The following is a 139666-nucleotide window of genomic DNA, read 5'->3' as shown; positions in this document are numbered from 1 at the left end:
AACAGTTTTGTGAAGCGAATATATGATGGTTTTAATGTCATTCACCAGCATCTGGATATCGGTTTTCTCTGTACCTCTGTTAATGGCACTTACAAAAACCATCTCATGAAAAACAGGCACGGAGCAAGGAGGGATAAAACACTTCCCGAAAACCAGTCCAGAAATAACATAAAGTGTCTCTGGGAGAAAAGCTTCTCTTTGTATTATTGCCTGAGCATAAGGTAGAATGGAAGGTCTAAGATAATACTGCTTTGAAACGTGCCATCCCTCTTGCACACCCACCCAGCCATTCTTATCCTTGCAAAAATCAACACGGTGAAACGAAACTGCATGTGCCAGCCCATCAGACATTTCTTCAGTGCTTGGAGTCTCCTCTGGGTTCAGAATGAGCCAAAAGATATTCGAGTGACAGACACCATTGAGTTGACCTTGGTGGAGCAGAGGAAGGCAGGAGTCAAGGTTTTGTAACAGAAAGGCCTGGCGAAGCTCTGCAGCCAGCTTCTCCTTTAGTGTCCCTACTGGATAATTTGAATTTGGTTCTAGGAAACCCCTGTGAAAAATAAAAGCGGTGGCCATGAACACAAGGTGGTTTCCCAAGCCCAAACTCAAACAAGAGCTGCGGCTGAACTCGTGCACAAGTACATCTGCAGCCTTAGAACCAACCTCCCTGTCCTTTCTGTGCTGCAGCCCTGGAACACAAGGCCATGGCTCGGGGCAGCTGCAAGACCTCCTGCACTCAGGTGCTCGGAAGCTGCAGAATGGGGTCGGGGGAAAGGAGCAGGGTCCCAACATTCTACTTCCAGAAACACTCCCAGCTTCTCACTGCATTGCTCCAGTGCTTGTGTGTGCAAGAGGAGCAGGAGGATAGCTCTCTCTCAGACCTTATCTCTGGCCTTAGCAACTCCAAGCCTTTCTCCTTATTCCTCCCGTCCGTTCTACAACTCTCTCATTCCCGTTAGGGGGCTGGAACACACACTTGGCTTCAAAAGCCAGCTGACGTGTGAGCCATCGCACCACACAGTGCTTCGTGCCATCGGGATGCGCTTTTCCTGCATGGGCAGCACGTGCTGCCAAGAGCCAGCAGGTCTGCAAGCCCGCCAGCTGGGAAGTGCCTCAAGGAAAGAGGTCGCTCCGCAGGCTTCTACTCTACTGACACGAGGGAAAAGCAGGAGCAGGCAGAGGCGAGCAGTGGGGGGAAAGAGATGTGGTTTATTGTCCCGACAAGGTGTCCACAGCCAGCTCAGGCTGCAGCACCATGTCCTGAGCGCAGCTCTCTCAGGCCTGGCGCCGGCAGTGGGGCACTACTCCTCCTCTTTTGGGTGTATGCAGGAGAAGCTGAAAGCCTTGCGCAGAGGCTTCAGTGCCCTCCTGAGGCTGGAAGATCGCCGCTTTTGGAGCACTTCTGCATCCGGGCAGGTGGCAGTGCCTGCGGGGGAAGGAGAGCTGTAGGCACGGTGCTGGGTGGGCACTGGGCAAGCTCCTGCTGCCACCCAGCACCAAGGGCTTTCCCCAGGGGCTTTCCAGTGAAGGCTTTTGGCCCTTGCCCATGGGGAGGAGGCCGGGGCACGACTGAACTCATGCACACCCTGCTGCCGCCCTGGCCTGGCCTGGCCTGGCTGCCACTCGACGCAGGGACATACCTGGCTCGTCCTCCGCGTCCTGAACTGCTGCAGGTGACACTGCCGGTTCATCCTCTTGTGCTGCCCGTGAGGCAGCGGCTCTGCTGGCCTCTTCTTGATGTTTTTCAGATGCTCTCCTCAGTACTTTGTGCATGAATGAGGCCTGCAGAGCTCTGTCTAGAAGTGAGCGCCGCCTTGGGGCACGTGCCTGTGATGCTGACTGCTCTTCCACATAGGATGCAGAGCCAGGGGAAGCTGGTGCCTCTGCCTCATCCTCTTGTGTCACGGCAGCGAGGGGTGTGCGGTGCTGCGCTTGCTCAGGAGTTCCAGGCAGGGTGGGAACTGCTGGCTCGGTGTCTGCAGGTCCGGTCAGGGCAGGATCCACATCGGGATCCTGGCAGTGCTCCATGACCAAGGCTTTGACCCAGATGTTGCAGTTGGTGACATCCTGCAGCTGGGACAGCTCTCTGTCCCCTTCCCTTCCTTGGTCCTCCTCTTCCTGGACCTTCCCAGTCCTCGTTTCCTCCTGTAATCGCACAACCGGGATGAGGGGATAAGTGTGCTGCAGTTCAGCAGCAGAGCAGCTGGCCCCAGGCAGGGGCAGGCTCATCCCCCTCTGCTGTCCCAACCTCTCCTCGGCGCTCACCTGTCTGTGTTGGAGCTCCCGCTCCTCAGGGCCATCCAGCTGCCCGTGCAGGCTGGCTCTCGTCTCCTCTGTCTCGGGGAGAACCAGGAATCTCTCTCCCACACGCAGCCCCGGGGAGGCACCTGCTTCCTGCACCTCGGTGTCTGTGGTGCTCGGCACATGCGCCTCCGTCACCGGGGGCTGAGAGTCCTGGTCTGAGGGAGAAGCAGCTGTATGTCCTTGTGTGTCTTCTTCTGGAGCAAAGGGGGGTGTCACAGCCTCTGCTCCCAGGACCTCTGTCAACAAAAGTGTCGCTTTGTCCTTGTCTGCTGCTGGGGAGACGACAGCACTGGTGGCCTCTTCTTGCTGTTCTCCCAACACGGGTGACACCATGTCTTGTACACCCTCTCCTGCTGCTGCAACCAGAGGGGCTGTGCTGGGCTGTCCTCCAGGCTCTGCGGCCACACGAGCCCCAGAGTGCTCAGGTGCTGTGGGACTGATTCTTGCCCCCACCACATGCAAGTACTGGATCGTGTCCCGGTGTTGCAAATGCTGCTGGTCACTTCCCTGGTCTGCAAGCACAAGTTGGAACATAGTGTCCCACTCTGCTGTTTTGAGTGTCACCTGCATATTGCTGTAATGTACTGCAATGGTCTGTGAGACCCGTTGCTGTCTCGGTGCCTGTGCTGCTGCCTGCAGCTCGTCAAAGCCAGGGGAAGCTGGTGCCACTGCCTCCTCGTCCTCTTGTGTCACGGCAGCGAGGGGTGTGCGGTGCTGCTCTTGCTCAGGAGGTCCAGGCAGGGTGGGAGCTGCTGGCTCAGTGTCTGCAGGTCCGGTCAGGGCAGGACACAGGCTCTGCAGGTCTCCAGCTGCCTCTTCTGCTGCTTCTCCTGCTGCAGCTGTGCCCACGCTGCTGGGAACGCTGGATCCCTCCTGGGGACACACGCGTGGGGCCTGGGAGAGCTCTGGTGCAGAGGTGTCGACATAGGTGTCCCGTATGGTGACGGCTTCTCCTTGGGACAGCTCTTTGTCCATGTCGCTTCCAGACTGGGGTTTCACCTCCTCCACGTGTTCCTTGGCCAGGGTTGCTGGCTCGTCCTGTACACACAGGAGAACGTCAGAGCTAACAGCTCTCCCCAGCTGTGTCTCTCTTGGGGCTGCAGGTGGTTGTGTGGGTGCTGTGCTGTGGGGCTGCCTTCTCCCCCGTGGCCCCCTGGCTAGTGCCAAGGCTGGTGGTGCATTAGCCCAGTGCTTGGGCTCCAAGGCTGTGCTGGTGGCTGCTCCCTGGGAGGGAGGTCCCTCACGGGATGCTCTCCTTCAGTGCCTTTGCTCGAGAGGACTGTGTGGGACAGGGAAGCAAGAGCACAGGCAGGGGAAGGAGGGAATGACAGCGGGACGGCAGAGGGGGCCCCAGCAATGTCCCTGCCAAACATCCCCGGGGATCTGGGCCTGCCTCCAGCACCTCGGGATCCGCGGTGCCAGCCTCACGCGTGTCACTTACCTGGCACTCAGAGTCATGAGTCAAGGGAGAGCCTGCTGCTTCTCCTTCATTGTCGTTCCCCTTCAGGGCATCCACATCGGGGACCTGGAAGTGCTCCATGACCAAAGCTTTGACCCAGATGTTGCAGTTGGTGACATCCTGCAGCTGGGACAGCTCTCTGTCCCCTTCCCTTCCTTGGTCCTCCTCTTCCTGGACCTTCCCAGTCCTCATTTCCTCCTGTAATCGCACAACCGGGATGAGGGGATGAGTGTGCTGCAGTTCAGCAGCAGAGCAGCTGGCCCCAGGCAGGGGCAGGCTCATCCCCCTCTGCTGTCCCAACCTCTCCTCGGCGCTCACCTGTCTGTGTTGGAGCTCCCGCTCCTCAGGGCCATCCAGCTGCCCGTGCAGGCTGGCTCTCGTCTCCTCTGTCTCGGGGAGAACCAGGAATCTCTCTCCCACACGCAGCCCCGGGGAGGCACCTGCTTCCTGCACCTCGGTGTCTGTGGTGCTCGGCACATGCGCCTCCGTCACCGGGGGCTGAGAGTCCTGGTCTGAGGGAGAAGCAGCTGTATGTCCTTGTGTGTCTGCTTCTGGAGCAAAGGGGGGTGTCACAGCCTCTGCTCCCAGGACCTCTGTCAACAAAAGTGTCGCTTTGTCCTTGTCTGCTGCTGGGGAGACGACAGCACTGGTGGCCTCTTCTTGCTGTTCTCCCAACACGGGTGACACCATGTCTTGTACACCCTCTCCTGCTGCTGCAACCAGAGGGGCTGTGCTGGGCTGTCCTCCAGGCTCTGCGGCCACACGAGCCCCAGAGTGCTCAGGTGCTGTGGGACTGATTCTTGCCCCCACCACATGCAAGTACTGGATCGTGTCCCGGTGTTGCAAATGCTGCTGGTCACTTCCCTGGACTGCAAGCACAAGTTGGAACATAGTGTCCCACTCTGCTGATTTGACTGTCACCTGCATATTGCTGTCATGTACTGCAATGGGCTGTGAGACCCGTTGCTGTCTCGTTGCCTGTGCTGCTGCCTGCACCTCGGTGTCTGTGGTGCCGCCTGCCTGCGCCTCAGTCACTGGATGCTGAGCATCCTGGAGCAAGGGAGAAGTGACGGCATCTCCTTTGTGTGCTGCTGGGTCAGGCTGGGGTGTCACAGTCTCTGCCGCAGGGATCTCTGGCAGGGCAGCTGCAACTTTCCCCTTGTCTGCTGCCGGGGAGGCAAGGGTTCTGCTGCGCTGCCCCTGAGGCTTTGCTGCCACCGGCGCCTCAAGTGTTGCAGGTGGCATTGCCACCTTGGCCCCAGGCAGCCTTTTGGTTATGGTCTTCAGTTCCAGCTGGCTCTTCTTGGTTTTCTGGGCCACGGCCACAGGTGGGAGCAGAGGCTTCCTCTCTATGCGTGTGGCTGTGACCTGCAGAGCTGCCTTGGATCCTCTGCCACTGTGCGGGGCAGGTGCCTTTCTCTGCCCTTGTGTCGTGGCCTCCCGCTTGCTGAAGCCACGGGAAGCTCGTGCTGGTGCCACTGGAGGGAGAGGTGCCAGTTTCTCCTTAATAGCTGCAGGCAGGCTGCTTCCCTTTGGCTGCTGCCTAGGGTCGGTCTTGCTGGCCAGTGGGGGCAGGTGCTGTGGCAACACCTTGTGGTGTAGCCCTGGCGACCTGGTGTTGAGGCTGCCCTTGCTGCCCATTGTCGGTATCGCCGGCAGGTGCTCGGCCACTCTCCCAGCAGTCCTCATTGTAGTCTGAGTGGCTCGGTCCTTGCTGCTTGGGGCTGCTTGGACAGTGGCTGTTCTTGTGCTTGTCCCTGCAGCCCTGCTGCGTGGTGGCTCCTGCCGTGCCTCTGGCTGCTGTTGGGGTTCCTGCCTCCCTGACACAGTTGGCCGCCTGATGAACCTTGTTATGGGTTTTTCTGAAGGAGGTGGTGGCCGGGGTGTCATTGCCACCACTGGTGGCAGACGAAGCGTCTGCTCCTGCATTGCGCCGCTGGTGCGGGGCAGCACCACTCGGTGCCCCGGGCTGCCCATCTGCAAGAGAAGCCGAGGAGAGGCTGTGTGATGGTGTCCCCTGCGCCCGCATCCCAGCTCATGCAGTTGGGCTCCCCTGGCAGCCCCAGGGCAGGGCTCAGCCCCGCAGGCTGCTGCCGCCTGCTCCCCGCTCCGGCAGGGGAGAGGGCTGGCCAGCCGCAGCCCACGGCCACTGCCCAGAGCACCCCCGGCGTGCCCGGGCAGCCTGACGGGCACGGCACGGGGGCACTCGGCTTGCTCCCTCCTGCTCCTCCCGCACACCCGTCTGCAGCTCCCACGGTCGGGAGGACATTGGGCCCCATCTCCCTCGCTCTGCCCACCTGTGCCTGCGGGTTGATGACAGGCTGAAAGCCCTGAGGGTAGGGCACCTGTGGCACGGTGATCCCATGGCGGGATGAGGCGAGGCTCGGTCTGCCCTGCTGCTCTTCCTCGGGCTGCCTGCGGGCCCCCTGCGGACGGGAGGAGGAGCAAGAGATGCGTCATGAATGCGGCTGCATTTGCACACCTGCCCCCTCAGGGCCGGCAAGCCCGGCCCCGGCACCCGGCGGCTCTGTACGGCCCTGCCCCACCACCGCCTGTCCCTCCTGCCCCGGCCCTCACCTGCCGCATCCTCTGTGCGCTCGGCCTGCCCTCAGCGGGCCGGGAACGGGCGTTCGCCTCTTTACCTACGGGCATCTCTCACGTCCTGGGACGCTGACCTGCCCTAGGCTTCCAGGGAAGTTGCTGCCTCCTGAGGGAGGCTGCTCCTCTGGCCTGGGCTACTGCAGGGCTCTCGCTCCTTATATACCCCACGGTCAGCGCGGGGTTACCCGCGTCACAATGGTCTCTGGGCACAAGGAGTCCCCCTGCATTGGAATGTCTCCAAGGTAACAGTGGAGATGCCCACACCCATGAGTGGTTCCAGTCAGTTCCACAGCATCTCCACAGCCACCACCGAGGCTTTGTGATGGCGGCGGCATTGTCCCCATGGCAACTGGGCACAACAGGGCGGCTGCGGGCACTCATAGAGTCAACCGGGTTGGAAAAGACCTTTAAGGTCATCAAGTCCAACCATTCCCCAGCACAGCCAAGGCCACCACTAACCCATGGCGCTGGGGGCCTTGTCTACACAGTGTTTGTCTATGTGCTTTCCCCCATTTCATAGATGGAGATTTTCTAGGGGAAGTACCTACTGCAGACTTGTTTGCAAGGAGCCCACAGTCCTCCTGGTGCACACAGCAGGGATGAAAGTTTGAAGCAGCCAGTGCAGTGGTTAGCGGCATTGTTGGCCATTCCCAGGACTGATGCTCTACAAATAGCTTACATTGCCAGCCTGTGTTGAGACGAGAATGAGGTTTGGTTCTTGAAGAAATGGAGAAATGGGATTTGACAGAGATGCTCCGAGGTGTTTCTTTTTGCTGTTCCATTCAGCTGATGCGTTTCTGATAAAGAAATCACAGGGAACAGCTGGGCATGAGAGTGTCCGATACCATTCTTCTGCACAGCATGCCCCAGCTTTCCTGTCACTCCATTTTCCAGTTACGTTTACGGTGTCAGTGGCAAGCCATGAGGAGCCCACAGGGACAGGACACAGCATTACTTCACTGTGGGGCTCATAGGGGGTTTCTTGCCCATTTTTAATTTAATATTCTATTAATAAAGTAGTTTATTAAATTAATATTCACTCTCAAGTCCCGAATAAATCATTTTCTGAGGTTTTCACCTCTTCTCTGGTTTGTATCAGTGACTCTGTGTTTTCCCTGGCTCACATCCTAGTGCTTCTCCTCCTTAATTGGGTGACTGAAATATTTCTAGCAGGAGAACAATGTGTGTGTCTATTTGTAGCATGAATTTTTTAGGCAGTTAATCAATTCTGGCTGAAATTCTTTAGGGATCTGCAGACATTTTCACAAATTCCTGGCAGATGTTGCCATCAGAAGGGATGATGGACAGTGTGACCCCAGGTCTCTTTACCAACTGGTGTCAGGTTTTGTATGCTGGAATCCATGGCTCCTGTTTGCTCTTCATCTGCCTGACTTTGGGATCAAACCCTGTTGCTTCTATAGTGTGTTCTTTTCATTGAATGTCAGTTTTCAAGCATGTGGGATGCTGTATAAATACATACCAAGAGGCAGTCCCTAACTCAAGGCAGCAGAGCAAATGGGGAAGACGGGTGTGGAGCGGGATGTGACTTGCTCCAGGTGAAGCTTGGTGGCACATGGTCAAAAAGGCAGTGTTGTCAGCCAAGAGGATGAAGGTGGAGCCCAGAACCAGCGGGGTCACCAGAGGAAAGGGTGCTGCAGAGGGCAAGGGCTTGGATGCATCCCTTTTCCCTGGCTGAAATTTGGACCACTTCCTGATATCAAATGTGGCGTGAAGGCCAAGGTGCCCAGGCTCATGATTCCATTTGGCTCTGATGCAGCAGAGCAGCTCCCCCACGCATGGCCTCAAGTGCAGGCTGGCAGCCCTGCCTGCCTGTCTGCCTGCTTTCCTGCCTGCTTGCTTGCCTGCTTTCCTGCTTGCTTTCCTGCCTGCTTGCCACCATGGGCATGAACTGCCTGGATGGGGCTCAGATGCAGACTGTGGGACACTGCCACCAGCTCATCTGTCCTGTCCCAGGGAAAAGTAGATTGTAGTGCTTTAAGCAAAGTCTCCAGGACCTGCAGAGCCAGAATTAAAAACTGTCCTTAGGAACTATTGTATTTAAATTAAAGATAATCTTGGGTACTATGTGCAGAAAGGACACTGGGTGGAACTGGGGAGAAAGCTGCAATTTCCCTGCCATTGTCACTATCCCTGATCTATCCTGGCTATCCCTGATTGACAGGAACTGCTGCAAATCCCAGTCCTTTACTGAGCTAGACTCTAATTTGCACCACGTGCAAGGAGCAGAGTGTCACCAGGCTCCCTGTCACCAGCCCCATCAGGGCTGTGATGGGCTGTCAGCTGGGCAAGCTGCTGTCTGCTTAGTGCGGGGAGTGGGGACCGCTCCTGCCGCATCCTGCCCTGGTCCAGAGCATCACAGGGGCGGTGCCAGGGTGCAGCCAGGGAGATCTGGGGCCTCTGATGCATGGCTTGGTTTAGGATGTAATGTGTGTGTCCTCCTGGCTTCCCTAGGACTGAGTCGGTAGCTGAGAAGATGCTGACTAACTGGTTTGCCTTCCTCCTCCGCAGGTTTCTCGAGGTTGATATGGACTTGGGTAAGAGCTTCCTTGCCTCATAGAAGGGGAAGATCAGAGAGGTTGATCAATGATTCTGGGTGGGTTTTGCAGGGCTTGAAAACCAGAGCTCAGACTGCACAACACCATCTATGTTTCAGCCCACTGAAAGCATGGGCTGTACTCCTGCCAGATAGGTTTTGAACTCTGGGGGAGCTCCATTGACCACAGAATTTGGTCATTGGAATGGAAGGATACAGGCTTTTTAGGAAAGACAGGCCTGGTAGGAGGGGAGGGGGAGTTGCTCTTTATGTTAGGGACAGGCTGGAGAGTGGAACTCTGTCTGGGGACAGCTGAGCAGTCAACAGAGAGTTTGTGGGTCAGGGTTAAAGGGAGAACAGCTGCATGGAGACCTCAGAGCAGCCTTCCAGTATCTGAAGGGGGCCTACAGGGATGCTGGGGAGGGACTCTTCATTAGGGACTGTAGTGACAGGACAAGGGTAATGGGTTAAAACTTAAACAGGAGAGGTTTAGACTGGTTATAAGGAAGGAATTCTTTACTGTGAGGGTGGTGAGGCACTGGAATGGGTTGCCCAGGGAGGTTGTGAATGCTCCATCCCTGGCAGTGTTCAAGGCCAGGTTGGATGAAGCCTTGGGTGCCATGGTTTAGTGTGAGGTGTCCCTGCCCATGGCAGGGGGGTTGGAACTGGATGATCTTAAGGTCCTTTCCAACCCTAACTATTCTATGATTCTAATCCCAAAGCATCTCTCCTGCCCAGAGCAGATATTGGGATGCTGAGGCAGCTGTGTTTTAAATGACAGAAAATCCCATTCAAAATTAATAGCTTCTACAATAAATTACAAAGAAAAATTAATATGAAATAAAAGTACTTCACGGAATTCCAGACCCTTCCCCACCAAGGCAGCGGCACCGATTCCCTCCCATCCCCCGGCGGGTCCCGCTCCCGTCTGCCTCAGGCGCCCCCCTCACACTCCTGAGGTAACCCCTCACGCGCCCCCTCTTCCCGCCCACCCGCCCCTGAGGTGGGGGCACGAGCCCGGCGCGTGCAGCGCCCCCCCCCCCCCCCCCGCGGGGTCCTTGGAACCCCCTGAAGCCCCTCAAGCGGCTGTGAGCGATGGGCGCTGCAGAGCAGCGGAGAGCACAGGCACGGGAGAGCAGCGGAGAGCACAGGCACTGCTCGGGCACCCGCAGGCAGCACGCACCGCTCCGGCCAGCGGCAACACGCGAGGGCTGCTTGATCTCTGCGTCTCTGCCACCCCCGGGCTGAGGGCTCAGCCCCTGGCACAGCACTGAAAGGTCAGCCTGGAGCAGCAGCTCCTCCGGCCTGGCTCTGACTGCTGGCACTGGCCATTAACTGCATGGATGGGACCGGTTCACACCGCACCTGCCTGGCAGTGCTGTGAAAAGCAACTGCATCCAACTGTTCCCCATCAGGAACCCAAAAGCTGACATCATGAACATAGGAAGGTGGATGGAGAGAAAAACTCTGGAAGAGCCTTAATTCTCCCCTAGGAAACTGATGGTGGAAGAACCGATTGTTCGATGTCCAGAGCATTCGCCAATCACTTCTTCCACAGATCAGCGTGGCCAGGAGGTCAAGATTCAATGAAGCAAAGACAGCAACCAGTTCACTGCTTCCTAGCTCATCATGAGCTGTGCTTGTAACTCCTACACAGGAGCCCTTGTCATGGGAGGCTGAAGTATCTGTCTCTACACAGATTAAGTACTGAATTCTACTAAGCTGAGATTCCAAAGCGGCAAACTCATTTAGCTCAGTTGTTTCAAAGCTCATTGCTTCCTGCAGGTTTAGGAACTCAGTTTAATGCTGGAAACAGTTTTGTGAAGCGAATATATGATGGTTTTAATGTCATTCACCAGCATCTGGATATCGGTTTTCTCTGTACCTCTGTTAATGGCACTTACAAAAACCATCTCATGAAAAACAGGCACGGAGCAAGGAGGGATAAAACACTTCCCGAAAACCAGTCCAGAAATAACATAAAGTGTCTCTGGGAGAAAAGCTTCTCTTTGTATTATTGCCTGAGCATAAGGTAGAATGGAAGGTCTAAGATAATACTGCTTTGAAACGTGCCATCCCTCTTGCACACCCACCCAGCCATTCTTATCCTTGCAAAAATCAACACGGTGAAACGAAACTGCATGTGCCAGCCCATCAGACATTTCTTCAGTGCTTGGAGTCTCCTCTGGGTTCAGAATGAGCCAAAAGATATTCGAGTGACAGACACCATTGAGTTGACCTTGGTGGAGCAGAGGAAGGCAGGAGTCAAGGTTTTGTAACAGAAAGGCCTGGCGAAGCTCTGCAGCCAGCTTCTCCTTTAGTGTCCCTACTGGATAATTTGAATTTGGTTCTAGGAAACCCCTGTGAAAAATAAAAGCGGTGGCCATGAACACAAGGTGGTTTCCCAAGCCCAAACTCAAACAAGAGCTGCGGCTGAACTCGTGCACAAGTACATCTGCAGCCTTAGAACCAACCTCCCTGTCCTTTCTGTGCTGCAGCCCTGGAACACAAGGCCATGGATCGGGGCAGCTGCAAGACCTCCTGCACTCAGGTGCTCGGAAGCTGCAGAATGGGGTCGGGGGAAAGGAGCAGGGTCCCAACATTCTACTTCCAGAAACACTCCCAGCTTCTCACTGCATTGCTCCAGTGCTTGTGTGTGCAAGAGGAGCAGGAGGATAGCTCTCTCTCGGACCTTATCTCTGGCCTTAGCAACTCCAAGCCTTTCTCCTTATTCCTCCCGTCCGTTCTACAACTCTCTCATTCCCGTTAGGGGGCTGGAACACACACTTGGCTTCAAAAGCCAGCTGACGTGTGAGCCATCGCACCACACAGTGCTTCGTGCCGTCGGGATGCGCTTTTCCTGCATGGGCAGCACGTGCTGCCAAGAGCCAGCAGGTCTGCAAGCCCGCCAGCTGGGAAGTGCCTCAAGGAAAGAGGTCGCTCCGCAGGCTTCTACTCTACTGACACGAGGGAAAAGCAGGAGCAGGCAGAGGCGAGCAGTGGGGGGAAAGAGATGTGGTTTATTGTCCCGACAAGGTGTCCACAGCCAGCTCAGGCTGCAGCACCATGTCCTGAGCGCAGCTCTCTCAGGCCTGGCGCCGGCAGTGGGGCACTACTCCTCCTCTTTTGGGTGTATGCAGGAGAAGCTGAAAGCCTTGCGCAGAGGCTTCAGTGCCTTCCTGAGGCTGGAAGATCGCCGCTTTTGGAGCACTTCTGCATCCGGGCAGGTGGCAGTGCCTGCGGGGGAAGGAGAGCTGTAGGCACGGTGCTGGGTGGGCACTGGGCAAGCTCCTGCTGCCACCCAGCACCAAGGGCTTTCCCCAGGGGCTTTCCAGTGAAGGCTTTTGGCCCTTGCCCATGGGGAGGAGGCCGGGGCACGACTGAACTCATGCACACCCTGCTGCCGCCCTGGCCTGGCCTGGCCTGGCTGCCACTCGACGCAGGGACATACCTGGCTCGTCCTCCGCGTCCTGAACTGCTGCAGGTGACACTGCCGGTTCATCCTCTTGTGCTGCCCGTGAGGCAGCGGCTCTGCTGGCCTCTTCTTGATGTTTTTCAGATGCTCTCCTCAGTACTTTGTGCATGAATGAGGCCTGCAGAGCTCTGTCTAGAAGTGAGCGCCGCCTTGGGGCACGTGCCTGTGATGCTGACTGCTCTTCCACATAGGATGCAGAGCCAGGGGAAGCTGGTGCCTCTGCCTCATCCTCTTGTGTCACGGCAGCGAGGGGTGTGCGGTGCTGCGCTTGCTCAGGAGTTCCAGGCAGGGTGGGAACTGCTGGCTCGGTGTCTGCAGGTCCGGTCAGGGCAGGATCCACATCGGGATCCTGGCAGTGCTCCATGACCAAGGCTTTGACCCAGATGTTGCAGTTGGTGACATCCTGCAGCTGGGACAGCTCTCTGTCCCCTTCCCTTCCTTGGTCCTCCTCTTCCTGGACCTTCCCAGTCCTCGTTTCCTCCTGTAATCGCACAACCGGGATGAGGGGATAAGTGTGCTGCAGTTCAGCAGCAGAGCAGCTGGCCCCAGGCAGGGGCAGGCTCATCCCCCTCTGCTGTCCCAACCTCTCCTCGGCGCTCACCTGTCTGTGTTGGAGCTCCCGCTCCTCAGGGCCATCCAGCTGCCCGTGCAGGCTGGCTCTCGTCTCCTCTGTCTCGGGGAGAACCAGGAATCTCTCTCCCACACGCAGCCCCGGGGAGGCACCTGCTTCCTGCACCTCGGTGTCTGTGGTGCTCGGCACATGCGCCTCCGTCACCGGGGGCTGAGAGTCCTGGTCTGAGGGAGAAGCAGCTGTATGTCCTTGTGTGTCTTCTTCTGGAGCAAAGGGGGGTGTCACAGCCTCTGCTCCCAGGACCTCTGTCAACAAAAGTGTCGCTTTGTCCTTGTCTGCTGCTGGGGAGACGACAGCACTGGTGGCCTCTTCTTGCTGTTCTCCCAACACGGGTGACACCATGTCTTGTACACCCTCTCCTGCTGCTGCAACCAGAGGGGCTGTGCTGGGCTGTCCTCCAGGCTCTGCGGCCACACGAGCCCCAGAGTGCTCAGGTGCTGTGGGACTGATTCTTGCCCCCACCACATGCAAGTACTGGATCGTGTCCCGGTGTTGCAAATGCTGCTGGTCACTTCCCTGGTCTGCAAGCACAAGTTGGAACATAGTGTCCCACTCTGCTGTTTTGAGTGTCACCTGCATATTGCTGTAATGTACTGCAATGGTCTGTGAGACCCGTTGCTGTCTCGGTGCCTGTGCTGCTGCCTGCAGCTCGTCAAAGCCAGGGGAAGCTGGTGCCACTGCCTCCTCGTCCTCTTGTGTCACGGCAGCGAGGGGTGTGCGGTGCTGCTCTTGCTCAGGAGGTCCAGGCAGGGTGGGAGCTGCTGGCTCAGTGTCTGCAGGTCCGGTCAGGGCAGGACACAGGCTCTGCAGGTCTCCAGCTGCCTCTTCTGCTGCTTCTCCTGCTGCAGCTGTGCCCACGCTGCTGGGAACACTGGATCCCTCCTGGGGACACACGCGTGGGGCCTGGGAGAGCTCTGGTGCAGAGGTGTCGACATAGGTGTCCCGTATGGTGACGGCTTCTCCTTGGGACAGCTCTTTGTCCATGTCGCTTCCGGACTGGGGTTTCACCTCCTCCACGTGTTCCTTGGCCAGGGTTGCTGGCTCGTCCTGTACACACAGGAGAACGTCAGAGCTAACAGCTCTCCCCAGCTGTGTCTCTCTTGGGGCTGCAGGTGGTTGTGTGGGTGCTGTGCTGTGGGGCTGCCTTCTCCCCCGTGGCCCCCTGGCTAGTGCCAAGGCTGGTGGTGCATTAGCCCAGTGCTTGGGCTCCAAGGCTGCTGCTGGTGGCTGCTCCCTGGGAGGGAGGTCCCTCACGGGATGCTCTCCTTCAGTGCCTTTGCTCGAGAGGACTGTGCGGGACAGGGAAGCAAGAGCACAGGCAGGGGAAGGAGGGAATGACAGCGGGACGGCAGAGGGGGCCCCAGCAATGTCCCTGCCAAACATCCCTGGGGATCTGGGCCTGCCTCCAGCACCTCGGGATCCGCGGTGCCAGCCTCACGCGTGTCACTTACCTGGCACTCAGAGTCATGAGTCAAGGGAGAGCCTGCTGCTTCTCCTTCATTGTCGTTCCCCTTCAGGGCATCCACATCGGGGACCTGGAAGTGCTCCATGACCAAAGCTTTGACCCAGATGTTGCAGTTGGTGACATCCTGCAGCTGGGACAGCTCTCTGTCCCCTTCCCTTCCTTGGTCCTCCTCTTCCTGGACCTTCCCAGTCCTCGTTTCCTCCTGTAATCGCACAACCGGGATGAGGAGATGAGTGTGCTGCAGTTCAGCAGCAGAGCAGCTGGCCCCAGGCAGGGGCAGGCCCATCCCCCTCTGCTGTCCCAACCTCTCCTCGGCGCTCACCTGTCTGTGTTGGAGCTCCCGCTCCTCAGGGCCATCCAGCTGCCCGTGCAGGCTGGCTCTCGTCTCCTCTGTCTCGGGGAGAACCAGGAATCTCTCTCCCACACGCAGCCCCGGGGAGGCACCTGCTTCCTGCACCTCGGTGTCTGTGGTGCTCGGCACATGCGCCTCCGTCACCGGGGGCTGAGAGTCCTGGTCTGAGGGAGAAGCAGCTGTATGTCCTTGTGTGTCTTCTTCTGGAGCAAAGGGGGGTGTCACAGCCTCTGCTCCCAGGACCTCTGTCAACAAAAGTGTCGCTTTGTCCTTGTCTGCTGCTGGGGAGACGACAGCACTGGTGGCCTCTTCTTGCTGTTCTCCCAACACGGGTGACACCATGTCTTGTACACCCTCTCCTGCTGCTGCAACCAGAGGGGCTGTGCTGGGCTGTCCTCCAGGCTCTGCGGCCACACGAGCCCCAGAGTGCTCAGGTGCTGTGGGACTGATTCTTGCCCCCACCACATGCAAGTACTGGATCGTGTCCCGGTGTTGCAAATGCTGCTGGTCACTTCCCTGGACTGCAAGCACAAGTTGGAACATAGTGTCCCACTCTGCTGATGTGACTGTCACCTGCATATTGCTGTCATGTACTGCAATGGGCTGTGAGACCCGTTGCTGTCTCATTGCCTGTGCTGCTGCCTGCACCTCGGTGTCTGTGGTGCCGCCTGCCTGCGCCTCAGTCACTGGATGCTGAGCATCCTGGAGCAAGGGAGAAGTGACGGCATCTCCTTTGTGTGCTGCTGGGTCAGGCTGGGGTGTCACAGTCTCTGCCGCAGGGATCTCTGGCAGGGCAGCTGCAACTTTCCCCTTGTCTGCTGCCGGGGAGGCAAGGGTTCTGCTGCGCTGCCCCTGAGGCTTTGCTGCCACCGGCGCCTCAAGTGTTGCAGGTGGCATTGCCACCTTGGCCCCAGGCAGCCTTTTGGTTATGGTCTTCAGTTCCAGCTGGCTCTTCTTGGTTTTCTGGGCCACGGCCACAGGTGGGAGCAGAGGCTTCCTCTCTATGCGTGTGGCTGTGACCTGCAGAGCTGCCTTGGATCCTCTGCCACTGTGCGGGGCAGGTGCCTTTCTCTGCCCTTGTGTCGTGGCCTCCTGTTTGCTGAAGCCACGGGAAGCTCGTGCTGGTGCCACTGGAGGGAGAGGTGCCAGTTTCTCCTTAATAGCTGCAGGCAGGCTGCTTCCCTTTGGCTGCTGCCTAGGGTCGGTCTTGCTGGCCAGTGGGGGCAGGTGCTGTGGCAACACCTTGTGGTGTAGCCCTGGCGACCTGGTGTTGAGGCTGCCCTTGCTGCCCATTGTCGGTATCGCCGGCAGGTGCTCGGCCACTCTCCCAGCAGTCCTCATTGTAGTCTGAGTGGCTCGGTCCTTGCTGGTTGGGGCTGCTTGGACAGTGGCTGTTCTTGTGCTTGTCCCTGCAGCCCTGCTGCGTGGTGGCTCCTGCCGTGCCTCTGGCTGCTGGTGGGGTTCCTGCCTCCCTGACACAGTTGGCCGCCTGATGAACCTTGTTATGGGTTTTTCTGAAGGAGGTGGTGGCCGGGGTGTCATTGCCACCACTGGTGGCAGACGAAGCCTCTGCTCCTGCGTTGCGCCGCTGGTGCGGGGCAGCACCACTCGGTGCCCCGGGCTGCCCGTCTGCAAGAGAAGCCGAGGAGAGACTGTGTGATGCTGTCCCCTGCGCCCGCATCCCAGCTCATGCAGTTGGGCTCCCCTGGCAGCCCCAGGGCAGGGCTCAGCCCCGCAGGCTGCTGCCGCCTGCTCCCCGCTCCGGCAGGGGAGAGGGCTGGCCAGCCGCAGCCCACGGCCACTGCCCAGAGCACCCCCGGCGTGCCCGGGCAGCCTGACGGGCACGGCACGGGGGCACTCGGCTTGCTCCCTCCTGCTCCTCCCGCACACCCGTCTGCAGCTCCCACGGTCGGGAGGACATTGGGCCCCATCTCCCTCGCTCTGCCCACCTGTGCCTGCGGGTTGATGACAGGCCGAAAGCCCTGAGGGTAGGGCACCTGTGGCACGGTGATCCCATGGCGGGATGAGGCGAGGCTCGGTCTGCCCTGCTGCTCTTCCTCGGGCTGCCTGCGGGCCCCCTGCGGACGGGAGGAGGAGCAAGAGATGCGTCATGAATGCGGCTGCATTTGCACACCTGCCCCCTCAGTGCCGGCAAGCCCGGCCCCGGCACCCGGCGGCTCTGTACGGCCCTGCCCCACCACCGCCTGTCCCTCCTGCCCCGGCCCTCACCTGCCGCATCCTCTGTGCGCTCGGCCTGCCCTCAGCGGGCCGGGAACGGGCGTTCGCCTCTTTACCTACGGGCATCTCTCACGTCCTGGGACGCTGACCTGCCCTAGGCTTCCAGGGAAGTTGCTGCCTCCTGAGGGAGGCTGCTCCTCTGGCCTGGGCTACTGCAGGGCTCTCGCTCCTTATATACCCCACGGTCAGCGCGGGGTTACCCGCGTCACAATGGTCTCTGGGCACAAGGAGTCCCCCTGCATTGGAATGTCTCCAAGGTAACAGTGGAGATGCCCACACCCATGAGTGGTTCCAGTCAGTTCCACAGCATCTCCACAGCCACCACCGAGGCTTTGTGATGGCGGCGGCATTGTCCCCATGGCAACTGGGCACAACAGGGCGGCTGCGGGCACTCATAGAGTCAACCGGGTTGGAAAAGACCTTTAAGGTCATCAAGTCCAACCATTCCCCAGCACAGCCAAGGCCACCACTAACCCATGGCGCTGGGGGCCTTGTCTACACAGTGTTTGTCTATGTGCTTTCCCCCATTTCATAGGTGGAGATTTTCTAGGGGAAGTACCTACTGCAGACTTGTTTGCAAGGAGCCCACAGCCCTCCTGGTGCACACAGCAGGGATGAAAGTTTGAAGCAGCCAGTGCAGTGGTTAGCGGCATTGTTGGCCATTCCCAGGACTGATGCTCTACAAATAGCTTACATTGCCAGCCTATGTTGAGACGAGAATGAGGTTTGGTTCTTGAAGAAATGGAGAAATGGGATTTGACAGAGATGCTCCGAGGTGTTTCTTTTTGCTGTTCCATTCAGCTGATGCGTTTCTGATAAAGAAATCACAGAGAACAGCTGGGCATGAGAGTGTCCGATACCATTCTTCTGCACAGCATGCCCCAGCTTTCCTGTCACTCCATTTTCCAGTTACGTTTACGGTGTCAGTGGCAAGCCATGAGGAGCCCACAGGGACAGGACACAGCATTACTTCACTGTGGGGCTCATAGGGGGGATTCTTGCCCATTTTTAATTTAATATTCTATTAATAAAGTAGTTTATTAAATTAATATTCACTCTCAAGTCCCGAATAAATCATTTTCTGAGGTTTTCACCTCTTCTCTGGTTTGTATCAGTGACTCTGTGTTTTCCCTGGCTCACATCCTAGTGCTTCTCCTCCTTAATTGGGTGACTGAAATATTTCTAGCAGGAGAACAATGTGTGTGTCTATTTGTAGCATGAATTTTTTAGGCAGTTAATCAATTCTGGCTGAAATTCTTTAGGGATCTGCAGACATTTTCACAAATTCCTGGCAGATGTTGCCATCAGAAGGGATGATGGACAGTGTGACCCCAGGTCTCTTTACCAACTGGTGTCAGGTTTTGTATGCTGGAATCCATGGCTCCTGTTTGCTCTTCATCTGCCTGACTTTGGGATCAAACCCTGTTGCTTCTATAGTGTGTTCTTTTCATTGAATGTCAGTTTTCAAGCATGTGGGATGCTGTATAAATACATACCAAGAGGCAGTCCCTAACTCAAGGCAGCAGAGCAAATGGGGAAGACGGGTGTGGAGCGGGATGTGACTTGCTCCAGGTGAAGCTTGGTGGCACATGGTCAAAAAGGCAGTGTTGTCAGCCAAGAGGATGAAGGTGGAGCCCAGAACCAGTGGGGTCACCAGAGGAAAGGGTGCTGCAGAGGGCAAGGGCTTGGATGCATCCCTTTTCCCTGGCTGAAATTTGGACCACTTCCTGATATCAAATGTGGCGTGAAGGCCAAGGTGCCCAGGCTCATGATTCCATTTGGCTCTGATGCAGCAGAGCAGCTCCCCCACGCATGGCCTCAAGTGCAGGCTGGCAGCCCTGCCTGCCTGTCTGCCTGCTTTCCTGCCTGCTTGCTTGCCTGCTTTCCTGCTTGCTTTCCTGCCTGCTTGCCACCATGGGCATGAGCTGCCTGGATGGGGCTCAGATGCAGACTGTGGGACACTGCCACCAGCTCATCTGTCCTGTCCCAGGGAAAAGTAGATTGTAGTGCTTGAAGCAAAGTCTCCAGGACCTGCAGAGCCAGAATTAAAAACTGTCCTTAGGAACTATTGTATTTAAATTAAAGATAATCTTGGGTACTATGTGCGGAAAGGACACTGGGTGGAACTGGGGAGAAAGCTGCAATTTCCCTGCCATTGTCACTATCCCTGATCTATCCTGGCTATCCCTGATTGACAGGAACTGCTGCAAATCCCAGTCATTTACTGAGCTAGACTCTAATTTGCACCACGTGCAAGGAGCAGAGTGTCACCAGGCTCCCTGTCACCAGCCCCATCAGGGCTGTGATGGGCTGTCAGCTGGGCAAGCTGCTGTCTGCTTAGTGCGGGGAGTGGGGACCGCTCCTGCCGCATCCTGCCCTGGTCCAGAGCATCACAGGGGCGGTGCCAGGGTGCAGCCAGGGAGATCTGGGGCCTCTGATGCATGGCTTGGTTTAGGATGTAATGTGTGTGTCCTCCTGGCTTCCCTAGGACTGAGTCGGTAGCTGAGAAGATGCTGACTAACTGGTTTGCCTTCCTCCTCCGCAGGTTTCTCGAGGTTGATATGGACTTGGGTAAGAGCTTCCTTGCCTCATAGAAGGGGAAGATCAGAGAGGTTGATCAATGATTCTGGGTGGGTTTTGCAGGGCTTGAAAACCAGAGCTCAGACTGCACAACACCATCTATGTTTCAGCCCAATGAAAGCATGGGCTGTACTCCTGCCAGATAGGTTTTGAACTCTGGGGGAGCTCCATTGACCACAGAATTTGGTCATTGGAATGGAAGGATACAGGCTTTTTAGGAAAGACAGGCCTGGTAGGAGGGGAGGGGGAGTTGCTCTTTATGTTAGGGACAGGCTGGAGAGTGGAACTCTGTCTGGGGACAGCTGAGCAGTCAACAGAGAGTTTGTGGGTCAGGGTTAAAGGGAGAACAGCTGCATGGAGACCTCAGAGCAGCCTTCCAGTATCTGAAGGGGGCCTACAGGGATGCTGGGGAGGGACTCTTCATTAGGGACTGTAGTGACAGGACAAGGGTAATGGGTTAAAACTTAAACAGGAGAGGTTTAGACTGGTTATAAGGAAGGAATTCTTTACTGTGAGGGTGGTGAGGCACTGGAATGGGTTGCCCAGGGAGGTTGTGAATGCTCCATCCCTGGCAGTGTTCAAGGCCAGGTTGGATGAAGCCTTGGGTGCCATGGTTTAGTGTGAGGTGTCCCTGCCCATGGCAGGGGGGTTGGAACTGGATGATCTTAAGGTCCTTTCCAACCCTAACTATTCTATGATTCTAACTTCGGGGTAGCCATCAAACACTCCCTTGCCGCCTTCCAGGTTTCCTGCTCTTGCAGGGCCTTCTGCAGAGCCTGGACGACTCTCCCCCATGACTTAAGATGTTTCCCACTACCTGAGGACATCGTCTCCTCAGCTAATGCATGAGTACATTTGTCCCATGATCCTGGGTGGAGAATATCCACCGGTTGGGCAATAGCCCCAATTTTCACAAGTCTCGCAACAACGAGAGTAAAATCTTTAGGTTTACAATCAATATCCCACTGCTTATGTAATTCTGATATGACCTTCACAAGAGCTTCCATGCTCCTTGCAGGTCTGGGAGCGTCCTCCCTCTGCCGGGCTAACAGAGTTAAGGGGTAAGGCAGCATCACAAGGGGAAGAGTAAGCCCAGATCAGGCATATGGTGTTTGAATCCAAGGTCTATCCATAAGGTAAGGGGTTTGGAAAAGGACAGCTTCTGTATTTGTACGGTATGATTTGGCTAAGTAATATAGAATGGACATTATGTCCATTCTATATATATAGGGGTGGTAGCATAAAGTAGGAGTCAACTCGTGCAATCTTAGAGGTGTAAATAAAAGCTTGTCACTCCGGGCTTCGTGTTTGCACTGCCAGCGCGTCTTGTTTGCACAAAGAGGAGGAAAGCTGCAAGGAAAGCCAAAGGCTGTGGAGGGAAATGGAACAGCGATTCCAAGGAAAGGGAACAGAGGCTTGGTGCGTCTCCCCGTGTGCCTGGGACACGAGGCGACGTTCTGGAACTGCAGCACGGGAACAGTTGCCTGGCAACGGGGCGTGGCCTGGCAAGAGCCTCTCTGAGCATGGACAATGGGCTCAGCCAATGGGCATCGAGGAGCGGCGGGCTGTGGCCAATAAAGGGCAGGCAGGGGGCACGGGGTGACTCAGTGGCTGCCGCAGGTGTGGTGCGGCAGGAGGGGTGCTGGGGCAGGAGGAAGGCCGCCGGCTGCCCGCTGTCTCTGCTGCCCACAGGGCAGACTCCCGTTGGCAAACGCCGCAGCAGCCATGGCACCGCTCAACCTATTTCAGCTGCTGGACGCTGCTGTCAGCCCATCCGATGGAGGACGTGTGAATATCAGAGAGCTGCACAGCCTGCTGCGGGCTGTGCTGGGGCTCTTGGGCCTTGGGGACCTGCCTGTCCCAGACTGGGGGCAGACTGGCCAGGGGCTCAGGGCCTGGGCCCAGCATGTGGGGCAGCAGCCCCCGGAGCCAGGCGAGCGGCAGCCCAGGATAGCCCCGCTGCAAGGCACCGCCAGCAGCTCCCAAATTGACGCCGAGGCTGCCGGTGTGGGGCAGCTTGAGGATCTGGAAGCCATGGAGAGCAGCAGCTCTGAGGTAGGGGCTCTCCCGAGTCCCCGGGGCTCCACAGGAGCCCTGGAGCTCTGGCCGCAGCATCCTCTCCATCCCTCCCTTCCTCACTCCTGCCCGCGGCTGGGAACCCTGTCCACACCTCAGGCACCAGAGAGGCACCATAAGGACGTCAGGGGCTTCATCTCCTCTTCCAGTCTCCTTGGCTCGGCCAAGGGCTAAACCCAGACCTGGGGGGGACTGGAGAGGAGCCTCACCCTGCACGGCACTGACCTGCTCAGGCGCAGGCTTTTCCCGGGTGTCCCAAGGGGCAGGGCTGGGGACCCAGGACCTGGTGTGCAGGGACCATCCCCTGGGGCTCAACCCCCACCGCCCTCCTCTCCTAGGATGTGGCTGTGTCCCAGGCTCTCCCGGAGGGGATCGGCAGCATGAGCGAGGCAGTCGGGAAGGGGCTTGACTTGCTGAGCTGCTGCTGGGGTCCCTGCTGCCCTCGCCCCCTCCCTGCGTAACCCTGCGTCCATCACCCTGCGGCCCTGGGTGCCGCCCAGCGAGGGAGGAGTGGGAAGGGGGTCCCAAGCGGGAAGTGTGAGAGCTCAGCTCGGGGCGGCTGAGGACAGAGCTGGGGACCGTGCGGGATCCCTGGCTCTGCCCTTGCTGCTGCACCTCTGTCCACAAACCTGCTCCCCTTTGTTGCCTCTTCCCAGGAGGACACCAGAGCCCACTCTGCCTCCACCGAGCTCTCCACTTCAGACACGGACACCCTGCACGGGGCAAGCTCAGCGCTGAGTCTCAAGGAACCAGGGACACAACGTGCAGCCCCTACCACTCAGTGCTCCAGCTCCACAAGGAGGTCTGCAAGGCACAATGTTCAAGCCAACATCTCTCAGAGAAGGGCTGGAGGTGCTCACCGTGAGGACAGGGCTGTACAGAGAATGTCTTGTCCCGCTGCCATCCAGGCCGGCAGCACAGAGGAATGGCCTGGAGCTGCTGTTGCCAAGGCCGAGACTCCACGGAGAAAGTCTTGGCCTGTTCCCAGCCAGACCAGGAGCCCATGGATGCGTCCCAAAAGAAGGGCTTCCTGGGCAGACCCCCAGGGAGCAGGGACGCAGCCAATAGCCCCGGGCTCCAGTGTGAATCCTGGCGCCGTGGGGGTGTCCTGGTGGGGGGAATCCTCAGTCTCCAGTAGTTCCTCTACTTCGTCCGTGGATACCGAGGAGGCTGAGTTCGAGGCTCTTCACACCGCCTATGATCACCTAAGGCAGCGGGCGGATCAGCTGGAAGCCATCAAGTCGGACCGCGCTGAGCTGGAGAAGCTGCGGTCTGAGCTGCTGCAGCAGCAGGAGGAAGGTGGGAGCTCTGGGTTCTGGTGGGATGTTGCAGAGCCTGGGTCGGGGGCACGTTGTCCTCAGAGCCTGGTCCTGAGGGTGATACCCCCCCACTGACAGTGTGTCCCCTTGGCACATGTTCTTGTAGGCCAGGAGAACATGGTCACCATGCTTGAGGACCTCCGTGGCCAGGTGTCCTCCCTGCAGGGCCTGGCAAGTGACTTAGAGCAGGAGCAGGGGAAGGTGAGCCGGTGGCAGTCCCTGGAAGACACGTGGGGATGCTTGGGGCTTTGGGCAGGGAGGGGAGAGATGAAGAGCCCCTGGTCTGGGAAGACACTGGCGCCATGCCCTGACTCTGCCCCACTACCGTTCCTAGCTCAAGTCCATGCTTCAGAAGCTGAAGCAGGAGCTGAAGGAGCAGGCAGAGCAGCGGGAGGTGGCCAGGGCCACACTGGAGCAGTTGGTCACCACATCCCAGCAGCTGCAGGAGCAGGTGAGGTGCAGGGGGAGCTCCCAGCACCCAGAGGCTCAGGGGGGTGCGTGGTCCTGGCGGGGTTCACGGCCACATCCCCTGGCTGGCTGTGGCCACGCGGCCCCCACGGCACCCAGGGCCGTTGGCTGCATCCATCCCACCTCAGAGGTGCTTCCTCCTCCCCTTCGTGCAGGTGGAAGAGCTAAGGGCAGTGATGAGCAGCGCAGGGCAGGATCAGGCAGAGAGGCAGGCAGAGTGCCCCACGTGCAGGGCCACCAGCGCGCAGCAGGGGAATCTCCTGCAGCGCTTTGAGAAGCTGCAGGAGCAGGTGGACTCTCTGCTGTCGAGGCAGGAAGAGGGCAAGGAGGAGAGGCAGAGGAGCCAGGTATGGAGAGGGTGGCGTGGGGGGCTTGGCAGGAGCCTGCTCGTTGGTATGAGTCAGCAGCATGGAGGGAAATGGAAGCCGTGCTGCAGGTGTCCTGCTGGCACTGAGAGCCCGTGGCCACTTGCCCATGAAGCTGGATCTGTCCCCAGGGGACAAGCCACCCCCCATTGCATGGCACTACCATGTCCTCTTCCTCCCTGCAGCAGGACCAGGAGGTGCTGAGCCGCTTGACGGTCCAGGAGCAGCAGCTGCAGCAAGCCCGGCAGCAGGTGCGGGAAGAGATGGCCTCCAAGGTGAGGGGTGGCCCAAGCCCACTGTGCCAAACCGGCACCTCTGGGGCTTGGTGGCCCAAGGCTGTATCTCTCTGAGGATCCCTGCCCCTGGCCGTTCTCTGGGGACCGCAGTGCCCCAAGCTGGGTCAGCTGGCTGAGGCAGTGTGTCTGCCTGCAGCTGGACCGCAAGGAGCTGAGGCCTTCCCGGCAGCAGCTGGAGGAGCAGCGGAAGAGAAGCCTGAAGCAGCGCCAGGAGAAGGCTCCGCCGAGAGAGGCTGACAGTGCGGCTGGCATTGAGACGTGAGCGTCATGGGGACAGTGATGGCTTCAGAGTCATCACTTGCCCCTTGCCACTTTATCCTTGCCAGCACCCCTGGTTCCTATGGTGCTCTGGGTGCCCAAGGCAGTAGTTCCCACTGGCAGTAGATCCCACGGCGGTTTCCCAGCTCACCCAGCCCTTTTCTCCCCTGCCCAGGCAGCTTTCCAGTGCGCAATTCCGGTGCCTGTCCTATGCCCGGCAGCTCAGCCAGAACACTGTGCTCCAGCTTGCCCCACCCAGCACCCTACGCCCGCGCAAGCTGTCCCCCATCATCCGTAGCAAGGTAGGGATGAAGAGGGAAGGGATCCGGAGGGGCAACTGTGGCTGGGAGTGTGATGCTGAGTGCTTGGGTGATTCGTGCCTCAGTTTCCCCAGGAGGGCTGGGTGTGGAGGGCTGCTTGGGGATGCTGAATACGGCCCCGTGCTTTAGCCAGCCCCCTCTCTCCTTCCCAGCAGGATGGTGACAATGCAACGGAGCTGCTGGGTGACACCAGCCACCGGCAGCACAGACGGCAGCCTGTGCTCAAGGACAAGGAGGGTACAGGCAGGAGGGCCCCGACCAAGGGCAGCCCTCCCCAGGCACCGCGGTTCTTCCCGCCTCTCCTGATCCATTCCACGGGACTCAGACCCTACTACAAACCCCGGCCACCACCCAAGACTCGGGGTCCCCAGCTGAACTCCCGGCGCCCTGGCGGCCCAGCAGCCAATCAATAAATCCTCGTGTTCATCCAAGCGCCTGTGTGGGCTGAGGGGGGGACCCTGGCTCGGGATCTGCCCATCACGCAGAAGGAGGGCTCGGCCGCATCCCTGGCCTGTGGCCACGTGTCACTGGAGGAGCAGCCACTGGCTGCCCCACATCCCCAGCGCCTGTGTCCGCCGAGCAGCCGCACTCCCCTGGCACTCTCCGGCCTGCACAAGCCCTGTTTGGGAGCCTGTGTCCCCAAAGTGTCCTGTGTCCTGCATGACCCAGGGAACTACAGAGCACTCAGTCTCACCTCCATGCCTGGCAAAATCTCGGAGCAGCTTCTCCTGGAGGGCACACTAAGGCCCATGAAAAACAACCAGGTGCTTGCTGACAGCCAGCAGGGCTTCACCAGGGGGAAATCCTGCCTGACCTATCTGGTGGCCTTCTATGATGGGCTATTGAACTGACGGACAGGGGTGGAGCAGTTGATGTCCTCTCCCTGGGCTTGTGCAAAGCGTTCGACACTGTCCCACACGACATCCTTGTCTCTTGATTCAGAGAAAACTGCAGGAACAAACTCACTAACAAGGTTTTCAAGCTGACAAGCAGGTATTCTTTATTGCAGCGCCAGGAGACACGGGGGATAGCTCCTCCTAACGTGTGTCTCCCTATTGCTACACAAGCCATCGTTGTATAGTCCCTGGGCACACATACATATTCATGAGGCTACGTATGGATTACATCATTTTTCAGAAAGCTCCCTGCATGCGTACACAAACGTGGTGGTCTCTGAGGGGCGTTTACTTCTTCCAATGATCTTCATCACTTCTGGCAGCCTTTGAAGCACGTGCACTAGGTGCTTATACCAGTTTAACTGGTTCATTAGCACCAGAGACATCATAATCCTCCTGTCCTCCTACTTCTCAGTTAGTTTAACTGTAGCCCATCCTGGACACCTACCATCCCCAGATACTCCTTATCCCTGCGTCCTCTTCTTCTAGACTGGTTTTCTTAAAACTATGTCACCTCTACTGATGTCTCTTGTACAAGAATCCTCAGGATGTTCTCCAGCTGTACTCTGTTGGTTTTTTCTATGTACCACGCACCTCAGTAATTTTCCATTGCTACTGTTACAAAGCAATCAGATTTAACATTACTTAAAACTGATTCTAAAGGTTTATATATTCCATCTTGTAATTTTGTGCCCCCCCTTGTCTCATTATCTACTGCATGCTGGAGGTGAGAAACAAACTGCATTTATGGCTCATCCCTGCCTTGCCGGATACTTGTAAACACTTTTGACATCTTTCCCGTATCCGGGACCTTCAGCATAGCTTGGAGAGCGAAGTGGGCAGATGCCGTAGAATTTCCAGAGCCAAACAGGCTTGCAGTTGTGGGGTTGTTATGGGTGCTTCCCCCATAAGCTCTGGAAGGCCTGTTCCTGCCAAATGTTCAAGGGCAGAGGCATCGCAAGCCTCTCGCCAATGCACCTTGAAGTGCATTGCACTTTGTATGAGTGTAAACATTAAATCAGCCAGAGCCAATGTATCAAAAGGAGTCATGAGTTTGCCTTTCGTGGCTGTTTATAATCAGCTTCTTGTAAAAGATGAGGCTATGCCATATAGCATTGTGGTTTTTCTAAGCTCCTTTAGCAGTTCCCAGCACATTGACTCCCATGTGTTAGGTGCCTGACTGCAAACAACTACAGGGAACGTTAAATTCAACAGCTCCCCTTCAGCTGTGACTGGCATTGAAGAGGCCCCCAGCGAGCAGCAGGATCATAGTCCCCTGTCTCTGTCAAGAACTTTTGCCATGCGGGAAGGACAGAGGCAGTGCTGGCGGTCGGTGCAGACTCTACAGGCTCCATGGGAGGGTCAGGCCTAGAGGCTTTAGTGGAAGCCAGCGCACCCGCAGTGGCTGGAGCTGCTGTCGCTCCATTAGGGTCATCGGTATGACAATGCACCTGCTTCAACGCCTCATATATTAAACGCCAAGCTGTCATTAACGGCACCGCTCTGCTATCCCCTCGAGAAGCAGCATCCCATAGTTTTTCCTTTGCTTGTTCCCAAATGCGTAATTGGAAGTACATAGCAGAATGTGCAGTCAGCCCTTGTCCCTTTAACCAGGATAGAAGGGATTGAACCGGCTTTTCATCCTATTGCTGAGGTGAGCAGCTCGAGAGAGGCCTTCAGCACCGGAGCTCAGCGCCCAGGAGCCTCAGCTCAGAGCGGCAGCACCCACCCGGGGAGCCTCAAGTCCTCCCCGGGCCACGCCCAGGAGGCGGCAGCTCCGCTGAGGGGAGCAGGGACCCACGGGGGCGGAGCCAGGAGGGGCGGCACCAGCCCTGACGGTTGAAAACCGGCGCAGGGAGAGCGAGAGACTGGGGGGGGGGCAAACGGGGCGGGCTGAGGCAGTTTGTAGGCGGGATGGGCAGCACTCGCCTCATGGCCACAGCCGCTCTGGGAGCTCTCCCCTTATGGCCACAGCCGCTCTGGGAGCTCTGCCCTCATGGCCGCAGCCGCTCTGGGAGCTCTCCCCTCATGGCCGCAGCCGCTCTGGGAGCTCTCCCCTCATGGCCGCAGCCGCTCTGGGAGCTCTCCCCTCATGGCCACAACCGCTCTGGGAGCTCTCCCCTCATGGCCACAGCCGCTCTGGGAGCTCTCCCCTCATGGCCGCAGCCGCTCTGGGAGCTCTCCCCTCATGGCCGCAGCCGCTCTGGGAGCTCTCCCCTCATGGCCGAAGCCGCTCTGGGAGCTCTCCCCTCATGGCCGCAGCCAATCTGGGAGCTCTCCCCTCATGGCCGCAGCCGCTCTGGGAGCTCTCCCCTCATGGCCACAGCCTGCTCTGGGAGCTCTCCCCTCACGGCCGCAGCCGCTCTGGGAGCTCTCCCCTCACGGCCACAGCCGCTCTGGGAGCTCTCCCCTCACGGCCACAGCCAATCTGGGAGCTCTCCCCTCACGGCCGCAGCCGCTCTGGGAGCTCTCCCCTCATGGCCGCAGCCAATCTGGGAGCTCTCCCCTCATGGCCGAAGCCGCTCTGGGAGCTCTCCCCTCATGGCCGCAGCCAATCTGGGAGCTCTCCCCTCATGGCCGCAGCCGCTCTGGGAGCTCTGCCCTCATGGCCACAGCCTGCTCTGGGAGCTCTCCCCTCATGGCCGCAGCCAATCTGGGAGCTCTCCCCTCATGGCCACAGCCTGCTCTGGGAGCTCTCCCCTCATGGCCGCAGCCGCTCTGGGAGCTCTCCCCTCATGGCCGCAGCCGCTCTGGGAGCTCTGCCCTCATGGCCGCAGCCGCTCTGGGAGCTCTGCCCTCATGGCCGCAGCCGCTCTGGGAGCTCTCCCCTCATGGCCGCAGCCGCTCTGGGAGCTCTCCCCTCATGGCCGCAGCCGCTCGGGGAACTCTCCCCTCATGGCCACAACCGCTCTGGGAGCTCTCCCCTCATGGCCACAGACCCGCTCTGGGAGCTCTCCCCTCATGGCCACAGCCTGCTCTGGGAGCTCTCCCCTCATGGCCACAGCCGCTCTGGGAGCTCTCCCCTCATGGCCACAGACCCGCTCTGGGAGCTCTCCCCTCATGGCCGCAGCCGCTCTGGGAGCTCTCCCCTCATGGCCGCAGCCGCTCTGGGAGCTCTCCCCTCATGGCCCCGGCGGTGCCCAGCGCAGGCACCCGGACAGAGCCGAGGAGAGGGGAGGCTGCAGGGCAGAGCTCGGGGTGTAGAGAGCGCCTGCGCTGGGCTGGGCAGGGAACGGGGACCGATGGGCAGGGCTGCACTCGGTGCTCCCTGGTGCAGGTCCTGCTGCTGCAGGGCTGAGCTGCGGACGCCATTAACGGACTGCAGGGTGTCAGGGGAGCTGAGAGGGAGCAGGACTGCTTGCTGCAGGCCCAGGCTGTGCAGGGGCTTCAAGCATCCCCTGAAGCTCATGGAGGAAAGAAGGAGGCCGTTAACGAGGGAAGCTGGGAACTAGTAACAACAAAACCAACACAAACAGGAGGAAGAGGGCAGTTAAAAGCAAGGGGCTTCCTCCTGAGTGTGCTGTACCCACCCAGAGCCGCTTTGCTGTCCTGCAGGGGGCTGATGAGGAAACGCACTCACACCAGAACACCCGGCTGGGGCACTGGTACAGAAGATCTCTACTGGTGCCGCCAGGAAAAAGCGGCAGGTTGTAGTAGTAGGGGACTCTGCCTTGAAAGGGACAGAAGCGCTCATGTGTCGGCCTGACCCGGTCGCAAGGGAGGTGTGTTGCCTACCTGGGGCAGGGATCAGGGGTGTTGTGGAGAGGCTGCCTGCTCTAGTAAGCCCCACGGACTATTACCCGCTTCTAGTGATACATGTGGGTGCTAGGGATATAGATAGTAGTGGCCTAGAGAACATAAAGGACTACAGAGCTCTGGCAGAGGTGGTCAGGGGTTGTGGAGCTCAGGCTGTCCCTGACACAGGGGAGGACCTTCCAAAGGCAAGGAGGATTGGACAGGTCAATAAATGGTTAAAGTGGTGTCATAGTCAAGGGTTTGGGTGTCTTGGACATGGGGCCCACATTTGTAGGCCAGGCCTACTGGGGTCTGGTGGAACTGCTCTGATAAAGAAAGGGAAGAGTGGTTTTGCTGGGAGGCTTGCCAGGCTGGTCAAGAATGCTTTAAACTAGATGTGTTGGGGGAGGGGAGCATCATTCCATCCCAACACACCCAGGCACTTGCCAGCACCTGTAATAAGTACGCTGAGCAATGTAGTGATATTCCAGCCGCTCCAGCCACTGAGCCGGCTTCATTTGGAGCTCGGCTCAGACGCCTCTGTACAAACGCCCATAGCATGGGGAATAAACAAGAGGAATTGGAGATGGGGGCACATCTACGGGGCTATGATATAATGGGCATCACAGAAACATGGTGGGATGGCTCCTGTGACTGGAGTGTTGGAATGGAAGGATGCAGGCTTTTTAGGAAAGACAGGCCTGGTAGGAGGGGAGGGGGAGTTGCTCTTTATGTTAGGGACAGGCTGGAGAGTGGAACTCTGTCTGGGGACAGCTGAGCAGTCAACAGAGAGTTTGTGGGTCAGGGTTAAAGGGAGAACAGCTGCATGGAGACCTCAGAGCAGCCTTCCAGTATCTGAAGGGGGCCTACAGGGATACTGGGGAGGGACTATGTAGTGATAGGACAAGGGGTAACACGTTAAAACTCAAACAGTGGAAGTTTGGATATAAGGAAGGAATTCTTTAATGTGAGGGTGGTGAGGCACTGGAATGGGTTGCCCAGGGAGGTTGTGAATGCTCCATCCCTGGCAGTGTTCAAGGCCAGGTTGGATGAAGCCTTGGGTGCCATGGTTTAGTGTGAGGTGTCCCTGCCCATGGCAGGGGGTTGGAACTGGATGATCTTAAGGTCCTTTCCAACCCTAACTATTCTATGATTCTAATCCCAAAGCATCTCTCCTGCCCGGAACATATACTGGGATGCTGAGGCAGCTGTGTTATAAATGACAGAAAATCCCATTCAAAATGAATAGCTTCTAGAATAAATTACAAAGAAAAATTAATATGAAATAAAAGTACTTCACGGAATTACAGACCCTTCCCCACCAAAACGATGGCACCGACCCCCCCCCCCGGGCTTGAGGCAATTACAGACCTTTCCCCACCAAGATAACGGCATCGACTCGCATGCGTCCTGAGGCAATTCCAGACCCTTCCCCACCAAGGCAGCGGCACCGATTCCCTCCCATCCCCCGGCGGGTCCCGCTCCCGTCTGCCTCAGGCGCCCCCCTCACACTCCTGAGGTAACCCCTCACGCGCCCCCTCTTCCCGCCCACCCGCCCCTGAGGTGGCGGCACGAGCCCGGCGCGTGCAGCGCCCCCCCTCCCGCGGGGTCCTTGGAACCCCCTGAAGCCCCTCAAGCGGCTGTGAGCGATGGGCGCTGCAGAGCAGCGGAGAGCACAGGCACGGGAGAGCAGCGGAGAGCACAGGCACTGCTCGGGCACCCGCAGGCAGCACGCACCGCTCCGGCCAGCGGCAACAGGCGAGGGCTGCTTGATCTCTGCGTCTCTGCCACCCCCGGGCTGAGGGCTCAGCCCCTGGCACAGCACTGAAAGGTCAGCCTGGAGCAGCAGCTCCTCCGGCCTGGCTCTGACTGCTGGCACTGGCCATTAACTGCATGGATGGGACCGGTTCACACCGCACCTGCCTGGCAGTGCTGTGAAAAGCAACTGCATCCAACTGTTCCCCATCAGGAACCCAAAAGCTGACATCAGTGGCTGCCGCAGGTGTGGTGCGGCAGGAGGGGTGCTGGGGCAGGAGGAAGGCCGCCGGCTGCCCGCTGTCTCTGCTGCCCACAGGGCAGACTCCCGTTGGCAAACGCCGCAGCAGCCATGGCACCGCTCAGCCTATTTCAGCTGCTGGACGCTGCCGTCAGCCCATCCGATGGAGGACATGTAAATATCAGCTGCACAGCCTGCTGCGGGCTGTGCTGGGGCTCTTGGGCCTTGGGGACCTGCCTGTCCCAGACTGGGGGCAGACTGGCCAGGGGCTCAGGGCCTGGGCCCAGCATGTGGGGCAGCAGCCCCCGGATCCAGGCGAGCGGCAGCCCAGGACAGCCCCGCTGCAAGGCACCGCCAGCAGCTCCCAAATTGACGCCGAGGCTGCCGGTGTGGGGCAGCTTGAGGATCTGGAAGCCATGGAGAGCAGCAGCTCTGAGGTAGGGGCTCTCCCGAGTCCCCGGGGCTCCACAGGAGCCCTGGAGCTCTGGCCGCAGCATCCTCTCCATCCCTCCCTTCCTCACTCCTGCCCGCGGCTGGGAACCCTGTCCACACCTCAGGAACCAGAGAGGCACCATAAGGACGTCAGGGGCTTCATCTCCTCTTCCAGTCTCCTTGGCTCGGCCAAGGGCTAAACCCAGACCTGGGGGGGACTGGAGAGGAGCCTCACCCTGCACGGCACTGACCTGCTCAGGCGCAGGCTTTTCCCGGGTGTCCCAAGGGGCAGGGCTGGGGACCCAGGACCTGGTGTGCAGGGACCATCCCCTGGGGCTCAACCCCCACCGCCCTCCTCTCCTAGGATGTGGCTGTGTCCCAGGCTCTCCCGGAGGGGATCGGCAGCATGAGCGAGGCAGTCGGGAAGGGGCTTGACTTGCTGAGCTGCTGCTGGGGTCCCTGCTGCCCTCGCCCCCTCCCTGCGTAACCCTGCGTCCATCACCCTGCGGCCCTGGGTGCCGCCCAGCGAGGGAGGAGTGGGAAGGGGGTCCCAAGCGGGAAGTGTGAGAGCTCAGCTCGGGGCGGCTGAGGACAGAGCTGGGGACAGTGCGGGATCCCTGGCTCTGCCCTTGCTGCTGCACCTCTGTCCACAAACCTGCTCCCCTTTGCTGCCTCTTCCCAGGAGGACACCAGAGCCCACTCTGCCTCCACCGAGCTCTCCACTTCAGACACGGACACCCTGCACGGGGCAAGCTCAGCGCTGAGTCTCAAGGAACCAGGGACACAACGTGCAGCCCCTACCACTCAGTGCTCCAGCTCCACAAGGAGGTCTGCAAGGCACAATGTTCAAGCCAACATCTCTCAGAGAAGGGCTGGAGCTGCTCACCGTGAGGACAGGGCTGTACAGAGAATGTCTTGTCCCGCTGCCATCCAGGCTGGCAGCACAGAGGAATGGCCTGGAGCTGCTGTTGCCAAGGCCGAGACTCCACGGAGAAAGTCTTGGCCTGTTCCCAGCCAGACCAGGAGCCCATGGATGCGTCCCAAAAGAAAGGTTTCCTGGGCAGACCCCCAGGGAGCAGGGACACAGCCGATAGCCCCGGGCTCCAGTGTGAATCCCGGTGCCGTGGGGGTGTCCTGGTGGGGGGAATCCTCAGTCTCCAGCAGTTCCTCTACCTCGTCCATGGATACCGAGGAGGCTGAGTTCGAGGCTCTTCACACCGCCTGTGATCACCTCAGGCAGCGGGCGGATCAGCTGGAAGCCATCAAGTCGGACCGCGCTGAGCTGGAGAAGCTGTGGTCTGAGCTGCTGCAGCAGCAGGAGGAAGGTGGGAGCTCTGGGTTCTGGTGGGATGTTGCAGAGCCTGGGTCGGGGGCACGTTGTCCTCAGAGCCTGACCCTGAGGGTGAGACCCCCCCACTGACAGTGTGTCCCCTTGGCACATGTTCTTGTAGGCCAGGAGAACATGGTCACCATGCTTGAGGACCTCCGTGGCCAGGTGTCCTCCCTGCAGGGCCTGGCAAGTGACTTAGAGCAGGAGCAGGGGAAGGTGAGCCGGTGGCAGTCCCTGGAAGACACGTGGGGATGCTTGGGGCTTTGGGCAGGGAGGGGAGAGATGAAGAGCCCCTGGTCTGGGAAGACACTGGCGCCATGCCCTGACTCTGCCCCACTACCGTTCCTAGCTCAAGTCCATGCTCCAGAAGCTGAAGCAGGAGCTGAAGGAGCAGGCAGAGCAGCAGGAGGTGACCAGGGCCACAATGGAGTGAGCAGTTGGTCACCACATCCCAGCAGCTGCAGGAGCAGGTGAGGTGCAGGGGGAGCTCCCAGCACCCAGAGGCTCAGGGGGGTGCGTGGTCCTGGCGGGGTTCACGGCCACATCCCCTGGCTGGCTGTGGCCACGCAGCCCCCACGGCACCCAGGGCCGTTGGCTGCATCCATCCCATCTCAGAGGTGCTTCCTCCTCCCCTTCGTGCAGGTGGAAGAGCTGAGGGCAGTGATGAGCAGCGCAGGGCAGGGTCAGGCAGAGAGGCAGGCAGAGTGCCCCACGTGCAGGGCCACCAGTGCGCAGCAGGGGAATCTCCTGCAGCGCTTTGAGAAGCTGCAGGAGCAGGTGGACTCTCTGCTGTCGAGGCAGGAAGAGGGCAAGGAGGAGAGGCAGAGGAGCCAGGTATGGAGAGGGTGGCGTGGGGGGCTTGGCAGGAGCCTGCTCGTTGGTATGAGTCAGCAGCATGGAAGGGAATGGAAGCCGTGCTGCAGGTGTCCTGCTGGCACTGAGAGCCCGTGGCCACTTGCCCATGAAGCTGGATCTGTCCCCAGGGGACAAGCCACCCCCCATTGCATGGCACTACCATGTCCTCTTCCTCCCTGCAGCAGGACCAGGAGGTCCTGAGCTGCTTGATGGTCCAGAAGCAGCAGCTGCAGCAAGCCCGGCAGCAGCTGCTGGAAGAGATGGCCTCTAAGGTGAGGGGTGGCCCAAGCCCACTGTGCCAAACCGGCACCTCTGGGGCTTGGTGGCCCAAGGCTGTATCTCTCTGAGGATCCCTGCCCCTGGCCGTTCTCTGGGGACCGCAGTGCCCCAAGCTGGGTCAGCTGGCTGAGGCAGTGTGTCTGCCTGCAGCTGGACCGCAAGGAGCTGAGGCCTTCCCGGCAGCAGCTGGAGGAGCAGCGGAAGAGAAGCCTGAAGCAGCTCCAGGAGAAGGCTCCGCCGAGAGAGGCTGACAGTGCGGCTGGCATTGAGACGTGAGCGTCATGGGGACAGTGATGGCTTCAGAGTCATCACTTGCCCCTTGCCACTTTATCCTTGCCAGCACCCCTGGTTCCTATGGTGCTCTGGGTGCCCAAGGCAGTAGTTCCCACTGGCAGTAGATCCCACGGCGGTTTCCCAGCTCACCCAGCCCTTTTCTCCCCTGCCCAGGCAGCTTTCCAGTGCGCAATTCCGGTGCCTGTCCTATGCCCGGCAGCTCAGCCAGAACACTGTGCTCCAGCCTGCCCCACCCAGCACCCTACGCCCGCGCAAGCTGTCCCCCATCATCCGTAGCAAGGTAGGGATGAAGAGGGAAGGGATCCAGAGGGGCAACTGTGGCTGGGAGTGTGATGCTGAGTGCTTGGGATGGGGTGATTCGTGCCTCAGTTTCCCCAGGAGGGCTGGGTGTGGAGGGCTGCTTGGGGATGCTGAATACGGCCCCGTGCTTTAGCCAGCCCCCTCTCTCCTTCCCAGCAGGATGGTGACAATGCAACGGAGCTGCTGGGTGACACCAGCCACCGGCAGCACAGACGGCAGCCTGTGCTCAAGGACAAGGAGGGTACAGGCAGGAGGGCCCCGACCAAGGGCAGCCTTCCCCAGGCACCGCGGTTCTTCCCGCCTCTCCTGATCCATACCACAGGACTCAGACCCCGCTTCAAACCCCGGCCACCACCCAAGACTCAGGGTCCCCAGCTGAACTCCCGGCGCCCTGGCGGCCCAGCAGCCAATCAATAAATCCTTGTGTTCATCCAAGCGCCTGTGTGGGCTGAGGGGGGGACCCTGGCTCGGGATCTGCCCATCACGCAGAAGGAGGGCTCGGCCGCATCCCTGGCCTGTGGCCACGTGTCACTGGAGGAGCAGCCACTGGCTGCCCCACATCCCCAGCGCCTGTGTCCGCCGAGCAGCCGCACTCCCCTGGCACTCTCCGGCCTGCACAAGCCCTGTTTGGGAGCCTGTGTCCCCAAAGTGTCCTGTGTCCTGCATGACCCAGGGAACTACAGAGCACTCAGTCTCACCTCCATGCCTGGCAAAATCTCGGAGCAGCTTCTCCTGGAGGGCACACTAAGGCCCATGAAAAACAACCAGGTGCTTGCTGACAGCCAGCAGGGCTTCACCAGGGGGAAATCCTGCCTGACCTATCTGGTGGCCTTCTATGATGGGCTATTGAACTGACGGACAGGGGTGGAGCAGTTGATGTCCTCTCCCTGGGCTTGTGCAAAGCGTTCGACACTGTCCCACACGACATCCTTGTCTCTTGATTCAGAGAAAACTGCAGGAACAAACTCACTAACAAGGTTTTCAAGCTGACAAGCAGGTATTCTTTATTGCAGCGCCAGGAGACACGGGGGATAGCTCCTCCTAACGTGTGTCTCCCTATTGCTACACAAGCCATCGTTGTATAGTCCCTGGGCACACATACATATTCATGAGGCTACGTATGGATTACATCATTTTTCAGAAAGCTCCCTGCATGCGTACACAAATGTGGTGGTGGTCTCTGAGGGGCGTTTACTTCTTCCAATGATCTTCATCACTTCTGGCAGCCTTTGAAGCACGTGCACTAGGTGCTTATACCAGTTTAACTGGTTCATTAGCACCAGAGACATCATAATCCTCCTGTCCTCCTACTTCTCAGTTAGTTTAACTGTAGCCCATCCTGGACACCTACCATCCCCAGATACTCCTTATCCCTGCGTCCTCTTCTTCTAGACTGGTTTTCTTAAAACTATGTCACCTCTACTGATGTCTCTTGTACAAGAATCCTCAGGATGTTCTCCAGCTGTACTCTGTTGGTTTTTTCTATGTACCACGCACCTCAGTAATTTTCCATTGCTACTGTTACAAAGCAATCAGATTTAACATTACTTAAAACTGATTCTAAAGGTTTATATATTCCATCTTGTAATTTTGTGCCCCCCCCTTGTCTCATTATCTACTGCATGCTGGAGGTGAGAAACAAACTGCATTTATGGCTCATCCCTGCCTTGCCGGATACAGAGCTCTGGGAGAGGTGGTCAGGGGTTGTGGAGCTCAGGCTGTCCCTGACACAGGGGAGGACCTTCCAAAGGCAAGGAGGATTGGACAGGTCAATAAATGGTTAAAGTGGTGTCATAGTCAAGGGTTTGGGTGTCTTGGACATGGGGCCCACATTTGTAGGCCAGGCCTACTGGGGTCTGGTGGAACTGCTCTGATAAAGAAAGGGAAGAGTGGTTTTGCTGGGAGGCTTGCCAGGCTGGTCAAGAATGCTTTAAACTAGATGTGTTGGGGGAGGGGAGCATCATTCCATCCCAACACACCCAGGCACTTGCCAGCACCTGTAATAAATACTCTGAGCAATGTAGTGATATTCCAGCCGCTCCAGCCACTGAGCCGGCTTCATTTGGAGCTCGGCTCAGACGCCTCTGTACAAACACCCGTAGCATGGGGAATAAACAAGAGGAATTGGAGATGGGGGCACATCTCCGGGGCTATGATATAATGGGCATCACAGAAACATGGTGGGATGGCTCCTGTGACTGGAGTGTTGGAATGGAAGGATGCAGGCTTTTTAGGAAAGACAGGCCTGGTAGGAGGGGAGGGGGAGTTGCTCTTTATGTTAGGGACAGGCTGGAGAGTGGAACTCTGTCTGGGGACAGCTGAGCAGTCAACAGAGAGTTTGTGGGTCAGGGTTAAAGGGAGAACAGCTGCATGGAGACCTCAGAGCAGCCTTCCAGTATCTGAAGGGGGCCTACAGGGATGCTGGGGAGGGACTCTTCATTAGGGACTGTAGTGACAGGACAAGGGTAATGGGTTAAAACTTAAACAGGAGAGGTTTAGACTGGTTATAAGGAAGGAATTCTTTACTGTGAGGGTGGTGAGGCACTGGAATGGGTTGCCCAGGGAGGTTGTGAATGCTCCATCCCTGGCAGTGTTCAAGGCCAGGTTGGATGAAGCCTTGGGTGCCGTGGTTTAGTGTGAGGTGTCCCTGCCCATGGCAGGGGGGTTGGAACTGGATGATCTTAAGGTCCTTTCCAACCCTAACTATTCTATGATTCTAATCCCAAAGCATCTCTCCTGCCCAGAGCAGATATTGGGATGCTGAGGCAGCTGTGTTATAAATGACAGAAAATCCCATTCAAAATTAATAGCTTCTAGAATAAATTACAAAGAAAAATTAATATGAAATAAAAGTACTTCACGGAATTACAGACCCTTCCCCACCAAAACGATGGCACCGTCCCCCCCCCGTCCCCCCCCCCCCGGGCTTGAGGCAATTACAGACCTTTCCCACCAAGATAACGGCATCGACTCGCATTCGTCCTGAGGCAATTCCAGACCCTTCACCACCAAAACGACGGCACCGACCCCCCCCCCCCCCCTCCCCCGGGCTTGAGGCAATTCCAGACCCTTCCCCACCTGGCTCGTCCTCCGCGTCCTGAACTGCTGCAGGTGACACTGCCGGTTCATCCTCTTGTGCTGCCCGTGAGGCAGCGGCTCTGCTGGCCTCTTCTTGATGTTTTTCAGATGCTCTCCTCAGTACTTTGTGCATGAATGAGGCCTGCAGAGCTCTGTCTAGAAGTGAGCGCCGCCTTGGGGCACGTGCCTGTGATGCTGACTGCTCTTCCACATAGGATGCAGAGCCAGGGGAAGCTGGTGCCTCTGCCTCATCCTCTTGTGTCACGGCAGCGAGGGGTGTGCGGTGCTGCTCTTGCTCAGGAGTTCCAGGCAGGGTGGGAACTGCTGGCTGGGTGTCTGCAGGTCCGGTCAGGGCAGGATCCACATCGGGATCCTGGAAGTGCTCCATGACCAAGGCTTTGACCCAGATGTTGCAGTTGGTGACATCCTGCAGCTGGGACAGCTCTCTGTCCCGTTCCCTTCCTTGGTCCTCCTCTTCCTGGACTTTCCCAGTCCTCGTTTCCTCCTGTAATCGCACAACCGGGATGAGGGGATGAGTGTGCTGCAGTTCAGCAGCAGAGCAGCTGGCCCCAGGCAGGGGCAGGCTCATCCCCCTGTGCTGTCCCAACCTCTCCTCGGCGCTCACCTGTCTGTGTTGGAGCTCCCGCTCCTCAGGGCCATCCAGCTGCCCGTGCAGGCTGGCTCTCGTCTCCTCTGTCTCGGGGAGAACCAGGAATCTCTCTCCCACACGCAGCCCCGGGGAGGCACCTGCTTCCTGCACCTCGGTGTCTGTGGTGCTCGGCACATGCGCCTCCGTCACCGGGGGCTGAGAGTCCTGGTCTGAGGGAGAAGCAGCTGTATGTCCTTGTGTGTCTTCTTCTGGAGCAAAGGGGGGTGTCACAGCCTCTGCTCCCAGGACCTCTGTCAACAAAAGTGTCGCTTTGTCGTTGTCTGCTGCTGGGGAGATGACAGCACTGGTGGCCTCTTCTTGCTGTTCTCCCAACACGGGTGACACCATGTCTTGTACACCCTCTCCTGCGGCTGCAACGAGAGGGGCTGTGCTGGGCTGTCCTCCAGGCTCTGCAGCCACACGAGCCCCAGAGTGCTCAGGTGCTGTGGGACTGATTCTTGTCCCCACCACATGCAAGTACTGGATCGTGTCCCAGTGTTGCAAATGCTACTGGTCAGTTCCCTGGACTGCAACCACAAGTTGGACCATAGTGTCCCACTCTGCTGATGTGAGTGTCACCTGCAGATTTCTGGCATGTACTGCAATGGTCTGTGAGACCCGTTCCTGTCTCGGTGCCTGTGCTGCTGCCTGCACCTCGGTGTCTGTGGTGCCGCCTGCCTGCGCCTCAGTCACTGGATGCTGAGCATCCTGGAGCAAGGAAGACGTGACGGCATCTCCTTTGTGTGCTGCTGGGTCAGGCTGGGGTGTCACAGCCTCTGCCGCAGGGATCTCTGGCAGGGCAGCTGCAACTTTCCCCTTGTCTGCTGCCACCGGCGCCTCCAGTGTTGCAGGTGGCATTGCCACCTTGGCCCCAGGCAGCCTTTTGGTTATGTCCTTCCGTTCCAGCTGGCTCTTCTTGGTTTTCTGGGCCACGGCCACAGGTGGGAGCAGAGGATTCATCTCTATGCGTGTGCCTGTGACCTGCAGAGCTGCCTTGGATCCTCTGCCACTGTGCGGGGCAGGTGCCTTTCTCTGTCCTTGTGTCATGGCCTCCTGTTTGCTGAAGCCACGGGAAGCTCGTGCTGGTGCCACTGGAGGGAGAGGTGCCAGTTTCTCCTTAATAGCTGCAGGCAGGCTGCTTCCCTTTGGCTGCTCCCTAGGGTCGGTCTTGCTGGCCAGTGGGGGCAGGTGCTGTGGCAACACCTTGTGGTGTAGCCCTGGCGACCTGGTGTTCAGGCTGCCCTTGGCTGCCAATTGTCGGTATCACCGGCAGGTGCTCGGCCACTCTCCCAGCAGTTCTCATTGTAGTCTGAGTGGCTCGGTCCTTGCTGCTTGGGGCTGCCTGGACAGTGCCTGTTCGTGTGCTTGTCCCTGCAGCCCTGCTGCGTGGTGGCTCCTGCCGTGCCTCTGGCTGCTGGTGGGGTTCCTGCCTCCCTGACACAGTTGGCCGCCTGATGAACCTTGTTATGGGTTTTTCTGAAGGAGGTGGTGGCCGTGGTGTCATTGCCACCACTGGTGGCAAACGAAGCCTCTGCTCCTGCGTTGCGCCGCTGGTGCGGGGCAGCACCACTCGGTGCCCCGGGCTGCCCATCTGCAAGAGAAGCCGAGGAGAGGCTGTGTGATGGTGTCCCCTGCGCCCGCATCCCAGCTCATGCAGTTGGGCTCCCCTGGCAGCCCCAGGGCAGGGCTCAGCCCCGCAGGCTGCTGCCGCCTGCTCCCCGCTCCGGCAGGGGAGAGGGCTGGCCAGCCGCAGCCCACGGCCACTGCCCAGAGCAGCCCCGGCGTGGCCGGGCAGCCTGACGGGCACGGCACGGGGGCACTCGGCTTGCTCCCTCCTGCTCCTCCCACACACCCGTCTGCAGCTCCCACGGTCGGGAGGACATTGGGCCCCATCTCCCTCGCTCTGCCCACCTGTGCCTGCGGGTTGATGACAGGCCGAAAGCCCTGAGGGTAGGGCACCTGTGGCACGGTGATCCCATGGCGGGATGAGGCGAGGCTCGGTCTGCCCTGCTGCTCTTCCTCGGGCTGCCTGCGGGCCCCCTGCGGACGGGAGGAGGAGCAAGAGATGCGTCATGAATGCGGCTGCATTTGCACACCTGCCCCCTCAGTGCCGGCAAGCCCGGCCCCGGCACCCGGCGGCTCTGTACGGCCCTGCCCCACCACCGCCTGTCCCTCCTGCCCCGGCCCTCACCTGCCGCATCCTCTGTGCGCTCGGCCTGCCCTCAGCGGGCCGGGAACGGGCGTTCGCCTCTTTACCTACGGGCATCTCTCACGCAGGTTTCTCGAGGTGAGGAGGGATGGAGCTGAGACCCTGCTGCTGCTGCTTTGCTCTCTCACCGAGGGTGAATCTGGGCTTGAAACTCTTCAGTCAGGCTCCAAGTTAAATGAGGGGAGAGAGGGGAGGTGGAAATTTGCTCCAGAGACACCTACACCCAGAGATGCTGTTCCATGGGCTGAGTCAAGCTGCTTTAGCCTCTGTACTCACCATTCTTCAATGTGGTGTCATTCCCATGTAATGGAGTTTCTGTTGTACCTCTTTAGTACTTGGGAGGAATTCCCACTCCCACCTCCATGCCTGGGCTTCCCTATTTCTTAACTTTATTTGTGGTTTGAAAGCCCCACAGAATGTGCTTCATGGGAGTGAATGAGGAGATCAGGATCTCAAATTGCTTGTTTTTTACAGCCATATAGATTCTGTAGAGATTTGCCGAGCCAAAGACTGGAGAGGGGCTTGGGACAAGGGCCTGTAGGGACAGGCCAAGGGGAATGGCTTGAACCTGCCTGATGGGAGACTGAGATCAGCTCTTAGGCAGAAGCTGTTCCCTGTGAGGGTGCTGAGGCGCTGGCACAGGGTGCCCAGAGAAGCTGTGGCTGCCCCATCCCTGGCAGTGTTCAAGGCCAGGTTGGACACACGGGCTTGGAGCAGCTGCTCCAGTGGAAGGGGTCCCTGCCCGTGGCAGGGGTAGGGGCTGGAGGAGCTTTAAGGTCCCTTCCAACCCAAACCAGTCTGGGATTCTGTGAAACCTCTGCAGGACCTGGTTTGTAAACTAGATCTAAGGAGTAAACTGAAGGGCTACCAAGCAGCCCTCATCTTCTGGGGGTAAAGCAATGGCCTATGTCAGGGCTGGGTCATCCCAGATCTGGCACCTCTTGCTGTCAGTGTGAGGTGCAGTGCTTTGCCCTGGCTCTTTGTTACCATACTCTCTATGTATCTATAAACACACAACAATTCAAACCAATTTGCAACTCTCCTGGGAAGGGAGACTGAGCGCAGAGCAGCTGCATAATGTGCTCGAAGGGTGCAGACACGCAGCTGTGATGAGACGCAGCAGAGTCCAGACAGTGGATAGCCCTCAGGGCAGGGCCTGATCCAGGGTCAACTGAAGTGATAGACCCAGCTGCGCCATAGGCAGTCCCCAGCTGGGAAGCTGGACTTGAGCATTGTTCTCTTCAGGCCCTGAAAGAAATATGTTTCCTTGGATGGCATAGGAGGAAGAGGAGTAATGATGCACCTGAACTGCCTCCCGAGGGTGCCTTCAGCGTGCTCTGCTCGCTCCCTGAAATGCCTGTAAACCAATGCACGCAGCATGGGGAATAAACAGGAGGAGTTAGAAGTCTGTGTGCCTGTCGTGGTTTAAACCAAGTCCCCCAACTCCCGGAGAGTTAGGAAGGAGAATCCAAGGAATGTAGCCCCCATGGATTGAGACAAGAACGGTTTAATAGTTAAGGCATAACACAGTAATAATGATACAGCCAATAACAAGCGAAAAGAATACAACACCCCACCAGCCACCGACCCATAACTCACTCCACACTACCCGGCCAAGCACCGCGTGCTCCCTCCTCCATTTTCCTCCAGAGCTCCCCCCTCCTCCTCTCTCTCTCCCAGTATGCATCCTGGGCATCACGTGCTATGGTATGGAATACCTCATTGGCCAGCCTGGGTCAGGTGTCCTGTCTCTCCTTCCTTCCGGCCTCCCCTCCTCCACCTGGCTGGAGCATGTGCTCAGAAAAAACTTTGAACAAAAACACCCTCAAAACATACTTACTATCAGCAACTGTTCCCAGCCCATAACTCAAAACACAGCACTGCACCAGCTACAGGAAGGAGAAAAATGACTGCTACGGCTGAACCCATGACAGTGCCGTCTAAAGGTTATGATCTGGTGGCAATTACAGAGACATGGTGGGACAGCTCACATGACTGGAATGTGCTCATGGATGGCTATGTCCTTTTTAGGAAAGACAGGTCAGCAAAGCGAGGTGGTGGAGTTGCTCTTTATGTGAGAGAGTGACTAGAATGTATTGAGTTCTGTCCAGGGGCAAGTGGAATGTCTGTGGTTACAAATTAAGGGACAGGCTGGTACGGGTGATACAGTTGTGGGAGTCTATTATAGACCTCCTGATAAGGACGAAGGAGTTGATGAGGCTTTCTACAGGCAACTGGAAGTAGCCTCGTGACTACATGCCTCGGTCCTCATGGGGGATTTTAACTACCCTGATATTTGCTGGAAGACTCACACAGCCAATCATTCACAGTCTAGGAGGTTCCTCCAGTGCATTGATGATAACTTTCTAATGCAAATGGTGGACAAACCAACTAGGAGAGGAGCACTGCTAGATTTAGTACTCACCAACAAGGAGGGTTTGGTTGAAGTGATGATGGTCAATGGCAGCCTTGGCCGCAGTGACCATGAGATGGTGGAGTTTAGGATCCTGTGTGGAAGGAATAGAATACCTAGCAAGGCCACAGTTCTGGATTTCCAAAGGGCCAACTTTGGCCTCTACAATCAACTGCTAAGGGAAGTCTCATGGGAAAGGGTACTAGGTGGTAAAGGGGCTCAAGATAGTTGGTCAGCATTCAAGGACCACTTCTTCCAAGCTCAGGATCGGAGTGTCCCAGTGGGTAGGAAATCAAGTAAGGGAGCTAGGAAACCAGCGTGGTTAAACAAGGAGCTGCTGGGCAAACTCGTGGAAAAAGAGAATCTATGGATTATGGAAGGAGGGGCTGGCCACCTGGGAGGAATATAGGACAGTTGTTAGAGGATGTAGGGAGGCAATTAGGACAGCTAAGGTCTCCTTGGAACTTGATCTTGCTAGTCAGGTTAAGGACAATAAAAAGGGCTTCTTCAAATACATAGCAAATAAAACTAACACAAGAGGCAGTACAGGCCCGCTGTTGAACGAGGTGGGTGCCCTGGAGACAGAGGATATAAGGAAGGCAGAGGTGCTGAATGCCTTCTTTGCCTCTGTCTTTACTCCTGCAGACTCTCCCTGGGGGCCCCAGATTCCTGTAGCCCTAGAAGGAGTCAGGACAAAGGAGGAGTTTGCTTTGGTAGATGAGGATTGGGTTAGGGATCAGCTATGCAATCTGGACATCTATAAATCAATGGGTCCTGATGGAATGTACCCACGGGTGCTGAGGGAGCTGGCAGAGGTCATTGCTTGGCCACTCTCCATCATCTTTGGTAAGTCGTGGGAAACGGGAGAGGTGCCTGAGGATTGGAGGATGGCAAATGTCACACCAGTCTATAAGAAGGCCAGGAAAGAGGACCCGGGTAATTATAGACCGGTCAGCCTTACCTCCATCCCTGGAAAGGTGATGGAACAACTTATTCTTGACACCATCTCTAGGCACATCAAGGATGAGGGGGTTATTAAGAACAGCCAACATGGTTTTATGAGGGGGAAGTCATGTTTGACCAACGTTATAGCCTTCTATGAGGAAGTGACTAGGTGGAGGGATGATGGTAGAGCGGTAGATGTGGTTTTTCTTGATTTCAGGAAGGCATTTGATACTGTCTCCCACAGCATCCTCATAGATAAGCTATGAAAGTGTGGGCTTGACGATCAGGTAGTGAGGTGGATCAAGAACTGGTTGAAAGGAAGAAGGCAGAAGTTGTGGTCAATGGGGCAGAATCTAGCTGGAGGTCTGTGACCAGTGGAGTCCCTCAGGGGTCGGTGCTGGGACCAGTGCTGTTTAATATTTTCATCAACGACCTGGATGAGGGAACTGAGTGTACCCTCAGCAAGTTCGCTGATGACACTAAACTGGGAGGAGTGGCTGACACACCAGAAGGCTGTGTTGCCATTCAGCGAGACCTGGGCAGGCTGGAGAGTTGGGCAGGGAGAAACTTGATGAAATTCAACAAGGGCAAGTGTAGAGTCTTGCATCTTCTTACTAGAAGTTGGTAAATATAAGTATGTCCATGTTTCTATCAACCCTTGGAAACCTTTATAGATATTGCTGGCAACTTCTTCCAACATAGGCTGGCCACCTGTGTTGGAATGAGTGTGCATTTTGGTCAGTATGAAAGCCCAAGCCTCATGCGATGTGAGGGAGGCAGAGCCTCTGTGGGGACGCCCGCTAAGGTTGAGCCTGCCACTTTGCACTGCAATGATGCTTCTCGGAGCTGGTTTCCTGACAGTCTTCACAAGGTCCTTGTGCCATGCTCTGCATGTGGGACTGTGTAGAGGGAGTATGGTTGTCTGGATTTTGTGTTTTAAATATTGTAGTTGTGTGGAGTGTGCTTGTGGGATCCCATATGTGCATACGTGTGTGTGTGTGATGAGGGCAGACAGTGTTCTGTATATTCTTTGTTGTCAGGGTCATGTAAAAGTTTTAACAGGTAGCAGTTCAACCTTTCAGGCAAGAAAGGGTTCATGCAGAAGTGCGGTTGCCGAGCAGGCCCCGTGTTTGTAGCTGTGCACAGCAGGGTGAGTGACTCTGGGGAAAACAAGAAAAGAAAAAGAAAAAAAAGAGGAGGTGAGAAGTTCATTGGAACTTCTGGGATGAGCTGATGGGCTGACCCTGCCTGCTCCCCATAGGGACACCTACTGGGTAAGAATTTTATGCATGCTAAATAATTAGCTCACTCTAGCTGTTATTAGTGACTGTCGTTTTGGTGTGTCTTGCTTCAAGCTTGTTTTCCAGCCAGTGTACTATAAACAGCACGTAAGGGATTTGATTCAGCGACGCTGTCAGGGTGCGTTCCTCAATAGGTTAGTCAAATCACCCTCCGATACAGTGGGCTGTCCAGTACGGTTCCCACAATGGGATGCAGACAGGCTGGTCGGACACAAGGGTCTCGTCTTTCTTGGGACACTGACAGGCTGATCAAATAGAAAGGGTTCAAGGAAACCCCCTTATGTTACAACGTGGTCTGAGCCATAGGGGTTATGAAGTACTGCTTTTGATTCTGCTTGTGTGACAAAAAAAAAGGGGGGGGGAGTGTAATGATGGAGCAAACCCCTCTGACTGTTAAAAATGTGCAGTCTGTTTCTGCAGCTGCTTCACATCCGTTGGCATCAGAATGCTTCTGCTTTAAGGAATCGCTTTAACCTGTCTACTTCTCAAGAACTGATAACCTGTGAGAGGGGGTATATTTGTGTCCTCCTACCTACAGGTCCACGGCGGCTGCCTGCAGAGTTTGTCAAGCCTTTCCATGAGCTGGACAGATGAGTGAAAGAACTCGATGCATCAGCTACAGGAGCTGAAAGTGAAAACCCCAAGCAGAATGAGATAGAGAGAAACGAATGATTGCAAAACATCACTTGGGGGCAACTGAAAAGTAACAGCTTGAACATGCATGCTTGTAAAGTAGCTATTATTAGAGGTTGTGATTTTGCATATAAAACCACCTGTATTTACTAGCCAGCTGCTAATAAGAAACTACACCTTGTATTGTATGGATTTGTCACTTGTAAAAGAGATGTTAGAACATGCAAATTTGCAGCAGCTGCTAGAAAATGCTAAGGCAAAAGCTAGAAAGATTTTAATATGACGGTACTGTTACAAAGCAGGTAATGGAACAAATTAAGAGGGTGGGAGAACTCCACTGGTAAGAAGTTTCTTTGGTTAGTCACCCACTGCCATCAGCATCTTCAACATGCTGCTGTGATAGTTACTCTGCTCATGTAAATCTGTGTGTGCTTTGCTGTAGTAGTGACTTGTTACTGGATGCAGCAGGTGAAACTGCATTGACAACAAGGTGCAAGGACTGAGATTGACCAAATGCCTGCTACCACAGTCAAGGGCAAGACTGGGTTGGCCTCTGTGTCTGCCACCAAGAACCTTTAGCTCCACTGCTGGCTGCAACCCAGCAGGCGTAGAGCGGTGGAGGCACATGTCATGCCAGACCTTGATGTGAGGGATGGACTCCTCTGTTATCAGAGGGCCATCCAGGGGAAAAAGGGCAGGCCCAGCTGTGTACAGCTATCAACAGGACCATACTGGCTGCCAGCAAAACATACAAAGCCGCAGAACTCAACCACATAAAGAAACAGCAATGACAGAAATCTTTGTAAAATCTTTGTAATATCTGTTTTATTATGTGTGACCATGGGTAATGGACAAGTATACTGAGCACATCTGTTAAATCCCCATTATTCCAACCTGTTATGTGGTGTGTAGGATTCACTGGTATGCCACGTGTTATAAAGGTTCAAGTGACTTCAAATCAGACCAGTCTTACTGAAATAATGCTGCCTAGAGTAGTGGGTTGTTATGTTACACAGGTCAAGCAGCGATAGAGCAGACACACCTAATTGTACAAAACTTTTAGCAAAACTAAAAAGGGGGAGATGTGGAGACAGTTCTCACAGGAGAATGGATAGTTGGTACATGAGCTCTGAATAACTCTGAAAGATACAGCAAGGCTGTGGGAGGCCCGAGGAAGCTTAAGCAAGCAAGATAAGCAGAAGCTGGAATTCACTGAGTGATGAGAACTGTGGACTGTTGGCAAGCGTTCGAGGTCAAGTTCTCATACCTGTGCTTAACCAATTATATGTTAATTAATTATATGTTAACTAATTATATGTTAGTCACTAAGGGTCTTCAAGACAAGTATCCAATCATGATATGCCAAATTGCTGTAGGTGTGTGTAAACAATAGTATATAAGGAGTTAATGCTTTGCAATAAATGGCTTTTTGTCTGATCATATTGGACTGAGTCCATTCCGCGGCACAGACAGGTTTACATTTCTCATCTCTGGATCCCTGAGTAAGAAAATTTCTCTTTGAAACACAGAGATGAGCACAAGATTCAAGATAAACCCGCATCTGCACAGCCAGCTACAAATTCCCAAGTATCTCAGAGGAGAGAAAGCCACTTACCGGTTCCCAAGAGTTAAAGGTCTCATCGCAGTCAGAGATGTTGCTTAAGAGAGCTGCACAGAACCTGGCTGAAATGAGACACTTAAAATTTTGCCGTTGATCCTTCAGGAGCCCAAACTTGTCCTGCTTTGCTCCCAGATGATCTAGTCGAAAGAGAAAAGCACAGCTAGACATCCAGAACACCCGGTAACCAGCTCGAGGCCAAACATGCGATACTAGGCAAAGAACAGACAAACGTATCGGCATCTCTGTCACCTAAATATGAATGAGTCTTCCATTCACTCCTTTCTTTGGGGGATACCGGTCCCCTCCCAAGGAACCACCGCCTTCCACCCTACCCCAGAACAGAACAAGGACCCTGGCTGGGTGCTTAACCCACCGCAGCAGGACAGCCCCCAGGCTATGTCCTCCTCACAGCACCAAGGCCACGCAGAGCTACCCCAGGCCGGGGAAGAACTGCACCGCCAGGGCCGGGGACACCCCATTCATTCCCAGCGCACACACGGAGCCGGCTGGGCACCCCCCCAGCCCCTGCACAGAGCTCGCTCTGGGCTCTGAGCACAGCAAATACCTGCCCGGGAGCTCGTTGCAGACCCGGCCCCGCCACCTGCTCCAAGCGGGCTTCCTCCGGGATCGCCACCTCCGACCGCGGCCGGGCCGCCTCCCCGCCACCTCCAGCTCGCAGCCGCTGCCGAGAACGGGAAGCCGAGAGCCCCGCTCCCTGCCGCGAGCCAACGGAACGACAACGGTGCCGAAGCCACCGCCCGCCCCGCGGCACAGCAAGCGGAGCCGGAACACGGCAGCCGGAGCCGCCGCTCGCCCCGTCCCACCACTGTGGGACGGCAGCAGCCCCGCGCAGCCGGATGCTCCCGAGGGCCTACGTCCCCTTCCCTGCCCGAGCAGACCGGGGCAGGAAAGCAGCCAAATGGACAAGAGACGCTGGAGAAAGCTCTTCATTGGGGACCCGCCGCAGTGAAGAGCTGGGAAAAGGGCAGCGGCAGCAGCTGGTGCAGAACGGTTCCTGCTCACGACCGCGTGCTCTCGCCCGTTCTTCCCGCTCCCATCCTCGCTCGCTCTTTCCCCGCTGCTCCTTCCACACTCGACGGACTCCTCCGCCGGCAGCCGCTGCAAAGGCCGCAGGACGCGGTCTGGGCCAAGCAGTCCCCGCTGCTTCGCCGGCTGCACAGAGAGCCGCTGGCCCGGCGCGCAGCACACACTGCCCATCACACTCCCTAACATCCCCCCCCCACCCCCCTCCCCACAAACACCTCGGCAATCGCCTTTTCTCACCGGAGTGGGGTTCCGAAGCTCCGCCGGCGCTGGAGGCGCGCTCGCAGACGGCACCCTGGGCACACGCTGCTGGGCGTGCAAAGCAGCGGCTGGAGGGGGCGGCCCTGGTCCCCAGGGCCCTCGGGGACTCCCTCTCTCCCATTCAGAGGCACCCTGACCCGCAACCCGCTGGCGGGGCGCTCACCCCACACAGGCTGCCAGCTGCGCGCTCTGCAAAGTGCGGGGCAGCGGAAGCGCTGGAAGCTCTGGCAAGGGCATTGCCCGGGAGGGCTTTGGGGGCTTGGGCAGAACTTCCTGAGCTGGATCCCTCCCCCTCGGCAGAAGCTGTCGCTTTAACGCCGAGCAGCTGGTTGCAAACTGGGGGGTGGTTGAGGCGGGCAAGCGCCGCTGACCACCCTTCATCTGCTCCCATCCCACCCGCCTCGCCGTGCCCTGCTCCGCTCGGTCTCTGCTCTCAGTCCCAGGACTCTGGACAAAGAAAAGCAGGGATGTTGCTCCGGGGCGGCCGCCCCCCGGTCCACCGGGCGGAGGAGTTGGCAAAGGCTCCCCTGTTCCTTGGCAGCAGCCCCGGGAGGAGAAAGTTAAACAGAGGTGGATCCCTCGTGTGGAACTGCAAGGCAAGAGAAGCAGCGGGCTGAAGAAAGGCCCAGAGAAACGCACTCTGAGCAAAGGGACATCCCTGTCACCAGGGCTGCAGTCACACTACATCATCCTGAGTGCTTTTGGGAAGGTCTTGATGGGTCTGGGGGAGGTACCTGGCTCAGTGCCGTTCCCTGATTTCCTAGAAGCTATTCCAGTTCTGCCATGAGAAGACACATCTGAATTGTTGCCCCTGTAAGGCTGGGGCCAGGGACACCCGCCTGCTTACAGGGGGCCCTCCCAGCACTCCCACTGGGAGCAGGGGACACTCACAGCCCTCCTTACACGGTGGCTCCCCTCACCTCAGCGCTCCCGACAAGCCCCACGAAGCCTGAGGCTCCGACCTGTGTCCGAGTTATGGGCGGGCCCTCCTGGCTGCAGCACACCATCATTATCGCCATCATCATCATCATCATCACGTAATCAGGAGCTCATCCAGCAACCTCAACCCCAACCAGGAGGAGGTCAGCCCAGCCAAAAGTGGGCCTGAGCCCTCTGGGCACAGAACTTCCTCAACCTGCACCCTCTAAAGGGCAAGGGAGGGCTCGTTCCTGTGGGCTGGCAAAAAACAGCCTCCCAAGCCCTGCTTAAAGCAGGTTGGAGCTGCTCCAGGGAACAAAGGGCTCCAAAGATTATTGTGGTTGTTCGTGGAAGCCAGAGAGCTTCACCACGCCAAGGGGCAAATGCTGCGACACACCCTGACAACAGGGGGTCACGCTGGCAGGTCACCAGCAGGACAGGCAGCCACGCAGGCAGAGACCCAGGTCCCGACTACAGGCAGGTCGCATTGCCTGCACCACAACTAAGTGGACTGGCACCATCCTTGGAAAGAAGGGGCGAGTCCAGACCGTCCCTCCACTCGTGGCCTTAGAGGGGACCCCCCTGTTACTGCACAGAGCCCTGCTCTCCCTCCAGGGAGGTTTAAGATAAATTGCAGCGATTTTAACAGGGGCCTAAAGCACAAGCTCAATCACTCCATTACTCACTCACATTGATTGACAAGGACAAGACAAACACAAAACAGAACGTCCCGAAAAGGGAGACGGTCTCTGTGCAGCCACTGTCTGGGGAGTCACCCTACTCACCAGCAAGAGAGGAGAGCCTCAGACCATGCCCAGGGCTGCGTGGAAGCCGGAGAGCTTCAACACGCCAAGGGGCAAATGCTGTGACACGCCCTGACAACAGGGGGTCACGCTGAGTAGGCCACCAGCAGGCAGAAAGCTGCTGGGGCAGAGGAGTGGGGCAGGGAAATGGCCCTCCCCTGCTTACAGGGTGCCCTGGGGGTCCAGAGAGCTCCATTTCCCCCTCTGGTGCGGGGACTGTGGCTCTCACCCTCCTTACAGGGTTGCCCCGCTCTCCGTGCAGCCAAACTGTGGGGCAGCGTGGCAAAAGGCCAAAGACTCCAGCCATGTTTACAGGGAGATCACCCAGTGCACCACCACTTAAAAGTGTTGGCAGTGCTCTTGTGTTCAGCCTGCCGCCTCTCGTCTAGCCGGCCCGTGGTGCTCACTGGCACCGTTCCACACTATGTTCTTGTCCAGGGGCTTCTGCCAAGGAAGTGAGGGCTCAGTGAAAAACCAGGTCCTCCGGCCAGGGGAGTGAGGGACATCAACCTCAGAGAATGGTCCCAGCCAACTTCACCCCAGCCTCCCACCTTCCCTTAGTAGTGTCCTCCCTCCTCAACTGCCCCAGGTGCTGAGAGCAGAGAGAAAGAGACCTAGGGCAGGGCATGCCCCACCACATATCTCAGCCCCATGCCTCTGAAAGGCCAGGGCCAGAGACACCCATTTGATTACAGGGGTCCCTCCCAAAACCTCCCCCCCACAGCAGAGGGGCCACGCACAGCCCTTCTTACAGGGCGGGCCCCCTCAGTTCAGCACTCCCAACCAGCCCCATGGAGCCCGAGTTACGGGCTGGCCATCCTGGCTGCAGCACAATGTCCATATTCAGGAGCTCCACTTCCCCCCACCCCAGCCTGTGGAGATGGTGGCTCTTACCCTGCTTACAAGGTTGCCCCTCTCTCTGGGAAGGCTACCCACCCATGGAGCAACACGGTAAAAGCAAAGACCCCAACCCTGGTTACAGGGAGGGCACCCAGCTCAAAGCCAGCCAGGGCACCCCAAAGGTGCCGGTGACACCCTTGTGTGACCCCAGCCCCGGTGACAGGGAGGTCCCTGTGCCCAGAGTGCCTTTCTCTTTCCTCCTCTTCAGCCTCCTGGACTTCCCCCGCTCACTCTTGCCTGGCAGCCTCACACGACGGACGCCTCCTCTGTCTGCTCCGCAGGCCGGTGCGAAGGCAGGAAGACGCGGTCAGGGGCGAGAGGCACCGGGAGCTCCCCCCAGCACCACCGGCCCCGCCGTCCTCCCGCACCTACTCCAGACCCCCTTCCCACTGGCCCCCCCCCCCCCCCCCCCCCCCCCCCCGCCCACCTCCCAGCCGGTAAAAGCTCACCCATCGGCTTCTCTCACGGGATGGGTGCTCCGGGGATCCCTGCAGGGACGAGGGCGGAGAGCTCTCTGCTGCTCCGGGACGCTCCAGGTGGAGACTGGCTCCTCAGTGGTCCTGCTGCACCCCCTTCGGCAATGCCTGACAGCTCCTCCCGGGAAGCCGCAGAGCTCGGCCCGGCCAGCGGCGCTCGCCGAGCCCCGGCGGCGGTGACCGACCCCAGCCAGCCCGAACCGCGGCGGACACGGACCCTTCCCTAACGGCACCGACCCCTTCCCCCTCACAGGCCTCAGAGGGGACCTACAGACCCTTCCCCGAAGGCACAGACTCCCCCCCGCCCTGAGGCAAGTACAGACCCTTCTCCACTAAGGCGACGGCACTGACTCCCTCCCCGCCTGAGGCAATTACCGACCCTTCCTCGACGGCACCGATTCCTTCCCGCCCTCCCCAAGCTATTACGGCCCCTTCCCCAAAGGCACAGATTCTCCCCCGCCCTGAGGCAATTCCTGAGCTCCCCCAGCCCGAGTCCATTGCAGACCCTTCCCCACCAAGGCGACGGCACCGGTTCCCTCCCGGCTTGAAGCAATTACAGACCCTTCCCCACCAAGACGACGGCACCGACCCCCCCCCCCCAGGCTTGAGGCAATTCCAGACCCTTCCCCACCAAGATAACGGCATCAACTCCCATCCATCCTGTGCAGTTACAGACCTTTCCCCACCAAGCTAACGGCATCGATTCCCATGCGTCCTGAGGCAATGATAAACCCTTTCCCACCAGAACGACGGCACCTGCTCCCATCCATCCTGTGCAATTCCAGACCCTTCCCCACCAAAACGACGGCACCGACCCACCCCCCCCCCCAGCTTGAGGCAATTCCAGACCCATCCCCACCAAGGTAGCGGCACCGATTCCCTCCCATCCCCCGGCGGGTCCCGCTCCCGTCTGCCTCAGGCGCCCCCCTCACACTCCTGAGGTAACCCCTCACGCGCCCCCTCTTCCCGCCCACCCGCCCCTGAGGTGGCGGCACGAGCCCGGCGCGTGCAGCGCCCCCCCTCCCGCGGGGTCCTTGGAACCCCCTGAAGCCCCTCAAGCGGCTGTGAGCGATGGGCGCTGCAGAGCAGCGGGCGGCACAGGCACGGGAGAGCAGCGGAGAGCACAGGCACTGCTCGGGCACCCGCAGGCAGCACGCACCGCTCCGGCCAGCGGCAACACGCGAGGGCTGCTTGATCTCTGCGTCTCTGCCACCCCCGGGCTGAGGGCTCAGCCCCTGGCACAGCACTGAAAGGTCAGCCTGGAGCAGCAGCTCCTCCGGCCTGGCTCTGACTGCTGGCACTGGCCATTAACTGCATGGATGGGACCGGTTCACACCGCACCTGCCTGGCAGTGCTGTGAAAAGCAACTGCATCCAACTGTTCCCCATCAGGAACCCAAAAGCTGACATCATGAACATAGGAAGGTGGATGGAGAGAAAAACTCTGGAAGAGCCTTAATTCTCCCCTAGGAAACTGATGGTGGAAGAACCGATTGTTCGATGTCCAGAGCATTCGCCAATCACTTCTTCCACAGATCAGCGTGGCCAGGAGGTCAAGATTCAATGAAGCAAAGACAGCAACCAGTTCACTGCTTCCTAGCTCATCATGAGCTCTGCTTGTAACTCCTACACAGGAGCCCTTGTCATGGGAGGCTGAAGTATCTGTCTCTACACAGATTAAGTACTGAATTCTACTAAGCTGAGATTCCAAAGCGGCAAACTCATTTAGCTCAGTTGTTTCAAAGCTCATTGCTTCCTGCAGGTTTAGGAACTCAGTTTAATGCTGGAAACAGTTTTGTGAAGCGAATATATGATGGTTTTAATGTCATTCACCAGCATCTGGATATAGGTTTTCTCTGTACCTCTGTTAATGGCACTTACAAAAACCATCTCATGAAAAACAGGCACGGAGCAAGGAGGGATAAAACACTTCCCGAAAACCAGTCCAGAAATAACATAAAGTGTCTCTGGGAGAAAAGCTTCTCTTTGTATTATTGCCTGAGCATAAGGTAGAATGGAAGGTCTAAGATAATACTGCTTTGAAACGTGCCATCCCTCTTGCACACCCACCCAGCCATTCTTATCCTTGCAAAAATCAACACGGTGAAACGAAACTGCATGTGCCAGCCCATCAGACATTTCTTCAGTGCTTGGAGTCTCCTCTGGGTTCAGAATGAGCCAAAAGATATTCGAGTGACAGACACCATTGAGTTGACCTTGGTGGAGCAGAGGAAGGCAGGAGTCAATGTTTTGTAACAGAAAGGCCTGGCGAAGCTCTGCAGCCAGCTTCTCCTTTAGTGTCCCTACTGGATAATTTGAATTTGGTTCTAGGAAACCCCTGTGAAAAATAAAAGCGGTGGCCACGAACACAAGGTGGTTTCCCAAGCCCAAACTTAAACAAGAGCTGCGGCTGAACTCGTGCACAAGTACATCTGCAGCCTTAGAACCAACCTCCCTGTCCTTTCTGTGCTGCAGCCCTGGAACACAAGGCCATGGCTCGGGGCAGCTGCAAGACCTCCTGCACTCAGGTGCTCGGAAGCTGCAGAATGGGGTCGGGGGAAAGGAGCAGGGTCCCAATATTCTACTTCCAGAAACACTCCCAGCTTCTCACTGCATTGCTCCAGTGCTTGTGTGTGCAAGAGGAGCAGGAGGATAGCTCTCTCTCGGACCTTATCTCTGGCCTTAGCAACTCCAAGCCTTTCTCCTTATTCCTCCCGTCCGTTCTACAACTCTCTCATTCCCGTTAGGGGGCTGGAACACACACTTGGCTTCAAAAGCCAGCTGACGTGTGAGCCATCGCACCACACAGTGCTTCGTGCCATCGGGATGCGCTTTTCCTGCATGGGCAGCACGTGCTGCCAAGAGCCAGCAGGTCTGCAAGCCCGCCAGCTGGGAAGTGCCTCAAGGAAAGAGGTCGCTCCGCAGGCTTCTACTCTACTGACACGAGGGAAAAGCAGGAGCAGGCAGAGGCGAGCAGTGGGGGGAAAGAGATGTGGTTTATTGTCCCGACAAGGTGTCCACAGCCAGCTCAGGCTGCAGCACCACGTCCTGAGCGCAGCTCTCTCGGGCCTGGCGCCGGCAGTGGGGCACTACTCCTCCTCTTTTGGGTGTATGCAGGAGAAGCTGAAAGCCTTGCGCAGAGGCTTCAGTGCCCTCCTGAGGCTGGAAGATCGCCGCTTTTGGAGCACTTCTGCATCCGGGCAGGTGGCAGTGCCTGCGGGGGAAGGAGAGCTGTAGGCACGGTGCTGGGTGGGCACTGGGCAAGCTCCTGCTGCCACCCAGCACCAAGGGCTTTCCCCAGGGGCTTTCCAGTGAAGGCTTTTGGCCCTTGCCCATGGGGAGAAGGCCGGGGCACGACTGAACTCATGCACACGCTGCTGCCGCCCTGGCCTGGCCTGGCCTGGCCTGGCTGCCACTCGACGCAGGGACATACCTGGCTCGTCCTCCGCGTCCTGAACTGCTGCAGGTGACACTGCCGGTTCATCCTCTTGTGCTGCCCGTGAGGCAGCGGCTCTGCTGGCCTCTTCTTGATGTTTTTCAGATGCTCTCCTCAGTACTTTGTGCATGAATGAGGCCTGCAGAGCTCTGTCTAGAAGTGAGCGCCGCCTTGGGGCACGTGCCTGTGATGCTGACTGCTCTTCCACATAGGATGCAGAGCCAGGGGAAGCTGGTGCCTCTGCCTCATCCTCTTGTGTCACGGCAGCGAGGGGTGTGCGGTGCTGCTCTTGCTCAGGAGTTCCAGGCAGGGTGGGAACTGCTGGCTCGGTGTCTGCAGGTCCGGTCAGGGCAGGATCCACATCGGGATCCTGGAAGTGCTCCATGACCAAGGCTTTGACCCAGATGTTGCAGTTGGTGACATCCTGCAGCTGGGACAGCTCTCTGTCCCCTTCCCTTCCTTGGTCCTCCTCTTCCTGGACCTTCCCAGTCCTCGTTTCCTCCTGTAATCGCACAACCGGGATGAGGGGATGAGTGTGCTGCAGTTCAGCAGCGGAGCAGCTGGCCCCAGGCAGGGGCAGGCTCATCCCCCTGTGCTGTCCCATCCTCTCCTCGGCGCTCACCTGTCTGTGTTGGAGCTCCCGCTCCTCAGGGCCATCCAGCTGCCCGTGCAGGCTGGCTCTCGTCTCCTCTGTCTCGGGGAGAACCAGGAATCTCTCTCCCACACGCAGCCCCGGGGAGGCACCTGCTTCCTGCACCTCGGTGTCTGTGGTGCTCGGCACATGCGCCTCCGTCACCGGGGGCTGAGAGTCCTGGTCTGAGGGAGAAGCAGCTGTATGTCCTTGTGTGTCTGCTTCTGGAGCAAAGGGGGGTGTCACAGCCTCTGCTCCCAGGACCTCTGTCAACAAAAGTGTCGCTTTGTCCTTGTCTGCTGCTGGGGAGACGACAGCACTGGTGGCCTCTTCTTGCTGTTCTCCCAACATGGGTGACACCATGTCTTGTACACCCTCTCCTGCTGCTGCAATGAGAGGGGCTGTGCTGGGCTGTCCTTCAGGCTCTGCGGCCACACGAGCCCCAGAGTGCTCAGGTGCTGTGGGACTGATTCTTGCCCCCACCACATGCAAGTACTGGATTGTGTCCCGGTGTTGCAAATGCTGCTGGTCAGTTCCCTGGACTGCAACCACAAGTTGGACCATAGTGTCCCACTCTGCTGATGTGAGTGTCACCTGCATATTGCTGTCATGTACTGCAATGGTCTGTGAGACCCGTTCCTGTCTCGGTGCCTGTGCTGCTGCCTGCAGCTCGTCAAAGCCAGGGGAAGCTGGTGCCACTGCCTCCTCGTCCTCTTGTGTCACGGCAGCGAGGGGTGTGTGGTGCTGCTCTTGCTCAGGAGGTCCAGGCAGGGTGGGAGCTGCTGGCTCAGTGTCTGCAGGTCCGGTCAGGGCAGGACACAGGCTCTGCAGGTCTCCAGCTGCCTCTTCTGCTGCTTCTCCTGCTGCAGCTGTGCCCACGCTGCTGGGAACGCTGGATCCCTCCTGGGGACACACGCGTGGGGCCTGGGAGAGCTCTGGTGCAGAGGTGTCGACATAGGTGTCCCGTATGGTGACGGCTTCTCCTTGGGACAGCTCTTTGTCCATGTCGCTTCCAGACTGGGGTTTCACCTCCTCCACGTGTTCTTTGGCCAGGGTTGCTGGCTCGTCCTGTACACACAGGAGAACGTCAGAGCTAACAGCTCTCCCCAGCTGTGTCTCTCTTGGGGCTGCAGGTGGTTGTGTGGGTGCTGTGCTGTGGGGCTGCCTTCTCCCCCGTGGCCCCCTTGCTAGTGCCAAGGCTGGTGGTGCATTAGCCCAGTGCTTGGGCTCCAAGGCTGCTGCTGGTGGCTGCTCCCTGGGAGGGAGGTCCCTCACGGGATGCTCTCCTTCAGTGCCTTTGCTCGAGAGGACTGTGTGGGACAGGGAAGCAAGAGCACAGGCAGGGGAAGGAGGGAATGACAGCGGGACGGCAGAGGGGGCCCCAGCAATGTCCCTGCCAAACATCCCCGGGGATCTGGGCCTGCCTCCAGCACCTCGGGATCCGCAGTGCCAGCCTCACGCGTGTCACTTACCTGGCACTCAGAGTCATGAGTCAAGGGAGAGCCTGCTGCTTCTCCTTCATTGTCGTTCCCCTTCAGGGCATCCACATCGGGGACCTGGAAGTGCTCCATGACCAAAGCTTTGACCCAGATGTTGCAGTTGGTGACATCCTGCAGCTGGGACAGCTCTCTGTCCCCTTCCCTTCCTTGGTCCTCCTCTTCCTGGACCTTCCCAGTCCTCGTTTCCTCCTGTAATCGCACAACCGGGATGAGGGGATGAGTGTGCTGCAGTTCAGCAGCGGAGCAGCTGGCCCCAGGCAGGGGCAGGCTCATCCCCCTCTGCTGTCCCAACCTCTCCTCGGCGCTCACCTGTCTGTGTTGGAGCTCCCGCTCCTCAGGGCCATCCAGCTGCCCGTGCAGGCTGGCTCTCGTCTCCTCTGTCTCGGGGAGAACCAGGAATCTCTCTCCCACACGCAGCCCCGGGGAGGCACCTGCTTCCTGCACCTCGGTGTCTGTGGTGCTCGGCACATGCGCCTCCGTCACCGGGGGCTGAGAGTCCTGGTCTGAGGGAGAAGCAGCTGTATGTCCTTGTGTGTCTGCTTCTGGAGCAAAGGGGGGTGTCACAGCCTCTGCTCCCAGGACCTCTGTCAACAAAAGTGTCGCTTTGTCCTTGTCTGCTGCTGGGGAGACGACAGCACTGGTGGCCTCTTCTTGCTGTTCTCCCAACACGGGTGACACCATGTCTTGTACACCCTCTCCTGCTGCTGCAATGAGAGGGGCTGTGCTGGGCTGTCCTTCAGGCTCTGCAGCCACACGAGCCCCAGAGTGCTCAGTTGCTGTGGGACTGATTCTTGCCCCCACCACATGCAAGTACTGGATTGTGTCCCGGTGTTGCAAATGCTGCTGGTCAGTTCCCTGGACTGCAAGCACAAGTTGGAACATAGTGTCCCACTCTGCTGATTTGACTGTCACCTGCTGAGCATCCTGGAGCAAGGGAGAAGTGACGGCATCTCCTTTGTGTGCTGCTGGGTCAGGCTGGGGTGTCACAGCCTCTGCCGCAGGGATCTCTGGCAGGGCAGCTGCAACTTTCCCCTTGTCTGCTGCCGGGGAGGCAAGGGTTCTGTTGCGCTGCCCCTGAGGCTTTGCTGCCACCGGCGCCTCAAGTGTTGCAGGTGGCATTGCCACCTTGGCCCCAGGCAGCCTTTTGGTTATGGTCTTCAGTTCCAGCTGGCTCTTCTTGGTTTTCTGGGCCACGGCCACAGGTGGGAGCAGAGGCTTCCTCTCTATGCGTGTGGCTGTGACCTGCAGAGCTGCCTTGGATCCTCTGCCACTGTGCGCGGCAGGTGCCTTTCTCTGTCCTTGTGTCGTGGCCTCCTGCTTGCTGAAGCCACGGGAAGCTCGTGCTGGTGCCACTGGAGGGAGAGGTGCCAGTTTCTCCTTAATAGCTGCAGGCAGGCTGCTTCCCTTTGGCTGCTGCCTAGGGTCGGTCTTGCTGGCCAGTGGGGGCAGGTGCTGTGGCAACACCTTGTGGTGTAGCCCTGGCGACCTGGTGTTGAGGCTGCCCTTGCTGCCCATTGTCGGTATCGCCGGCAGGTGCTCGGCCACTCTCCCAGCAGTTCTCATTGTAGTCTGAGTGGCTCGGTCCTTGCTGCTTGGGGCTGCTTGGACAGTGGCTGTTCTTGTGCTTGTCCCTGCAGCCCTGCTGCGTGGTGGCTCCTGCCGTGCCTCTGGCTGCTGGTGGGGTTCCTGCCTCCCTGACACAGTTGGCCGCCTGATGAACCTTGTTATGGGTTTTTCTGAAAGAGGTGGTGGCCGTGGTGTCATTGCCACCACTGGTGGCAGACGAAGCCTCTGCTCCTGTGTTGCACCGCTGGTGCGGGGCAGCACCACTCGGTGCCCCGGGCTGCCCGTCTGCAAGAGAAGCCGAGGAGAGGCTGTGTGATGGTGTCCCCTGCGCCCGCATCCCAGCTCATGCAGTTGGGCTCCCCTGGCAGCCCCAGGGCAGGGCTCAGCCCCGCAGGCTGCTGCCGCCTGCTCCCCACTCCGGCAGGGGAGAGGGCTGGCCAGCCGCAGCCCACGGCCACTGCCCAGAGCACCCCCGGCGTGGCCGGGCAGCCTGACGGGCACGGCACGGGGGCACTCGGCTTGCTCCCTCCTGCTCCTCCCGCACACCCGTCTGCAGCTCCCACGGTCGGGAGGACATTGGGCCCCATCTCCCTCGCTCTGCCCACCTGTGCCTGCGGGTTGATGACAGGCCGAAAGCCCTGAGGGTAGGGCACCTGTGGCACGGTGATCCCATGGCGGGATGAGGCGAGGCTCGGTCTGCCCTGCTGCTCTTCCTCGGGCTGCCTGCGGGCCCCCTGCGGACGGGAGGAGGAGCAAGAGATGCGTCATGAATGCGGCTGCATTTGCACACCTGCCCCCTCAGTGCCGGCAAGCCCGGCCCCGGCACCCGGCGGCTCTGTACGGCCCTGCCCCACCACCGCCTGTCCCTCCTGCCCCGGCCCTCACCTGCCGCATCCTCTGTGCGCTCGGCCTGCCCTCAGCGGGCCGGGAACGGGCGTTCGCCTCTTTACCTACGGGCATCTCTCACGTCCTGGGACGCTGACCTGCCCTAGGCTTCCAGGGAAGTTGCTGCCTCCTGAGGGAGGCTGCTCCTCTGGCCTGGGCTACTGCAGGGCTCTCGCTCCTTATATACCCCACGGTCAGCGCGGGGTTACCCGCGTCACAATGGTCTCTGGGCACAAGGAGTCCCCCTGCATTGGAATGTCTCCAAGGTAACAGTGGAGATGCCCACACCCGTGAGTGCTGCCAGGCAGTTCCACAGCATCTCCACAGCCACCACCGAGGCTTTGTGATGGCGGTGGCATTGTCCCCATGGCAACTGGGCACAACAGGGCGGCTGCGGGCACTCATAGAGTCAACCGGGTTGGAAAAGACCTTTAAGGTCATCAAGTCCAACCATTCCCCAGCACAGCCAAGGCCACCACTAACCCATGGCGCTGGGGGCCTTGTCTACACAGTGTTTGTCTATGTGCTTTCCCCCATTTCATAGGTGGAGATTTTCTAGGGGAAGTACCTACTGCAGACTTGTTTGCAAGGAGCCCACAGTCCTCCTGGTGCACACAGCAGGGATGAAAGTTTGAAGCAGCCAGTGCAGTGGTTAGCGGCATTGTTGGCCATTCCCAGGACTGATGCTCTACAAATAGCTTACATTGCCAGCCTGTGTTGAGACGAGAATGAGGTTTGGTTCTTGAAGAAATGGAGAAATGGGATTTGACAGAGATGCTCCGAGGTGTTTCTTTTTGCTGTTCCATTCAGCTGATGCGTTTCTGATAAAGAAATCACAGGGAACAGCTGGGCATGAGAGTGTCCGATACCATTCTTCTGCACAGCATGCCCCAGCTTTCCTGTCACTCCATTTTCCAGTTACGTTTACGGTGTCAGTGGCAAGCCATGAGGAGCCCACAGGGACAGGACACAGCATTACTTCACTGTGGGGCTCATAGGGGGGATTCTTGCCCATTTTTAATTTAATATTCTATTAATAAAGTAGTTTATTAAATTAATATTCACTCTCAAGTCCCGAATAAATCATTTTCTGAGGTTTTCACCTCTTCTCTGGTTTGTATCAGTGACTCTGTGTTTTCCCTGGCTCACATCCTAGTGCTTCTCCTCCTTAATTGGGTGACTGAAATATTTCTAGCAGGAGAACAATGTGTGTGTCTATTTGTAGCATGAATTTTTTAGGCAGTTAATCAATTCTGGCTGAAATTCTTTAGGGATCTGCAGACATTTTCACAAATTCCTGGCAGATGTTGCCATCAGAAGGGATGATGGACAGTGTGACCCCAGGTCTCTTTACCAACTGGTGTCAGGTTTTGTATGCTGGAATCCATGGCTCCTGTTTGCTCTTCATCTGCCTGACTTTGGGATCAAACCCTGTTGCTTCTATAGTGTGTTCTTTTCATTGAATGTCAGTTTTCAAGCATGTGGGATGCTGTATAAATACATACCAAGAGGCAGTCCCTAACTCAAGGCAGCAGAGCAAATGGGGAAGACGGGTGTGGAGCGGGATGTGACTTGCTCCAGGTGAAGCTTGGTGGCACATGGTCAAAAAGGCAGTGTTGTCAGCCAAGAGGATGAAGGTGGAGCCCAGAACCAGCGGGGTCACCAGAGGAAAGGGTGCTGCAGAGGGCAAGGGCTTGGATGCATCCCTTTTCCCTGGCTGAAATTTGGACCACTTCCTGATATCAAATGTGGCGTGAAGGCCAAGGTGCCCAGGCTCATGATTCCATTTGGCTCTGATGCAGCAGAGCAGCTCCCCCACGCATGGCCTCAAGTGCAGGCTGGCAGCCCTGCCTGCTTTCCTGCCTGCTTTCCTGCCTGCTTGCTTGCCTGCTTTCCTGCTTGCTTTCCTGCCTGCTTGCCACCATGGGCATGAGCTGCCTGGATGGGGCTCAGATGCAGACTGTGGGACACTGCCACCAGCTCATCTGTCCTGTCCCAGGGAAAAGTAGATTGTAGTGCTTGAAGCAAAGTCTCCATGACCTGCAGAGCCAGAATTAAAAACTGTCCTTAGGAACTATTGTATTTAAATTAAAGATAATCTTGGGTACTATGTGCGGAAAGGACACTGGGTGGAACTGGGGAGAAAGCTGCAATTTCCCTGCCATTGTCACTATCCCTGATCTATCCTGGCTATCCCTGATTGACAGGAACTGCTGCAAATCCCAGTCCTTTACTGAGCTAGACTCTAATTTGCACCACGTGCAAGGAGCAGAGTGTCACCAGGCTCCCTGTCACCAGCCCCATCAGGGCTGTGATGGGCTGTCAGCTGGGCAAGCTGCTGTCTGCTTAGTGCGGGGAGTGGGGACCGCTCCTGCCGCATCCTGCCCTGGTCCAGAGCATCACAGGGGCGGTGCCAGGGTGCAGCCAGGGAGATCTGGGGCCTCTGATGCATGGCTTGGTTTAGGATGTAATGTGTGTGTCCTCCTGGCTTCCCTAGGACTGAGTCGGTAGCTGAGAAGATGCTGACTAACTGGTTTGCCTTCCTCCTCCGCAGGTTTCTCGAGGTTGATATGGACTTGGGTAAGAGCTTCCTTGCCTCATAGAAGGGGAAGATCAGAGAGGTTGATCAATGATTCTGGGTGGGTTTTGCAGGGCTTGAAAACCAGAGCTCAGACTGCACAACACCATCTATGTTTCAGCCCAATGAAAGCATGGGCTGTACTCCTGCCAGATAGGTTTTGAACTCTGGGGGAGCTCCATTGACCACAGAATTTGGTCATTGGAATGGAAGGATACAGGCTTTTTAGGAAAGACAGGCCTGGTAGGAGGGGAGGGGGAGTTGCTCTTTATGTTAGGGACAGGCTGGAGAGTGGAACTCTGTCTGGGGACAGCTGAGCAGTCAACAGAGAGTTTGTGGGTCAGGGTTAAAGGGAGAACAGCTGCATGGAGACCTCAGAGCAGCCTTCCAGTATCTGAAGGGGGCCTACAGGGATGCTGGGGAGGGACTCTTCATTAGGGACTGTAGTGACAGGACAAGGGTAATGGGTTAAAACTTAAACAGGAGAGGTTTAGACTGGTTATAAGGAAGGAATTCTTTACTGTGAGGGTGGTGAGGCACTGGAATGGGTTGCCCAGGGAGGTTGTGAATGCTCCATCCCTGGCAGTGTTCAAGGCCAGGTTGGATGAAGCCTTGGGTGCCATGGTTTAGTGTGAGGTGTCCCTGCCCATGGCAGGGGGGTTGGAACTGGATGATCTTAAGGTCCTTTCCAACCCTAACTATTCTATGATTCTAATCCCAAAGCATCTCTCCTGCCCAGAGCAGATATTGGGATGCTGAGGCAGCTGTGTTATAAATGACAGAAAATCCCATTCAAAATTAATAGCTTCTAGAATAAATTACAAAGAAAAATTAATATGAAATGAAAGTACTTCACGGAATTCCAGACCCTTCCCCACCAAGGCAGCGGCACCGATTCCCTCCCATCCCCCGGCGGGTCCCGCTCCCGTCTGCCTCAGGCGCCCCCCTCACACTCCTGAGGTAACCCCTCACGCGCCCCCTCTTCCCGCCCACCCGCCCCTGAGGTGGCGGCACGAGCCCGGCGCGTGCAGCGCCCCCCCCCCCGCGGGGTCCTTGGAACCCCCTGAAGCCCCTCAAGCGGCTGTGAGCGATGGGCGCTGCAGAGCAGCGGAGAGCACAGGCACGGGAGAGCAGCGGAGAGCACAGGCACTGCTCGGGCACCCGCAGGCAGCACGCACCGCTCCGGCCAGCGGCAACATGCGAGGGCTGCTTGATCTCTGCGTCTCTGCCACCCCCGGGCTGAGGGCTCAGCCCCTGGCACAGCACTGAAAGGTCAGCCTGGAGCAGCAGCTCCTCCGGCCTGGCTCTGACTGCTGGCACTGGCCATTAACTGCATGGATGGGACCGGTTCACACCGCACCTGCCTGGCAGTGCTGTGAAAAGCAACTGCATCCAACTGTTCCCCATCAGGAACCCAAAAGCTGACATCATGAACATAGGAAGGTGGATGGAGAGAAAAACTCTGGAAGAGCCTTAATTCTCCCCTAGGAAACTGATGGTGGAAGAACCGATTGTTCGATGTCCAGAGCATTCGCCAATCACTTCTTCCACAGATCAGCGTGGCCAGGAGGTCAAGATTCAATGAAGCAAAGACAGCAACCAGTTCACTGCTTCCTAGCTCATCATGAGCTGTGCTTGTAACTCCTACACAGGAGCCCTTGTCATGGGAGGCTGAAGTATCTGTCTCTACACAGATTAATTACTGAATTCTACTAAGCTGAGATTCCAAAGCGGCAAACTCATTTAGCTCAGTTGTTTCAAAGCTCATTGCTTCCTGCAGGTTTAGGAACTCAGTTTAATGCTGGAAACAGTTTTGTGAAGCGAATATATGATGGTTTTAATGTCATTCACCAGCATCTGGATATAGGTTTTCTCTGTACCTCTGTTAATGGCACTTACAAAAACCATCTCATGAAAAACAGGCACGGAGCAAGGAGGGATAAAACACTTCCCGAAAACCAGTCCAGAAATAACATAAAGTGTCTCTGGGAGAAAAGCTTCTCTTTGTATTATTGCCTGAGCATAAGGTAGAATGGAAGGTCTAAGATAATACTGCTTTGAAACGTGCCATCCCTCTTGCACACCCACCCAGCCATTCTTATCCTTGCAAAAATCAACACGGTGAAACGAAACTGCATGTGCCAGCCCATCAGACATTTCTTCAGTGCTTGGAGTCTCCTCTGGGTTCAGAATGAGCCAAAAGATAGAGTGACAGACACCATTGAGTTGACCTTGGTGGAGCAGAGGAAGGCAGGAGTCAATGTTTTGTAACAGAAAGGCCTGGCGAAGCTCTGCAGCCAGCTTCTCCTTTAGTGTCCCTACTGGATAATTTGAATTTGGTTCTAGGAAACCCCTGTGAAAAATAAAAGCGGTGGCCATGAACACAAGGTGGTTTCCCAAGCCCAAACTCAAACAAGAGCTGCGGCTGAACTCGTGCACAAGTACATCTGCAGCCTTAGAACCAACCTCCCTGTCCTTTCTGTGCTGCAGCCCTGGAACACAAAGCCATGGCTCGGGGCAGCTGCAAGACCTCCTGCACTCAGGTGCTCGGAAGCTGCAGAATGGGGTCGGGGGAAAGGAGCAGGGTCCCAATATTCTACTTCCAGAAACACTCCCAGCTTCTCACTGCATTGCTCCAGTGCTTGTGTGTGCAAGAGGAGCAGGAGGATAGCTCTCTCTCGGACCTTATCTCTGGCCTTAGCAACTCCAAGCCTTTCTCCTTATTCCTCCCGTCCGTTCTACAACTCTCTCATTCCCGTTAGGGGGCTGGAACACACACTTGGCTTCAAAAGCCAGCTGACGTGTGAGCCATCGCACCACACAGTGCTTCGTGCCATCGGGATGCGCTTTTCCTGCATGGGCAGCACGTGCTGCCAAGAGCCAGCAGGTCTGCAAGCCCGCCAGCTGGGAAGTGCCTCAAGGAAAGAGGTCGCTCCGCAGGCTTCTACTCTACTGACACGAGGGAAAAGCAGGAGCAGGCAGAGGCGAGCAGTGGGGGGAAAGAGATGTGGTTTATTGTCCCGACAAGGTGTCCACAGCCAGCTCAGGCTGCAGCACCATGTCCTGAGCGCAGCTCTCTCGGGCCTGGCGCCGGCAGTGGGGCACTACTCCTCCTCTTTTGGGTGTATGCAGGAGAAGCTGAAAGCCTTGCGCAGAGGCTTCAGTGCCTTCCTGAGGCTGGAAGATCGCCGCTTTTGGAGCACTTCTGCATCCGGGCAGGTGGCAGTGCCTGCGGGGGAAGGAGAGCTGTAGGCACGGTGCTGGGTGGGCACTGGGCAAGCTCCTGCTGCCACCCAGCACCAAGGGCTTTCCCCAGGGGCTTTCCAGTGAAGGCTTTTGGCCCTTGCCCATGGGGAGGAGGCCGGGGCACGACTGAACTCATGCACACGCTGCTGCCGCCCTGGCCTGGCCTGGCCTGGCTGCCACTCGACGCAGGGACATACCTGGCTCGTCCTCCGCGTCCTGAACTGCTGCAGGTGACACTGCCGGTTCATCCTCTTGTGCTGCCCGTGAGGCAGCGGCTCTGCTGGCCTCTTCTTGATGTTTTTCAGATGCTCTCCTCAGTACTTTGTGCATGAATGAGGCCTGCAGAGCTCTGTCTAGAAGTGAGCGCCGCCTTGGGGCACGTGCCTGTGATGCTGACTGCTCTTCGACATAGGATGCAGAGCCAGGGGAAGCTGGTGCCTCTGCCTCATCCTCTTGTGTCACGGCAGCGAGGGGTGTGCGGTGCTGCGCTTGCTCAGGAGTTCCAGGCAGGGTGGGAACTGCTGGCTCGGTGTCTGCAGGTCCGGTCAGGGCAGGATCCACATCGGGATCCTGGAAGTGCTCCATGACCAAGGCTTTGACCCAGATGTTGCAGTTGGTGACATCCTGCAGCTGGGACAGCTCTCTGTCCCCTTCCCTTCCTTGGTCCTCCTCTTCCTGGACCTTCCCAGTCCTCATTTCCTCCTGTAATCGCACAACCGGGATGAGGGGATGAGTGTGCTGCAGTTCAGCAGCAGAGCAGCTGGCCCCAGGCAGGGGCAGGCTCATCCCCCTCTGCTGTCCCAACCTCTCCTCGGCGCTCACCTGTCTGTGTTGGAGCTCCCGCTCCTCAGGGCCATCCAGCTGCCCGTGCAGGCTGGCTCTCGTCTCCTCTGTCTCGGGGAGAACCAGGAATCTCTCTCCCACACGCAGCCCCGGGGAGGCACCTGCTTCCTGCACCTCGGTGTCTGTGGTGCTCGGCACATGCGCCTCCGTCACCGGGGGCTGAGAGTCCTGGTCTGAGGGAGAAGCAGCTGTATGTCCTTGTGTGTCTTCTTCTGGAGCAAAGGGGGGTGTCACAGCCTCTGCTCCCAGGACCTCTGTCAACAAAAGTGTCGCTTTGTCCTTGTCTGCTGCTGGGGAGACGACAGCACTGGTGGCCTCTTCTTGCTGTTCTCCCAACACGGGTGACACCATGTCTTGTACACCCTCTCCTGCTGCTGCAATGAGAGGGGCTGTGCTGGGCTGTCCTCCAGGCTCTGCGGCCACACGAGCCCCAGAGTGCTCAGGTGCTGTGGGACTGATTCTTGCCCCCACCACATGCAAGTACTGGATCGTGTCCCGGTGTTGCAAATGCTGCTGGTCACTTCCCTGGTCTGCAAGCACAAGTTGGAACATAGTGTCCCACTCTGCTGTTTTGAGTGTCACCTGCATATTGCTGTAATGTACTGCAATGGTCTGTGAGACCCGTTCCTGTCTCGGTGCCTGTGCTGCTGCCTGCAGCTCGTCAAAGCCAGGGGAAGCTGGTGCCACTGCCTCCTCGTCCTCTTGTGTCACGGCAGCGAGGGGTGTGCGGTGCTGCTCTTGCTCAGGAGGTCCAGGCAGGGTGGGAGCTGCTGGCTCAGTGTCTGCAGGTCCGGTCAGGGCAGGACACAGGCTCTGCAGGTCTCCAGCTGCCTCTTCTGCTGCTTCTCCTGCTGCAGCTGTGCCCACGCTGCTGGGAACGCTGGATCCCTCCTGGGGACACACGCGTGGGGCCTGGGAGAGCTCTGGTGCAGAGGTGTCGACATAGGTGTCCCGTATGGTGACGGCTTCTCCTTGGGACAGCTCTTTGTCCATGTCGCTTCCGGACTGGGGTTTCACCTCCTCCACGTGTTCCTTGGCCAGGGTTGCTGGCTCGTCCTGTACACACAGGAGAACGTCAGAGCTAACAGCTCTCCCCAGCTGTGTCTCTCTTGGGGCTGCAGGTGGTTGTGTGGGTGCTGTGCTGTGGGGCTGCCTTCTCCCCCGTGGCCCCCTGGCTAGTGCCAAGGCTGGTGGTGCATTAGCCCAGTGCTTGGGCTCCAAGGCTGCTGCTGGTGGCTGCTCCCTGGGAGGGAGGTCCCTCACGGGATGCTCTCCTTCAGTGCCTTTGCTCGAGAGGACTGTGTGGGACAGGGAAGCAAGAGCACAGGCAGGGGAAGGAGGGAATGACAGCGGGACGGCAGAGGGGGCCCCAGCAATGTCCCTGCCAAACATCCCCGGGGATCTGGGCCTGCCTCCAGCACCTCGGGATCCGCGGTGCCAGCCTCACGCGTGTCACTTACCTGGCACTCAGAGTCATGAGTCAAGGGAGAGCCTGCTGCTTCTCCTTCATTGTCGTTCCCCTTCAGGGCATCCACATCGGGGACCTGGAAGTGCTCCATGACCAAAGCTTTGACCCAGATGTTGCAGTTGGTGACATCCTGCAGCTGGGACAGCTCTCTGTCCCCTTCCCTTCCTTGGTCCTCCTCTTCCTGGACCTTCCCAGTCCTCATTTCCTCCTGTAATCGCACAACCGGGATGAGGGGATGAGTGTGCTGCAGTTCAGCAGCAGAGCAGCTGGCCCCAGGCAGGGGCAGGCTCATCCCCCTCTGCTGTCCCAACCTCTCCTCGGCGCTCACCTGTCTGTGTTGGAGCTCCCGCTCCTCAGGGCCATCCAGCTGCCCGTGCAGGCTGGCTCTCGTCTCCTCTGTCTCGGGGAGAACCAGGAATCTCTCTCCCACACGCAGCCCCGGGGAGGCACCTGCTTCCTGCACCTCGGTGTCTGTGGTGCTCGGCACATGCGCCTCCGTCACCGGGGGCTGAGAGTCCTGGTCTGAGGGAGAAGCAGCTGTATGTCCTTGTGTGTCTTCTTCTGGAGCAAAGGGGGGTGTCACAGCCTCTGCTCCCAGGACCTCTGTCAACAAAAGTGTCGCTTTGTCCTTGTCTGCTGCTGGGGAGACGACAGCACTGGTGGCCTCTTCTTGCTGTTCCCCCAACACGGGTGACACCATGTCTTGTACACCCTCTCCTGCTGCTGCAACCAGAGGGGCTGTGCTGGGCTGTCCTCCAGGCTCTGCGGCCACACGAGCCCCAGAGTGCTCAGGTGCTGTGGGACTGATTCTTGCCCCCACCACATGCAAGTACTGGATCGTGTCCCGGTGTTGCAAATGCTGCTGGTCACTTCCCTGGACTGCAAGCACAAGTTGGAACATAGTGTCCCACTCTGCTGATTTGACTGTCACCTGCATATTGCTGTCATGTACTGCAATGGGCTGTGAGACCCGTTGCTGTCTTGTTGCCTGTGCTGCTGCCTGCACCTCGGTGTCTGTGGTGCCGCCTGCCTGCGCCTCAGTCACTGGATGCTGAGCATCCTGGAGCAAGGGAGAAGTGACGGCATCTCCTTTGTGTGCTGCTGGGTCAGGCTGGGGTGTCACAGCCTCTGCCGCAGGGATCTCTGGCAGGGCAGCTGCAACTTTCCCCTTGTCTGCTGCCGGGGAGGCAAGGGTTCTGCTGCGCTGCCCCTGAGGCTTTGCTGCCACCGGCGCCTCAAGTGTTGCAGGTGGCATTGCCACCTTGGCCCCAGGCAGCCTTTTGGTTATGGTCTTCAGTTCCAGCTGGCTCTTCTTGGTTTTCTGGGCCACGGCCACAGGTGGGAGCAGAGGCTTCCTCTCTATGCGTGTGGCTGTGACCTGCAGAGCTGCCTTGGATCCTCTGCCACTGTGCGCGGCAGGTGCCTTTCTCTGCCCTTGTGTCGTGGCCTCCTGTTTGCTGAAGCCACGGGAAGCTCGTGCTGGTGCCACTGGAGGGAGAGGTGCCAGTTTCTCCTTAATAGCTGCAGGCAGGCTGCTTCCCTTTGGCTGCTGCCTAGGGTCGATCTTGCTGGCCAGTGGGGGCAGGTGCTGTGGCAACACCTTGTGGTGTAGCCCTGGCGACCTGGTGTTGAGGCTGCCCTTGCTGCCCATTGTCGGTATCGCCGGCAGGTGCTCGGCCACTCTCCCAGCAGTCCTCATTGTAGTCTGAGTGGCTCGGTCCTTGCTGCTTGGGGCTGCTTGGACAGTGGCTGTTCTTGTGCTTGTCCCTGCAGCCCTGCTGCGTGGTGGCTCCTGCCGTGCCTCTGGCTGCTGTTGGGGTTCCTGCCTCCCTGACACAGTTGGCCGCCTGATGAACCTTGTTATGGGTTTTTCTGAAGGAGGTGGTGGCCGGGGTGTCATTGCCACCACTGGTGGCAGACGAAGCGTCTGCTCCTGCATTGCGCCGCTGGTGCGGGGCAGCACCACTCGGTGCCCCGGGCTGCCCATCTGCAAGAGAAGCCGAGGAGAGGCTGTGTGATGGTGTCCCCTGCGCCCGCATCCCAGCTCATGCAGTTGGGCTCCCCTGGCAGCCCCAGGGCAGGGCTCAGCCCCGCAGGCTGCTGCCGCCTGCTCCCCGCTCCGGCAGGGGAGAGGGCTGGCCAGCCGCAGCCCACGGCCACTGCCCAGAGCACCCCCGGCGTGGCCGGGCAGCCTGACGGGCACGGCACGGGGGCACTCGGCTTGCTCCCTCCTGCTCCTCCCGCACACCCGTCTGCAGCTCCCACGGTCGGGAGGACATTGGGCCCCATCTCCCTCGCTCTGCCCACCTGTGCCTGCGGGTTGATGACAGGCCGAAAGCCCTGAGGGTAGGGCACCTGTGGCACGGTGATCCCATGGCGGGATGAGGCGAGGCTCGGTCTGCCCTGCTGCTCTTCCTCGGGCTGCCTGCGGGCCCCCTGCGGACGGGAGGAGGAGCAAGAGATGCGTCATGAATGCGGCTGCATTTGCACACCTGCCCCCTCAGGGCCGGCAAGCCCGGCCCCGGCACCCGGCGGCTCTGTACGGCCCTGCCCCACCACCGCCTGTCCCTCCTGCCCCGGCCCTCACCTGCCGCATCCTCTGTGCGCTCGGCCTGCCCTCAGCGGGCCGGGAACGGGCGTTCGCCTCTTTACCTACGGGCATCTCTCACGTCCTGGGACGCTGACCTGCCCTAGGCTTCCAGGGAAGTTGCTGCCTCCTGAGGGAGGCTGCTCCTCTGGCCTGGGCTACTGCAGGGCTCTCGCTCCTTATATACCCCACGGTCAGCGCGGGGTTACCCGCGTCACAATGGTCTCTGGGCACAAGGAGTCCCCCTGCATTGGAATGTCTCCAAGGTAACAGTGGAGATGCCCACACCCATGAGTGGTTCCAGTCAGTTCCACAGCATCTCCACAGCCACCACCGAGGCTTTGTGATGGCGGCGGCATTGTCCCCATGGCAACTGGGCACAACAGGGCGGCTGCGGGCACTCATAGAGTCAACCGGGTTGGAAAAGACCTTTAAGGTCATCAAGTCCAACCATTCCCCAGCACAGCCAAGGCCACCACTAACCCATGGCGCTGGGGGCCTTGTCTACACAGTGTTTGTCTATGTGCTTTCCCCCATTTCATAGGTGGAGATTTTCTAGGGGAAGTACCTACTGCAGACTTGTTTGCAAGGAGCCCACAGTCCTCCTGGTGCACACAGCAGGGATGAAAGTTTGAAGCAGCCAGTGCAGTGGTTAGCGGCATTGTTGGCCATTCCCAGGACTGATGCTCTACAAATAGCTTACATTGCCAGCCTGTGTTGAGACGAGAATGAGGTTTGGTTCTTGAAGAAATGGAGAAATGGGATTTGACAGAGATGCTCCGAGGTGTTTCTTTTTGCTGTTCCATTCAGCTGATGCGTTTCTGTTAAAGAAATCACAGGGAACAGCTGGGCATGAGAGTGTCCGATACCATTCTTCTGCACAGCATGCCCCAGCTTTCCTGTCACTCCATTTTCCAGTTACGTTTACGGTGTCAGTGGCAAGCCATGAGGAGCCCACAGGGACAGGACACAGCATTACTTCACTGTGGGGCTCATAGGGGGTTTCTTACCCATTTTTAATTTAATATTCTATTAATAAAGTAGTTTATTAAATTAATATTCACTCTCAAGTCCCGAATAAATCATTTTCTGAGGTTTTCACCTCTTCTCTGGTTTGTATCAGTGACTCTGTGTTTTCCCTGGCTCACATCCTAGTGCTTCTCCTCCTTAATTGGGTGACTGAAATATTTCTAGCAGGAGAACAATGTGTGTGTCTATTTGTAGCATGAATTTTTTAGGCAGTTAATCAATTCTGGCTGAAATTCTTTAGGGATCTGCAGACATTTTCACAAATTCCTGGCAGATGTTGCCATCAGAAGGGATGATGGACAGTGTGACCCCAGGTCTCTTTACCAACTGGTGTCAGGTTTTGTATGCTGGAATCCATGGCTCCTGTTTGCTCTTCATCTGCCTGACTTTGGGATCAAACCTTGTTGCTTCTATAGTGTGTTCTTTTCATTGAATGTCAGTTTTCAAGCATGTGGGATGCTGTATAAATACATACCAAGAGGCAGTCCCTAACTCAAGGCAGCAGAGCAAATGGGGAAGACGGGTGTGGAGCGGGATGTGACTTGCTCCAGGTGAAGCTTGGTGGCACATGGTCAAAAAGGCAGTGTTGTCAGCCAAGAGGATGAAGGTGGAGCCCAGAACCAGCGGGGTCACCAGAGGAAAGGGTGCTGCAGAGGGCAAGGGCTTGGATGCATCCCTTTTCCCTGGCTGAAATTTGGACCACTTCCTGATATCAAATGTGGCGTGAAGGCCAAGGTGCCCAGGCTCATGTTTCCATTTGGCTCTGATGCAGCAGAGCAGCTCCCCCACGCATGGCCTCAAGTGCAGGCTGGCAGCCCTGCCTGCTTTCCTGCCTGCTTGCTTGCCTGCTTTCCTGCTTGCTTTCCTGCCTGCTTGCCACCATGGGCATGAGCTGCCTGGATGGGGCTCAGATGCAGACTGTGGGACACTGCCACCAGCTCATCTGTCCTGTCCCAGGGAAAAGTAGATTGTAGTGCTTGAAGCAAAGTCTCCAGGACCTGCAGAGCCAGAATTAAAAACTGTCCTTAGGAACTATTGTATTTAAATTAAAGATAATCTTGGGTACTATGTGCGGAAAGGACACTGGGTGGAACTGGGGAGAAAGCTGCAATTTCCCTGCCATTGTCACTATCCCTGATCTATCCTGGCTATCCCTGATTGACAGAAACTGCTGCAAATCCCAGTGGTTTACTGAGCTAGACTCTAATTTGCACCACGTGCAAGGAGCAGAGTGTCACCAGGCTCCCTGTCACCAGCCCCATCAGGGCTGTGATGGGCTGTCAGCTGGGCAAGCTGCTGTCTGCTTAGTGCGGGGAGTGGGGACCGCTCCTGCCGCATCCTGCCCTGGTCCAGAGCATCACAGGGGCGGTGCCAGGGTGCAGCCAGGGAGATCTGGGGCCTCTGATGCATGGCTTGGTTTAGGATGTAATGTGTGTGTCCTCCTGGCTTCCCTAGGACTGAGTCGGTAGCTGAGAAGATGCTGACTAACTGGTTTGCCTTCCTCCTCCGCAGGTTTCTCGAGGTTGATATGGACTTGGGTAAGAGCTTCCTTGCCTCATAGAAGGGGAAGATCAGAGAGGTTGATCAATGATTCTGGGTGGGTTTTGCAGGGCTTGAAAACCAGAGCTCAGACTGCACAACACCATCTATGTTTCAGCCCAATGAAAGCATGGGCTGTACTCCTGCCAGATAGGTTTTGAACTCTGGGGGAGCTCCATTGACCACAGAATTTGGTCATTGGAATGGAAGGATACAGGCTTTTTAGGAAAGACAGGCCTGGTAGGAGGGGAGGGGGAGTTGCTCTTTATGTTAGGGACAGGCTGGAGAGTGGAACTCTGTCTGGGGACAGCTGAGCAGTCAACAGAGAGTTTGTGGGTCAGGGTTAAAGGGAGAACAGCTGCATGGAGACCTCAGAGCAGCCTTCCAGTATCTGAAGGGGGCCTACAGGGATGCTGGGGAGGGACTCTTCATTAGGGACTGTAGTGACAGGACAAGGGTAATGGGTTAAAACTTAAACAGGAGAGGTTTACACTGGTTATAAGGAAGGAATTCTTTACTGTGAGGGTGGTGAGGCACTGGAATGGGTTGCCCAGGGAGGTTGTGAATGCTCCATCCCTGGCAGTGTTCAAGGCCAGGTTGGATGAAGCCTTGGGTGCCATGGTTTAGTGTGAGGTGTCCCTGCCCATGGCAGGGGGGTTGGAACTGGATGATCTTAAGGTCCTTTCCAACCCTAACTATTCTATGATTCTAATCCCAAAGCATCTCTCCTGCCCAGAGCAGATATTGGGATGCTGAGGCAGCTGTGTTATAAATGACAGAAAATCCCATTCAAAATTAATAGCTTCTAGAATAAATTACAAAGAAAAATTAATATGAAATAAAAGTACTTCACGGAATTACAGACCCTTCCCCACCAAGGCAGCGGCACCGATTCCCTCCCATCCCCCGGCGGGTCCCGCTCCCGTCTGCCTCAGGCGCCCCCCTCACACTCCTGAGGTAACCCCTCACGCGCCCCCTCTTCCCGCCCACCCGCCCCTGAGGTGGCGGCACGAGCCCGCCGCGTGCAGCGCCTTCCCCACCCCCCCCCCCCGCGGGGTCCTTGGAACCCCCTGAAGCCCCTCAAGCGGCTGTGAGCGATGGGCGCTGCAGAGCAGCGGGCGGCACAGGCACGGGAGAGCAGCGGAGAGCACAGGCACTGCTCGGGCACCCGCAGGCAGCACGCACCGCTCCGGCCAGCGGCAACACGCGAGGGCTGCTTGATCTCTGCGTCTCTGCCACCCCCGGGCTGAGGGCTCAGCCCCTGGCACAGCACTGAAAGGTCAGCCTGGAGCAGCAGCTCCTCCGGCCTGGCTCTGACTGCTGGCACTGGCCATTAACTGCATGGATGGGACCGGTTCACACCGCACCTGCCTGGCAGTGCTGTGAAAAGCAACTGCATCCAACTGTTCCCCATCAGGAACCCAAAAGCTGACATCATGAACATAGGAAGGTGGATGGAGAGAAAAACTCTGGAAGAGCCTTAATTCTCCCCTAGGAAACTGATGGTGGAAGAACCGATTGTTCGATGTCCAGAGCATTTGCCAATCACTTCTTCCACAGATCAGCGTGGCCAGGAGGTCAAGATTCAATGAAGCAAAGACAGCAACCAGTTCACTGCTTCCTAGCTCATCATGAGCTGTGCTTGTAACTCCTACACAGGAGCCCTTGTCATGGGAGGCTGAAGTATCTGTCTCTACACAGATTAAGTACTGAATTCTACTAAGCTGAGATTCCAAAGCGGCAAACTCATTTAGCTCAGTTGTTTCAAAGCTCATTGCTTCCTGCAGGTTTAGGAACTCAGTTTAATGCTGGAAACAGTTTTGTGAAGCGAATATATGATGGTTTTAATGTCATTCACCAGCATCTGGATATCGGTTTTCTCTGTACCTCTGTTAATGGCACTTACAAAAACCATCTCATGAAAAACAGGCACGGAGCAAGGAGGGATAAAACACTTCCCGAAAACCAGTCCAGAAATAACATAAAGTGTCTCTGGGAGAAAAGCTTCTCTTTGTATTATTGCCTGAGCATAAGGTAGAATGGAAGGTCTAAGATAATACTGCTTTGAAACGTGCCATCCCTCTTGCACACCCACCCAGCCATTCTTATCCTTGCAAAAATCAACACGGTGAAACGAAACTGCATGTGCCAGCCCATCAGACATTTCTTCAGTGCTTGGAGTCTCCTCTGGGTTCAGAATGAGCCAAAAGATATTCGAGTGACAGACACCATTGAGTTGACCTTGGTGGAGCAGAGGAAGGCAGGAGTCAATGTTTTGTAACAGAAAGGCCTGGCGAAGCTCTGCAGCCAGCTTCTCCTTTAGTGTCCCTACTGGATAATTTGAATTTGGTTCTAGGAAACCCCTGTGAAAAATAAAAGCGGTGGCCATGAACACAAGGTGGTTTCCCAAGCCCAAACTCAAACAAGAGCTGCGGCTGAACTCGTGCACAAGTACATCTGCAGCCTTAGAACCAACCTCCCTGTCCTTTCTGTGCTGCAGCCCTGGAACACAAGGCCATGGCTCGGGGCAGCTGCAAGACCTCCTGCACTCAGGTGCTCGGAAGCTGCAGAATGGGGTCGGGGGAAAGGAGCAGGGTCCCAATATTCTACTTCCAGAAACACTCCCAGCTTCTCACTGCATTGCTCCAGTGCTTGTGTGTGCAAGAGGAGCAGGAGGATAGCTCTCTCTCGGACCTTATCTCTGGCCTTAGCAACTCCAAGCCTTTCTCCTTATTCCTCCCGTCCGTTCTACAACTCTCTCATTCCCGTTAGGGGGCTGGAACACACACTTGGCTTCAAAAGCCAGCTGACGTGTGAGCCATCGCACCACACAGTGCTTCGTGCCATCGGGATGCGCTTTTCCTGCATGGGCAGCACGTGCTGCCAAGAGCCAGCAGGTCTGCAAGCCCGCCAGCTGGGAAGTGCCTCAAGGAAAGAGGTCGCTCCGCAGGCTTCTACTCTACTGACACGAGGGAAAAGCAGGAGCAGGCAGAGGCGAGCAGTGGGGGGAAAGAGATGTGGTTTATTGTCCCGACAAGGTGTCCACAGCCAGCGCAGGCTGCAGCACCATGTCCTGAGCGCAGCTCTCTCAGGCCTGGCGCCGGCAGTGGGGCACTACTCCTCCTCTTTTGGGCGTATGCAGGAGAAGCTGAAAGCCTTGCGCAGAGGCTTCAGTGCCTTCCTGAGGCTGGAAGATCGCCGCTTTTGGAGCACTTCTGCATCCGGGCAGGTGGCAGTGCCTGCGGGGGAAGGAGAGCTGTAGGCACGGTGCTGGCTGGGCACTGGGCAAGCTCCTGCTGCCACCCAGCACCAAGGGCTTTCCCCAGGGGCTTTCCAGTGAAGGCTTTTGGCCCTTGCCCATGGGGAGGAGGCCGGGGCACGACTGAACTCATGCACACGCTGCTGCCGCCCTGGCCTGGCCTGGCCTGGCTGCCACTCGACGCAGGGACATACCTGGCTCGTCCTCCGCGTCCTGAACTGCTGCAGGTGACACTGCCGGTTCATCCTCTTGTGCTGCCCGTGAGGCAGCGGCTCTGCTGGCCTCTTCTTGATGTTTTTCAGATGCTCTCCTCAGTACTTTGTGCATGAATGAGGCCTGCAGAGCTCTGTCTAGAAGTGAGCGCCGCCTTGGGGCACGTGCCTGTGATGCTGACTGCTCTTCGACATAGGATGCAGAGCCAGGGGAAGCTGGTGCCTCTGCCTCATCCTCTTGTGTCACGGCAGCGAGGGGTGTGCGGTGCTGCGCTTGCTCAGGAGTTCCAGGCAGGGTGGGAACTGCTGGCTCGGTGTCTGCAGGTCCGGTCAGGGCAGGATCCACATCGGGATCCTGGAAGTGCTCCATGACCAAGGCTTTGACCCAGATGTTGCAGTTGGTGACATCCTGCAGCTGGGACAGCTCTCTGTCCCCTTCCCTTCCTTGGTCCTCCTCTTCCTGGACCTTCCCAGTCCTCGTTTCCTCCTGTAATCGCACAACCGGGATGAGGGGATGAGTGTGCTGCAGTTCAGCAGCAGAGCAGCTGGCCCCAGGCAGGGGCAGGCTCATCCCCCTCTGCTGTCCCAACCTCTCCTCGGCGCTCACCTGTCTGTGTTGGAGCTCCCGCTCCTCAGGGCCATCCAGCTGCCCGTGCAGGCTGGCTCTCGTCTCCTCTGTCTCGGGGAGAACCAGGAATCTCTCTCCCACACGCAGCCCCGGGGAGGCACCTGCTTCCTGCACCTCGGTGTCTGTGGTGCTCGGCACATGCGCCTCCGTCACCGGGGACTGAGAGTCCTGGTCTGAGGGAGAAGCAGCTGTATGTCCTTGTGTGTCTTCTTCTGGAGCAAAGGGGGGTGTCACAGCCTCTGCTCCCAGGACCTCTGTCAACAAAAGTGTCGCTTTGTCCTTGTCTGCTGCTGGGGAGACAACAGCACTGGTGGCCTCTTCTTGCTGTTCTCCCAACATGGGTGACACCATGTCTTGTACACCCTCTCCTGCTGCTGCAATGAGAGGGGCTGTGCTGGGCTGTCCTCCAGGCTCTGCGGCCACACGAGCCCCAGAGTGCTCAGGTGCTGTGGGACTGATTCTTGCCCCCACCACATGCAAGTACTGGATCGTGTCCCGGTGTTGCAAATGCTGCTGGTCAGTTCCCTGGACTGCAAGCACAAGCTGGAACATAGTGTCCCACTCTGCTGATTTGACTGTCACCTGCTGAGCATCCTGGAGCAAGGGAGAAGTGACGGCATCTCCTTTGTGTGCTGCTGGGTCAGGCTGGGGTGTCACAGCCTCTGCCGCAGGGATCTCTGGCAGGGCAGCTGCAACTTTCCCCTTGTCTGCTGCCGGGGAGGCAAGGGTTCTGCTGCGCTGCCCCTGAGGCTTTGCTGCCACCGGCGCCTCAAGTGTTGCAGGTGGCATTGCCACCTTGGCCCCAGGCAGCCTTTTGGTTATGGTCTTCAGTTCCAGCTGGCTCTTCTTGGTTTTCTGGGCCACGGCCACAGGTGGGAGCAGAGGCTTCCTCTCTATGCGTGTGGCTGTGACCTGCAGAGCTGCCTTGGATCCTCTGCCACTGTGTGGGGCAGGTGCCTTTCTCTGTCCTTGTGTCGTGGCCTCCCGCTTGCTGAAGCCACGGGAAGCTCGTGCTGGTGCCACTGGAGGGAGAGGTGCCAGTTTCTCCTTAATAGCTGCAGGCAGGCTGCTTCCCTTTGGCTGCTCCCTAGGGTCGGTCTTGCTGGCCAGTGGGGGCAGGTGCTGTGGCAACACCTTGTGGTGTAGCCCTGGCGACCTGGTGTTGAGGCTGCCCTTGCTGCCCATTGTCGGTATCGCCGGCAGGTGCTCGGCCACTCTCCCAGCAGTCCTCATTGTAGTCTGAGTGGCTCGGTCCTTGCTGCTTGGGGCTGCTTGGACAGTGGCTGTTCTTGTGCTTGTCCCTGCAGCCCTGCTGCGTGGTGGCTCCTGCCGTGCCTCTGGCTGCTGGTGGGGTTCCTGCCTCCCTGATACAGTTGGCCGCCTGATGAACCTTGTTATGGGTTTTTCTGAAGGAGGTGGTGGCCGGGGTGTCATTGCCACCACTGGTGGCAGACGAAGCGTCTGCTCCTGCATTGCGCCGCTGGTGCGGGGCAGCACCACTCGGTGCCCCGGGCTGCCCATCTGCAAGAGAAGCCGAGGAGAGGCTGTGTGATGGTGTCCCCTGCGCCCGCATCCCAGCTCATGCAGTTGGGCTCCCCTGGCAGCCCCAGGGCAGGGCTCAGCCCCGCAGGCTGCTGCCGCCTGCTCCCCGCTCCGGCAGGGGAGAGGGCTGGCCAGCCGCAGCCCACGGCCACTGCCCAGAGCACCCCCGGCGTGGCCGGGCAGCCTGACGGGCACGGCACGGGGGCACTCGGCTTGCTCCCTCCTGCTCCTCCCGCACACCCGTCTGCAGCTCCCACGGTCGGGAGGACATTGGGCCCCATCTCCCTCGCTCTGCCCACCTGTGCCTGCGGGTTGATGACAGGCCGAAAGCCCTGAGGGTAGGGCACCTGTGGCACGGTGATCCCATGGCGGGATGAGGCGAGGCTCGGTCTGCCCTGCTGCTCTTCCTCGGGCTGCCTGCGGGCCCCCTGCGGACGGGAGGAGGAGCAAGAGATGCGTCATGAATGCGGCTGCATTTGCACACCTGCCCCCTCAGTGCCGGCAAGCCCGGCCCCGGCACCCGGCGGCTCTGTACGGCCCTGCCCCACCACCGCCTGTCCCTCCTGCCCCGGCCCTCACCTGCCGCATCCTCTGTGCGCTCGGCCTGCCCTCAGCGGGCCGGGAACGGGCGTTCGCCTCTTTACCTACGGGCATCTCTCACGTCCTGGGACGCTGACCTGCCCTAGGCTTCCAGGGAAGTTGCTGCCTCCTGAGGGAGGCTGCTCCTCTGGCCTGGGCTACTGCAGGGCTCTCGCTCCTTATATACCCCACGGTCAGCGCGGGGTTACCCACGTCACAATGGTCTCTGGGCACAAGGAGTCCCCCTGCATTGGAATGTCTCCAAGGTAACAGTGGAGATGCCCACACCCATGAGTGGTTCCAGTCAGTTCCACAGCATCTCCACAGCCACCACCGAGGCTTTGTGATGGCGGCGGCATTGTCCCCATGGCAACTGGGCACAACAGGGCGGCTGCGGGCACTCATAGAGTCAACCGGGTTGGAAAAGACCTTTAAGGTCATCAAGTCCAACCATTCCCCAGCACAGCCAAGGCCACCACTAACCCATGGCGCTGGGGGCCTTGTCTACACAGTGTTTGTCTATGTGCTTTCCCCCATTTCATAGGTGGAGATTTTCTAGGGGAAGTACCTACTGCAGACTTGTTTGCAAGGAGCCCACAGTCCTCCTGGTGCACACAGCAGGGATGAAAGTTTGAAGCAGCCAGTGCAGTGGATAGCGGCATTGTTGGCCATTCCCAGGACTGATGCTCTACAAATAGCTTACATTGCCAGCCTGTGTTGAGACGAGAATGAGGTTTGGTTCTTGAAGAAATGGAGAAATGGGATTTGACAGAGATGCTCCGAGGTGTTTCTTTTTGCTGTTCCATTCAGCTGATGCGTTTCTGTTAAAGAAATCACAGGGAACAGCTGGGCATGAGAGTGTCCGATACCATTCTTCTGCACAGCATGCCCCAGCTTTCCTGTCACTCCATTTTCCAGTTACGTTTACGGTGTCAGTGGCAAGCCATGAGGAGCCCACAGGGACAGGACACAGCATTACTTCACTGTGGGGCTCATAGGGGGTTTCTTACCCATTTTTAATTTAATATTCTATTAATAAAGTAGTTTATTAAATTAATATTCACTCTCAAGTCCCGAATAAATCATTTTCTGAGGTTTTCACCTCTTCTCTGGTTTGTATCAGTGACTCTGTGTTTTCCCTGGCTCACATCCTAGTGCTTCTCCTCCTTAATTGGGTGACTGAAATATTTCTAGCAGGAGAACAATGTGTGTGTCTATTTGTAGCATGAATTTTTTAGGCAGTTAATCAATTCTGGCTGAAATTCTTTAGGGATCTGCAGACATTTTCACAAATTCCTGGCAGATGTTGCCATCAGAAGGGATGATGGACAGTGTGACCCCAGGTCTCTTTACCAACTGGTGTCAGGTTTTGTATGCTGGAATCCATGGCTCCTGTTTGCTCTTCATCTGCCTGACTTTGGGATCAAACCCTGTTGCTTCTATAGTGTGTTCTTTTCATTGAATGTCAGTTTTCAAGCATGTGGGATGCTGTATAAATACATACCAAGAGGCAGTCCCTAACTCAAGGCAGCAGAGCAAATGGGGAAGACGGGTGTGGAGCGGGATGTGACTTGCTCCAGGTGAAGCTTGGTGGCACATGGTCAAAAAGGCAGTGTTGTCAGCCAAGAGGATGAAGGTGGAGCCCAGAACCAGCGGGGTCACCAGAGGAAAGGGTGCTGCAGAGGGCAAGGGCTTGGATGCATCCCTTTTCCCTGGCTGAAATTTGGACCACTTCCTGATATCAAATGTGGTGTGAAGGCCAAGGTGCCCAGGCTCATGATTCCATTTGGCTCTGATGCAGCAGAGCAGCTCCCCCACGCATGGCCTCAAGTGCAGGCTGGCAGCCCTGCCTGCTTTCCTGCCTGCTTGCTTGCCTGCTTTCCTGCTTGCTTTCCTGCCTGCTTGCCACCATGGGCATGAGCTGCCTGGATGGGGCTCAGATGCAGACTGTGGGACACTGCCACCAGCTCATCTGTCCTGTCCCAGGGAAAAGTAGATTGTAGTGCTTGAAGCAAAGTCTCCAGGACCTGCAGAGCCAGAATTAAAAACTGTCCTTAGGAACTATTGTATTTAAATTAAAGATAATCTTGGGTACTATGTGCGGAAAGGACACTGGGTGGAACTGGGGAGAAAGCTGCAATTTCCCTGCCATTGTCACTATCCCTGATCTATCCTGGCTATCCCTGATTGACAGGAACTGCTGCAAATCCCAGTCCTTTACTGAGCTAGACTCTAATTTGCACCACGTGCAAGGAGCAGAGTGTCACCAGGCTCCCTGTCACCAGCCCCATCAGGGCTGTGATGGGCTGTCAGCTGGGCAAGCTGCTGTCTGCTTAGTGCGGGGAGTGGGGACCGCTCCTGCCGCATCCTGCCCTGGTCCAGAGCATCACAGGGGCGGTGCCAGGGTGCAGCCAGGGAGATCTGGGGCCTCTGATGCATGGCTTGGTTTAGGATGTAATGTGTGTGTCCTCCTGGCTTCCCTAGGACTGAGTCGGTAGCTGAGAAGATGCTGACTAACTGGTTTGCCTTCCTCCTCCGCAGGTTTCTCGAGGTTGATATGGACTTGGGTAAGAGCTTCCTTGCCTCATAGAAGGGGAAGATCAGAGAGGTTGATCAATGATTCTGGGTGGGTTTTGCAGGGCTTGAAAACCAGAGCTCAGACTGCACAACACCATCTATGTTTCAGCCCAATGAAAGCATGGGCTGTACTCCTGCCAGATAGGTTTTGAACTCTGGGGGAGCTCCATTGACCACAGAATTTGGTCATTGGAATGGAAGGATACAGGCTTTTTAGGAAAGACAGGCCTGGTAGGAGGGGAGGGGGAGTTGCTCTTTATGTTAGGGACAGGCTGGAGAGTGGAACTCTGTCTGGGGACAGCTGAGCAGTCAACAGAGAGTTTGTGGGTCAGGGTTAAAGGGAGAACAGCTGCATGGAGACCTCAGAGCAGCCTTCCAGTATCTGAAGGGGGCCTACAGGGATGCTGGGGAGGGACTCTTCATTAGGGACTGTAGTGACAGGACAAGGGTAATGGGTTAAAACTTAAACAGGAGAGGTTTACACTGGTTATAAGGAAGGAATTCTTTACTGTGAGGGTGGTGAGGCACTGGAATGGGTTGCCCAGGGAGGTTGTGAATGCTCCATCCCTGGCAGTGTTCAAGGCCAGGTTGGATGAAGCCTTGGGTGCCATGGTTTAGTGTGAGGTGTCCCTGCCCATGGCAGGGGGGTTGGAACTGGATGATCTTAAGGTCCTTTCCAACCCTAACTATTCTATGATTCTAATCCCAAAGCATCTCTCCTGCCCAGAGCAGATATTGGGATGCTGAGGCAGCTGTGTTATAAATGACAGAAAATCCCATTCAAAATTAATAGCTTCTAGAATAAATTACAAAGAAAAATTAATATGAAATAAAAGTACTTCACGGAATTCCAGACCCTTCCCCACCAAGGCAGCGGCACCGATTCCCTCCCATCCCCCGGCGGGTCCCGCTCCCGTCTGCCTCAGGCGCCCCCCTCACACTCCTGAGGTAACCCCTCACGCGCCCCCTCTTCCCGCCCACCCGCCCCTGAGGTGGGGGCACGAGCCCGCCGCGTGCAGCGCCCCCCCCCCCCCCCCCCCCCCCCCCCCCGCGGGGTCCTTGGAACCCCCTGAAGCCCCTCAAGCGGCTGTGAGCGATGGGCGCTGCAGAGCAGTGGGCGGCACAGGCACGGGAGAGCAGCGGAGAGCACAGGCACTGCTCGGGCACCCGCAGGCAGCACGCACCGCTCCGGCCAGCGGCAACAGGCGAGGGCTGCTTGATCTCTGCGTCTCTGCCACCCCCGGGCTGAGGGCTCAGCCCCTGGCACAGCACTGAAAGGTCAGCCTGGAGCAGCAGCTCCTCCGGCCTGGCTCTGACTGCTGGCACTGGCCATTAACTGCATGGATGGGACCGGTTCACACCGCACCTGCCTGGCAGTGCTGTGAAAAGCAACTGCATCCAACTGTTCCCCATCAGGAACCCAAAAGCTGACATCATGAACATAGGAAGGTGGATGGAGAGAAAAACTCTGGAAGAGCCTTAATTCTCCCCTAGGAAACTGATGGTGGAAGAACCGATTGTTCGATGTCCAGAGCATTTGCCAATCACTTCTTCTACAGATCAGCGTGGCCAGGAGGTCAAGATTCAATGAAGCAAAGACAGCAACCAGTTCACTGCTTCCTAGCTCATCATGAGCTCTGCTTGTAACTCCTACACAGGAGCCCTTGTCATGGGAGGCTGAAGTATCTGTCTCTACACAGATTAAGTACTGAATTCTACTAAGCTGAGATTCCAAAGCGGCAAACTCATTTAGCTCAGTTGTTTCAAAGCTCATTGCTTCCTGCAGGTTTAGGAACTCAGTTTAATGCTGGAAACAGTTTTGTGAAGCGAATATATGATGGTTTTAATGTCATTCACCAGCATCTGGATATAGGTTTTCTCTGTACCTCTGTTAATGGCACTTACAAAAACCATCTCATGAAAAACAGGCACGGAGCAAGGAGGGATAAAACACTTCCCGAAAACCAGTCCAGAAATAACATAAAGTGTCTCTGGGAGAAAAGCTTCTCTTTGTATTATTGCCTGAGCATAAGGTAGAATGGAAGGTCTAAGATAATACTGCTTTGAAACGTGCCATCCCTCTTGCACACCCACCCAGCCATTCTTATCCTTGCAAAAATCAACACGGTGAAACGAAACTGCATGTGCCAGCCCATCAGACATTTCTTCAGTGCTTGGAGTCTCCTCTGGGTTCAGAATGAGCCAAAAGATATTCGAGTGACAGACACCATTGAGTTGACCTTGGTGGAGCAGAGGAAGGCAGGAGTCAATGTTTTGTAACAGAAAGGCCTGGCGAAGCTCTGCAGCCAGCTTCTCCTTTAGTGTCCCTACTGGATAATTTGAATTTGGTTCTAGGAAACCCCTGTGAAAAATAAAAGCGGTGGCCATGAACACAAGGTGGTTTCCCAAGCCCAAACTCAAACAAGAGCTGCGGCTGAACTCGTGCACAAGTACATCTGCAGCCTTAGAACCAACCTCCCTGTCCTTTCTGTGCTGCAGCCCTGGAACACAAGGCCATGGCTCGGGGCAGCTGCAAGACCTCCTGCACTCAGGTGCTCGGAAGCTGCAGAATGGGGTTGGGGGAAAGGAGCAGGGTCCCAATATTCTACTTCCAGAAACACTCCCAGCTTCTCACTGCATTGCTCCAGTGCTTGTGTGTGCAAGAGGAGCAGGAGGATAGCTCTCTCTCGGACCTTATCTCTGGCCTTAGCAACTCCAAGCCTTTCTCCTTATTCCTCCCGTCCGTTCTACAACTCTCTCATTCCCGTTAGGGGGCTGGAACACACACTTGGCTTCAAAAGCCAGCTGACGTGTGAGCCATCGCACCACACAGTGCTTCGTGCCATCGGGATGCGCTTTTCCTGCATGGGCAGCACGTGCTGCCAAGAGCCAGCAGGTCTGCAAGCCCGCCAGCTGGGAAGTGCCTCAAGGAAAGAGGTCGCTCCGCAGGCTTCTACTCTACTGACACGAGGGAAAAGCAGGAGCAGGCAGAGGTGAGCAGTGGGGGGAAAGAGATGTGGTTTATTGTCCCGACAAGGTGTCCACAGCCAGCGCAGGCTGCAGCACCATGTCCTGAGCGCAGCTCTCTCAGGCCTGGCGCCGGCAGTGGGGCACTACTCCTCCTCTTTTGGGCGTATGCAGGAGAAGCTGAAAGCCTTGCGCAGAGGCTTCAGTGCCTTCCTGAGGCTGGAAGATCGCCGCTTTTGGAGCACTTCTGCATCCGGGCAGGTGGCAGTGCCTGCGGGGGAAGGAGAGCTGTAGGCACGGTGCTGGCTGGGCACTGGGCAAGCTCCTGCTGCCACCCAGCACCAAGGGCTTTCCCCAGGGGCTTTCCAGTGAAGGCTTTTGGCCCTTGCCCATGGGGAGGAGGCCGGGGCACGACTGAACTCATGCACACGCTGCTGCCGCCCTGGCCTGGCCTGGCCTGGCTGCCACTCGACGCAGGGACATACCTGGCTCGTCCTCCGCGTCCTGAACTGCTGCAGGTGACACTGCCGGTTCATCCTCTTGTGCTGCCCGTGAGGCAGCGGCTCTGCTGGCCTCTTCTTGATGTTTTTCAGATGCTCTCCTCAGTACTTTGTGCATGAATGAGGCCTGCAGAGCTCTGTCTAGAAGTGAGCGCCGCCTTGGGGCACGTGCCTGTGATGCTGACTGCTCTTCGACATAGGATGCAGAGCCAGGGGAAGCTGGTGCCTCTGCCTCATCCTCTTGTGTCACGGCAGCGAGGGGTGTGCGGTGCTGCGCTTGCTCAGGAGTTCCAGGCAGGGTGGGAACTGCTGGCTCGGTGTCTGCAGGTCCGGTCAGGGCAGGATCCACATCGGGATCCTGGAAGTGCTCCATGACCAAGGCTTTGACCCAGATGTTGCAGTTGGTGACATCCTGCAGCTGGGACAGCTCTCTGTCCCCTTCCCTTCCTTGGTCCTCCTCTTCCTGGACCTTCCCAGTCCTCGTTTCCTCCTGTAATCGCACAACCGGGATGAGGGGATGAGTGTGCTGCAGTTCAGCAGCAGAGCAGCTGGCCCCAGGCAGGGGCAGGCTCATCCCCCTCTGCTGTCCCAACCTCTCCTCGGCGCTCACCTGTCTGTGTTGGAGCTCCCGCTCCTCAGGGCCATCCAGCTGCCCGTGCAGGCTGGCTCTCGTCTCCTCTGTCTCGGGGAGAACCAGGAATCTCTCTCCCACACGCAGCCCCGGGGAGGCACCTGCTTCCTGCACCTCGGTGTCTGTGGTGCTCGGCACATGCGCCTCCGTCACCGGGGACTGAGAGTCCTGGTCTGAGGGAGAAGCAGCTGTATGTCCTTGTGTGTCTTCTTCTGGAGCAAAGGGGGGTGTCACAGCCTCTGCTCCCAGGACCTCTGTCAACAAAAGTGTCGCTTTGTCCTTGTCTGCTGCTGGGGAGACAACAGCACTGGTGGCCTCTTCTTGCTGTTCTCCCAACATGGGTGACACCATGTCTTGTACACCCTCTCCTGCTGCTGCAATGAGAGGGGCTGTGCTGGGCTGTCCTCCAGGCTCTGCGGCCACACGAGCCCCAGAGTGCTCAGGTGCTGTGGGACTGATTCTTGCCCCCACCACATGCAAGTACTGGATCGTGTCCCGGTGTTGCAAATGCTGCTGGTCACTTCCCTGGTCTGCAAGCACAAGTTGGAACATAGTGTCCCACTCTGCTGATGTGAGTGTCACCTGCATATTGCTGTAATGTACTGCAATGGTCTGTGAGACCCGTTCCTGTCTCGGTGCCTGTGCTGCTGCCTGCAGCTCGTCAAAGCCAGGGGAAGCTGGTGCCACTGCCTCCTCGTCCTCTTGTGTCACGGCAGCGAGGGGTGTGCGGTGCTGCTCTTGCTCAGGAGGTCCAGGCAGGGTGGGAGCTGCTGGCTCAGTGTCTGCAGGTCCGGTCAGGGCAGGACACAGGCTCTGCAGGTCTCCAGCTGCCTCTTCTGCTGCTTCTCCTGCTGCAGCTGTGCCCACGCTGCTGGGAACGCTGGATCCCTCCTGGGGACACACGCGTGGGGCCTGGGAGAGCTCTGGTGCAGAGGTGTCGACATAGGTGTCCCGTATGGTGACGGCTTCTCCTTGGGACAGCTCTTTGTCCATGTCGCTTCCAGACTGGGGTTTCACCTCCTCCACGTGTTCCTTGGCCAGGGTTGCTGGCTCGTCCTGTACACACAGGAGAACGTCAGAGCTAACAGCTCTCCCCAGCTGTGTCTCTCTTAGGGCTGCAGGTGGTTGTGTGGGTGCTGTGCTGTGGGGCTGCCTTCTCCCCCGTGGCCCCCTGGCTAGTGCCAAGGCTGGTGGTGCATTAGCCCAGTGCTTGGGCTCCAAGGCTGCTGCTGGTGGCTGCTCCCTGGGAGGGAGGTCCCTCACGGGATGCTCTCCTTCAGTGCCTTTGCTCGAGAGGACTGTGCGGGACAGGGAAGCAAGAGCACAGGCAGGGGAAGGAGGGAATGACAGCGGGACGGCAGAGGGGGCCCCAGCAATGTCCCTGCCAAACATCCCCGGGGATCTGGGCCTGCCTCCAGCACCTCGGGATCCGCGGTGCCAGCCTCACGCGTGTCACTTACCTGGCACTCAGAGTCATGAGTCAAGGGAGAGCCTGCTGCTTCTCCTTCATTGTCGTTCCCCTTCAGGGCATCCACATCGGGGACCTGGAAGTGCTCCATGACCAAAGCTTTGACCCAGATGTTGCAGTTGGTGACATCCTGCAGCTGGGACAGCTCTCTGTCCCCTTCCCTTCCTTGGTCCTCCTCTTCCTGGACCTTCCCAGTCCTCATTTCCTCCTGTAATCGCACAACCGGAATGAGGGGATGAGTGTGCTGCAGTTCAGCAGCAGAGCAGCTGGCCCCAGGCAGGGGCAGGCTCAACCCCCTCTGCTGTCCCAACCTCTCCTCGGCACTCACCTGTCTGTGTTGGAGCTCCCGCTCCTCAGGGCCATCCAGCTGCCCGTGCAGGCTGGCTCTCGTCTCCTCTGTCTCGGGGAGAACCAGGAATCTCTCTCCCACACGCAGCCCCGGGGAGGCACCTGCTTCCTGCACCTCGGTGTCTGTGGTGCTCGGCACATGCGCCTCCGTCACCGGGGGCTGAGAGTCCTGGTCTGAGGGAGAAGCAGCTGTATGTCCTTGTGTGTCTTCTTCTGGAGCAAAGGGGGGTGTCACAGCCTCTGCTCCCAGGACCTCTGTCAACAAAAGTGTCGCTTTGTCCTTGTCTGCTGCTGGGGAGACGACAGCACTGGTGGCCTCTTCTTGCTGTTCTCCCAACACGGGTGACACCATGTCTTGTACACCCTCTCCTGCTGCTGCAATGAGAGGGGCTGTGCTGGGCTGTCCTCCAGGCTCTGCGGCCACACGAGCCCCAGAGTGCTCAGGTGCTGTGGGACTGATTCTTGCCCCCACCACATGCAAGTACTGGATCGTGTCCCGGTGTTGCAAATGCTGCTGGTCACTTCCCTGGACTGCAAGCACAAGTTGGAACATAGTGTCCCACTCTGCTGATTTGACTGTCACCTGCATATTGCTGTCATGTACTGCAATGGGCTGTGAGACCCGTTGCTGTCTCGTTGCCTGTGCTGCTGCCTGCACCTCGGTGTCTGTGGTGCCGCCTGCCTGCGCCTCAGTCACTGGATGCTGAGCATCCTGGAGCAAGGGAGAAGTGACGACATCTCCTTTGTGTGCTGCTGGGTCAGGCTGGGGTGTCACAGTCTCTGCCGCAGGGATCTCTGGCAGGGCAGCTGCAACTTTCCCCTTGTCTGCTGCCGGGGAGGCAAGGGTTCTGCTGCGCTGCCCCTGAGGCTTTGCTGCCACCAGCGCCTCAAGTGTTGCAGGTGGCATTGCCACCTTGGCCCCAGGCAGCCTTTTGGTTATGGTCTTCAGTTCCAGCTGGCTCTTCTTGGTTTTCTGGGCCACGGCCACAGGTGGGAGCAGAGGCTTCCTCTCTATGCGTGTGGCTGTGACCTGCAGAGCTGCCTTGGATCCTCTGCCACTGTGCGGGGCAGGTGCCTTTCTCTGCCCTTGTGTCGTGGCCTCCTGCTTGCTGAAGCCACGGGAAGCTCGTGCTGGTGCCACTGGAGGGAGAGGTGCCAGTTTCTCCTTAATAGCTGCAGGCAGGCTGCTTCCCTTTGGCTGCTCCCTAGGGTCGGTCTTGCTGGCCAGTGGGGGCAGGTGCTGTGGCAACACCTTGTGGTGTAGCCCTGGCGACCTGGTGTTGAGGCTGCCCTTGCTGCCCATTGTCGGTATCGCCGGCAGGTGCTCGGCCACTCTCCCAGCAGTCCTCATTGTAGTCTGAGTGGCTCGGTCCTTGCTGCTTGGGGCTGCTTGGACAGTGGCTGTTCTTGTGCTTGTCCCTGCAGCCCTGCTGCGTGGTGGCTCCTGCCGTGCCTCTGGCTGCTGGTGGGGTTCCTGCCTCCCTGACACAGTTGGCCGCCTGATGAACCTTGTTATGGGTTTTTCTGAAGGAGGTGGTGGCCGGGGTGTCATTGCCACCACTGGTGGCAGACGAAGCGTCTGCTCCTGCGTTGCGCCGCTGGTGCGGGGCAGCACCACTCGGTGCCCCGGGCTGCCCATCTGCAAGAGAAGCCGAGGAGAGGCTGTGTGATGGTGTCCCCTGCGCCCGTATCCCAGCTCATGCAGTTGGGCTCCCCTGGCAGCCCCAGGGCAGGGCTCAGCCCCGCAGGCTGCTGCCGCCTGCTCCCCGCTCCGGCAGGGGAGAGGGCTGGCCAGCCGCAGCCCACGGCCACTGCCCAGAGCACCCCCGGCGTGGCCGGGCAGCCTGACGGGCACGGCACGGGGGCACTCGGCTTGCTCCCTCCTGCTCCTCCCGCACACCCGTCTGCAGCTCCCACGGTCGGGAGGACATTGGGCCCCATCTCCCTCGCTCTGCCCACCTGTGCCTGCGGGTTGATGACAGGCCGAAAGCCCTGAGGGTAGGGCACCTGTGGCACGGTGATCCCATGGCGGGATGAGGCGAGGCTCGGTCTGCCCTGCTGCTCTTCCTCGGGCTGCCTGCGGGCCCCCTGCGGACGGGAGGAGGAGCAAGAGATGCGTCATGAATGCGGCTGCATTTGCACACCTGCCCCCTCAGTGCCGGCAAGCCCGGCCCCGGCACCCGGCGGCTCTGTACGGCCCTGCCCCACCACCGCCTGTCCCTCCTGCCCCGGCCCTCACCTGCCGCATCCTCTGTGCGCTCGGCCTGCCCTCAGCGGGCCGGGAACGGGCGTTCGCCTCTTTACCTACGGGCATCTCTCACGTCCTGGGACGCTGACCTGCCCTAGGCTTCCAGGGAAGTTGCTGCCTCCTGAGGGAGGCTGCTCCTCTGGCCTGGGCTACTGCAGGGCTCTCGCTCCTTATATACCCCACGGTCAGCGCGGGGTTACCCGCGTCACAATGGTCTCTGGGCACACGGAGTCCCCCTGCATTGGAATGTCTCCAAGGTAACAGTGGAGATGCCCACACCCATGAGTGGTTCCAGTCAGTTCCACAGCATCTCCACAGCCACCACCGAGGCTTTGTGATGGCGGCGGCATTGTCCCCATGGCAACTGGGCACAACAGGGCGGCTGCGGGCACTCATAGAGTCAACCGGGTTGGAAAAGACCTTTACGGTCATCAAGTCCAACCATTCCCCAGCACAGCCAAGGCCACCACTAACCCATGGCGCTGGGGGCCTTGTCTACACAGTGTTTGTCTATGTGCTTTCCCCCATTTCATAGATGGAGATTTTCTAGGGGAAGTACCTACTGCAGACTTGTTTGCAAGGAGCCCACAGTCCTCCTGGTGCACACAGCAGGGATGAAAGTTTGAAGCAGCCAGTGCAGTGGTTAGCGGCATTGTTGGCCATTCCCAGGACTGATGCTCTACAAATAGCTTACATTGCCAGCCTGTGTTGAGACGAGAATGAGGTTTGGTTCTTGAAGAAATGGAGAAATGGGATTTGACAGAGATGCTCCGAGGTGTTTCTTTTTGCTGTTCCATTCAGCTGATGCGTTTCTGATAAAGAAATCACAGAGAACAGCTGGGCATGAGAGTGTCCGATACCATTCTTCTGCACAGCATGCCCCAGCTTTCCTGTCACTCCATTTTCCAGTTACGTTTACGGTGTCAGTGGCAAGCCATGAGGAGCCCACAGGGACAGGACACAGCATTACTTCACTGTGGGGCTCATAGGGGGTTTCTTGCCCATTTTTAATTTAATATTCTATTAATAAAGTAGTTTATTAAATTAATATTCACTCTCAAGTCCCGAATAAATCATTTTCTGAGGTTTTCACCTCTTCTCTGGTTTGTATCAGTGACTCTGTGTTTTCCCTGGCTCACATCCTAGTGCTTCTCCTCCTTAATTGGGTGACTGAAATATTTCTAGCAGGAGAACAATGTGTGTGTCTATTTGTAGCATGAATTTTTTAGGCAGTTAATCAATTCTGGCTGAAATTCTTTAGGGATCTGCAGACATTTTCACAAATTCCTGGCAGATGTTGCCATCAGAAGGGATGATGGACAGTGTGACCCCAGGTCTCTTTACCAACTGGTGTCAGGTTTTGTATGCTGGAATCCATGGCTCCTGTTTGCTCTTCATCTGCCTGACTTTGGGATCAAACCCTGTTGCTTCTATAGTGTGTTCTTTTCATTGAATGTCAGTTTTCAAGCATGTGGGATGCTGTATAAATACGTACCAAGAGGCAGTCCCTAACTCAAGGCAGCAGAGCAAATGGGGAAGACGGGTGTGGAGCGGGATGTGACTTGCTCCAGGTGAAGCTTGGTGGCACATGGTCAAAAAGGCAGTGTTGTCAGCCAAGAGGATGAAGGTGGAGCCCAGAACCAGCGGGGTCACCAGAGGAAAGGGTGCTGCAGAGGGCAAGGGCTTGGATGCATCCCTTTTCCCTGGCTGAAATTTGGACCACTTCCTGATATCAAATGTGGCGTGAAGGCCAAGGTGCCCAGGCTCATGATTCCATTTGGCTCTGATGCAGCAGAGCAGCTCCCCCACGCATGGCCTCAAGTGCAGGCTGGCAGCCCTGCCTGCTTTCCTGCCTGCTTTCCTGCCTGCTTGCTTGCCTGCTTTCCTGCTTGCTTTCCTGCCTGCTTGCCTTCCTGCTTGCCACCATGGGCATGAGCTGCCTGGATGGGGCTCAGATGCAGACTGTGGGACACTGCCACCAGCTCATCTGTCCTGTCCCAGGGAAAAGTAGATTGTAGTGCTTGAAGCAAAGTCTCCAGGACCTGCAGAGCCAGAATTAAAAACTGTCCTTAGGAACTATTGTATTTAAATTAAAGATAATCTTGGGTACTATGTGCGGAAAGGACACTGGGTGGAACTGGGGAGAAAGCTGCAATTTCCCTGCCATTGTCACTATCCCTGATCTATCCTGGCTATCCCTGATTGACAGAAACTGCTGCAAATCCCAGTGGTTTACTGAGCTAGACTCTAATTTGCACCACGTGCAAGGAGCAGAGTGTCACCAGGCTCCCTGTCACCAGCCCCATCAGGGCTGTGATGGGCTGTCAGCTGGGCAAGCTGCTGTCTGCTTAGTGCGGGGAGTGGGGACCGCTCCTGCCGCATCCTGCCCTGGTCCAGAGCATCACAGGGGCGGTGCCAGGGTGCAGCCAGGGAGATCTGGGGCCTCTGATGCATGGCTTGGTTTAGGATGTAATGTGTGTGTCCTCCTGGCTTCCCTAGGACTGAGTCGGTAGCTGAGAAGATGCTGACTAACTGGTTTGCCTTCCTCCTCCGCAGGTTTCTCGAGGTTGATATGGACTTGGGTAAGAGCTTCCTTGCCTCATAGAAGGGGAAGATCAGAGAGGTTGATCAATGATTCTGGGTGGGTTTTGCAGGGCTTGAAAACCAGAGCTCAGACTGCACAACACCATCTATGTTTCAGCCCAATGAAAGCATGGGCTGTACTCCTGCCAGATAGGTTTTGAACTCTGGGGGAGCTCCATTGACCACAGAATTTGGTCATTGGAATGGAAGGATACAGGCTTTTTAGGAAAGACAGGCCTGGTAGGAGGGGAGGGGGAGTTGCTCTTTATGTTAGGGACAGGCTGGAGAGTGGAACTCTGTCTGGGGACAGCTGAGCAGTCAACAGAGAGTTTGTGGGTCAGGGTTAAAGGGAGAACAGCTGCATGGAGACCTCAGAGCAGCCTTCCAGTATCTGAAGGGGGCCTACAGGGATGCTGGGGAGGGACTCTTCATTAGGGACTGTAGTGATAGGACAAGGGTAATGGGTTAAAACTTAAACAGGAGAGGTTTAGACTGGTTATAAGGAAGGAATTCTTTACTGTTCATACTTGTGAAGTGCCCTTTGGGTTTCAATGTGTGTGTTAAGTTTCCCCGTGCTGCCTGGCTTATCACCATGAACAGACAGCTGAAAACCCTGCAGCCCTGTCTGGGCTTTGAGGCTCCCACACTACGTGTCCTGCCCAGTGTAAACCATCAGAGCCTTGTGTTTGTATCAGAAGACTCTGATTTCAGCAGCTTGTAATAAGCTATTCAGAGACTTTGGGCGTAGGAGAAGTTAATGTTGTGATTTCAAAAGCAGATTTGTATTTTCAGTGTCTATATTGAGAGGTAGGATCAAGTTCTGGATAAGGAAATGTTGGTTCCTGTAGCTCTGTGCTTGGTATTGTCTTCATACTGTAGAAATCTGGCCTCATCTGACAGCAGACATTCCAGTAATGGAAAACTGGCCAGAAAACATCAGCCTGATGCTTTTTTCCTCTGGAGTTCATTAAAATACCAAGTCCTGGATTAGAGCTTGGACCCAGCAATCTGCACAAGATCTCTGCAGGTCTCCTGCTGCTGGTGCTCTGTCCAGTGAGGCTTAAACATCCAAAGCTGCAGAACAAGCCCATTGAGCCCATATCTCCTGGTAGGAATGGGTTCAGCTCCTGGATCTGCAGTGGGACCTTGAACTGGAGGCTTTTGGGTACCCCAGGGTGCCAGGAAGCTGAGTCAGGACCCATCACCTCTCCCAAGAGCTTCTGCCTCTCCATCTGTGTCTCTGCTCATAGGAGCCTCTTGTAGCTGCTCCCTAAAATGGACTTTATTCCTCTCCTCCTGCACAGCTGGCAGAGCAGCTGTGGTGTCCAAGAAGCCTCCATTTCATTGTATGAAATTCCAGGAATGTTTGGTTCTGTTTCCATGAAACTTGGGATTTCATCCTAGTAAGGACAAATGATGCTGCAAATGGAAAGCCTCCTTTTCTGGGGTAACTCTTAAGCAAGGCTCGCCCAGGAAGCGTTTAATGCTGTACGAATAAATGAGTGAAGCCAGAGACTTGATGGAGCCTGCTCCCTTTTTTGCTAAACAGGCTTTGAGCTAAGAAATTCCTGGTAAGGCTATAGGAAAATCCAGTAAAAGGGCGAGGAAGTGAGCTTGGACTATTAAGTGAGGATTTCTTTTAAATCTTGGTGTGTTTTTTATGGATCCCCATACTGGGAAAAGAACATTTTGAATAAGAGCACAACTGAAACCTGAATTTTCCTCTCCTGCTTTCTTTTCCTTAGCTACCTTATTAATTTCATCCTTGATGCCACACTGGGGATGCTGCTGATCTGGCTTGGTGTGAAGGTTGTCTCCTGGATCGTTCAGCATAAGAAGTACACGTACCTGGTCTTTGGAGAATATGGTAGGTGTCATAACCATAACTGATGCCAGCTATGAATAGGGAGAAGAAAATGGAAGGAATTACAGTCTGGGGTAAAACACGTGTTATCTCTTCTCCAGGGAGCTCATGGAGTGTGGCAGTGATCAGTGTATTGTTAAATGCTAGTACATCACTAGGGCGCAGGTACCTTTACCTGCTGCCTTGCCAAGCGTACCTGAGCATAGCAGGTTGGTGATTAAATCCTTGAGTGGATAATAAAGCCCAGGGCATGCATATGATACATTAAGGTATTTGGGGGCGGTGTTAGTGACTCTTGTGGGGTTCTTTCAGGGTTTGTTTCCTAGCCTCTTAGCTCAAAGCAGGGAGGAGTTCTTGCATTTGCCTTGAGCTGTTGTAGGTATCAACAGTAGGACCCAACCTGGCCCCAGACCTGAGTTCTCAAATGACTTGTGGGGTTGGGGGTGTGAGGGTTGCCAGATAACAACTGTTACTAATTATTATTATTAATATAATTATTAATATAATTATTATTAATAATAATATATGCATGCCAGGGTCTCACTTCTCCTTCGATTCCTGCCTTGAGACGAAGTTCCAGCAAAGCCTTTCTCAGCCAGCCCCACTAGAGGGTAGCACTGCTCTTCAGACAGAGCACAACCAGCTTCAAGGGGAGCAGTGCTGCTCTGAGGCTGCAGGGAGGGGGAAATTAACCCTTTGTCTGTTTGATCATGGAATGGTTGGAAGGGACCTTAAAGATCATCTAGTTCCAACCCGATATTTTTATTATTGTTTTATATTTTTCCTTATATTTCGTTATAGCTAATATAATGACAACTTCAGCCTTACTCTGGAAAATACACCCTATTCATACCAATCACATTCCTACCTTTAAGATGTTAATCATTAAGTCTATTTTGAAGTCTATTTCTTTGTATTTTCAGTAGCTGGTCTGATAACTGAGCTGGTGGAACCTGGACCAAATGAGGATTATCATATAGACCCTATTAGCTTGTGAGCTCTTATTCAGGCTCACATTCAGTATGTGTAAATGGGTCATGGCACAGAATGGAGGGGGTGGTTGGGTTTGTGAAACAGCAGAAGCAGCTACTGGGTAGATGACAACAGATGGGTTGAAATGACGGGACATGAGAGGAAGGAAGAAGGCTTAAAGGCAGCGGTGATCTCCAAAGCAGGTTCAGCATCCTGACAACATCTATTTGGTGGGGACTACCTATTTTTCCTTAGCGGCTTATTTCTCAGAGTGCTAACACAGCACATATGAGACAGCAGAGGAATCCAGTTATTCTTGGTTCATGAATGGCACTTTTTCCCTTTTAAGCAGCAAGGACTCGAAGCCCAACCACAGCCATCCCAGGGCACAGCTTCATGTGCCATGTCTGCAGTTGAGCAGAAGCAAGCATTCAAGTGTATTGACAGCTTGTTTTAACCTTGCAGAGCTGTCACTGGCTCCTTGCAAGGGCTGGCTTAGACTACAGGAACAGTTCACTCCTCTGAGGAATTCTTGCTCTCATTAATAGTAATAAAAGTTACTGCTGTTGCTTGAATTTAGCTCTTGAATTGAGGATGCAATATCCCATCCACTGAGCACTGCTCTTGGCACAGGTCTCTGGCCAGAGTGACCACAGTGGAAAAGTTAGGTAGGAGTCAAGTGGCATGTCTGGTGCTATGATGCTGTAGGCCTAGGGAAGGAAAACACTGCTGTCCTCAGCTCGGGTGTTAAGCAGCTTCCAAATCAGTTTGGAAGATGCCAGTAAACTCCATGCAGTTTGATACCAGCTCCAGCAATAAGATGAATTTTCTGGTCTAATTGCTGTACCAGACTTTGTGTTGCTTCCCTCAATTCTCCTGAGGCCCAAAAATGTTTCTTGCAGTCCTGCAGAGGAGGAAAGGCAGAAGGGAAGAAGCAAATCCATGTTGCAGACAGTGCTGAGTGCCATTGCTCCAGCTATCGGAAAAGACTAGTTGTGTCTTTGGCCAGTATAACCAGTACCCATCTAGGGTGTGTACTGGGGGGGGGGGAATCAGCCGCTGCTTCCTTTCTGACCCTCCAGCTCTTGGTTCCATCCCAAACCACTGCAGTTATCCTTTGGTTTGGGCTCCAGTGGTTCCTTCTGCTCTGCTGCTGGTAACCCCATCTCCACCACCTCAGTTGGTTCTTCCTTGTGCGACCGCAATAGCTTCATTAATGGACAAGCAAAGTAAAGGGAAGGAAAAGCACCTAAATCTGTGCTGCTATTTTAAGCATCCAACCATCCAGAGCTGTTCAGAAAGATCAATTACTTCAATATGTCCAAAAACCAGGAGACAGCCATTCTGAGAGCAGCCTCTCTCAGCCAAAGACTGCTGCAGCCAGGAATGCCTGGTTTTTAGCTAGTGGAGAGTCAAAGGCTCCTATAGGCTTCTGTTCCTCTATCTTTGCCCAACAGCTTTTGATTACTCTTTGGACTGCCTCTAAGTACAGGAAACAGAATTTTAAGTGGCTGCTGTCTCTTCTGAAGATGCTTGGCTCCAAAGATCAAAGACTGGAGAGCTTTATTCTTCAGCTGGGTTCAAGCAGAGAATGATGGTTGCCTTACATATACTTAAAGTTAACAAACTCCACAAGTGCTCTGTGCATTGTTGCTGTAGCAGGGTAGCAGCAGACCATGTCTATAGGTGCTCTCCCTACAGGGGACTTCTGCATGGAAGAGAAGTGAAGTTGCAAAGGACTTGGGAGGTGAATACTCAGGGTATTGGAGGTGCTGCTGGGCTTATACAGGCTGAGCAGGGGAGATGCTGGCTGGAGTCAGAGCATGCAAATGAAGCCTGGGTCAGCTTTGTGCCCTGCCCCCTTCTTCCTCCCCTATCCCAAGGGAACAGCCAGACTCCCAGGGGGAAATCTATGGATGGCTGTATTGTCCTGGAATTTTAGTTGTGTCTAATAATTCTAAATCATTACTTAAAAGAAACACTCCTGTATTTCTAAAGCAAGCAGATGCTATGAATTCGCATTAGGAGGTGGTTTCTGCAGTGTAAAATGCTCTAGGGGAGCATGAAGAAACAAGGGGGAGGAAAAAGAGGGTGTTCTTGCTTGAAAACATCTCTCTGGATGTTGACTTGTGTATGCCTCTGGTTGTGGTCACTGATTAGACTAAGCTTGACATGCTGCTCATCCACTGTCTGGAAATGGAAAGACATGTTGCTTGGAGGCCTTTAAAGTCTGTTTAGTGCCCTGTTGAACTCTTCTGGTCAAGGTTAGAGGAAACTATGCTCTGTGCCAGCTGCTGAGTTGAACTGAGGATCCGTGTAGGCTGCTTTTGGCCCTGTTGTGATGTTATGGAAATGTTGTACAACAGCTATTCCCACATCCTGGAGCAGCCAAGGGAGCTGGCTGCTGGTGCTTGAGGAAATACAGCTGAAAATAGCCCTAACCTGAGGGGTGTCCTGTCCTCAGCGTGCTTGGCCTTTCTGCCCCACGGCTGGGGGGAAAGAGGACTGAGGATCCATCCTCATACAGTCAAGTGTGTGGTCGGGTCCCTTGCTCCAAGCAGGGTTGCAAACCTTTGAACCTGCTGGATTGAGATGACAGCAGCAGTGTTTATCCCATTACAACAGCTGTGTCTCCAAGGACCAAAGGGACCAGAGCAGTGACACAGCAAACTGGGGGCTGATTCCAGCTGTGCAATCACTTTAGCTCAGATGGAGAACATGCCAGAGAGGGTTTGGGGTGTCTGCTGGACCCACCTGACTGCTCTGGTGCATCACATCCCAACCTCTGTAAACCTGTTCTTGTTCTTGGCCTCTCAGTGAGCACTTCTGTGCAACTCAGATACTATTTCTTACCCTCCTCTGTACCTGGTTCTGATAATTACACCCCTTGGGTTTGGAGGTAGCATTTTGGTGTAGCTTAAGAGGTGTTCATTGGCTCTTTCTATCCCTACCACGCCATTCAGCACAACTTTCAGTGCTCTCAAATACTTGTTTTTCTCACACCCACCCCAAACCCTCCTCTTTGGCTGTGGTTGAGCTTTTTTCCTACCTGTTCAGTGCACGCACAGTCCCCAAATGACTCTAAATAAAGCTGTTTGGCAGCAGCATGTGAGCTATGCTGACAGCTTGGTACGTTAGACAGGGTGGATTAAAACTAATCCTGTTGTGTGGTAACAACTCAAATACCTCAAGCAGAGCTGCTTTTGCTGTCTGAGCAGCTGGGCCCCCACACAAAAGAGGAATACCCGAGACGTGGTTGGGTGAGGTTCTGGGCACTGGTGGTCCTAAGTATGCACCAAGGAGGTTTTGCTGATATTGGGGAGCACCAGCAATGCTGCTTGAAGAGCAAAGTCTAAGTGCAGCGTGTACATCCTTTGGGGTGAAGGAGGATGTTTCTATCAGGGTGGCTATAAGTAGGTTTATTAAGCTAAAAGGAGGTGGTGAAGTCAGCTCAGAGAGTTGATGTGTCCTGAGTTACCTTCCTATTGAGCTGGGGACAAGAAACTGGAAGTGTTCAAAGGGAGCATGATGCATGTGATCTCCTAAGAGGTGTGATGTGGACACTGCAAAGATCCTCTGCACCAGTTCCCCACTCTTCTATGAGGAAAGAGAAGCTCTGGACACAGAAAATGAGGGCTGTTTGGGAGTTTTGTTTGGTATGGTTTAGCCTCTAGGGTAGCAGATTGAGTTTTGCTGGCTGGCAATGTGGCACTGACAGTCTTGTTGGTGCTCACCTAGATTTAAGTAGTGGAAACGCTTCGTGCAAGATGAATCTTCTCCCATCCATGGAGCAGGGCACCTCTGGACAGCACTGTATCTGTTAAAGACATAGAGTTGCATCTGAGGATGCTTCTGACCATCTTGCTGTAGGCAGTCAGCACCTAAATTTAGGTGTGTGGCTAGCTGATGCCAGCTCTCCAGTCTTGCTTCCTAACTGTGGAAGGAGATGTGGCCATGGGCTTGTCCAGGAACTGCACCAAAGGCTCCCTCTTCCACAGTGAGATGCCAATAGGTGATGATTTGTATGTTACTGGCATTAGTCAGTTAGATGGATTAGTGGTGAGTTAGACTTGGATGGTGGGCACCCTGGTGTGGATCGGTGCTCCTTCAAACCTGTCAAGGTAAGGAGCAGCCACCTGAGATCCTTGGTAAAGAGGAAATGAGCCACTGATTTATATCTATTATATATTATATACATCTATTTTATATATATATATATATATATATGTACACACACACACACACTTGCAGTCCCATGGGACATGCTGCTGTTTTATTTTCATCTTTGTCCTGAGTTATACTGGTTACAGAGCAGCTTCCTGTCCTTGGGAGACCAAGATGCAATCAAAAGTAACTGTGAAGGCACCCACTGATCATCCTGTCAAGGGGTGGAAGTGGAGTCCCATCTAATTCTGTGCTCCAGGATGGACTCCTGTACAGAAACATCTCCTCCCATAGTCTGAAAGTGAAGCTCGGAATGGAAAAGGAGGAGGAAGGGGTTGCAAAACTAGCAGGTTTGAGCTGGTTAAGGTGATAGAGCAGACGGCCAAATCTGACCTCTCCAGAGGTTTGTAGCTCTTTCCATAGTTTTCTGCTGTCTACCCTGAGCATGTAAGAAGTGCTGATGCTCCTGTATCTGTGGAGGGAATTGACAGCATCTTCTTTAGGTTATGCAGAAAAGACCAGAGTGAAAAATACTCATATTTGAAGCTCCGTGTTGTGATGGAGGCACCTTTGACAAGGTGGATGTGGTGGGTGCAGGTCTGTCCTGCCTGAGTTCAGGTTTGCTGTACCACTTGCATGTACCCTGTAGGCTTAGCCAGTGAAGCTGGCCTCACTGGGGCACAGAACTGGGTTTCTTTAGATGGGGTATTGCAGTTGCACAATAAGAACTGTTCTCTAGCAAAGAAGAAAAGGTTTTCCATTTCCAAACGTTGTTCAAGAAAACTCACACTATTTGATGGCTTGTTTCTTAAATGAAAGTGAAGGGAAAAGTTCTGGGGTGAGGAGCTGTTAACCCTGGAGACATGGGCAAGTCCTAGGGTGGTTTAAGAAGCAGGTTGTCTTTTCTAGTGTCTGTATCAGCCTGGTTAGCCAAACCCTGGCTGGGGCTGTCTAGTGCATGGTGTGCAGAACCTAGAACTATATTGTACTGTTTGTGATGATAGCAGGGGGTTCGAACTAGGTGATCTTATGGTGCTTTCCCACCCAAACCATTTACGAATGGCAGTGACCTCCTACCACCAAAGCAGTGTGAGGGGGTGCAGGTATTTGGGAGAGATCTCAAACTTGCTGCTGCTTTCTGGGCACAAGGAGATGACAGAGGGAAGCGATTCACAAGCGCCATTGTGACTGCAGTGCAGAACAGCCAACTTGCAAAGGGTGCTGTGGCTGTTTGCCTGTCTCCCTATGGGGGACAGAGCACAGCTGACAACACAGAGCAAAAGGGGAAGAGTTCAAATGTAGGAAGGACGCAATGGATGTGTTTGTTTTCTCCTAGTTTGTTTGTACTTGGGTCTCTGATGGGTGATGTAGAAGCAATGGTCAGTCTTGGGATACAGGGCAGAAAGCAGCTCTGTACCTAACCTGTGGCAAAGGCAGCGAGGTACCAAGTCTATTGGAAGAGGCTGTCCATGCTTGAGGAGGATCAAACCTCTTTGATATGGCTTTTAACTGCCTGTAGCACTGCTCCTGTCTCCTCCTCAGACCACCCAATGAGCTGTTGCCTGCCAAGGAGCACATGTGTGCTCCTGAAATCCTCTATGGGCTCTGCTGTTTGTGCTCACACGTAACCTTCCTGCCTCCCTCCTCCTTCCCTCCCTCTGTGCCTGCTGGGCCAGAGCTCTCTGCTTGCTATCCTCAAGCTCAGCAGCCTCTCTGCACCCTTGGCCCTCCCAGTTCTCCCCTCCTTTGCTTCCCTCTCAATCATGGCCTGAGCAATTAAAATGTTGGGATGCAGGGTTATCCTTGGCACAGAGGCACTAGCTGGATGCCTCTGCTTCTTAGCTGTAGCTTTGCAATGAGGCAGATGTTTTGGTACGTTGCTAACAAGTGGTGGAATAAGGAAAAATATACATATGCCCTTGCTGGGAAGCAGATTCCCCTAGAGCTGGGCTTGGTTGGATACTAGGTCTTCATAAGCCCTGGTATGACCTGCTGGTCTCTATGGCCAGAGCTTATGCAAACCTCTGGTATTGTCTTCCCTTGCCACATCCCAACAGTACTGTGCTGAGTGGGGCAGAGCTCCCAGCCCCTGCCATCCCACAGCATTGGCATCTCATTGTGGGTTGGGTTTCCCTGCACTGATGTAATCCCAGTTACGGCCAAATTCCTGCCAAACTCCATCCCAGTCAGTGTTTCCAGGGGTTATCTTCACATTCAAGAGGAAATGCTGCAGCTTTCCTAAGCCAGATACTGTAGTGCAGATTTGCAGACCTGAGATCTTCTGATGAGCCTGGGAAGATGATAACCAGCTGACAGGGTACTCACAGAGGGCTGAAGCAAGCACATGTAATAGATATGGCACCGTTATTGTTGTCAGCAATACAAGTATGCTTTTACTTATTACTTGGTGAGTATCCCATTGGAAACATTCATATGTAATTAGCATTGATTCTTTTTGAGTGAGTTGATCTAAAACCCCCAGTGATGGAGCCCCTGCCTCTTGCCCAGACAGTGAGTATCACATAACCTTATCACTTCATCAGCAAGAACATGAATTCTGTTTAGCATGGAAAAGTTATGCTTGTTGTGTTGGAAATGGTGACCAAAAGCCTTCAGAACTACTGCTGGTAACTGGGTGGGTAAGGCATGGCAGGGAGCAGATTGCAAGTGATCTCTTTTTAGAGAGGAGGGTGCAGGATACCGACTGGTGTTTGTATAGAGGAGGGTCAGTCCACGGGTATCTTGTCTTTGGGGATTGTTTGGGGATTAGTTTTAATTTAGAAAGGATTGAGCCTGCTATTCTGGTCAAAATAATCTGGGAATTTGTGAGCTACTTCTACAAGGCCAGTAGGGGTAAAAGTTGGAAGGGTCCATCATCGCTATGGATTTTTCCTGGTTTGCAGAGGTGAGAGGAAATTAAGTCTCTGATACCTTGACAGAGGGGTGCCAGAGAAGGGGCAAACCAAATGACTGATGCCCCAAAGCAACACGTGCTTGTACGGAACTGTTTGAGTGGGATGCTTTCTGGGTTTTCAAGTTTTCCCTGTATAAAGGATTTTAGTGGTCTGTGCTTTGAGGAGATGGGATACTTACTCATTGCACAAGCAGAGCTACATCCTTCAAATCCCTGTATCCATCTGCTCCAAGTAGCTCAACACCATGGGGAGGATACTGGCAATGTCCATCAGTTGCTGAAGGAGAGAGGAAACGTGCATCTCCAAGGCTGCATCTTTCCCTTCAAGTGGATGAGAGCATGTTGGTTACCCAAACCAAGACTGACAAAACTTGATCCACTCTCCTTATTGTTCTAGGAATTACTTCTCTGTTAAGCACTTGTGATGTTACTGAGCCCTTGAGAGCTCAGGGGCATCTGCAAGTGCTGGCATTGCTGGATAAACACAGGGAATTTCAGGTCTTTAGGCAGAGCCAGAGCTGTATCTCTCCTCTTTTACAGAAGCTGCCTGCCTTGTAAGACACTTGTAGGACTTTGGCTCCAACAAAGCCATTGATCTAGGAAAGATGGGGGATGCAGGAGGAGATGCAAGGCAAGAAAGCTATTAGTGGTGGACTTCAGAGGCAGGTTGGTGTAATGGAGAGTGGGGCAGGAGGCAGATAAATAGGTAGTGTTAACATCTGCTGGGTACATAGGGCCTTTTGAACCATGTCTAAAATCTGTCATTTGCATGTCCTTCAGATTAACCAGGGCTTTGCTTAATTCCTATCTTCATTTCAGAATCAGCCCTAAAAGAAGTTGGAAAACTTCAGCTTAGATCTTGGTATGTTTTGATCTTTAGTGGAATAATGACTTACAGACCGAACAGGGACACCAAACCTTCCTACCCCAGCCATGTGCTCCTACAACTATAGGTGGGAAATCTCTCCACAAGTGTCAAGTTTGGTGTTGAGTACTTGTCTCACTGCAAAACCTGCAATATGGAAACACTTCCCTGTCTCTAATCAGCCCGGGCATCAAGCACAAGGCAACTCTTCTGCAAGGGCATCTCCTCCTGCCTTCTCTCTCAGATTTGATGTGCTGTTTTCACAGGTGACCCTCCACAAGCTGCTGCCTGGATTGGCCAGTGTGCCCTCTACTTGCTGATTATGGTGTTTGAGAAGGCTGTGATTAGCCTTGTCCTGCTTATCCCTGGTTGGACAAAGGTAAGCCTCAGCTCTTGTGGCTTGTTTCTTGTCAGCTTTGCCTCATTAGTGGTCTCCATCATCAGTCTTCACCACTTACAACCTGTTGACATCCCTCTGTAATCATTAGCTATCACTTAGGTTTGGGGAAACATGGCTTTCATAACACTTTGGCTTTTGGCACATTTTCTTGCTGCTCAACTGCTGGAGGAATAAGATGCTGCTTTGATTTCATTTTCCATCCTTGGAAGGATAAAATGGGCTGGGCTGGCAGCTGAACTACTGCAGTTCTGCCAGAGGATTTCAACATGATCTCTTAAAGTCAATTTGTGTTGGTGTTTCATGATCCCATGCCTAAAGTAGGGGACCCTTAGGAATTAACTTGGAAAGAACTATCCATGTAGTATGCTGTCCTCCTCAACTGCTTCTATATGGCAGATCATGCAATGATAATTGTGTTGGTCACAAGTTTCTTTTATAAAAGCTAAAAATAATAACCTGTGGCACTTGTAGCCACATACGTGGTGGTAGTAGGTGTGATGGGTATAAAAGCCAATTTTGGGAGTCAATGGGTAACTCCAATTTTAAGTGTGTTTACACATAGTGCTCACAAGCTGATGTGGCTTAACTTAGTTACAGCAATCTAGCAGCACTTACCTGTTCCTGTTCAGGGCTTGTCTTTCAAACCCAGTAGCTGCAGTGCTCAGACTCGGATGTGAACATGCTCAGTAGCACGCACCGCTAGATCCAGAGATGCTGCTGGATTCCTCTCCATGCTTATCACATGTGGCTACTGACCTTATTTTGCAGCAAGGCTCCAAGGAGCCAAGGAAAGTCCCACTAGTAGTTGTTATGGGTAGTTATGCTGAAAGATCAGGAGTACTTCTTGCTCTGTACAAAATCATGTGTTTGGCAGCTGGGCTAAGGGAATAACCCATGTTATCTTTCAAAGAGCTGGGGTAAAGCAAAGGCAGAGCCCTGTGTAGGACACTGCTGGTGTAAGAAGACAACAAGTCTGCAGCAAAGAGCTGTTCAAATAATGCTTCTAAATGGTTTCTCCTCTGCAGCTTCAGCAGGTCCTCCTGGGTTACATCCCAAACCCTCAGCTGGAGCTCATCCTGGTCATGCTCATTGTGCCTTTTATAGTCAATGTAAGTGATGATGCTGCAAGCGCTGGTTGGGGTGGTTTGGAAATCGTGGCCCAACCCCATGGGGAGCTTGGGGTTAGCCTGGAGTGGCTGGAACAGGGTGGAGAGGAGTGGAAACAAGTGTATGTGTTGTCACAGATATACAGATCTGGCACTGCTGCTTGCCATGGTCTCTCTTCCCAGTTCATGTTCCCTTGTACAGGCCGCTGGGTGTCTGCCTTTATCTCTTTGAAGAAAGCTGGGGCTCCTTAGTTGAGGGCTACAGCCATGGGGATGCCCCAAACCCCTTTATGTTCCTATAGGATGGCTTGTCAGTGGTGATCTTTAGCAGCCTGTCACTAGCTGTTTGTCTAGACTTCAAATTGTGTTACAGCAAGGCAAAGTGTTCAGGTTGCCTAAAACTAGCTCAGCAAAACCTCTTGAAAGCTCAATTTTTTCCTGGTTCCCCTCATTCTGGGTAATCCTTGACCTGCTGCTCTGCTCCTGTTAAGAAGGGAAGTGAGAAGAAGGCATTAAGATTCAGATGCTCCATTGGCAAGGAGCGAGTTGAGCTCTGTTTCAACTCATACCATGGGCAGTGTAACGAATGCAGCACTGGCAAAGTTGAGTTTATCTGCCTCTGCTACCACCTCAGGCTGCATTTCCTTGCCTGAAAGCAAACTCTGGTTGTCAAAGAACTGACCAGGGGCTGGTGCAGGCAGAGCAGATGAACCAGGATGGAGTTTAGTTCAGTGTTGATCTCCTGGTGGAAACTTGGCCTGCTGCGGTCTCTTTTTCGCTGGGTCTTCAACATCTGTGGAATCTGGGATGGGACCTTCTGAATTTGACTTATCCAACCCCCATGGGCACTTTTGATGCAGGGTTTAGTTAGATACTAAATTAGGTTGATCAAGGCTGGACATCTGGAGAAACCAAAAGCAGAACAAAGAGCTGTGATTGAATCACTTTTTATTTTGGTCTCTTAATCTACTAATGTTATTTGTTTCTTCCCAAGGCCATTATGTTCTGGGTTGTGGACAGCTTGATCATGAAGAAATATAAGCAGAAGGACACCATAGATATCAATGGATCCATAGAAACTCCTCATGCTAGGAGGACTGAGGAATCTCAGGTAAGACCAAAGTGTTTGAGACCCAACTGCAAGCCTGTGATATGGTCTGTGTGCTTTACTACAACATAACACCATGTTGCCTAGACCTAGGGTGATGCTTCATGAATGTGGGTGCTGACCCTGCTAAGTCAAACTGACTTCCCATGCTTGCAGCTCAGGTCAATAGAGGGCTGTTTCCTGGGAGGATGTTGTTCTATGAGCAATACCCCAGCCTGTGAAGCATTGCTGAAATATTAGAATCATATATAATAGGATCATAGAATGGTTTGGGTTAGAAAGGACCTTAAGATCATCCAGTTCCAGCCCCCCTGCCATGGGCAGGGATGCCTCACACTAGACCATGTTGCCCATATTGCCCTGAGTGATGACAGTATCTTGTGGGGGATGCTTTTGCACTAACCTGGGTGAGGTTGTTGGACTGGCAGCTGTAGCTGGTGCATATCTACACTCTTGCTCTCAACTTCCCTTGTTTTAATAGTAATTAATCTTGGCTTCGAGCTTGCTTTCCCTACTGGTATTGATAGAACCCATTTATTTAGAGGCTAAGGTCCAGCTGGGAATCCCTGTTTTGTCAGCATTTGGTACTTCCTCAGCCAGGTGATGGCCCCTTAGCTGTTGAAAGCTGTATTTTGTGTAGCTTGAGCTTAAGTTATGGTTGGAAGGAATTCTCCAGCCCCAGGAGATGTTCGTATTAATGATGCACAGTGTGAGCAGGTGGTGTTTGTGCTTCTCATTGACTTTTGGGCAGAGATCACAACCTGAATCACTGGCTTGAATTCCCTTCCTTCCCCTGGCACCCAGACCTGGTTTCCAAGTGCTCTGTGTACAGCTGCTGGTACCCTGCAGCTCACTGCCAAGACTCACTGTGATAAGAGCTTCTGGCATCACAGGCTGGCTCCAGGAGCAGCTTCTGCTGAGGGATTTAGGATGTACAGAAGTATCTTTCGCTCTCTGATAGTTTTTTGATAGAGTAACTCAGCTTTTGTGCTGGGCCAGATGGCCTGTTACTGGTGATACTAAAACACACACAGAGGTGATGGTGTTTAAGGGTGTGCTTGGCAGTCTGCACCATGGATTCTATGTCTCTGGAGCACAGTGGGGAAGCATCCACTGCTCCTTAGGATGCAGTGTCAGAGAAGGCAGCAAGGGCAGGCAGATGTGAGCAGCTGCTGAGACAAGTGAATCACTCCTGGCCTTGCCTCCAGGTAAACAGTGGTAGCTTGGCAAGGTCACTAGAAACTTAAAACTTCCCAAGTGGTGTGTGTGGTGGGAAATCTTTTCCCTCCTCTCGCCAAAACAATAAAAGTGGCCTGAGCTGGGCAGTATCAGTGTGACTCAATGGTTATGCATTGAAGCCAAGAACTCATACCTAAGACATGAAGATGGATTAACCCTGGGTGTGAACTTGTCCCTGGTTATGGCACAGTCTGGGTTTCTTGGTTGTGACTGTTTGAGAGTGGTACTTCCTTAGAAGAGCTAGCCTGGAGGGCTGCTCGAAATGTAAAGCTGATGGTAAAGATCTTACTCACTGGATGTGCTGGTGCGTTTCTGAAGGTTTAAGATCAGACACCAACCTCCTTTCCAGCCTTTTGAACCTAAATTCACAGCATTTAGTCTCATAGATGGTGTTGAAGTTACTGGTCCTCTGTGGAAATGAAGCTGCTCCACCGAAGAGGGTGGCAAGAGTTTTGTGGCCTCTAGCTCAGTTTTGCAGAGTCTGAAGGGAAGATACACATTAATCTCCAGAAGCTAGGAAAGTCTCTTCTGGCAGCTCAACCAGATGGGTTGTTTCAAACAATAGAAACAACCCCTGCAGTCTGACTCCTGCTCTCAAAGGCTTCTTCCATCTTCCAAGCACCTGAATCCTTTTCTCAGACCATGTTTTGCTGAGCTCTTCAATGTGCAGGTCATCTGTCCATCTTGAAATCCTCCAATCCATCACTGCAATGTATCTACTCTGGTAATGGAGCTACTAAGGGAACCAGTTCCTACCTGGAGCAGCCTATGAGGACTGCCTTCTTCTTGCTCATACACATTCCTGTGCCTCTGGCCCAACAAATAGTTTAGCAGAGAAAGAAGCTAATGAGGGAATACAGAAGTTGGTGACCCTCTTTCCCAACTCTGTTTCTTGGCATTGGGCTTTGAGGTATAGCTCCTGCTTCATGTGCCAGCCTTTTAGGCTATGAATTAAAGGTGATGTTGGCTGGCTGAGCCCTGCAGTTGGATTGACTGAATTTTAGTCTTGAAAGCAGAAAACGAGGGTTTTCTGGGCTAATGCCCTGTTCAAGTGGGGGAATTTCTCCTCTCCCTGCTGCCCACTGGAGGAGGAGGAAGGAGGGGCTGAGCCAGTGTCTGTACAGAGCAGAGCTGGCTGCGGCTAATGTGCCCTGCAGTTTACCAGTGTTCATCAGAGCTGTCTGGCAGCAGGCGCCAGCAGCTCCCCATCATGCTGCCTTCTTGAATTTCAACCCTCTGCCTATCTTGCCAATAGAGATTGTCATTGGTTTCACTTGAGCTACCAGTTTGTGTTGGGAAGAGGAGGGGAAGAGGAAGGAGAGTAGGAAGAGGGGGCTGAAGTTAACCTGTTAAAACCCCACACTCAATGTTCTCTACAGGGAGAATGGGAAAACTCAGCTTTGTCCTTGGCTTGATAGAGGAAAGAAACCCAGCAGCCAGCAGCCTTGACTTACTGCCTCCTTGGCAGTAACTGGCAGCCTCTTGTGGCCTTTAAAGCTCTGGTGAGCCACAGATGTGATGATGGGCTCTTGCTTATAGGGGAGCAAATGCTGAACTTCTTTACACTGAAACCGTGAAAGGGACAAAACCTCCCTTTTTATGGGTGGAAGATTTTCATCCTTCCTTCAAAGCCAGTCTTAAGCTTTCTGTTGTTTCTGACTTGCACCCTGCCTTGGTAGATGTTCACACAGTCTGCTTATTTTCCTCCCCTCTCGTGGGATAGAGAAAGATCCCTCAAGGGTGTCCATCTGAATCCAGTGCTGCTCAGGCTGGGGAAGTGCATTCATCTGTGTGGCCCTTAGTTCTCCTTTGTATGTGTCCTGCTCTTGACCTGAGTCTCTTTCCCTTGCCCTGGCAAGTGCCAGTGAAGTTTAGATCCTACCAGATATGTCTTTGTTTCTTCTGCTCAGGAAAACAAATTTCATAATGTTTTGTTTGATTTTTTTTTGAGCTGGTTTTGTTGCTTTGGTTTGGTGTTTTCCCAAGGGAGGGGGATGAGTTTCTGCTCCTTTCCTGGAGGATTACATTATCAAGAGACAAGCCTTAAAGCAAAACTTGGTCTAATAACAGTGGTACTTGTAGGACCCATTGGGGTGAAACTAGAGGCTAGTTTTAAGGTTCGGAGGGAAGCTAATACACTACGTGAGGACCTGCTTTTGGTGATTTCAGCACCTATCCTCATCCCCTTTGTAGGAGCTGTGACTTCTGGCATTCACAAGACTGAAGATGCTGGTGAATGCCAATAGCTATGTTGCTTGCCTTTAAGTATTGAAAAATACTCCAAGAGTGAGTTTGACTTGCTTATTGCTTATCTGAGCTGATTTTTAAGTATCTCCAACTCAGGGTGAACTCAGATGCCTGCTACTTCTGGGGAAGCTGAATGAAGGTGTGCATAGAGGTGCCTCTGGAGGGAAACCATCCCACTTGTCAGTCTTACTGACTCATGGCATCTCATGTAAGCTACGATGCAGGAGGTGATGGGATGGTTCTTACATCTCCACCAGGCTGATGGGACTTAATACAGTGGGGAAATGGCTTTGTTTTACAGCTCCCATATCTGTCAGTCTCTTCCTCCGCCACTGAGACAGCTTGGTTACCTGCAAGGTCTGCATAGACTGAGTACTAAAGCAGGCAGCCTCTTTTCCCAAGAGGAGGGGTTGGCAGTGCATGGGCAGCCCTGTGTCACTACCATGACCCGTGTCATTTTGCAAGCTGCTGGGCTCCTGCTGCGGGGAGGAATGCATGAAATATTTGAGGACTGCTGAGTGAGACAGTAGCTCCTTGTCCCGGGACTGGGAAACCGTGGCCCATTCCCTGCTGTGGTCCTAACCTGGATGCATCTGCAGGGAAATTGCCTTGTACAAGTTCTGCTGAAGCCTCTCAAACCGGAGCTGGGCTTGAAAACAGTATCTGAGGGTATGTCCTGTAACTGTCATAGTGATGAGATGCTGTCCTGTGATGAAACTGCCTTGGGGGATTGTAGGAAGCTTATATGGGCGGCTGTAGGCTCAAGCAGCTTCCTACAAGCTGTATGCTGGGCAGGTATTCATTAGGGACTGTAGTGATAGGACAAGGGGTAACGTGTTAAAATGTAAGCAGCAGAGGTTTAGATTGGATATAAGGAAGAAATTCTTTACTGTGAGGGTGGTGAGGCACTGGAACGGGTTGCCCAGGGAAGTTGTGAATGCTCCATCCCTGGCAGTGTTCAAGGCCAGGTTGGATGAAGCCTTGGGTGCCATGGTTTAGTGTGAGGTGTTCCTGCCCATGGCAGGGGGGTTGGAACTGGATGATCTTAAGGTCCTTTCCAACCCTAACTATTCTATGATTCTATGGAGGGGACTGGATGTGCAATGCTTAGTGCTTGCTCAGTCCTCTACACATGGCTGTGAGAGGATTACAGCTTGCTGCAGTTCATCAGGCCCCAAAACTCATCTGTTGCAGCCTGTGAGTTCAGTGAGTTTATAATGCTGTGTGACTAGCTGCCCATGTTTTCAGGTTCCACAGCATCACTATATTAACATGATAAACAGAGGAAATCTCTACTTGGGAAAGATGGAAACTTCCCAGTGTGTGTCTTGAACCAGAAAAGAATTCCTTGAGACCGATGGCAAAGGACAAGAATCTGATCCATTGCTGTCCTTTTGATACACGGGTAACCAATGTACAGGGGGGTAATACAGAGAAATTGTACAAGGGAGTTAAAGGAATTCCTTTGCTTAAACAAAAGTATTGTCTGTCCTAAGTACCTGCCATTGCCATCTTGCCAAGGCATTGATTACTGCTGGAGGGGGAGAAACAGATGCTAATTCTACTGACAAAAGCAGATGAAAGGTCCTGCTGATAGGCGGCAGGAGAGGCAGACTGGGTGACCAAGCCTTAAGACAAAAGCACAGGTGTTGGGTCCTACTGATAAGCGGCAGGAGAAGCAGACTGGGCGCCGACTAACCCTAAATCCATGTCTGAAGATTAAAAGGTGTAAAGGTTAAGAAGAGGAAGACTCATTTACTTCATCTTGAAGACCCCTGCCCACAGGAGGAAGACTCATTTACTTCATCCTGAGACCCCTGCCTATGACCAGAAGGGGCACTGCGCAAGTGCAAAGGACCTTCCGGCTCATTATAATACGAAGCGGGGATAGATAATAAATATGTATAGGCGGATTGAGCAACCTCATGTCTATGTATACCTTAAGAGAATAAGTGTAAAGGGAGAACAACCCTGAGGTGTGCATGCTTTGCAGGAGCTATCCCCATGCACCTCAGCGCTGAATAAAAGCATACCTACTTTACAACTTTAACTAGTTGTGGAGTCTATCCGCGCATCAATTTGGCGAGCCAGGCAGGAGGCCTCTGTCCGGCTGCAGGATCGGCCAAGGGGTGGACATCCTCGGCGCCACAGGCTGTTTGCCTGGAGGACCTCCACTTCTCGTCTGCTCACTGCGGGGACAGACAACAACCTGTGCCGGCTGCGGAGAAACGGTATGCTTGGGGTTTTGGTAATTTGGGTTTTGGTAATTTAGGTTTTGGTAATTTAGGTGGCCTGTAAGGCGTACGCGTGGCCCGGGGCTGCTGGTAAGGCGCGCAGAGACGTCTGGCGCACAGCGAAGTTCCCCTTGGTTGGTATGGCTTGCAAGCGGGGGGGCTCGCCGACCGATAGAGCGGCTGCTAGCGATCCTGGGAGCGGATCGGGTGAGCCCGGGTTTTCGCTGTATCCCAAGTTTTGGGAGCCAGGACGGACCTGCTAGGGGGGCAGGTGAAGGGTAAGCGAACCCACCAGGTTTCTGCTGTATCTCAAATTCTGAGAACCGTGAGGAGGGTAAGCAGAACCATAGTGTGAGTGGGGGATCCCATGTGTAACTTTGTGTTTCTGTGTGACTGAGACGTAGCATAGCTACGAAGCGAGTGTGGAGTCCCAATCCGCGGTTCCGTGTCTCCGCGAGGAGAGCGGCCGGAGACGGACGAAGTGTCTATGTTTTGTGGTCCTGTCTCTGTCCTGTGTATAAGATTAAAAGAAAAGAAAAAAAATAAGAAAAAACACAAACTGGGAAAAAAAATTGTAAAAATATCAAAAAAAAAAGATTAAGAGGCATGATTGCAAAGGAAATTTTGCTGTAACTGAAACTATGATCTAACAACAGGGGAGCTGATCTGCAGAACTCAGAGATATTGTACTGATCCCCTTAATATCGTAAAACTTATGTGTAGGTGCTCTCATATTTTCATAAGTGCATTTGCAGAGCACTGAGAAAGAAGCTATAGAGATTTGTAAAAGATTGGCTGAAATGGGAGCCGGTCAAAACAAGGAAATTCTGAGGAAAAGCCCATTGGGTTACATTTTGGCACATTGGAAAGAACTGAGAGGGTCTTCTGGGACCTCTGTAAACAAGAAAACGTTGGTAAAATATTGTAACCAATGCTGACCTTCATATACTTTGGAAAATCAAGGAAAATGGCCCAAAAATGGAACTTTGAATTATGATACATTGTTATAATTAATGTTGTTTTGAGGTGACAAGGAAAATGGAATGAAGTAATGTATGCAGATGTGACAGAGTGCAAAATTAATATACCTCTTCCTGATCCCTTAATTTTGGCTTTGGAAAAGGACAGGAAAAACTAAAAGCTAAAGAGATGTTGTTCAGATTGTGATACTGGGGAAAGATGTTTAAAGTTAAGGAGGGAGCTCGAGCAGCTCCTGTGTTTGAGTATGGGATGGGTGCCGGGATTGACAAATAAGTGGAAACAGACATGTTGATAAATGCGGACTGGGAGTAAAGGAGGAAACATGGAAAGTGGATAAAAAAGAAAGCGGTTGCTTTGAAACTGGTGGAGAAGGAATGTTGAGCAGAGGTGGGGGAGTAGGCTCTTCTGTGGAACCAGATCGGTGTGTGTGCTATGGGGAGTCTGGACCCTGGAAGTGAGACTGCCCTGGAGGGGAATGCCATGGGGCAGCTCCAGTGAATGAATTAGAACAAGAATGACATAAAAGCTGGAAAGAAGAGAGTTTATCCCCTCGTTGGGAGGGACCATTTCTTGTTCTTTTAACTACAGAAACGTCAATAAGAACTGCTGAAAAAGGGTGGACACACGCGTCATGAGTAAAAGGACCCATAAAGGAAAGTTGTGACTGATCCCGGAGACACCAAGCTGACCCTCAAGAGGACTCGGATAAGTAACTGAAGGAATTTATATTGACTCCTGTAAATTTTATATGGGAAATGCAGATATAGTTGAAATTATTTTAAGAGCCAAGTGTCCCAGTTGTTTGAAGTATATTATTACTGGTAGGGGAGACCACGAATAGTTTTTGAGAAATCAATTACAGTTCTTTTTGCATTCGGTGTGAAATTACCACCTCGTTGGAATAGTTGTTATGGGGTATACCTTTAACGTACCAGAGAGGGCAAGACCGGAGGGAGTCGGTGCTGCAGCTGAAAAGGTCTGCCAAGGGCTGCAACCCCTGGGGCTGTGACCGCTGAGCACTATGATCCTGACCGGACCTCTTTTGGTGTCGGTTCTGATAGGAACCATATGGGAAAATGCCGTGGCTTCTAAAATCATTCACAGCAACTGTAGTGAATGCATTACCACAACTAGACAAGGGAGAGTAACCTCTCAAATGTTGATCTACCACACCTTTTATGAATGCAAAGGAACAAAGACAGGCAGTTGCATATATAATCAAACTCAGTGAGGACAAATTCAGAAGAAGGAAGATTAATTGGAATAAGTTATAATGAAGTTATAACCAATTCGAGTACCTCACTGTCAATAATTTTTGAGGCATGTGATATTATAGATGATAATTTAGATACTAATTGTGGAAGTTTAGAGTGGAGGTGGTACTATAGTAGCCAACCAAAATATATTTGCCCAGGTGGATACCAATGTCACATAAATCCTGGTGATGTACCTAGTCAAACGGCTAGATATCAGTCATCACACCTCTGTGGAAGAAAAGGATGGTCTTGTGTATGCTGGAATACTGCAGGCTGGAGATATGACTATCAATGTAAAATAACTGTACAACCCGTGCCTGCAAGCCAGTAAATTTAACTGAAATTTAACTGAAAAATTGGAAACAGAAAAAAAAAAAAGTAACTAAAATTGGACTTAAACTGGAGAAGACCCAAATGTGATTATCAAAGAAAAATATAAAGAGTCAATACAACATCATGTATTAAACTGGAGTCCAATATGAAATTCCCACAGTTGCTAAAATATCTCTTTGTAAAGCATTGAATGTAACTGTTGTGTTTTTGGGGGAACTAACCGGGGAGAGAGATGGCCCTGGGAGGCAATGGAGAGTAATATAAGTGACCCTGCAGTCTGGAAAAATCTAAAAGGGAACAAATGGACCAGGCCAACAATGGCAGATTGACTTTACAGAACTGCCAAGGAAGGGGGGTATAGGCATTTGTTACTAAATTGAATAATAATCAAATGGTTTGCTGTCTTGGATTTAAAGGACTCTTTCTTTGCTTAATATTGGCCAAAGAAAACCAGAATTTATTGGCTTTTGAATAAGGAAAATCCTGGCACTGTAAGGAAAACTCAACTAATTTGGACAGTATTACCTGAAGGGTTTAAAACCAGTCCGACGGGTTTTGAAATCAGTTAACACTGGAACTAGAAACATGGAATCCACCACTCAGAGGGACTCTCTTACAATATGTGAATGACCTATTAATTGCTACAGGAACAAAGGAAGAATATGTCTCGTTAATGGTGGGATTGTTGAATTTTCTGGGACTAAATGATTATCAGGTATCCAGACAAAAGGCCAAACTAATTCAAACCTGAGTTTCCTACCTAGGATATGAAACAACAGGAGAACATAGAAGTTGGAACTGCTAGAAAAGAAGCCATTTATCAAACACCACGACCATCAGCCATCAAGGAGTACGTACCTGGGAATGACTGGATGATGCAGACATGGATACATGATTATGGTGTTCTGGTAAGACCACTATATGAACTGTTAAAAGAAACCTCTCTCTTTGGAATAGACTGATTCTGTAGAGGAGGGCTTTAAAACAGAGCTAATGAGAACTGCAGCTCTGTGACTTCCGGATGTGACTAAATCATTTTGGCTATATTCCTATGAAGAGCAGGGAATAGCTTTGGTCCTTGCTCAGAAACTAGGACCCTATAAGAAGACAGTGGTGCATTTTTCAAAACAGCTGGATGAAGCAAGCAAAGGATAGCCCAGATGCCCAAGGGCTGTGGCTGCAGTTGTCATGAACATTGAAGAGGCTTGCAAATTTACCTTGGGACAAAAGATTACTGTACTAGTGTCTCATGTTGTATTAGCAGTTCTGGAACAGAAAGAAGCCCACTGGTTATCTCCTTCATGGTTTTTTTTTGGTTTTTAAATTTAAGCTGGTGACTCTGATCAGGAAACTGGAAATAATTTGGCCAATATTGAAGCCAAACAAGAAGCTGAACAATCTAAAATCATTCTTTTAATCCCTGATGGCAAACTAACAATTGAGAAATCTAAACCTAGATATTCAAAGGAGGATAGAAAATTGATTGAAGATCTCAAAGGACAGGAAAAAAGGGGGTTGGGTTCAGATACATGATGGGCAAATTGTAATTCTCTGTAATCAACTCTGGACTCATTGGGGTCGCAACTCTTTGTATAAATACTTAGACAGGCAAATTGTAGGAAGGAGAAAATAGAAATCAAATTGGTACAACTGGGGAGGAAGCTACCCAGGACACTACTGGCAAATAAATTTTCCTGAGTTACCGAGAACAGGTTACCAATATTTGTTGGTGTTAACAGATACTTCTTCAGGGTGGCCAGAAGCATTCCCTTGTAGAATAAATAATGTAAGACAAGTAATTGGAACATCATTGTATGATATACCTTGTTTTGGAGTACCAGAGACAATTTCTTCCGACCGAGGCTCGCACTTTAGAGCAAAATAGTTACAAGAAACTAGCTAAAATTAGAAGCTGATTGGCAACTACATGTACCATACAGGCCCCAGGTCAGTGGGCAAGTAGAAAAGATGATTCATCTGATCAAAACATCAGACTGGTAAAATATGTCAGGAAATAAATTAATATTGGTACCAAGCCTTACCACTGGCTCTATTAAGGCTTTGAACTAAACCTCGGTCGAAAGAAAAGGCTAGACCATGTAAAATTTTATATGGAAGACCATATGGGGTCCAACAGGGAGTGCCTCTCCAAGTGGGAGAAGAAAACCATGTGGCTGGAACTCGAAGCAGAGGACTGGAGAGTCCAGTACATAATATACAACCTGGAGATTATGTATACATAAAATCTTTCAGACCATAGAGGAAGAAGATCTCGAACCAAGGTAGAAGGGGCCATTCCAAGTATTACTCACAACTTTCACTACTATCAAAATTAGAGAACAAAGCGTCTGGATTCAAAAAGGCTCCAAAAGCTCCCTGGAAAATCACATCGAACGGTAATAACAGAAGGGCAGTACAAGTGCTGCACATACTACATGAAGCTTGGCCTAATTAGGTGTATACCCGGCTGCTAGTGTCCATTTGGTGTACACCCACAAGAGGCAACAGACATCCTGTGGTTTACAGTCACAGGGGACAGTGAGCATCTTGTGGTTTGGGTCCGCAAGACACAGTGGATGTCTTGTACAAAAGGTTTTACGCACGAGAGGCAGCGGGCGTCCTATGGTTTACAGACACAGGAGGCAGTGGGCATCTTGTGGTTAGGGTCCTGCAAGACACAGTGGATGTCTTGTACAAAAAGGTTTTAGGTGTAAAACAAGAGGCAGCGGGCGTCCTATGGTTTACAATCACAGGAGGCAGTGGGCATCTTGTGGTTAGGGTCCTGCAAGACACAGTGGATGTCTTGTACAAAAAGGTTTTAGGTGTAAAACAAGAGGCAGCGGGCGTCCTATGGTTTACAATCACAGGAGGCAGTGGGCATCTTGTAGTTAGGGTCCTGCAAGACACAGTGGGTGTCTTGTAGAAAAAGTTTTGGTTTTTAAGCAGCAGGCATCTGGTGGTTTGAGTCCTGCAAGATACAGTGGGTGTCTTGTAGAAAAGGTTTTGAGGATTTCAAAGGTATGTGCTGCATGAACGTAATCTGACCATTCTGAATCAATCCATGCTAAGCTGGGAAAACTGCAGGGGAATATGCAAAAGCTTAAAATTGTTGGAAGTGGATTGGATGAGGAGTTACTGAATGGTTCAGAGATATACTTAACCAAGGCCTTCTCCAGGTATAATTTTAACATGGATAGGTCTGTCATAAATAATAGAGTAAAAGAATTTACTCACTTTATAGAAAAAGGGGGGACTGATACACGGGTAACCAATGTACAGGGGGGTAATACAGAGAAATTGTACAAGGGAGTTAAAGGAATTCCTTTGCTTAAACAAAAGTATTGTCTGTCCTAAGTACCTGCCATTGCCATCTTGCCAAGGCATTGATTACTGCTGGAGGGGGAGAAACAGATGCTAATTCTACTGACAAAAGCAGATGAAAGGTCCTGCTGATAGGCGGCAGGAGAGGCAGACTGGGTGACCAAGCCTTAAGACAAAAGCACAGGTGTTGGGTCCTACTGATAAGCGGCAGGAGAAGCAGACTGGGCGCCGACTAACCCTAAATCCATGTCTGAAGATTAAAAGGTGTAAAGGTTAAGAAGAGGAAGACTCATTTACTTCATCTTGAAGACCCCTGCCCACAGGAGGAAGACTCATTTACTTCATCCTGAGACCCCTGCCTATGACCAGAAGGGGCACTGCGCAAGTGCAAAGGACCTTCCGGCTCATTATAATACGAAGCGGGGATAGATAATAAATATGTATAGGCGGATTGAGCAACCTCATGTCTATGTATACCTTAAGAGAATAAGTGTAAAGGGAGAACAACCCTGAGGTGTGCATGCTTTGCAGGAGCTATCCCCATGCACCTCAGCGCTGAATAAAAGCATACCTACTTTACAACTTTAACTAGTTGTGGAGTCTATCCGTGCATCACTTTGAGCATCTCATGTGCTGCTGTGAGGGGCTGGAGTGTGCACATGAGGGTGGAGAGGGAATCTTCTCCTGCAGCTCTTCTCCTTTGAAGCCATTGACTCATTGGAGTTTGTTTTTCCTGTTTAGTCATTTTGTTCCTGTGGTAACTGGCTTCGTGGTGCTGCCTGCGTGCTAACAAGTGGGGGCCACTGAATTCACAGCTATGCATGGAGATAGTCACAGATAAAACTATAATCAGTCCCCTGTGCTTCTGGTTTTCGGGAAGGGATAGTGGGCTCTGGGACTGGTTGAGCTGTTAGGCCAGCCTGCATGTGGATGTGCTGGGTTGAAAGCCCATGCAGCATCTTTGCCTTGTGTCTCTGAGCTGGAAGGCTGCTGTGATCCAGGCACAGGGAGGATTCACGGTGCATGGGTTTGGAGCAAAGTGGTTCCTGCCCCTTGTACCTGCATCTGCCATGACCTAATGATACTATTTGGGTTCTGTGGTGGGAAAAGGGCTGCTGGCATTGCTTAGCTAGAGAAATAAAACTGGAGACCCTTGACTGGGCTGTTAGACTTGTGCCCCTCTGAGCTGGGAGCTCTGGTGACCTGGCCAGGTTTCTGCTGTGGGTGACTAGTGTTTACCATAAATCCCACGATTCAGCTGAGGTTCTGAGCACTGCTGGGCACAACACAACCTGCAGCGTAAGGGCTGAGTGCACTGCATCTGTGCTTTGAGGCAGCTACTGACAGGGGTAATGGCAGTAAGAGCTTCTGTTGCCCAAATCTGGTGTTTGAGGTAAGAGGGGTAGGATGGGGTTGAGCAACCAACAGCCCATCCAGCCATGACCATTACCCATGTGAACCTGTCCCTCCAGCCTGCTGACTGGAACTGGGCTTCAGCTCTTCTGCAGTCAGTGCAGCCATACCCCGAGTAAAATCCAGCCTCTTTCCTCTTCCAGATGATGTGGCTGTAGGATGTCCCACATGTGGCTCTGCATTATGCAAAGGCTCCAGGCTGGTGGCAGCCAGTTAGCCCAAATGAGCTTGTTGAAGGTAGCTGTTGTGAGTGTAGGTGCTCCTGGAGGCCATGGGTAGCCTTTTGGTCACACAGGAAAGCTGTGACCTTTCTTACCTGGAAGGTGTCAGTGCTGTGTTGTGGTTCCCACAATTCAGACCATGACAGCTAGAAATAAGATGCTCCAGTCTAGGACACCACTCCTGATCTTGCTGGCCATGGCTGCAGCGAACCCTGTAGCTCTGCTTGCTCTGATGGCTGAGCTATGGAGATGACCACCAGCTGGGGGCCTGGAAAAAGGTCGGCATTTGGTACAGCTTATTTTAAAGTATGTGGCCTGGTTTTTATGTACATCTCCACTGAGGATGCAGCCTGGCCTAAACATGCACGTCTGAGTCCTGTCCCATGGTAAACAGAGCTTTTAGCTGTCTCTAAGGTCCCTTCTAACCCTAACTATTCTGTGATCATCCTGGTGTCTGCACCCAAATCTGTTGTTGGAGATATGGTCAAGATGACCTTCAGTACTTAGCCATGTGCCAGAGAAGATTAGATCTTGCAGCATCCCTCTCTAGGGATGCTTGACCCCTTCAGCAAGCAGTATCAAGAAGAGCTGAGAACTTTCACTCCATCACCATCTCTCTGTTCTCTCTTGCAGGTTTTACTCTCTCTAGACATGGATTTTGATCAGTCTGAAAGTGACCAGGATGTTTCAGTACTGCAGGGAACGAACCAGAAGATGAAGCAGCCCAGCTATCAAGTGGTCATCTGACAACACTGAGACAAAGAAGGTGGAGGGAAAGAAATAGCACTGTGATCCTTGAGCTGGCCAAGGGAATGCTAGTTGATCCTTATGGATCTGCAGAGATCTTTTTGCCTGTCTCAGCTATACCTATCTGCAGTTGTCTCTTTGGGATGTTATCTATGCATCCTGGACAGGCTTGAGCAGCATCTGCTTTACCTGTGTGATCCTGACTCACACACATTGAAGGCACATTGGGGTTAGGGCTATGGACATATACTTCCCTTGGCTGGCCAGCTGGGTGGAACTTTTTGTCAGGGCTAGAGTCTGAAATCAGGAGATGGTCTGCTTTTTCAATAGGCAAGGAAAAAGAGCTGTCCTGTACTACCTGAACTGTGACACTTTTATATGCACAATGCTCAGAATAATTGGTTTGCAATATGTATTTAAATGCCTTGAATTGAAATGGTTGTTTCAATGGATCTGATGCTTTTTACTGTTTTATAAGGGAATGTAGTAAATAAAAGACCGAAAACCTTCATAAATGAAATGCCTTCATGTGCTTCATGTTGTGCAAAACCCTAACACTGTGAAGAGGATGAAGGGGATCTCATGGAATCATTCCTCACTGGTTCCTCACAGGAGAGATTATCTTTCTGCAGCAGGACTATCCCAGTAAAACTAGGGAAGAGCTGAGGCCACAGTGCCCAGTTTCTGTCCAGGGGTTGTATCAGTGCAAAGACCTGATGCTTCAGCGTGTGCTGGATTCCAGACTGGGCCAGACTTGGAGACTGATCCCAGTTGCTGCCTTATAAGTGGGCATTTAGTGAGCAGTGGAAGTTGACTAATTTCCTTTTAGCTAGTTTAAAAACAAACTGATGCTGTGAGGGCTGGAGCACTGCTTGTATGGAGCCAGGCTGAGAGAGCTGGGCTGTGAGGTAGCCTGGACAAGAGAAGGCTCCTGAAAGGGAGACCTGAGAGCAGCTCCAGTGCCTAAAGGGGCTGCAGGAAAGCTGGAGAGGGGCTTGGGACAAGGGCCTCTAGGGACAGGCCAAGGGGAATGGCTTGAACCTGCCCAAGGGGAACTGAGGTCATTAACGGCACCGCTCTGCTATCCCCTCGAGAAGCAGCATCCCATAGTTTTTCCTTTGCTTGTTCCCAAATGCGTAATTGGAAGTACATAGCAGAATGTGCAGTCAGCCCTTGTCCCTTTAACCAGGATAGAAGGGATTGAACCGGCTTTTCATCCTATTGCTGAGGTGAGCAGCTCGAGAGAGGCCTTCAGCACCGGAGCTCAGCGCCCAGGAGCCTCAGCTCAGAGCGGCAGCACCCACCCAGGGAGCCTCAAGTCCCCCCCGGGCCACGCCCAGGAGGCGGCAGCTCCACTGGGGCGAGCAGGGACCCACGGGGGCGGAGCCAGGAGGGGCGGCACCAGCCCTGACGGTTAAAAACCGGCGCAGGGACAGCGAGAGACTGGGGGGGGCAAACGGGGACGGTTGAGGCAGTTTGTAGACGAGCGGGATGGGCAGCACTCGCCTCATGGCCACAGCCGCTCTGGGAGCTCTCCCCTCATGGCCACAGCCGCTCTGGGAGCTCTGCCCTCATGGCCACAGCCGCTCTGGGAGCTCTGCCCTCATGGCCGCAGCCGCTCTGGGAGCTCTCCCCTCATGGCCGCAGCCGCTCTGGGAGCTCTCCCCTCATGGCCACAACCGCTCTGGGAGCTCTCCCCTCATGGCCACAGCCTGCTCTGGGAGCTCTCCCCTCATGGCCACAACCGCTCTGGGAGCTCTCCCCTCATGGCCGCAGCCGCTCTGGGAGCTCTCCCCTCATGGCCGCAGCCGCTCTGGGAGCTCTCCCCTCATGGCCGCAGCCGCTCTGGGAGCTCTCCCCTCATGGCCACAGCCGCTCTGGGAGCTCTCCCCTCATGGCCGCAGCCGCTCTGGGAGCTCTCCCCTCATGACCACAGCCTGCTCTGGGAGCTCTCCCCTCATGGCCACAACCGCTCTGGGAGCTCTCCCCTCATGGCCGCAGCCGCTCTGGGAGCTCTCCCCTCATGGCCGCAGCCGCTCTGGGAGCTCTGCCCTCATGGCCCCGGCGGTGCCCAGCGCAGGCACCCGGACAGAGCCGAGGAGAGGGGAGGCTGCAGGGCAGAGCTCGGGGTGTAGAGAGCGCCTGCGCTGGGCTGGGCAGGGAACGGGGCCCGATGGGCAGGGCTGCACTCGGTGCTCCCTGGTGCAGGTCCTGCTGCTGCAGGGCTGAGCTGCGGACGCCATTAACGGACTGCAGGGTGTCAGGGGAGCTGAGAGGGAGCAGGACTGCTTGCTGCAGGCCCAGGCTGTGCAGGGGCTTCAAGCATCCCCTGAAGCTCATGGAGGAAAGAAGGAGGCCGTTAACGAGGGAAGCTGGGAACTAGTAACAACAAAACCAACACAAACAGGAGGAAGAGGGCAGTTAAAAAGCAAGGGGCTTCCTCCTGAGTGTGCTGTACCCACCCAGAGCCGCTTTGCTGTCCTGCAGGGGGCTGATGAGGAAACGCACTCACACCAGAACACCCGGCTGGGGCACTGGTACAGAAGATCTCTACTGGTGCCGCCAGGAAAAAGCGGCGGGTTGTAGTAGTAGGGGACTCTGCCTTGAAAGGGACAGAAGCGCTCATGTGTCGGCCTGACCCGGTCGCAAGGGAGGTGTGTTGCCTACCTGGGGCACGGATCAGGGGTGTTGTGGAGAGGCTGCCTGCTCTAGTAAGCCCCACGGACTATTACCCGCTTCTAGTGATACATGTGGGTGCTAGGGATATAGATAGTAGTGGCCTAGAGAACATAAAGGACTACAGAGCTCTGGCAGAGGTGGTCAGGGGTTCTGGAGCTCAGGCTGTCCCTGACACAGGGGAGGACCTTCCAAAGGCAAGGAGGATTGGACAGGTCAATAAATGGTTAAAGTGGTGTCATAGTCAAGGGTTTGGGTGTCTTGGACATGGGGCCCACATTTGTAGGCCAGGCCTACTGGGGTCTGGTGGAACTGCTCTGATAAAGAAAGGGAAGAGTGGTTTTGCTGGGAGGCTTGCCAGGCTGGTCAAGGATGCTTTAAACTAGATGTGTTGGGGGAGGGGAGCATCATTCCATCCCAACACACCCAGGCACTTGCCAGCACCTGTAATAAATACTCTGAGCAATGTAGTGATATTCCAGCCACTCCAGCCACTGAGCCGGCTTCATTTGGAGCTCGGCTCAGACGCCTCTGTACAAACGCCCGTAGCATGGGGAACAAACAAGAGGAATTGGAGATGGGGGCACATCTCCGGGGCTATGATATAATGGGCATCACAGAAACATGGTGGGATGGCTCCTTTGACTGGATTGTTGGAATGGAAGGTTACAGGCTTTTTAGGAAAGACAGGCCTGGTAGGAGGGGAGGGGGAGTTGCTCTTTATGTTAGGGACAGGCTGGAGAGTGGAACTCTGTCTGGGGACAGCTGAGCAGTCAACAGAGAGTTTGTGGGTCAGGGTTAAAGGGAGAACAGCTGCATGGAGACCTCAGAGCAGCCTTCCAGTATCTGAAGGGGGCCTACAGGGATGCTGGGGAGGGACTCTTCATTAGGGACTGTAGTGACAGGACAAGGGTAATGGGTTAAAACTTAAACAGGAGAGGTTTAGACTGGTTATAAGGAAGGAATTCTTTACTGTGAGGGTGGTGAGGCACTGGAATGGGTTGCCCAGGGAGGTTGTGAATGCTCCATCCCTGGCAGTGTTCAAGGCCAGGTTGGATGAAGCCTTGGGTGCCATGGTTTAGTGTGAGGTGTCCCTGCCCATGGCAGGGGGGTTGGAACTGGATGATCTTAAGGTCCTTTCCAACCCTAACTATTCTATGATTCTAATCCCAAAGCATCTCTCCTGCCCAGAGCAGATATTGGGATGCTGAGGCAGCTGTGTTATAAATGACAGAAAATCCCATTCAAAATTAATAGCTTCTAGAATAAATTACAAAGAAAAATTAATATGAAATAAAAGTACTTCACGGAATTACAGACCCTTCCCCACCAAAACGATGGCACCGACCCCCCCCCCCCCCCCCCCCCGGGCTTGAGGCAATTACAGACCTTTCCACACCAAGATAACGGCATCGACTCCCATGCGTCCTCAGGCAATTCCAGACCCTTCACCACCAAAACGACGGCACCGACCCCCCCCCCTCCCCCGGGCTTGAGGCAATTCCAGACCCTTCCCCACCTGGCTCGTCCTCCGCGTCCTGAACTGCTGCAGGTGACACTGCCGGTTCATCCTCTTGTGCTGCCCGTGAGGCAGCGGCTCTGCTGGCCTCTTCTTGATGTTTTTCAGATGCTCTCCTCAGTACTTTGTGCATGAATGAGGCCTGCAGAGCTCTGTCTAGAAGTGAGCGCCGCCTTGGGGCACGTGCCTGTGATGCTGACTGCTCTTCGACATAGGATGCAGAGCCAGGGGAAGCTGGTGCCTCTGCCTCATCCTCTTGTGTCACGGCAGCGAGGGGTGTGCGGTGCTGCTCTTGCTCAGGAGTTCCAGGCAGGGTGGGAACTGCTGGCTCGGTGTCTGCAGGTCCAGTCAGGGCAGGATCCACATCGGGATCCTGGAAGTGCTCCATGACCAAGGCTTTGACCCAGATGTTGCAGTTGGTGACATCCTGCAGCTGGGACAGCTCTCTGTCCCCTTCCCTTCCTAGGTCCTCCTCTTCCTGGACCTTCCCAGTCCTCGTTTCTTCCTGTAATCGCACAACCGGGATGAGGGGATGAGTGTGCTGCAGCTCAGCAGCAGAGCAGCTGGCCCCAGGCAGGGGCAGGCTCATCCCCCTGTGCTGTCCCAACCTCTCCTCGGCGCTCACCTGTCTGTGTTGGAGCTCCCGCTCCTCAGGGCCATCCAGCTGCCCGTGCAGGCTGGCTCTCGTCTCCTCTGTCTCGGGGAGAACCAGGAATCTCTCTCCCACACGCAGCCCCGGGGAGGCACCTGCTTCCTGCACCTCGGTGTCTGTGGTGCTCGGCACATGCGCCTCCGTCACCGGGGGCTGAGAGTCCTGGTCTGAGGGAGAAGCAGCTGTATGTCCTTGTGTGTCTTCTTCTGGAGCAAAGGGGGGTGTCACAGCCTCTGCTCCCAGGACCTCTGTCAACAAAAGTGTCGCTTTGTCCTTGTCTGCTGCTGGGGAGATGACAGCACTGGTGGCCTCTTCTTGCTGTTCCCCCAACACGGGTGACACCATGTCTTGTACACCCTCTCCTGCTGCTGCAACGAGAGGGGCTGTGCTGGGCTGTCCTCCAGGCTCTGCAGCCACACGAGCCCCAGAGTGCTCAGGTGCTGTGGGACTGATTCTTGCCCCCACCACATGCAAGTACTGGATCGTGTCCCGGTGTTGCAAATGCTGCTGGTCAGTTCCCTGGACTGCAACCACAAGTTGGACCATAGTGTCCCACTCTGCTGATGTGAGTGTCACCTGCATATTGCTGTCATGTACTGCAATGGTCTGTGAGACCCGTTCCTGTCTCAGTGCCTGTGCTGCTGCCTGCAGCTCGTCAAAGCCAGGGGAAGCTGGTGCCACTGCCTCCTCGTCCTCTTGTGTCACGGCAGCGAGGGGTGTGCGGTGCTGCTCTTGCTCAGGAGGTCCAGGCAGGGTGGGAGCTGCTGGCTCAGTGTCTGCAGGTCCGGTCAGGGCAGGACACAGGCTCTGCAGGTCTCCAGCTGCCTCTTCTGCTGCTTCTCCTGCTGCAGCTGTGCCCACGCTGCTGGGAACGCTGGATCCCTCCTGGGGACACACGCGTGGGGCCTGGGAGAGCTCTGGTGCAGAGGTGTCGACATAGGTGTCCCGTATGGTGACGGCTTCTCCTTGGGACAGCTCTTTGTCCATGTCGCTTCCGGACTGGGGTTTCACCTCCTCCACGTGTTCCTTGGCCAGGGTTGCTGGCTCGTCCTGTACACACAGGAGAACGTCAGAGCTAACAGCTCTCCCCAGCTGTGTCTCTCTTGGGGCTGCAGGTGGTTGTGTGGGTGCTGTGCTGTGGGGCTGCCTTCTCCCCCGTGGCCCCCTGGCTAGTGCCAAGGCTGGTGGTGCATTAGCCCAGTGCTTGGGCTCCAAGGCTGCTGCTGGTGGCTGCTCCCTGGGAGGGAGGTCCCTCACGGGATGCTCTCCTTCAGTGCCTTTGCTCGAGAGGACTGTGCGGGACAGGGAAGCAAGAGCACAGGCAGGGGAAGGAGGGAATGACAGCGGGACGGCAGAGGGGGCCCCAGCAATGTCCCTGCCAAACATCCACTCTGCTGATGTGAGTGTCACCTGCAGATTGCAGACCTGCAATGGTCTGTAAGACCCGTTGCTGTCTCGGTGCCTGTGCTGCTGCCTGTACCTCGGTGTCTGTGGTGCCGCCTGCCTGCGCCTCAGTCACTGGATGCTGAGCATCCTGGAGCAAGGGAGAAGTGACGGCATCTCCTTTGTGTGCTGCTGGGTCAGGCTGAGGTGTCACAGCCTCTGCCGCAGGGATCTCTGGCAGGGCAGCTGCAACTTTCCCCTTGTCTGCTGCCGGGGAGGCAAGGGTTCTGCTGCGCTGCCCCTGAGGCTTTGCTGCCACCGGCGCCTCAAGTGTTGCAGGTGGCATTGCCACCTTGGCCCCAGGCAGCCTTTTGGTTATGGTCTTCAGTTCCAGCTGGCTCTTCTTGGTTTTCTGGGCCACGGCCACAGGTGGGAGCAGAGGCTTCATCTCTATGCGTGTGCCTGTGACCTGCAGAGCTGCCTTGGATCCTCTGCCACTGTGCGCGGCAGGTGCCTTTCTCTGTCCTTGTGTCATGGCCTCCTGTTTGCTGAAGCCACGGGAAGCTCGTGCTGGTGCCACTGGAGGGAGAGGTGCCAGTTTCTCCTTAATAGCTGCAGGCAGGCTGCTTCCCTTTGGCTGCTCCCTAGGGTCGGTCTTGCTGGCCAGTGGGGGCAGGTGCTGTGGCAACACCTTGTGGTGTAGCCCTGGCGACCTGGTGTTGAGGCTGCCCTTGCTGCCCATTGTCGGTATCGCCGGCAGGTGCTCGGCCACTCTCCCAGCAGTTCTCATTGTAGTCTGAGTGGCTCGGTCCTTGCTGCTTGGGGCTGCTTGGACAGTGGCTGTTCTTGTGCTTGTCCCTGCAGCCCTGCTGCGTGGTGGCTCCTGCCGTGCCTCTGGCTGCTGGTGGGGTTCCTGCCTCCCTGACACAGTTGGCCGCCTGATGAACCTTGTTATGGGTTTTTCTGAAGGAGGTGGTGGCCGGGGTGTCATTGCCACCACTGGTGGCAGACGAAGCCTCTGCTCCTGCGTTGCGCCGCTGGTGCGGGGCAGCACCACTCGGTGCCCCGGGCTGCCCGTCTGCAAGAGAAGCCGAGGAGAGACTGTGTGATGCTGTCCCCTGCGCCCGCATCCCAGCTCATGCAGTTGGGCTCCCCTGGCAGCCCCAGGGCAGGGCTCAGCCCCGCAGGCTGCTGCCGCCTGCTCCCCGCTCCGGCAGGGGAGAGGGCTGGCCAGCCGCAGCCCACGGCCACTGCCCAGAGCACCCCCGGCGTGGCCGGGCAGCCTGACGGGCACGGCACGGGGGCACTCGGCTTGCTCCCTCCTGCTCCTCCCGCACACCCGTCTGCAGCTCCCACGGTCGGGAGGACATTGGGCCCCATCTCCCTCGCTCTGCCCACCTGTGCCTGCGGGTTGATGACAGGCCGAAAGCCCTGAGGGTAGGGCACCTGTGGCACGGTGATCCCATGGCGGGATGAGGCGAGGCTCGGTCTGCCCTGCTGCTCTTCCTCGGGCTGCCTGCGGGCCCCCTGCGGACGGGAGGAGGAGCAAGAGATGCGTCATGAATGCGGCTGCATTTGCACACCTGCCCCCTCAGTGCCGGCAAGCCCGGCCCCGGCACCCGGCGGCTCTGTACGGCCCTGCCCCACCACCGCCTGTCCCTCCTGCCCCGGCCCTCACCTGCCGCATCCTCTGTGCGCTCGGCCTGCCCTCAGCGGGCCGGGAACGGGCGTTCGCCTCTTTACCTACGGGCATCTCTCACGTCCTGGGACGCTGACCTGCCCTAGGCTTCCAGGGAAGTTGCTGCCTCCTGAGGGAGGCTGCTCCTCTGGCCTGGGCTACTGCAGGGCTCTCGCTCCTTATATACCCCACGGTCAGCGCGGGGTTACCCGCGTCACAATGGTCTCTGGGCACAAGGAGTCCCCCTGCATTGGAATGTCTCCAAGGTAACAGTGGAGATGCCCACACCCATGAGTGGTTCCAGTCAGTTCCACAGCATCTCCACAGCCACCACCGAGGCTTTGTGATGGCGGCGGCATTGTCCCCATGGCAACTGGGCACAACAGGGCGGCTGCGGGCACTCATAGAGTCAACCGGGTTGGAAAAGACCTTTAAGGTCATCAAGTCCAACCATTCCCCAGCACAGCCAAGGCCACCACTAACCCATGGCGCTGGGGGCCTTGTCTACACAGTGTTTGTCTATGTGCTTTCCCCCATTTCATAGGTGGAGATTTTCTAGGGGAAGTACCTACTGCAGACTTGTTTGCAAGGAGCCCACAGCCCTCCTGGTGCACACAGCAGGGATGAAAGTTTGAAGCAGCCAGTGCAGTGGTTAGCGGCATTGTTGGCCATTCCCAGGACTGATGCTCTACAAATAGCTTACATTGCCAGCCTATGTTGAGACGAGAATGAGGTTTGGTTCTTGAAGAAATGGAGAAATGGGATTTGACAGAGATGCTCCGAGGTGTTTCTTTTTGCTGTTCCATTCAGCTGATGCGTTTCTGATAAAGAAATCACAGGGAACAGCTGGGCATGAGAGTGTCCGATACCATTCTTCTGCACAGCATGCCCCAGCTTTCCTGTCACTCCATTTTCCAGTTACGTTTACGGTGTCAGTGGCAAGCCATGAGGAGCCCACAGGGACAGGACACAGCATTACTTCACTGTGGGGCTCATAGGGGGGATTCTTGCCCATTTTTAATTTAATATTCTATTAATAAAGTAGTTTATTAAATTAATATTCACTCTCAAGTCCTGAATAAATCATTTTCTGAGGTTTTCACCTCTTCTCTGGTTTGTATCAGTGACTCTGTGTTTTCCCTGGCTCACATCCTAGTGCTTCTCCTCCTTAATTGGGTGACTGAAATATTTCTAGCAGGAGAACAATGTGTGTGTCTATTTGTAGCATGAATTTTTTAGGCAGTTAATCAATTCTGGCTGAAATTCTTTAGGGATCTGCAGACATTTTCACAAATTCCTGGCAGATGTTGCCATCAGAAGGGATGATGGACAGTGTGACCCCAGGTCTCTTTACCAACTGGTGTCAGGTTTTGTATGCTGGAATCCATGGCTCCTGTTTGCTCTTCATCTGCCTGACTTTGGGATCAAACCCTGTTGCTTCTATAGTGTGTTCTTTTCATTGAATGTCAGTTTTCAAGCATGTGGGATGCTGTATAAATACATACCAAGAGGCAGTCCCTAACTCAAGGCAGCAGAGCAAATGGGGAAGACGGGTGTGGAGCGGGATGTGACTTGCTCCAGGTGAAGCTTGGTGGCACATGGTCAAAAAGGCAGTGTTGTCAGCCAAGAGGATGAAGGTGGAGCCCAGAACCAGCGGGGTCACCAGAGGAAAGGGTGCTGCAGAGGGCAAGGGCTTGGATGCATCCCTTTTCCCTGGCTGAAATTTGGACCACTTCCTGATATCAAATGTGGCGTGAAGGCCAAGGTGCCCAGGCTCATGATTCCATTTGGCTCTGATGCAGCAGAGCAGCTCCCCCACGCATGGCCTCAAGTGCAGGCTGGCAGCCCTGCCTGCTTTCCTGCCAGCTTGCTTGCCTGCTTGCTTGCCTGCTTTCCTGCTTGCTTTCCTGCCTGCTTGCCTTCCTGCTTGCCACCATGGGCATGAGCTGCCTGGATGGGGCTCAGATGCAGACTGTGGGACACTGCCACCAGCTCATCTGTCCTGTCCCAGGGAAAAGTAGATTGTAGTGCTTGAAGCAAAGTCTCCAGGACCTGCAGAGCCAGAATTAAAAACTGTCCTTAGGAACTATTGTATTTAAATTAAAGATAATCTTGGGTACTATGTGCGGAAAGGACACTGGGTGGAACTGGGGAGAAAGCTGCAATTTCCCTGCCATTGTCACTATCCCTGATCTATCCTGGCTATCCCTGATTGACAGGAACTGCTGCAAATCCCAGTCATTTACTGAGCTAGACTCTAATTTGCACCACGTGCAAGGAGCAGAGTGTCACCAGGCTCCCTGTCACCAGCCCCATCAGGGCTGTGATGGGCTGTCAGCTGGGCAAGCTGCTGTCTGCTTAGTGCGGGGAGTGGGGACCGCTCCTGCCGCATCCTGCCCTGGTCCAGAGCATCACAGGGGCGGTGCCAGGGTGCAGCCAGGGAGATCTGGGGCCTCTGATGCATGGCTTGGTTTAGGATGTAATGTGTGTGTCCTCCTGGCTTCCCTAGGACTGAGTCGGTAGCTGAGAAGATGCTGACTAACTGGTTTGCCTTCCTCCTCCGCAGGTTTCTCGAGGTTGATATGGACTTGGGTAAGAGCTTCCTTGCCTCATAGAAGGGGAAGATCAGAGAGGTTGATCAATGATTCTGGGTGGGTTTTGCAGGGCTTGGAAACCAGAGCTCAGACTGCACAACACCATCTATGTTTCAGCCCAATGAAAGCATGGGCTGTACTCCTGCCAGATAGGTTTTGAACTCTGGGGGAGCTCCATTGACCACAGAATTTGGTCATTGGAATGGAAGGATACAGGCTTTTTAGGAAAGACAGGCCTGGTAGGAGGGGAGGGGGAGTTGCTCTTTATGTTAGGGACAGGCTGGAGAGTGGAACTCTGTCTGGGGACAGCTGAGCAGTCAACAGAGAGTTTGTGGGTCAGGGTTAAAGGGAGAACAGCTGCATGGAGACCTCAGAGCAGCCTTCCAGTATCTGAAGGGGGCCTACAGGGATGCTGGGGAGGGACTCTTCATTAGGGACTGTAGTGACAGGACAAGGGTAATGGGTTAAAACTTAAACAGGAGAGGTTTAGACTGGTTATAAGGAAGGAATTCTTTACTGTGAGGGTGGTGAGGCACTGGAATGGGTTGCCCAGGGAGGTTGTGAATGCTCCATCCCTGGCAGTGTTCAAGGCCAGGTTGGATGAAGCCTTGGGTGCCATGGTTTAGTGTGAGGTGTCCCTGCCCATGGCAGGGGGGTTGGAACTGGATGATCTTAAGGTCCTTTCCAACCCTAACTATTCTATGATTCTAACTTCGGGGTAGCCATCAAACACTCCCTTGCCGCCTTCCAGGTTTCCTGCTCTTGCAGGGCCTTCTGCAGAGCCTGGACGACTCTCCCCCATGACTTAAGATGTTTCCCACTACCTGAGGACATCGTCTCCTCAGCTAATGCATGAGTACATTTGTCCCATGATCCTGGGTGGAGAATATCCACCGGTTGGGCAATAGCCCCAATTTTCACAAGTCTCGCAACAACGAGAGTAAAATCTTTAGGTTTACAATCAATATCCCACTGCTTATGTAATTCTGATATGACCTTCACAAGAGCTTCCATGCTCCTTGCGGGTCTGGGAGCGTCCTCCCTCTGCCGGGCTAACAGAGTTAAGGGGTAAGGCAGCATCACAAGGGGAAGAGTAAGCCCAGATCAGGCATATGGTGTTTGAATCCAAGGTCTATCCATAAGGTAAGGGGTTTGGAAAAGGACAGCTTCTGTATTTGTACGGTATGATTTGGCTAAGTAATATAGAATGGACATTATGTCCATTCTATATATATAGGGGTGGTAGCATAAAGTAGGAGTCACCTCGTGCAATCTTAGAGGTGTAAATAAAAGCTTGTCACTCCGGGCTTCGTGTTTGCACTGACAGCGCGTCTTGTTTGCACAAAGAGGAGGAAAGCTGCAAGGAAAGCCAAAGGCTGTGGAGGGAAATGGAACAGCGATTCCAAGGAAAGGGAACAGAGGCTTGGTGCGTCTCCCCGTGTGCCTGGGACACGAGGCGACGTTCTGGAACTGCAGCACGGGAACAGTTGCCTGGCAACGGGGCGTGGCCTGGCAAGAGCCTCTCTGAGCATGGACAATGGGCTCAGCCAATGGGCATCGAGGAGCAGCGGGCTGTGGCCAATAAAGGGCAGGCAGGGGGCACGGGGTGACTCAGTGGCTGCCGCAGGTGTGGTGCGGCAGGAGGGGTGCTGGGGCAGGAGGAAGGCCGCCGGCTGCCCGCTGTCTCTGCTGCCCACAGGGCAGACTCCCGTTGGCAAACGCCGCAGCAGCCATGGCACCGCTCAGCCTATTTCAGCTGCTGGACGCTGCCGTCAGCCCATCCGATGGAGGACATATGAATATCAGAGAGCTGCACAGCCTGCTGCGGGCTGTGCTGGGGCTCTTGGGCCTTGGGGACCTGCCTGTCCCAGACTGGGGGCAGCCTGGCCAGGGGCTCAGGGCCTGGGCCCAGCATGTGGGGCAGCAGCCCCCGGAGCCAGGCGAGCGGCAGCCCAGGACAGCCCCGCTGCAAGGCACCGCCAGCAGCTCCCAAATTGACGCCGAGGCTGCCGGTGTGGGGCAGCTTGAGGATCTGGAAGCCATGGAGAGCAGCAGCTCTGAGGTAGGGGCTCTTCCGAGTCCCCGGGGCTCCACAGGAGCCCTGGAGCTCTGGCCGCAGCATCCTCTCCATCCCTCCCTTCCTCACTCCTGCCCGCGGCTGGGAACCCTGTCCACACCTCAGGCACCAGAGAGGCACCATAAGGACCTCAGGGGCTTCATCTCCTCTTCCAGTCTCCTTGGCTCGGCCCAGGGCTAAACCCAGACCTGGGGGGGACTGGAGAGGAGCCTCACCCTGCACGGCACTGACCTGCTCAGGCGCAGGCTTTTCCCGGGTGTCCCAAGGGGCAGGGCTGGGGACCCAGGACCTGGTGTGCAGGGACCATCCCCTGGGGCTCAACCCCCACCGCCCTCCTCTCCTAGGATGTGGCTGTGTCCCAGGCTCTCCCGGAGGGGATCGGCAGCATGAGCGAGGCAGTCGGGAAGGGGCTTGACTTGCTGAGCTGCTGCTGGGGTCCCTGCTGCCCTCGCCCCCTCCCTGCGTAACCCTGCGTCCATCACCCTGCGGGTGCCGCCCAGCGAGGGAGGAGTGGGAAGGGGGTCCCAAGCGGGAAGTGTGAGAGCTCAGCTCGGGGCGGCTGAGGACAGAGCTGGGGACAGTGCGGGGATCCCTGGCTCTGCCCTTGCTGCTGCACCTCTGTCCACAAACCTGCTCCCCTTTGCTGCCTCTTCCCAGGAGGACACCAGAGCCCACTCTGCCTCCACCGAGCTCTCCACTTCAGACACGGACACCCTGCACGGGGCAAGCTCAGCGCTGAGTCTCAAGGAACCAGGGACACAACGTGCAGCCCCTACCACTCAGTGCTCCAGCTCCACAAGGAGGTCTGCAAGGCACAATGTTCAAGCCAACATCTCTCAGAGAAGGGCTGGAGGTGCTGACCGTGAGGACAGGGCTGTACAGAGAATGTCTTGTCCCGCTGCCATCCAGGCCGGCAGCACAGAGGAATGGCCTGGAGCTGCTGTTGCCAAGGCCGAGACTCCACGGAGAAAGTCTTGGCCTGTTCCCAGCCAGACCAGGAGCCCATGGATGCATCCCAAAAGAAGGGTTTCCTGGGCAGACCCCCAGGGAGCAGGGACGCAGCCAATAGCCCCAGGCTCCAGTGTGAATCCTGGCGCCGTGGGGGTGTCCTGGTGGGGGGAATCCTCAGTCTCCAGCAGTTCCTCTACTTCGTCTGTGGATACCGAGGAGGCTGAGTTCGAGGCTCTTCACACTGCCTATGATCACCTAAGGCAGCGGGCGGATCAGCTGGAAGCAATCAAGTCGGACCGCGCTGAGCTGGAGAAGCTGCGGTCTGAGCTGCTGCAGCAGCAGGAGGAAGGTGGGAGCTCTGGGGTCTGGTGGGATGTTGCAGAGCCTGGGTCGGGGGCACGTTGTCTGGTCGTGAGGGTGATACCCCCCCACTGACAGTGTGTCCCCTTGGCACATGTTCTTGTAGGCCAGGAGAACATGGTCACCATGCTCGAGGACCTCCGTGGCCAGGTGTCCTCCCTGCAGGGCCTGGCAAGTGACTTAGAGCAGGAGCAGGGGAAGGTGAGCCGGTGGCAGTCCCTGGAAGACACGTGGGGATGCTTGGGGCTTTGGGCAGGGAGGGGAGAGATGAAGAGCCCCTGGTCTGGGAAGACACTGGCGCCATGCCCTGACTCTGCCCCACTACCGTTCCTAGCTCAAGTCCATGCTCCAGAAGCTGAAGCAGGAGCTGAAGGAGCAGGCAGAGCAGCGGGAGGTGACCAGGGCCACACTGGAGCAGTTGAGCACCACATCCCAGCAGCTGCAGGAGCAGGTGAGGTGCAGGGGGAGCTCCCAGCACCCAGTGGCTCAGAGGGGTGCGTGGTCCTGGCGGGGTTCACGGCCACATCCCCTGGCTGGCTGTGGCCACGCGGCCCCCACGGCACCCAGGGCCGTTGGCTGCGTCCATCCCATCTCAGAGCTGCTTCCTCCTCCCCTTCGTGCAGGTGGAAGAGCTAAGGGCAGTGATGAGCAGCGCAGGGCAGGATCAGGCAGAGAGGCAGGCAGAGTGCCCCACGTGCAGGGCCACCAGCGCGCAGCAGGGGAATCTCCTGCAGCGCTTTGAGAAGCTGCAGGAGCAGGTGGACTCTCTGCTGTCGAGACAGGAAGAGGGCAAGGAGGAGAGGCAGAGGAGCCAGGTATGGAGAGGGTGGCGTGGGGGGCTTGGCAGGAGCCTGCTCGTTGGTATGAGTCAGCAGCATGGAGGGAAATGGAAGCCGTGCTGCAGGTGTCCTGCTGGCACTGAGAGCCCGTGGCCACTTGCCCATGAAGCTGGATCTGTCCCCAGGGGACAAGCCACCCCCCATTGCATGGCACTACCATGTCCTCTTCCTCCCTGCAGCAGGACCAGGAGGTGCTGAGCCGCTTGACGGTCCAGAAGCAGCAGCTGCAGCAAGCCCGGCAGCAGCTGCGGGAAGAGATGGCCTCCAAGGTGAGGGGTGGCCCAAGCCCACTGTGCCAAACCGGCACCTCTGGGGCTTGGTGGCCCAAGGCTGTATCTCTCTGAGGATCCCTGCCCCTGGCCGTTCTCTGGGGACCGCAGTGCCCCAAGCTGGGTCAGCTGGCTGAGGCAGTGTGTCTGCCTGCAGCTGGACCGCAAGGAGCTGAGGCCTTCCCGGCAGCAGCTGGAGGAGCAGCGGAAGAGAAGCCTGAAGCAGCTCCAGGAGAAGGCTCCGCCGAGAGAGGCTGACAGTGCGGCTGGCATTGAGACGTGAGCGTGATGGGGACAGTGATGGCTTCAGAGTCATCACTTGCCCCTTGCCACTTTATCCTTGCCAGCACCCCTGGTTCCTATGGTGCTCTGGGTGCCCAAGGCAGTAGTTCCCACTGGCAGTAGATCCCACGGCAGTTTCACAGCTCACCCAGCCCTTTTCTCCCCTGCCCAGGCAGCTTTCCAGTGCGCAATTCCGGTGCCTGTCCTATGCCCGGCAGCTCAGCCAGAACACTGTGCTCCAGCTTGCCCCACCCAGCACCCTACGCCCGCGCAAGCTGTCCCCCATCATCCGTAGCAAGGTAGGGATGAAGAGGGAAGGGATCCGGAGGGGCAACTGTGGCTGGGAGTGTCATGCTGAGTGCTTGGGTGATTCGTGCCTCAGTTTCCCCAGGAGGGCTGGGTGTGGAGGGCTGCTTGGGGATGCTGAATACGGCCCCGTGCTTTAGCCAGCCCCCTCTCTCCTTCCCAGCAGGATGGTGACAATGCAACAGAGCTGCTGGGTGACACCAGCCGCCGGCAGCACAGACGGCAGCCTGTGCTCAAGGACAAGGAGGGTACAGGCAGGAGGGCCCCGACCAAGGGCAGCCCTCCCCAGGCACCGCGGTTCTTCCCGCCTCTCCTGATCCATTCCACGGGACTCAGACCCTACTACAAACCCCGGCCACCACCCAAGACTCGGGGTCCCCAGCTGAACTCCCGGCGCCCTGGCGGCCCAGCAGCCAATCAATAAATCCTCGTGTTCATCCAAGCGCCTGTGTGGGCTGAGGGGGGGACCCTGGCTCGGGATCTGCCCATCACGCAGAAGGAGGGCTCGGCCGCATCCCTGGCCTGTGGCCACGTGTCACTGGAGGAGCAGCCCCTGGCCGCCCCACATCCCCAGCGCCTGTGTCCGCCGAGCAGCCGCACTCCCCTGGCACTCTCCGGCCTGCACAAGCCCTGTTTGGGAGCCTGTGTCCCCAAAGTGTCCTGTGTCCTGCATGACCCAGGGAACTACAGAGCACTCAGTCTCACCTCCATGCCTGGCAAAATCTCGGAGCAGCTTCTCCTGGAGGGCACACTAAGGCCCATGAAAAACAACCAGGTGCTTGGTGACAGCCAGCAGGGCTTCACCAGGGGGAAATCCTGCCTGACCTATCTGGTGGCCTTCTATGATGGGCTATTGAACTGACGGACAGGGGTGGAGCAGTTGATGTCATCTCCCTGGACTTGTGCAAAGCGTTCGACACTGTCCCACACGACATCCTTGTCTCTTGATTCAGAGAAAACTGCAGGAACAAACTCACTAACAAGGTTTTCAAGCTGACAAGCAGGTATTCTTTATTGCAGCGCCAGGAGACACGGGGGATAGCTCCTCCTAACGTGTGTCTCCCTATTGCTACACAAGCCATCGTTGTATAGTCCCTGGGCACACATACATATTCATGAGGCTACGTATGGATTACATCATTTTTCAGAAAGCTCCCTGCATGCGTACACAAATGTGGTGGTCTCTGAGGGGCGTTTACTTCTTCCAACGATCTTCATCACTTCTGGCAGCCTTTGAAGCACGTGCACTAGGTGCTTATACCAGTTTAACTGGTTCATTAGCACCAGAGACATCATAATCCTCCTGTCCTCCTACTTCTCAGTTAGTTTAACTGTAGCCCATCCTGGACACCTACCATCCCCAGATACTCCTTATCCCTGCATCCTGTTCTTCTAGACTGGTTTTCTTAAAACTATGTCACCTCTACCGATGTCTCTTGTACAAGAATCCTCAGGATGTTCTCCAGCTGTACTCTGTTGGTTTTTTCTATGTACCACGCACCTCAGTAATTTTCCATTGCTACTGTTACAAAGCAATCAGATTTAACATTACTTAAAACTGATTCTAAAGGTTTATATATTCCATCTTGTAATTTTGTGCCCCCCCTTGTCTCATTATCTACTGCATGCTGGAGGTGAGAAACAAACTGCATTTATGGCTCATCCCTGCCTTGCCGGATACTTGTGAACACTTTTGACATCTTTCCCGTATCCGGGACCTTCAGCATAGCTTGGAGAGCGAAGTGGGCTGATGCCGTAGAATTCCCAGAGCCAAACAGGCTTGCAGTTGTGGGGTTGTTATGGGTGCTTCCCCCATAAGCTCTGGAAGGCCTGTTCCTGCCAAATGTTCAAGGGCAGAGGCATCGCAAGCCTCTCGCCCATGCACCTTGAAGAGTTCCTTTGCATGAGTGTAAACATTAAATCGGCCAGAGCCAATGTATCAAAAGGAGTCATGAGTTTGCCTTTCGTGGCTGTTTATAATCAGCTTCTTGTAAAAGATGAGGCTATGCCATATTGCATTGTGGTTTTTCTAAGCTCCTTTAGCAGTTCCCAGCACATTGACTCCCATGTGTTAGGTGCCTGACTGCAAACAACTACAGGGAACGTTAAATTCAACAGCTCCCCTTCAGCTGTGGCTGGCATTGAAGAGGCCCCAGCGAGCAGCAGGATCATAGTCCCCTGTCTCCGTCAGGAACTTTTGCCATGCGGGAAGGACAGAGGCAGTGCTGGCGGTCGGTGCAGACTCTACAGGCTCCATGGGAGGGTCAGGCCTAGAGGCTTTAGTGGAAGCCAGCGCACCTGCAGTGGCTGGAGTTGCTGTCGCTCCATTAGGGTCATCGGTATGACGATGCACCCGCTTCAACGCCTCATATATTAAACGCCAAGCTGTCATTAACGGCACCGCTCTGCTATCCCCTCGAGAAGCAGCATCCCATAGTTTTTCCTTTGCTTGTTCCCAAATGCGTAATTGGAAGGCCATAGCAGAATGTGCAGTCAGCCCTTGTCCCTTTAACCAGGATAGAAGGGATTGAACCGGCTTTTCATCCTATTGCTGAGGTGAGCAGCTCGAGAGAGGCCTTCAGCACCGGAGCTCAGCGCCCAGGAGCCTCAGCTCAGAGCGGCAGCACCCACCCAGGGAGCCTCAAGTCCTCCCCGGGCCTCGCCCAGGAGGCGGCAGCTCCGCTGAGGGGAGCAGGGACCCACGGGGGAGAGCCAGGAGGGCATGAAAACCGGCGCAGGGAGAGCGAGAGACTGGGGCGGGCAAACGGGGAGGGTTCAGGCAGTTTGTAGGCGAGCGGGATGGGGAGAATTCGCCTCATGGCCACAGCTGCTCTGGGAGCTCTCCCCTCATGGCCACAGCTGCTCTGGGAGCTCTGCCCTCATGGCCGCAGCCACTCTGGGAGCTCTGCCCTCATGGCCACAGCCGCTCTGGGAGCTCTCCCCTCATGGCCGCAGCCGCTCTGGGAGCTCCCCCCTCATGGCCACAGCCGCTCTGGGAGCTCTCCCCTCATGGCCGCAACCGCTCTGGGAGCTCTCCCCTCATGGCCACAGCCGCTCTGGGAGCTCTCCCCTCATGGCCGCAGCCGCTCTGGGAGCTCTCCCCTCATGGCCACAGCCGCTCTGGGAGCTCTCCCCTCATGGCCGCAACCGCTCTGGGAGCTCTCCCCTCATGGCCACAGCCGCTCTGGGAGCTCTCCCCTCATGGCCGCAGCCGCTCTGGGAGCTCTCCCCTCATGGCCCCGGCGGTGCCCAGCGCAGGCACCCGGACAGAGCCGAGGAGAGGGGAGGCTGCAGGGCAGAGCTCGGGGTGTAGAGAGCGCCTGCGCTGGGCTGGGCAGGGAACGGGGCCCGATGGGCAGGGCTGCACTCGGTGCTCCCTGGTGCAGGTCCTGCTGCTGCAGGGCTGAGCTGCGGACGCCATTAACGGACTGCAGGGTGTCAGGGGAGCTGAGAGGGAGCAGGACTGCTTGCTGCAGGCCCAGGCTGTGCAGGGGCTTCAAGCATCCCCTGAAGCTCATGGAGGAAAGAAGGAGGCCGTTAACGAGGGAAGCTGGGAACTAGTAACAACAAAACCAACACAAACAGGAGGAAGAGGGCAGTTAAAAGCAAGGGGCTTCCTCCTGAGTGTGCTGTACCCACCCAGAGCTGCTTTGCTGTCCTGCAGGGGGCTGATGAGGAAACGCACTCACACCAGAACACCCGGCTGGGGCACTGGTAC

At 55.3% G+C, this 139666-nt stretch overlaps 4 protein-coding genes and 2 pseudogenes across 4 annotated transcripts; 1 reads left to right on the top strand and 5 right to left on the bottom strand.

Moving 5' to 3' along the window:
* Window positions 1-576, bottom strand: part of LOC117436191 (ferredoxin-fold anticodon-binding domain-containing protein 1-like) — a 1135-nt pseudogene extending 559 nt beyond the window's left edge.
* A 9594-nt stretch (window positions 577-10170) lies between these two features.
* Window positions 10171-11305, bottom strand: LOC117436190 (ferredoxin-fold anticodon-binding domain-containing protein 1-like). The gene is given in 3 exon segments (XM_034062893.1): window positions 10171-10247; window positions 10250-10709; window positions 10712-11305. Coding segments are annotated over 3 exon segments (1131 nt in total).
* Window positions 11306-63970: 52665 nt separating this feature from the next.
* On the bottom strand, window positions 63971-65102 carry LOC117436189 (ferredoxin-fold anticodon-binding domain-containing protein 1-like; annotated as a pseudogene).
* A 9587-nt stretch (window positions 65103-74689) lies between these two features.
* On the bottom strand, window positions 74690-75824 carry LOC117436188 (ferredoxin-fold anticodon-binding domain-containing protein 1-like). The gene is given in 3 exon segments (XM_034062892.1): window positions 74690-74766; window positions 74769-75228; window positions 75231-75824. Coding segments are annotated over 3 exon segments (1131 nt in total).
* Window positions 75825-83485: 7661 nt separating this feature from the next.
* On the bottom strand, window positions 83486-84620 carry LOC117436187 (ferredoxin-fold anticodon-binding domain-containing protein 1-like). Its single transcript, XM_034062891.1, is given in 3 exon segments — window positions 83486-83562; window positions 83565-84024; window positions 84027-84620. Coding segments are annotated over 3 exon segments (1131 nt in total).
* A 9880-nt stretch (window positions 84621-94500) lies between these two features.
* Window positions 94501-120362, top strand: LOC117436186 (store-operated calcium entry regulator STIMATE-like). The gene is made up of 6 exons (XM_034062890.1): window positions 94501-94548; window positions 94723-94844; window positions 104023-104135; window positions 105182-105265; window positions 106257-106409; window positions 120249-120362. The coding sequence occupies exons 2-6, from the start codon at window positions 94760-94762 to the stop codon at window positions 120360-120362; spliced, it is 549 nt and encodes a 182-aa protein (XP_033918781.1). The 5' UTR covers window positions 94501-94548; window positions 94723-94759.
* Window positions 120363-139666: the final 19304 nt, after the last annotated feature.

This window comes from Melopsittacus undulatus, chromosome 5 (genome assembly GCF_012275295.1).
Source record: "Melopsittacus undulatus isolate bMelUnd1 chromosome 5, bMelUnd1.mat.Z, whole genome shotgun sequence".
Classification (NCBI taxonomy): Eukaryota; Metazoa; Chordata; class Aves; order Psittaciformes; family Psittaculidae; genus Melopsittacus; species Melopsittacus undulatus.
Note: the sequence above shows the minus strand (reverse complement) of the source record. Positions and strands in the feature narration are given on the sequence as shown.

What these genes read in the sequence shown, in the direction of transcription:
- LOC117436186 (XM_034062890.1), top strand. Translation starts at nt 94,760, where the DNA reads ATGCTGCTGATCTGGCTTGGTGTGAAGGTTGTCTCCTGGATCGTTCAG. An exon ending in TTGTGCCTTTTATAGTCAAT is followed by an intron (nt 105,266 to 106,256) that starts GTAAGTGATGAT and finishes TTTCTTCCCAAG; the next exon opens with GCCATTATGTTCTGGGTTGT. An exon ending in TGAGACCCAACTGCAAGCCT is followed by an intron (nt 106,410 to 120,248) that starts GTGATATGGTCT and finishes TCTCTCTTGCAG; the next exon opens with GTTTTACTCTCTCTAGACAT.